This window comes from Xyrauchen texanus, chromosome 35 (assembly GCF_025860055.1).
Source record: "Xyrauchen texanus isolate HMW12.3.18 chromosome 35, RBS_HiC_50CHRs, whole genome shotgun sequence".
In the NCBI taxonomy this organism is placed as follows: domain Eukaryota; kingdom Metazoa; phylum Chordata; class Actinopteri; order Cypriniformes; family Catostomidae; genus Xyrauchen; species Xyrauchen texanus.
In genome coordinates this window covers 20,740,054-20,884,232 of record NC_068310.1, presented here as the reverse complement: position 1 = coordinate 20,884,232, position 144,179 = coordinate 20,740,054, and the positions used below count along the sequence as shown (strand labels likewise).

General features: G+C 39.7%; 2 protein-coding genes across 4 annotated transcripts in view; both read left to right on the top strand.

The window, feature by feature from the left end:
* The window catches only part of LOC127628840 (carbonic anhydrase 6-like), an 8,801-nt gene extending 3,973 nt beyond the window's left edge, over nt 1–4,828 (top strand). The window contains exons 4-10 of the mRNA XM_052105775.1: nt 381–476; nt 1,536–1,602; nt 2,676–2,833; nt 2,925–3,051; nt 3,152–3,235; nt 3,670–3,690; nt 3,819–4,828. Of these exons, the coding sequence (XP_051961735.1) occupies nt 381–476; nt 1,536–1,602; nt 2,676–2,833; nt 2,925–3,051; nt 3,152–3,235; nt 3,670–3,690; nt 3,819–4,435 (1,170 nt within the window). The 3' untranslated portion in view covers nt 4,436–4,828. The remainder of the gene's footprint in view (nt 1–380; nt 477–1,535; nt 1,603–2,675; nt 2,834–2,924; nt 3,052–3,151; nt 3,236–3,669; nt 3,691–3,818) is intronic.
* Nucleotides 4,829–66,292: 61,464 nt separating this feature from the next.
* Nucleotides 66,293–138,537, top strand: spsb1 (splA/ryanodine receptor domain and SOCS box containing 1). Of its 3 annotated transcripts, none has more exons than XM_052105780.1 (3): nt 66,293–66,425; nt 89,941–90,813; nt 137,432–138,537. In XM_052105780.1, exons 2-3 carry the CDS (start codon nt 90,120–90,122, stop codon nt 137,578–137,580), a joined length of 843 nt encoding a protein of 280 aa, XP_051961740.1. In that variant the 5' UTR covers nt 66,293–66,425; nt 89,941–90,119; the 3' UTR covers nt 137,581–138,537. The 3 variants fall into 3 exon arrangements, with proteins under 3 accessions (XP_051961740.1, XP_051961739.1, XP_051961742.1); XM_052105779.1 differs by lacking the exon at nt 66,293–66,425 and adding an exon at nt 68,955–69,112; XM_052105782.1 differs by lacking the exons at nt 66,293–66,425; nt 137,432–138,537 and adding exons at nt 68,955–69,112; nt 96,062–98,017.
* Nucleotides 138,538–144,179: the final 5,642 nt, after the last annotated feature.

Sequence of the window (144,179 nt, the reverse complement as noted above, 5' to 3'; positions counted from 1 at the left end):
CACAAATATAAATCATCTGATTAATGCATAATAAACACAGAGAGACATCCTAGTTTTAAATGCCTAAATGTATTTTTTAAAGCATTATATTCTTCAGTGGCTGTATGGCTGATGGCTTATCCATTCAAGTGCTGCTGGACACTTGCCTGAAATCTTAATATGTCACATTCTGTTTTAGACAGAAATGCGCTTCTAACTGTATTATAAATAGAATTCCAGCATTTGAGGTTACAGAAAGATGAGTTGCACTCAAGAGTGTTGAGTAAGCTTCAAATAAACAATGCAGAGGATGTTAGATCTAAAATATGTTTTAAACCTTACATTTCAAAATTTGCATTGCAATGTATTTAACACTTTCCTGTTTGAATTCTGTGTCATAGCTCCATATCGTTCACTACAACTCTGAGAAGTACAGCAGCTTTATAGAGGCCAAAGATAAACCAGATGGCCTAGCAGTTTTAGCCCTTTTTTATGAGGTAAGATGGAATATTTATGAATTTACTGTAAACATCATGTTAAAGTCTGTAGTTACATTTCTGGTCCGGTTTGAAAGAGGAATAACATTTCGATTTTGTGATTCTTTGGAAAAGAATAAATAAAAAATCTTTTAGATTGCCACAAAATTAAAATTCTGTCATCATTCACTCACCCTCATGCTGTTTTTCTTTTTTGTTTCTTTGGAAACTGAGGCTTCCAGTAAAGACAGAATCATTGATTGTAATTGGTTCTATTGCTATTGACATGCCGCTTGTGTAAAGTGTAGACTGGGTGTAACATCTTTTGTGTTCCAAAGAAGAAAAAAAGTATAGGTTTGGTAAAACATGAGGATGATAGATTTAAAACATATATATTTTCAAGCTTTTTTGGGGCAATGCTGCCATCTTATGGATTAAGGGAAATTAATATTGGAAGATAAATAACTATTGAAATATAGGTAAGAAATAACATATAATACAAAACATAAATTATCCATCAATGCTGGGGCTTTTGTAGTTTTTTATTTACTTTAAGCTCTTTAGGAGCTGGGCAAAGCACCAAATGACCCCACATTGCCTGAAGCACATAGAATGATAGTTAGACATCTGCATTCTCTGACCTAAATAGGTTATTATCTGACATTCTGTTCCTACAAGATGCGCAGGTCATAAGCTGCCATTGCCATTGTACTGGGAGAGGTCATTGCTTTGGCAACACACCCACAGGCATTCTGCTCTGCTTCAATATGTAGTTCAGAAGCAAATCTCTGGCTCTGCAATTGCTTGGGTAATAGCTGGGCTTTTAATAGTGATCAAAAATGTGTTCATGAAAACGCTGTGTGAGGTTTTATTTCCAACAATATATTCACGTCAATGGCTCAATTGACTTTACATCGTTGTGGTTTAATAGCTACTAATAACATGGGAGTTTATGAACTAAATCAAGTAAATACATCTACCATTTTCAACTCAATAGAATTGTACAGAAAAAATACTGAAAATAATATGTTTAGATATTGCCTGTAGTAATGTATGGATTTGTATGGATCCTTTCTTTAGGATGGGCATTTTGAGAACACATACTACAGTGATTTCATTGCAAACCTGGCAAAGGTCAAGTATGCAGGTAATGCAAAACATCTGGGATGAACTTTTCAAATAAATTATATCAGAATTATTGGGCTGAGCAGCACCTGAGAGAAACACGAGGAGAGAGAAAAACAACAGCACATGGGTCGACCTGAGAGATGGGTAGAGGGAACTGTCACAATCCTGCCAAAACTCAATAAAACAAGACCAAAGAGGCAGGATCATGACCATAAGATGTAAACATTATACTGTAGATGTTAATATGACTTGTGTGATAAAATCAGTTCAATTGGATTTTTGTGTGATAAAATGGCATATAGGATTTACGTCGTCATGTTAAAAAATAGTTGTAACATTGGTGTGGCAGGGCGGAGGGCGGGGCCAGGGCCGGGTCGTGATTCACACCCTGCACACCCGGCCCCTAATCAGGCTAATTAGCCCTCGAGAGGGATAAAGGTCGACTGAAGGCAGCAGTGTGACCGAGAGAGATTTACGGACTGCTGCCTGACACCTGTGTGTGTGTGTGTGTGTGTGTGTGTGTGTGTGTGTGTGTGTGTGTGTGTTCGTCTTTTTGATTAAGTTTTATAGGAAACTATTATTTATATCATTAAGCCGGTTCTTGCCTCCTCCTTTCCATGAATCCCTTTACAATTAGATATAACTTTTCACAGATATGTTTAGTAAATGATTTTAGCACACTAAAATCATGTTAAAGTGTATAATGTTTACATCTTGTGGCTATACTTTCAAAACAATGTGTATTTTACTGTTTATAGACTGACCCCCTTTCCCTTCCATTGTAAAGTGCCTAAATGTAACTGCTATTTATGCTTCTTTTTTTTTTTGTGGTCATCAACATTATGCTTCAAATGCAGATGATTGAGCTAAACTTGTATTGAACTCAGAATATTCCTTTAAATTTGGAGCAGATTCTTTGCTAACAAGAATAAATATGGTTTGTGCCAACCACAATGTTGGTTCGCCACTTGATGGCCAATGTAAAATCTGGGTCCTGAAGTAAAACCATTTGAGAGACACTGTTTTATACTATAAGTCTCATGGCTGTGTCTTGTCTATGTTTTCCATATTTTTCTCTGTTACTGTTCACAGGCCAGTCTATGAATATCTCTAACTTGAATGTACGCTCCATGCTACCAGAGAACCTCAACCACTTTTTCAGATATCAAGGCTCGCTCACCACACCGCCATGCCACGAGAGCATTCTGTGGACAGTGTTTGATACCCCCATTACCCTTTCTCACAATCAGGTGTGCCCCTTTTGCCACCTCAGGAAGTTCACAAGAAAATGTTTTCAATCTTTTTTGCTGTTCCTTTAACTTTTAATGCGATGACCTTCAGATCAGGAAATTGGAGAGCACATTAATGGACCATGAAAATAAGACCCTGTGGAATGACTACCGGATGGCCCAGCCTCTGAATGACAGAGTGGTGGAGTCTTCTTTCCTCCCACGTCTGGGCAAAGGAGGTTAGGCCTGTTCTTTTCATTTCCAGCAGTGACAAAAAGCACTAATTGACAGGTCTGCAGTACCTGAGAATTTTCTCCTTCTCTTTTCTATGGTTTGCAGGAATATGCCGCCAAGAGGAGATCGAGTCTAAGCTTAAAAAGATTGAGAGCCTTATTATGTCGCTGGACAAAAAAGTGCTTTCAGGTATAATTTCCATTAGAAATGCCCTCTGAGTTTCCTTAAAGGTGAAGTGTGTAATTTCTGAGGCTCAAGCGTTAGCAAACAGAATTGCAATTGTAGTTTTGTTGAACACTCTTCACGTCAGCCATTAGTTGGAAAAACTGATTGTCTTGACCCAAACTTACAGCATTGCAGGCACGTGCAGTGGGGAAGGCTATAGGCCTCATGTTGATCTGAAGAGCAATGCTGATAGTGCCTTGAAAGGTTTACACTTTTCAAGGAAATCAACATTCAAACTACTTATAGTGTTCTATGCATATTAAGATGGAATTGGAGAAGTATTGATTAAATGATTACACATATCACCTTTAAGTAACACATTCTCAATATACATTCTTAAACTCTAAAAAATATATAAAAAACAAACTTTGACATGTATTTGCTGTATTCTTTTCAAGGACCATCATCTACAAGTATGGGTGAGTATTTTAGAAAAGTATAATTTTAGAATAAGTAGAAGACATTCATCAAATATAGTTCAATTGTTGGAAAAACAAGTGTAAATATGTAGGATTTAAATTTTGCATGGATTCTTTTTCTTCCCGAGGTCCACAATCTCTGTCGCCACTGGTCCTGTACTTCTCTGAAAAGAATCTGGAGAGTTATGCCTTGGTGAACTTAACTCATCCAATGAACCTGCAGTCCTTCACAGCCTGCATGAACGTCCATACACCGCCAATGCATGACCTCACCGTGCTGTCCTACTCCACCTCACACAATGACAAAGAGCTCATGATCACTTTGGGCTTACAAGTGGGTCTCTGGGTCGGCGATGAGTTTGTGAATTTGCCTTTTGACCGTCAATCCCAAGACTGGACAAATTACTGCTTTACCTGGTCCTCTCATACTGGAGGGGCTGAGCTGTGGGTGAATGGACTGGTCGGCGAAGAACGGAATATTCGTGCAGGGTATACCATTGCATCTGGAGGAACCCTTATTCTAGGGATGGACCAGGATGGCTTTTTAGGAATCTCAGCTACAGATGCATTTGTGGGCCAAATGACAGATGTGAATGTGTGGGATTACGTGTTGACTGTGGAGGAGATTGAGGAGCAAATGTCGTGCGGTAATGGAAAAGCAAAAGGAAATGTCTTGAGCTGGGGCATCACACAGCTTAGGCTGTATGGAGGAGTTCAGCTTCAGGCTGAACAGGTTTGCCACTGAGAGAGAGCACCACTGCCTGCAGTCATTTTTAAACAAATGTCAATATCAGCAATATTAGCTTTGCAAACTTGTAATGTATACTGTCCCGGGGGATTAAATGCTATTTTTTTTAATTCACTCTGTATTTTAGATTATTAAAAAATTGTGTCTTGCATTAAGTTCACATCATATATGATGATAAAAATGATGCAATGACCGTGTTTTTTAATAACATAAGGAATATAAGGACAATTTATTAATTTTCATATATATATATATATATATATATATATATATATATATATATATATGGTTGACAAGAGATATTTTTTTGGGTGGTGGCAGGTGTTGCAAAAAGTTTATTTTGGATCTTGAATATAAGCATTTCAATGTATTTTACCTGGTTTAATAATGTGAGTCATATCTGAAACATTTCAATAAACTTCAATTATATTTTATCCTTAATATTGTGTTTTATTAAAACAATACATAAAACATTTGGTATTTACATATTTATTATTTGTAATTATCTGTATTTATGTACATAAAAAATACATAATGTCATGAAAACAATATATTCTTAAACAAATGCTTCAACTTTAGTTAATTTGTTGTTACCAGTCAGCTCAGAGAAATGTGCTCTTAATTACTTGTCCACTGCTTTCCACTCCATTCTCTTTGATCTCAGAGTCATCGGCCTCCACTACAATCTCCACCTAGTTTCTCTGAGCAAAAAGCTTGCTGATGTCCAGAAAGGTCTTAATTTTAGTTTCTGGTATGACCACCCAGATATAGATAAGTGTGGCAAGACAGATGCAAGTGACAATTACGAAGCTGTGTGCACCTAGGACTCTGCAGACAGACACACAAACGAAAACCATGAGGGCACTTTTTTGTTTCTTATTTACTCCTTCTAGTCCACTTTGATCCCATATGAAAGACAAATAACAATTGAGATCACTTCAATAGCTCTACTGTTTCTCCTTGACAGCAATGAGATTAAATGGAGATTAAATTCTCCTGAGGAAGTTATTTTACATGTTTTTTAGAGAAATTTCAGAACTGATTTAAACAATGTCCCAGACTGTGTTCAGATATGTGCTTAGATACTATACTGTATGTTTGACAATTGTTTTCTGTTTTATTTCTATTTTATTAAATTTTAGTTCACAAAAAGTAATCCGTAGTAGTTTAGCACCAAACTACCAATTGTAGGAGTTGCATTCATGGGAAGATCTTTCAAATCATCTGAAATTTCAACCATTTCAACCAATGCTTCATTTGAACTCTGACTCTAAAAAAGTGGAAAACCAGGCCAACTGTGAAGTTTGAGAGCCAGTGAACCGAGCCGGCCATCATGAAGGCTGGTGGTCGAGAAGACTGCCGGAACATCTCAAATCTATCAAACCAAGAATCCTACCACCAGACACCTTTACATTTTATACAGAGATATATACAGTAAATTAATTATGGCCTTACATTTTTTTAATTTGTAACAAACTAACAACCTGCAGTGACTGATAAGTTTACTATACTTTTTCAACCACATTGAATTAAACCACTAAATGAGACGAAGCTCTAAAAAGTCATGAAATTGAGAAGAAATGTCATAAATTATTGTTACAATTTAAATGGATAAAAACAAGGATGTTTTTATAACATAATCATGAGAAACATTTTTTTACAGAGTACAAGATTACTTGAAGCACTGTGGTGCTTTTTAAAAACTGCTTTATATTCACTTTAAAACACAACCACTTTTCTTGTGTTCACTCTAGGGTTTTAATGTAAAGTCCCTGAACAGAAGCATACATTTATTGCCACTCAAATCAAATCAAATCAAATCAAATCACTTTATTGTCACACTACTGTGTACACAAGTGCAACATTAGGTGAAAGTCTTGTGTGCAGTTCCGAACAACATACCAATTACAATAAACAACATATTTACACAACACAATTTACATAACAAATGTACACATACTTACACAACACAATATACAATGTACAGTAAACAATACACACAATATAGAATACACATACAATAAAAATTCAAAATAAGGGTAAGGGTATATACAAATATATATACAGTAGTTGAATTGGGGAGAATATATTTGACAGTCCAGTGTGAGATATAAGATTAATAAAGTGCAGTGCTGATTGTTGATCGTGAGAGATCAAGTGTTCAAAAGTCTGATTGCTTGGGGTAAAAAGCTGTCATGTAGTCGGCTGGTGCGGGTCCTGATGTTGCGATACCGCCTGCCTGATGGTAGCAGTGAGAGCAGCCCATGACTCGGGTGGCTGGAGTCTCTGATGATCCGCCGAGCTTTTTTCACACACCGTCTGTTATAGATGTCCTGGAGAGAGGGAAGCTCACCTCCGATGATGTGTCTGGCAGTTCGCACCAACCCTTGCAGGTCTTTGCGGTTGTGGGCGCTGCTATTGCCGTACCAGGCAGTGATGTAGCCAGTCAGGATGCTCTCTACAGTACTGCTGTAGAACCGTGTGAGGATGTGGTGGTTCATTCCAAACTTCCTCAGCCATCTCAGGAAGAAGAGGCGCTTGTGAGCCTTCTTCACAACGGCCTCAGTGTGGACGGACCATGTGAGTTCCTCAGTAATGTGGACACCGAGGAACTTGAAACTGCTGAATCTCCACCGGTGCTCCATTAATGGTGATCTTTGTTTTCTTTGTCTTTCCTCCTGAAGTCCACCACAAGCTCCTTGGTCTTACTGATGTTGAGTGAGAGGTTGTGCTCCTGACACCAGCGTGTCAGAGTGTGCACCTCCTCTCTGTAGGCTGTTCCGTCATTGTCAGTGATCAGACCTACCACTGTCGTATCGTCAGCAAACTTAATGATGGCATTGGAGCTATGTGTTGCCACACAGTCACACTTCCCACAAAGGAATAAAATTGTATAAGAAGGAGGGAGTGAATTCATTGAAATGCAGCAAGCTGCCTGTGCCCCTGTTGGTTAGGTCTAAATGGGATTGCAGTGATCTCACTTGAGCCAATAGCATATCCAGAGATGTAAACAATGATACAAACAATGCTGATGTAGGGCATACAATCCAGTTTCAGACAACACAGCAGATACCAAAGCCAATCAAAAGCAGCAACTTTATGTTAATTCAGTTACTCAACCCTGCTAAAAAGACCAGCACACATTGTGTTTTGGTTGCTAATCCCCAAAAATGGATGCTGGTATGCCGGTGTCCACATCAGACTTCCAAGATGGTGGAAGCTGGATCACTGGAAAGACCAGCTTCGCTAAGTTTTGCATGGCTGGATATTCATGCTGGTCTAGCTAGTCTTTTCAGCAGGGAAAGGGAATATCAAACAACGAGGAACATAACTAATGCAAAAAAGAAAACAAAAAACTATGTGATTAGAGTAGAAGTTGGAATTAGAAAGTCAGTTTCTTACAGCTACTACTGTCATGAAGACATTCACAGCTGCTGTTTCGACTGTCACATACTGAATGTGCTGTTCCCTCACTCCTGCTGAGCTGTAGATGCTGTCTGCATAGTAACACATCTGAAGATGTGGTTAAAGAGAAGAATAATACACATCACCACGAGCTGCAGAAGCACTATTCTCCAACAGCTATCAGAAGCTCCCCTTTATTAGAAAACTGTATACAGATGGGAATAGTATAACAATAGTACATAATTACATTAAAAAGTATCTTCAATATAGTCAGGGCTACTCAACTTCGGAAAGGTCGGATCCCTGTACTCTTAAGGGCCGGACTCTAAATTTGTATATAGATTGATAGATAGATCGATAGATCGATTGATCGATCGATCGATCGATAGATAGATAGATAGATAGATAGTTAGATAGATAGATTGATATACAGGTGCTGGTTATGTAATTAGAATATCATCAAAAAGTTGATTTATTTCAGTATTTCCATTAAAAAAGTGAAACTTGGACAATGTATACATTCATTCCACACAGATTGATATATTTCAAGTGTTCATTCCTTTTAATTTTGATGATTATAAGTGACAACTAATGAAAAACCCCAAAATCAGTATCTCAGAAAATTAGAATATTGTGAAAAGGTTCAAACCGGGTGCCACACTCTAATCAGCTAATTAACTAAAAACACCTGCAAAGGCCTTTAAATGGTCTCTCAGTTTAGTTCTGTAGGTTACACAATCATGGGGAAGACTGCTGACTTGACAGCTGTCCAAAAGACGACCATTGACACAAAAGGTCATTGCTAAAGAGGCTGGCTGTTCACAGAGCTCTGTGTCCAAGCACATTAATAGAGAGGCGAAGGGAAGGAAAAGATGTGGTAGAAAAAAGTGTACAAGCAATAGGGATAACCGCACCCTGGAGAGGATTGTGAAACAAAACCCATTCAAAAATGTGGGGGAGATTCACAAAGAGTGGACTGCAGCTGAAGTCAGTGCTTCAAGAACCACCACGCACAGACATATGCAAGACATGTTTCAGCTGTCGCATTCCTTGTGTCAAGCCACTCTTGAACAAGACACAGCATCAGAACACAAAAAGGACTGGACTGCTGCTGAGTGGTCCAAAGTTATGTTCCCTGATGAAAGTAAATTTTGCATTTCCTTTGGAAATCAAGGTCCCAGAGTCTGGAGGAAGAGAGGAGAGGCACACAATCCACGTTGCTTGAAGTCCAGTGTAAAGTTTCCACAGTCAGTGATGGTTTGGGGTGCCATGTCATCTGCTGGTGTTGGTCCACTGTGTTTTCTGAGGTCCAAGGTCAACGCAGCTGTCTACCAGGAAGTTTTAGAGCACTTCATGCTTCCTGCTGCTGACCAACTTTATGGAGATGGAGATTTCATTTTCCAACAGGACTTGGCACCTGCACACAGTGCCAAAGCTACCAGTACCTGGTTTAAGGACCATGGTATTCCTGTTCTTAATTGGTCAGCAAACTTGCCTGACCTTAACCCTATAGAAAATCTATGGGGTATTGTGAAGAGAAAGATGCGATACGCCAGACCCAACAATGCAGAAGAGCTGAAGGCCACTATCAGAGCAACCTGGGCTCTCATAACACCCGAGCAGTGCCACAGACTGATCGACTCCATGCCACGCCGCATTGCTGCAGTAATTTAGGCAAAAGGAGCCCCAACTAAGTATTGAGTGCTGTACATGCTCATACTTTTCATGTTCATAATTTTCAGTTGGCCAATATTTCTAAAAATCCTTTTTTTGTATTAGTCTTAAGTAATATTCAAATTTTCGGAGATACTGATTTTGGGGTTTTCATTAGTTGTCAGTTTAAATAATCACAATTAAATGAAATAAACATTTGAAATATATCAGTCTGTGTGTAATGAATGAATATAATATCCAAGTTTCACTTTTTGAATGGAATTACTGAAATAAATCAACTTTTTGATGATATTCTAATTATATGACCAGCACCTGTATACACACACATATATAACATAAATAAAGATCCCCCATTTAGCCTTAACAGACTGTAGGGGCAAGTGCTGTTAGCGAGCACCTATGAAGGCCGGATCGGTACACAAGGGGGTGGGTGGCCAGCACCACGCCCGACCACCTTTGTCTCCCCAGTGGCGATGGTTACACACCGCACCAGGTACTAATTTTAGGCCAAGTCAACCCAGGGCAGTGGTGGCTCAGCGGTTAAGGCTCTAAATTACTGACCAGAAGGTCAGGGGTTCAAGCCCCAACACCAGCAAGACGCTACTATTGGGCCCTTGAGCAAGGCCCTTGAACCTATCTGCTCCAGGGGTGCTGTATCATGGCTGACCCTGCACTCTGACCCCAGCTTAGCTGGGATATGTGAAAAATAAAAGATTTCACCATGTATATGTATAATGTTTGACAATTGATTTATTTATTTAGGGGAGGCCCGGGACCGGTTCAGATAATCGTCACTGGTGTTGGCCATGAGTGGGATTAAACAACTCTTAATCTATAACAAGCTAACCGAGGCATAATGATATTGGAATATAATAGCAAAGACCCCAAAATGGTAGACTAATGTAAATAATGTTAAGTTGTTATCAGTACCAAGTTTATTGAACAGAAGCTTATTTTTATTACAGAAATATATATCCAGGAAAGTTATTTTCACACAGAAGACAAAAACTTTAATCTAAAACTAGCAAAGTAATATGTTGTACTATAATATATTAAGATGTCAAGGCTATTTACGGATGTTTAATCAAACTTTCCTAAAAAAAAAAGAAGATATGCTACCTAGGCTATGTTAACTACCAAAAACCTAGGTGGTTAGAATGCCAATGGTGATGAAGAGCTGGGTCCCCTCTAAAATTCTTTGGCGAGAGCTCTCCCAAATACATAGGCACCACATTAGAGGACAGGCCTAGAGAGGAATCAGCCAAATACAGTTGGTCTGTTTTATAAAAGCATATTGTCATGCTTTACACTTCAATAACAGAAATGACACCACTTACCATTTTTTTTATGGAAAGAAACCAGCATACAGAACTTTGTAGTGTGTATGTGGCCTTAGAGAGTTAATTAACTGATCCATACTGATGGGTGAAAATTTGTATCAACCTGCACAGATGCCCACCAAAAAGCAAGCAACAACGATGATTTTGAATGACTTCACCACTTCAATCATACCTATCATTATAGCAGGGACAACAGAGAAGATGTTGTTGAAGAGTAGTGTGCCTTTTCTGTTGGCAAAAGGTCTCAGTTAAAGAACTATATGAGGAAAAAGGGTGCATGATGATATGGATGTAATAGAGGATTGGACCGTTATGGACCACAAGACCAGTGTCAACATCTGCAAAATATCATGATTGAATAACATTTGAAAAAATGTAAATGCTTTTAAAATTGTTCATGGACAAAGAATTTGATGAGGTCATACATATGGAGGCCACTACAATAAATTGAAAGTAGCCAAAGGTGAAAAATACTTGTAAGTTAGGACTTACTGGTAATTAAACATTCTAAAATGATACTTGTATTTCCATTGAATTTTGCAGAGTGAATTCATCTATATGGAATAAAGTGTATCTAGGTGTATCTTTTTCCTTGTTTTTGTTTGTAAATGCCTTATTTGACTTAGCTTGTGATATTCAAAACAAACCAAATGTTTATTCAAAAGAGGAAATACAACCAATAACTGGCTCTCAGTGCCATTTGCTGTTTATTCTAGATCTCTTCTTTACTAAACCCTGTGTGTCTATTGTTCTAAGATCTATATCGAAGTATATACTCTACTGTATGTGTGTGCAAACATGCAGCAAGGGAGAAAGTACACACTAATACACATCTTCTCAGATAAAGGTTCTGCTCATCATGTGTACTCTGGTTCCTAAATATAAAAATATGGATATAAAAATTACTCCAGTTTGGAGGAAATGCTGGCATTGAAACATTGAAGACTACAGTTACATTGCATGAGGGCAATAGTTCTGTATTAATATTTTTTATTTAATCATTATGATAAGATATTGCAGGTTTGCCATTTTTAGAATTCAGGAAGATGTATTAAAAGTACTGATCTGTTTTGAAATGTTTTGAAATGGAAAATAAACTTTTTATTTCACAAGTAGTGAACGAGGAGATACTAGGGTATGGCAGTTTTCTTTAGGATGCATGAATTGTCCTCTCCTGTGAATAATGGTTTGCAACCTACAACTAACAACAAGAATGGGTCATGCAGAGAATACCTTTATAACTTTAGGATGAATACTAATAGGAAAAATTTATGTCAGGATTCCTTACTTAGAAATAATTTTAAACAATGGTTCTCAAACTTTTTTGACTATAAGGCCCTCCACTGACAAAGTCAATATTCACTCGACAGTGCATTTTCACCACAGAAATGTCATCATCTTAATTTTTTTAAATCAGTTTTTAGTAAAGATATCAAGTTACTTTAATGTAATTTTACTGTAAGTAATCTTGGATGTTTGCTTGTGCCCCAGCCCCATAGTTGAGAACCACAACTTTGATTTGGATGATAATTTGCAGAATGTTTGCACCCCTTATAGGTGAAAAGTATTTGTGCTAGTGGTAAACAGTGGAGTTATCCTCACCGTAACAAATTAGGAAAATGTTGTCTTTATTTCAAATATGCAACTCACTTATTACAATGTAAATAAAATAAGTAAATTATAAACTGATATGAAAGATTCTAAGTCAAATGATTAATTAGTTAATTAGTTTTAAATTATACCAAATAAATAGATGTTTTCAGTTCTGACTACTAACCAATCGTTGTCCTCTAGGATACCTTCATACTCCATTGAGGACTTCATCCACATCCTGCGAATTAGCATATTTTTAATTAGGACCCTTTTTATTGCTGGTTCACACCTGAGTTATGAAATTAATTGAAATCATCTTAGCTATACTGTGCCACAAATAACAAGAATATAAGAGTCCCTTGACTTATCAATGTCCATACAGATCAAATTTTGGAGTAAACTGAATAATTATTCAATGTCATGTAATAAAGGGGAAAACGTCTAGGTTACGTATGTAACCTCCGTTCCCCAATGGAGGGAACGAGACGTTGTGTCGGAGAAGCGACACTAGGGGTCTCTCTTGAGCGCCGATATATGCCTCTGATCTATGAAAAAAGGCCAATGAGAAGTTGGCAGACGGTATTTGCATACCCCGCCCAAGGACATATGGGTATTTAAGCGGGGCAAATACGGGAGTACATTCAGGATTTTTCTGAGGAGCCGGAAATGGTCCGGCCAAAACAGTGGCTCGGCTCAGCGACTTGGCGGGGAAGACACAACGCCTCGTTCCCTCCATCGAGGAACGGAGGTTACATACGTAACCTAGACGTTCCCCTTCTGTCGCTCTCTCCACGTTGTGTCGGAGAAGCAACACTAGGGGTCCCACTTCAATCATGCCATGCACTGAGCCGTATACGTGAACTGCTGATACAGAATTGGGCAGATATTCCTTACGTGCAAAACGCGACCAACTGTATCAGGCTGCACGTACCCTTCCACAATGCCCCATCGTGGAGATTACACACTTGGAGAGTCCGTACAGAAGGCCTTAAACCTGTGGAGCACCTATTCCAGTACAGGGTAGATTAAGTACCCATAGTGGCTTGGGACAGCGACTTCCCCTGCTGAACTGCGGACCCATGAGGGCTAGGGAGGAATCAACCAGGGATCCAAGAGATGGGGTCTCCTGGGAAAAAATGTCATTGGCTTATCACACCCAGGCTGTGCCCCCCTTGCGGGTTCGAGGTTGAGTGCGCTCGAACCCGCAAGGGGGCACAGCCTGGGTGTGATAAGCCAATGAAATGGCATCGACAACCCAGTGGGTGAGCCTCTGTTTGGAGACAGCATTCCCTTTCTGCTGTCCCCCGAAGCAGACAAAGAGCTGCTCAGAACGTCTAGAGCTCTGCGTGCGGTCCAAATAGATAAGCAAAGCACGTACTGGACACAGCAACGAAAGGGCTGGGTCTGCTTCCTCCCGGGGCAGAACTTGCAGGTTCACTACCTGATCTCTGAAGGGCGTGGTAGGAACCTTGGGCACATAGCCTGGTCGCGGTCTTAGGATCACATATGTGTCTGCCGGACCGAACTCCAGGCAAGTGTCACTGACAGAGAACGCTTGCAGGTCCCCGACCCTCTTGATGGAGGCGAGCGCGATCAGCAGGGCTGTTTTGAGAGAGAGGGCCCTGAGTCCAGCTGAATCTAGCGGCTCGAAGGGGGGGTCTCTGGATGCCGTGAGGACCACCGAGAGATCCCAGGAGGGGAACAAGCTTGGCCGAGAGGGATTTAGTCTCCGGGTGCCTCTTAGGAACCTGATAATTAAGTCGTGCTTACCCAGAGACTTGCCGTCTATTGTGTCGTGGTGAGCCGCAATGGCGGCGACATACACCTTGAGGGTGGAGGGGGACAGCCTCCCCTCCAGCCTCTCCTGTAGGAACACAAGCACTGACCTAACTGCGCACCTCTGTGGGTCTTCAGCCCGGAAAGAACACCAATTTGCGAATAGCACCACTTTAGGGCGTAAAGATGCCTGGTAGAAAGGGCTCTGGCTTGGTTGATTGTGTTTAGAAGAAGGAGCAATGCGGGGGGCGGCTGGAGTGGCTTGCTTTCTGTTGAAAGCAAGCCGCGACCGCAACGTTGTCTTTCCGAGTTTGTCTGCGCTGTAGATGCGCCCAGGGGCAAAAATGCACAGCCGTGCAAAAAGGAGAAAGCTGCTGTTGTCAGATCCAACAGCATGCAGAGCGTCAGAGGAATAGCAGGAACTGGTGTGTGACTCGCAGCAAACTGCATACACGACCATCGGCTCCGAAGAAATTTTCTGAATGAACTCCCGTATTTGCCCCACTTAAATACCCGTATGTCCGGGGTATGCAAATACCATCTGCCAACTTCTCATTGGCCTTTTTTCATAGATCAGAGGCATATATCGGCGCTCAAGAGAGACCCCTAGTTTCCTTTCTCCGACACAACGTGGAGAGAGCAACAGAAGGGGAAAAACATTTTTTCAGTAAAACTCTGAATATCCTCTATAGTTATCCTCAAACTCTAAACAGCTATTTTCAAACATACTTTTTTGTTTGTTATCAGCTCTGCAACTAGTTGATTAATTCATTTGAAAAAAAAAAAAATTCTGTGTGCTAAAAGATTGTGGCTATTTTTTTTTTATAAGCATAGGTTCTCAAAAATAATAAATAAATAAATAAAAAACAAAGAAACAATCAACACAACCACCAACAACAAATAGATTAACCTTGACTGTTCTTCTGCACTAAATGTCAACATGAATTTCAGAAGCTTCATTTGTCATTGCATTGACATCATACAACACTGTCCTTAAAATCATGATGAAAAGTTTTACCCATTGAATGAGATCTTTTATATTATAATTTTAATTTACAATAAATGTATATTCATTTACATTTGTAAACACAATAGTTAACATAAATAACAACAGACAATAACTTTACAGCATTTATTAATCTTGGTTAATAATTGCTACTTATACTAATACATATTTAACTATTTTAACAATTTAAAAGTTGTATAAGTTAACATTAGTTAATGCATTATTAACTAACAATGAACAATAGTATATTTATAAATAAGCATTAGCCAATATTAATGGAAGCAGTAAAAAGTAGTTCTTTATTAGTTCATGATATCTAATGCATTAAAGTACGTAATATATCGAAACTTATTGCAAAGTGTTACCATTTACATTACATCATTTAAATAAAAAATAAAACATTCTAAACATTGCAGTTTTATTCTTGTGGTGTTTTACAAATCACTATCACTGTTAGATGTGTTTTAATTTTTAAAAAGCACAGTATTTGTGATAAGCATACCCTTGCATTGAGTATAAACTATTAACTCTAAACTAGCTATAAATCTGGAAAGGATGACTAGATTGAATAGTTCTGTATTAAGTAAAATTTGAGGTTTTATAGAAGGCATAAATAACAGAATAGGAAATGACAATAAATACAACACAATACAATGCAATGCAATATCTGCTTGGGACACCATGCAGTCATGTGGACTGACTGGACACTAATACATTTAAAAGAGCAATGAAAAAATAAATAATTAAATTAAATTATATATTCCCAAAAGAGTAAAGATGATCAGAACCATCAAATGCTTAACATCATTTACTGAACCACTATTTAGAACAAAAGCAAAATCCTCAAAACCCTCTGATCATCATGGACACTAGGGGTCTCTGTCCATCTAGTATACGTTCCCTCCTGCAGTGCAGCGCTGCAGATTCTCTCACTCTCATTCCTCCTTCAGCAACTCATTAATCAAATTGATTGCACCTCATCAACTTAAACAGAGATCCTCAGCTGTTTATTTGAGCAGGACAAGGGCTGAATGCTCCACTGGGGTTTGTGGTGAGGTATGTGACCGCACAGTCAGGACTGTGAAGGTTTACAAAGCTGTTTTAGGTGCTTGTCCTATACCATATATTGATACAGTATGCAGTCATTGCAGACACCAACACAGGAGTCTAACATATCCAAGTGATGATCATTAGAGTAAAGGTTAGCAAGCATTATTTGGCTTGCACAAAAAGTAGCTTTAAACTGGAAAATAGCATGAGGCAACAAAGAGGAAGAGAAGAACATATTAGTGATAAGAAATATCATCCTTGACATTAAATCAGTCCAGATCTGCAGGTTCCATGTAGTGTGATTTTACACAAGTGATCACATACAATTAAGTATTTGCTGGTTGATCAATTATGGGCTTTTTAATGCTGTAGAGAAATGTGGCTGATATTGAACTCTACAGTACTGTATTGCCAAATAATGGTTTCATATGAATGACAGAACTACATGTATGCCCTTACAAAAAGGGCCCCATGCCTAACTGTGAACACAATTAGTGTTTTGCAAATAAATATGAGAAATGCATTTCCTAAAAGGCATCAAACACCTGCCAATTTGTCAAGCTCTTATAATTACTAAAGCCGATCAAGCGATTGTTCTGTTCCTGCCTGCCAGTGTAACATTGAATTGCAGTTGTATTAATGCCAGAATTAATGTACATGCTTCAAAACTGACTGAGGAGCCATGTTTCCCTCTCAATAAGCTGCTGTAATGAGCAGGTCATAAGACCGGCTTGTCAGCTGATACTGCCTCAGGGTCAGTGATACTATAATATATATAACCAACGTTGCTACATCCTCTTCTCTCAGCTCACATAACCAGTCAACGCACTGAAAAACAATGTGTTTGTGCCATTTTCTCAGCTATTTTCTGAATGGTTCCTCTTCTTACAAATTGAAAGCAGACCTGGTATCATGCTGAGATAAGTCACTCTTGTATCCTGATTGTGGTTAAACTGCTATAGACTTGATCTTTTATACTGAAAGAATTATAAAATTTTTACTGAGGCTCAGCTACAGCTTTGCCCCACTCTAAATGCATATTTGCCAATGCCAAGAGGGATCCATACCATTAGGGTAAGGGCATATATTGGCCCAATCATTTAAAGTTGCTCTCACAAATTTTTAATGCATGTTGTCTTGGACACCTAATGGCGTGGGTGCAGCATCATTCAAACACAAGAGCCGAGGTAATTGTAAAAATGTACTATTCACAGTCAGCCATGATTACTTTTATCATGTAAAAGTGTAAAAAAAAATAGAACGGTTACTGAGATTAAGTGAGTGGTCATGTGATTTCAACATGGCATCCCCCTTGAGGGGACCCTCTCCATGTAGATTTAGACAGTTTGTATAGGGTACTTATATGACTTAAATGATGAGTCTTCATCTTATGTGAGTGCACATGATTTTATACATATATTTTAAAATTACAATTAATTTCATAAAGAGTACTTTTTAAACTTTTTAAAGAGGAAACAATTACTGAGTGCAACTTTATTAATTTGAGGATATTATCAGCTAGACATTATGGGCTGGAAAGTGTCCAGTGATTACAGACACCTCTGCTCTTATCATCTGATCACAGCTGCACTTCTCTTCTAGTGCTCTTAGATCTTAGTGCTGCTTTCGACACCATAGATCACGGCATTCTCTTGAATAGGCTTGAGAATTATGTTGGCATTTGTGGACTTTCATTAGCATGGTTTAGGTTAGCAAACTGCTACCACTTTGTCTATGTAAACGGAAATTGTCAAATCAAACAAAAGTTAAGTATGGAGTGCCACAGGGATCAGTTTTAGGGCCTCTGCTTTTCTCCTTATTTATGCTTCCCCTGGGAGATATAAGGAATTTTCCACTGTGATACCGACTATACCCAACTTTAGATTTCTTCGAAACCTGACGAAATTTCACAAATTTCTCCAAATTAGCAGAGTGTATCAATGAATTAAAGATTGGATGGCCAGAAATTTCCTTCTACTCAATTCAGACAAAAAATTAGGTACTAATTATTGGACCCAAAAATGGATGTACTGATACATGGTCTTCTACAGCGAAGAACTATGGTGTTATATTTGATATCAATCTGTCCTTTGAAAATCACATTTCCAGTGTTTGTAGAACAGCATTCTTCCACTTCAGAAAACCTCTATTTGTTTCCATGTTTCAACCTCGGGATTCATATTTACCATGTATTACCAGAGCCGGACAGATCCAGCTCTGTTCCTGCTTGGTGTTGGACTCCACTGCTACGTGTCTCTGAATGATGATGACTAAATGCAGCCGGTGCTAGCCAGACATCACTTCCATTACGTTGGACTTCAGAGGATGAACTGATGCCAACTCCAACCATAAAACATGGGATACTTCATATGCCATTGCCTTAACATTGGATTTAGGATAGACCACACCAAAATGATTTCTGGTTGAACTGCAATGCAACTCACTGATCTCTACCTGCATCACCTATATAGACTGTCAATAAATTGCCAACAAAAGTCTTCATCAGCCAACTAAGAAAGGACAATGGATCTATATGAACTTCTGTAGTTAATCTAGGATGAACTTCAAAGACATTCGTCATTAATCTTACAGTTCATACAAAATCTTTCTTTAAACACCGGCCCTTAACACCTACTTAGTTTACTCATTTTAAACCATTACTTGCACTGCACACAAATAAGTAATATTGGCATTATATTCGCATTATATAACCAGCCAGAAGGGAAATGGCCACCACATTGAGTTTCTTCCAAGGTTATTTTTGCCCATTAACCAACATCTTATGGAGTTTTGTGTTCCTCGCCTTTGGCTTGCTCACAGGGGTCCTAAATACAATTATTATTTTATAATTTATTTTTACTTAAAATTTACAATCATATTTAATCAAACTACACAATGATGACTCTAAGACTTTATATATATTACAGTTTAATTTTCTGTTAATGCATGAGTTTCTGTAAAGCTGCTTTGAAATAATGTGTATTGTGAAAAGCGCTATAAAAATAAAAATGACATGACAATTTTTTGCACATGTGCAATAAAAATATTACTAAAACATGAAATATCTCTCAATAGTCTTACAGGCAATCATCACTTTATTCAAATCAATTGATATTTTGATTAAATTGAACTATATTTAAGGTAGTGTAGAAGTGCAGTTTTTTAAAAAAAGGCACTCCTTCCCCCTTTTTGTCCATTTGCTTTTAAAGGCATTGTCTGAAATATCAATAGATCTGCATGCTGTGGCAAGTTTTGTCTAGCAAAGGCATGCAACCCTGTACTGCATCGAGACTGCAACTATGATTTAATACAGTTCAAATATGCCAAAAGATATAGACAGTAGATGACAGAATGTATTTAGTATACCTTTTGGATATAAAGAAATGTGTGTAGACATGTTTGCATAAAGTGTGTATGTGCTTTGTTTGGGGCGGAAAAAAAAGTAACTTAACAGTACATTTGCCGTTTTGGTCACTAGATAATAAATTGCTGTATCCTCGCTTCCCCTGAGCTACCGAACTCATTTCTATTTAAATTAACATGGAACATCTGTGGCAGCAATATAAAAACAGATTTGAGCGGCTCTCGAACAGAGAAAGCCTCACACCTAAAGTGCTGAGCTAAACTGGTAACAAAGTGCATTTGTGTTGCATGCTCTGCAGCTTTTGTGCACGTGACTGTAGATTTCTGGAGAGAAAGTCAGCTGCGCCCCCGGCCTGTGGACCACCGTGAATTTAAAGGGCTGGAGAGCCAGATACCAACGGGTGATCCGTGCATTAGTATCCTTCATGCGGTGGAGCCACTGCAGAAGGGCGTGATCGGAGCACAGGGTGAAGGCCCACCCCAGCAGGTAGTAGCGGAGCGTCAGAACAGCCCACTTAATCGCAAGACACTCCTTCTCGATGGTGCTATATTTTGTCTCCCTGAAGGAGAGCTTGCGACTAATAAAAAGCACTGGCCATTTTTCCCCTCCAACCTCCTGCAAGAGCACTGCACCCAGCCCCCTGCCAGATAATAAAATAAAGGGGAGAGAGAAATCAGGTGCATGTAAAAGTGGCCCCCCACACAGTGCAGATTTTACCTTAACGAAGGCCTGTTGGCACGAATCTGTCCACTGGACCAGATCGGGAGCCTCCTTTTTAGTAGGCTAGTGACATCAGAATAACTAGGCACAAACCTTCGGTAGTAGCCAGCCAGCCCCAAAAACTGCCTTACCCCATTTTTGGTCTTGGGTGCCGGGCAGGCTGCGATTGCTGCGGTTTTGTCAACCTGTGGACGTACCTGCCCGTGACCCAAGTGGAACCCCAGATACCTAACTTCCAACTGCCCAATTGACCACTTCTTCGGGTTGGCCGTGAGTCCCGCCCGCCTCAGCGCTGTCAGGACGGCCCCCAGATGTTGCATATGCCGCCGCCAGTCATTACTGTAAATTATGATGTCATCTAGATATGCGGCGGCATACGCCGTGTGTGGTCTGAGGATCTTGTCCATAAGGTGCTGAAACGTGGCCGGGGCTCCAAACAAACCGAACAGAAGTGTCACAAACTGGTGTAATCCGAACGGTGTGGAAAAGACAGTTTTTTCTCGGGACATTGGAGTTAAAGGGATCTACCAATACCCCTTTGTTAAGTCCAGCGTCGAGTAAAATTGAGCCACGCCCAACCGATCGAGTAATTCATCAATTCGCGGCATTGGATAAGCGTCAAATTTGGACACCGCGTTCACTTTCCGGTAGTCAACACAGAAATGGACAGAGCCGTCGTTCTTCGGTACCAGAACTACAGGGCTGGCCCAATCGCTATGCGACTCTTGTATTATGCCCATTTCGAGCATTGCCACTAATTCTTCCCTAACAACTTTTTTCTTGTGCTTAGGAAGATGATAGGGGCGGCTACGAACCACCACACCAGGGGTGGTCTCGATATGGTGTTCTATGAGGTTAGTGCGACTGGGCAGGGGAAAAAATACGTCTGCGAACTCCGCTTGCAGTCTCGCAACATCTGTCAGCTGCGACAGTGAGAGGTGGTCTCCGCAAGGGACCGGGGTGAATGAATTTGATTTGGGAGATACCTCCGGCCCGAGCTCCGCCCTCTCCGGAACCGCAGTCGCCAAGGCTAAAGGTACCTCAGGGTTTGAGGAGGTTGAGGTGGTATGTTTGAGGTGGTATCCATTCGCGAGATCTCCAAGTCGTCGTGTGACCTCAAAGGGTCCTTGCCACTTGGTGAGTAATTTGGAGCTCGAGGTGGGCAGCAATTCAAGCACTTTATCTCCCTGTGCGAATTCCCGTAGTCGAGTGCCACTGTCATACAGTCGGCATTGGCGTTCTTGTGCCTTGATCCGTGAGGATTTCCTTTGGAATCCCCACTCCGGAGATAATTTTGAAGAGTGCCTCTGCAACACTGCGTGCTGAGATATTGCGTAGAGGCACCGCTTCCGGATATCGCGTTGCATAGTCCACCAGAACTAACACAAAGCTATGCCCGCGTGCAGTCTTCTCTAATGGCCCTTCCCGAAGCTCAATGAGCGGAATAGCTGCCGACTCTGCTCCGGGGTCCGACCGACCCGTTGTTGGATGTCCTTCTTGAGGTGACTATAATCCAGGAGGCTGGCAGCGGGGAGTTGTTGTGCCGCCAGCTGTGCCTCCCTGGAAAGCAGGAGCAATAGATGGGCCGCCCACTGATTGGGAGGCCACCTCCATACCTCCACAGTTTTCTCGAACAGGTCGAGGAAGGCCTCGACCTGTTCGAGGATCGTTGCTTGGCCCCATTTTTGCAAGGGCCAGCGGTGGGACGGGCTCCGAGGAGGTCACAGCGCCAGTCCCCTCCCTGGCGATCAGTCTCCGCAGCGCCTGCCGGTCCTCTGTTTGTGCCTGGAGCAGGGCTTCGAAGCGTTGTTCTTGCTCCCGGCAAACCTCCAAGAAGGCATGGTGTTGCGCCTGCTGGATGTTGGTGAGGGCGTTGAAGACTTCGGCCAGCGGTGAAGACTCCATAGCAGCGTTCTCCTCCAAACCCTGGTTTTGGGCACCACTGTAACACACTTCGTTTGGCAATGGAGGAGTCAGGAGACAGTGAAGCAGGTTCATGGTTAGACTTTTTATTCTTGTTTTCTTTTTAACACACTCGACGGTAACCGTCAACAACCGTCTTTAAATAAATCACAGCACTCCAAATAAAAATGATCTCGGAGCATCACTATAACAAGACACAGGGGTTAGGGTTAATTACAAACCAGGTGACAAGCCTTACCGCTCTATCTCTCTCCCGCAGACTGACACATGACCACGTCCCCATTTTTAACAATAGTACAATAGTAGTAATAGTAAAATCACTCTGATCTGTGAATTAATTTATGATACTTTTATAGTGCTTTTACATCCTTTTTGAAGCTTAAAAGCACCAGTCCCCATTTATTAGTAATTGGGTGGACAAAAATGACCAGTACATTTACAGTCTTTTGTGTTCCTAGGAACACAAATTCATACAAATTTGGAACAACATGAAGGTGTTTAAATGGTGACAGAACCTCATTTTGGGGCTTACTATTCCTTTAAGGCTCTGATTCAACCCCTTATCCACAGCAAATATCCAGATAGCACTTTCACACTCTGGATCATCGAGCCTTTGTGTGTTCCTGGAAGAGAATGTCCCTTGAAAGTCAAAGAGACGCAGGGACCAAGCAGCAGTAATCCTGACTATCCTGCCAAGTTTGTGGGCTGGATTAATCCTTAGTATGTGAAGGTGTATATGCACTTGCCCTGTTCTGGAACAATGATTCTGAGCTCTGGTATCTGTCCCTACCTTTGCAGCACTGCAGAGCTACCAATCATGATCGAATCGAGGGAGTGAGCAGCACAAACATGATGCATTTTGCAACTCCCTGAAAGGTGTTCCCAATCCCCTACAGAGAAAAGAAAACACTTTATAAGGCTCATTGGGTTGACTTTGATGAAGTGCATAAATAAACTACATTACACTTATGGTGGAGCAGTTGAATGGGACAAAATTAAGTTCATTTTGGTGTAACTTAGTGGTACTATGGAATTGAGAAAGAGTCTCACATTCACATGCAAGGTCACTAGCACTGGGTTTTGCCTTTCAGGGGAGTCAGTCAGCAAGTGCAGGAAGTGGATGGTACTCCACATGCAGAGCATGATGTAAATGATAGGGAAGAGGGTGAGTTTCCTGTTTGTCATGGAGGAGAGTGAGTGAGAGACAGGACTGCTGGTCATGGTTGGACGGTACTCAGACAGGGCTACAAGACATAACAGAGAATAAACCAATTGCAGAAAAAAAAGAGATCAGCATCTTTCAGTGTTAAATATAGCGTCATGACAGCAGAAAACCTCAAAACCAAAAGCTGATCCTGAGTTTTCCTGCATGAGCTAGGAGATGCCTTTTCCTTTGCAATGAAATAGCATAACCGCACACCCCAACCACTAAACCATGTAGTTTCAAATGCAGTCATATTGCTACGGCAAGGATGTCAACCAGTTCATTTATTTTGTAAACCAGGGCATACTTTTTTTATTTAAAGAAAGATACAAGCACAATTTTGAGGCAAAATATTTAACAAAAAGTTAAGTTTTAAATTATAATGAAATATATATATATATATATAAAATAAAACATATTCAGATAATTAAAATGCATTACATTCTTGTAGCAGAAGAGTTAATCGCTGATAAGACAATTCAAAAAGGGGCTTTAGAATACAATGTATTGTTTAATACCATATTATTGAACATAAGCAATCATTGGCATACAGTTCACAAATATCCATTTCACAAGTGAATTTGTCAATCAGTTTGAGATTTATTATGAGGGCTTGTTTAAGGACCCGTCAATTTACACCTGCATCAGACATTTCTTTTTATTAATGCTTACAAAACATTTAAATCTAGAGCCAAGAGGTATATTAAAACAAACAACAACAAAAAGGAAAATAATAAATGATCAAATCGTTTATATATTTCAATAAACTTTACATCTTTCTTGATACTCAAATTGGAAATTGTTCTTAGGTATTGCTGGACCTCTGAATTAAAAATTAAAACTAATGTTTTATAACCACCATACTTACATTTATGAATACTAAACTTTGCCAACAAAAGCAGAAAATGAATCAAATAATATTCCTTATGAAGAGACGTCATAGCTAAAAAAAACAAATAAAACATTTTCAAAACAAAGTTGAAAGCTGGGAATGATATAATCTCTAACAATCTTGCATAAATCAGACCAAAAACAAATAGAGTATGGACTCCAAAATAAATGAAAAAATGCTTCTGCCAGCAGACCACAAAATGTACAGAATATATCGACATCACAATTAAATCTCTCTACAAGAAAATAATTAGTGGGGTAGTACTTATAAAAAATCAAAGAAGGAAATTTCTTTGATTTTATTCGTGATTAAATATTTATGGGGTAATTTCCAAATTTTGCACCATCTCAATCCAGGTACACCCTGCATCAGATATGCTTGTGTAGTGTCTCGGGTGCATTAAGTCGTAAACATAAAATGTTTAGGTCACTGTGTCAAGTTAAATATAGTTTAATACTTAATCTTTAAACACATCTTGAGATCCCTTAGTTCGCATTTGTGCTCCTTCAAGTGTTTTGAATGCAAGAACGTAACGCATGTTTGTGTTGTTCTGCCAACTGAGGTGTTTTCTTCACTGTATAAACTGTGCGTTGCTCATACAGCTGAAATTTCACTTACTGCCCTCTGGAGTAAACAGGTGGTACTACAAGCTTGCATTTCTCAGGAATCTTCCTTATTATGGTCAGGGGACATTGCGATTTATTGCGTACATTTTTTTAAAGCATTATTTTTTGTAAAATTAATCGTACATTGTTTTAAAAAAAACAATAATGCAATTAATGATTCCCCCCAGACCATAATAAGGAACACTCCTACCATCGGAGGAATTCAATCTTGAAGTACCGCTTTCATGTTTTTATGACTCTTAGTCAGCAGGGGGCAGTAAGCTCAGCTCCAACAAACCACAGCATACGGCACAAGACAAGTATGCGTTCTTGCTTTCAAATACAGCTGGACGGAGCGCAACTCCGAATACATTTAACTTGACACAAAGTTCCCAAAACACTGTTTATCACATGACACATTCAAAGTGAGTTGCTCCAAATTGTCCGTCTGACGCATGCACATACACATGTCCTTAGAGAAGCCCTTATTAAGTCTATCTCAGACAGTTTGATGAATTAAATTTAAAAATGAATTACTGTGGACTGTAGGCTAATGATAAGCTTGTACAATTACATGGAAATAAACAATATATTGCATTCAAAAGCGGGTTCTGAGACCATTCCTTTATACAGAATCTCTTCAGATCCTTCAAATTCAGAGGACCATGTTAGTGGACTCTCTTCTTCAGTTCACCCCACAAATTTTCTATAGGGTTCAGGTCAGGGGACTAGGATAGCCATGGCAGAACCTTGATTTTGTGGTCAGTAAACAATTTTTGTGTTGATTTTAATGTTTGTTTTGGATCATTGTCCTGCTGAAAGATCCAACCAGTGCCCATTGTAAGCTTTCTGGCAGAGGCAGGCAGGTTTAGATTTTTTTATCTGTTGATATTTGATAGTCTGTGATGCCATGTATCCAAACAAGATATCCAGGACCTCTGGCAGAAAAACAGCCCCACAACATTAAAGACCCAGAACAACATTTAACCGTGGGCATTGGGGACCACTCTCTGTGTGTGCCAAAATTATCTCTGGTGTTTGAGGCCAAAAAGCTCTTTTGTTTCATCTGACCATAGAACCCGGTTACATTTTAAGTTCCAGTAGTGTCTGGTAAACTTAAGATGCTTGAGTTTGTTGAGAGCAGAGGCTGTTTTTCTTGAAACCCTCCCAAACAACGTGTGGTGATTTAGGTGATGTCTGATTTTTTTTTGGAGACTTTCTGACCTCATGACCCAACTAATTAAAGCTGTGATTCTTTGAGATTCTTTGGCCACTTTAACTATCCTCCTCACTGTGCATGGAGACAATATAGACATCCTTTTCCAGGCCAATTCTTAAGACCTCCAGTTGATTGGAACATTTCAATTATTGCCCTGATGGTGGAAATGGGCATTTTCATTGCTTTGCTAATTTCTTATAGCCAGTTTCCATTTTGTGAAGCTCAACAACATTTTGCCACACATCAGAACTATATTCTTTAGTCTAACCCACTATGATTGATGATCAATGGAATTTGGCTTGTGTGTTACCTCATATTTATACCCCTTTGAAATAGGAAGTCTCTGATAAAGACAACAATTTCATATTCCTAATTACCTAGGTGCACTAAAAAATATAAAATATTAATGGGAAAATAATTCAGATATACAGTATTTTACTCCTAAGAATTTCTAGGGGTGCCAGTAATTGTGACCAGCATGTTTTGGAGAAAAACATTTATTTCAAATGAAATATTTCCCCTCTTTCAATTGTTTAACTTCAATTAAATATTTTTTTTTCACAGCCTTCTTTGCTCAAGGATGCCACTATTTTTGGCCACCACTGTATTAGTTTTAGGCACTTGTGAAAAATTTTACATAGTGAGGAATCTCCAAAATAATTCCATAAATTGTTTTCATTTATCATTTAATGTCATACAAAGACCAGTAAACACAAAAAACCTAAATCAATATTTGGATGTGACCAAATTTGCCTTCAAAACAGCACCAATTCTCCTAGGCATCTGGACACAGTTGTTTGTTGTTGTGGTCAAAAAGCATGTTTCAAGCTTCTCGGAGAACTTGTAACAGTTATTATATCTATTTAGGCAGTTTCAACATCTTCTGTCTCTTCATGTAATCCCAGACTGACACCTTGTTCTTCTTCAATTCAAATATATTTGCAATGGGAATGTTGAAATCTAAAATTGACATTTCCTCCCGATAGAGTTTTTAAAATTACCGTTTTATTTGTTTTTGTGAAAAATATAATGTGGCTAAGACTTTCGCACAGTACTGTATATACTGTATAAAGTATAGTCAGTATCTAAATGTCTCCTAAGTATCCTGCCAAAATATCTCCCTTTGTGTTCCACGGAAGAAAGAACGCATTCAGGTTTGAAACAACACAAGGGTGAGTAAATTATGACAGAATTTTCATTTTTGTGTGAACTATCCCTTTAAGCTGCCTTTGATGATCTGCAGTGGACTTATTGCTATACAAATATGTATATTAATAAGGTTGTACAGGACTGGCAGTGTGACATAGGCAATGAAATCCCAGATCTTTCCAGTTTGCAGCATCCACAGCACATGGTCTTCAGCCTGAATGTTCACCCAGCACAAGCCTACGGACACATCGGAGGCATCATAGCTGATCTTCTGCAGGGAGAGGGCTGCCACAGTGATGGCTATGGGAACACCCCAGCTGACACAAACAATACAAAATAAAAAAAACATTTGTTTGGGTGATAGATTAATAGATTAAAGGGCATGCAAATTTTGACCGCTGAAGTTTGAAATCATGAATATTCAAAAACAGACTCTTAACTAATTTTATCACCGTCAATATAATGAAGTCTTGTGGATTTTGGCTTAAGTGATGCCTTTGCAGGGCTTTTCGATGGATGAATAATAATGGTAGCAAAGCTGTAGAATCGTTCCAAACAGAATTTCCCAAAAAATTACACACCTTTCAGCCATTTGAAGCTCTCACAATGTAGGGTAAAATCTTTGAAGGACATAGGGAATAGGGATGATCACTTCTGAATGGAAAGCACCTCATTATTCAGATGAAAAAGAAAGGAAAATTGGCCCCGGGCCCATTGCTAGTCATAATCTGGCCCAGTACACCAGCAGTTTACTAGGTGTAGTTCTCAGAATGCACCAATTTACATAGGCTACGTGCAAATGATTAAAAGTGAACCAAAAAAATTTAAGTACACATGACATCAAGACAGCAACCTTTACATAAACATGCACTTGGGTCTGGTTCGTTTCGGCCATAGTTTCCAAATCTATCAGTGCCTCGTATGGTGTCTGAAAATGTTGAGGTTCTTTTTTAAAGTATCAATTCAGATCCACAAGTATCCCATCCACCGAGATTTCCATTCATTTTCGCCTGACGAAGAATTCCCCCGCGAAAACCAGACGGACTTTAAGATCCAGCAGCTGGTATTCCCAACTGCTGAGGCAGTCAAACAATGTCTCGACAATAACAACAAATAATAATAATAAAAAAAAGAATCCATTCACTCTTGTCATCATAACTAATTCTTATCGTAACCATAACAGATTCTTCTTATAAAATATTCGTCTTTATGAAAAACGTAACTCAACACTAAATACCAAGAGCTAGGTTTGCGAGCTCAGATTTGTTCTTGGGAACTTGTTTTACTGTAAGAGTTTCCCAAGGTGAAATCCTCGCACACGTCGCCTATGGACAAAGATTCGAATCAGAACGTTATTTATTGTCAGTCAAACGAATATGTCTACAAAATACCTAATGGAACTGCGCGGGAATGTGTCTCCATCTCCAATTATTTACATTTTTTAAATACTACTGCAACCACTACAGTACACCGTAAGATGGCGTAATGTGAACTTTGGCGTAAAGGTCTTCTCCACTTACATAAAACCTTTCATACAAATGTATGTTATTTGTGTATTAATTAATTAATTAATTAATTTGAATCTGTTCTTTCTTTAAGCTAATTGGTATGTGCAGATTGTGGCTTTACATGTTACAGTGTCAAAACGAAAACTTCTCATAAAAATAAACAAATAAATGTATTTATTATCCAAATCTACATATAATCTATCTGTCTGTCTGTCTGTATGTCTGTCTTTCAATACGATTTTTAAGATGAGGGTGAGCTAATTTTGAACAGATTAAAATGTCAAAACTAAAACTTCTCATAAAAATGCATTTATTTATTAACTTCTATATCTATCTATCTATCTATCTATCTATCTATCTATCTATCTATCTATCTATCTATCTATCTATCTATCTATCTATCTATCTATCTATCTATCTATCTATCTATCTATCTATCTATCTATCTATCCATCCATCCATCCATCCATCCATCCATCCATCCATCCATCTATGTCTGACTGGCTGTTTTCAAGGTCTTGGCCACCTATAAAAACATATACACATTTATATATTTATTTGTATATGTTCTTTGTTTGTTTGTTTGTTTTTTTCCTTTCTTTCTTTCTTTCTTTCAATAAAATTAATAAATGAGGATCAGCTAATTAATTGGTCTCAGCAGATTTAGACTACAATGTTACCAATGTCAACTAATGCTGAGGATTGGCATTAACAACTAATTTGGCATTGTAATTTCTCCAGGCTGCTGCGCTTGTACAGAATTTTTGGTCTGAGTCAATCCTCACGTAGTCCAAATTTAGAGCAAGGAAGATGGAAATCCTTGGCTATCATGTTTATCACTGTGATGAGAAAATTATTTTGAAGCTTTTGATAAACAACCATAACTTATCAGTTTTTAAACAGCTTAACTTCATCAGCCAATTAACAAGGACAATTGCACCTATGTGAACTTCTGCAGTTAGTCCAGGATGGACTTCAAAGACATTAGTCATTAATCTTACAGTTCAAACACAATCGATGTTTAAACACTGACCCTTAACACTTACTTAGTTTAATAATTTTAAACCATGATTTTAACTATACATAATTAATATTTACATTAAATTCATATTGTTAGCCAGAGGGGAACTGGCCCCCACAGTGAGTCTGGTTTCTCCCAAGGTTATTTTTCCTCCATTAATCAACATCTTATGGAGTTTTGTGTTCCTTGCCTCAGTCGCCTTCAGCTTGCTCACTGGGGTTATTAATACAATTATTATTTAATTACTTATTTTTAAACATGATAAAAAATCATATTTTATCTAATTACACAATGATGATTCATCGACTTTATAGACATTACAGTTTTATCATCTGTTAATGCCTGATCTTCTGTAAAGCTGCTTTGAAACAATGTGTGTTGTGAAAGGCGCTATACAAATAAAATTGACTTGAATTGACTTGACCTATCAAGCTTAATCTTACAGTTTTTCTCAATCGCTTTGTCTCATTTTGTCATGTGAGCTGTACTGGTCAAAATGTTTAGATGTTTTTTCACCATGGCAGTCAACCCTGGAAATGTTGTTATATACAAATTTCATTTTTGTTCTACTTTTTTGTTGACACTGACTGCTTAGTGTACTATTAAGTATATCAGTTTTGTCTTGCTGAATGCTATTTTGTATCACACTGAGCTTTTTAGAGACCGATTTCAACAGTAGGTAAACTTTACTGGGAAAAGTCAATACTGTACATTACTGTAGTACACAGAAAAAAGATATGCACATTTGTATATAATACAATTATTTTTGACAGAAAATTCACATTTGCATGTTCATTTTTACACATTTCTTACATGAAGTCATATACTGAATATTGAAGAGAAAATCGCCAAAAAACGACATCCACGCAGAAAAATCTGAGGTAGTTCTGTATAAAAAATAAATAAAATTGTACCTGCTCACAGTACATAACACTACAAGTTCCCATCTTCTTGGTGGACATCCAGTCGCTCTTGTTGGTCTGGCCAGAGATTTGGCAAACATCACAAACATTCCATGTCATAGATATGGAATATGCATGTACGTCTGACAGATTTTGACAAATGAATGGATAATTTTGCATGTGATGGCTCACATGATGAAAGAATGTTTAGAAGTTGTGAAGAGTATGACAATTTCACTGAGAATAAACTCATCAGTTTTTAGATTTTAAAAGATTGTTTTGAAAAAAAAAACATTCTAATTTGAGAATTGAGCCAAAGCGATTGAGAAAACCTGAATAAAGTGTCTGCCTTAACATCAATATGTTTGTATCTCTTGGAGCTGTTTTGATGAAATTATTGGAATGAGATAAAAAATGAGAAAGAAATAAAAAATAGCCTACATTTCAGTATCCACAGAGTTGAGATTTTTTTATTGATCCATCTTTCAGACCAAGACTAATTTTAGGGAAACGTAACTCCCTTTTTCATACTGTCACCATTGGAGCAATAATGTGCCTAAAATCACAGAAAACTGCAGCATTCTGTTTCGTTGTGGTACATCATTTAATTTCAAGGAGAGAGGAAGAAAGTGGAGAAGAGAAAAAGAAAATCAATGCTTTCCCTTGTTCCTCTGTTGAAGGCAGTATGTAGTTTTCTTCTCAGCACCTTTGTGAGCTGTACATTTAGGTTATGCAGAGAGATTCTCATGAATGTTGGATTCTTGAAGAGTCTCATTACTCTATATAAGAGTTACAATACAGAAGGGGTATTTTTTTTCTTGGTTCTATGCTCTTAAAGAAATACTGTCATCATTTGTTATTCTTATGTTGTTCTAAACCTGTGTCACTTTCTTCTGTGGAACAAAATACAGTTTAAAGAATGTTGAGGCTGCTCTTTTTTTCTCTCCATACAAGTAAACGGTGACTGAGGCTGTCAGTCTCTAACATTCTGCCTAATATTTCCTTTTGCGGTGCTAGGAAGAGAAAGACATACCATTTTGGAACAACATGAGAGTGAATACATGATGACAGAATTGTCATTTTTTGGAAAAAATACACTTTAACCTGTCAGATATCTTATTATACCATATGCTGGAGAAGATCCCCCAGTCTCACCCAGGCATGGATTATTCATCAAATTTATATGAATAAATCTATTTCTGCCAGTTGTGAAGATACAGCCTAAAATTTGTGAAGAGTGAACAAAAATGATTAGGCCTTTGGCGGAGGGTATCATTACAGTTTAAATGTGCTGTATGACTGGTATATTTTACTCTATTCTATGCTGCGTAATCCAATGTAGAGTATATTTAAAAACATATACACCAATTACAGCCAGGTACCAGTGACCAAATAAAACATGGGTTTTGTCATTTGAATTGTGATTGCTTGTGAGGATCCAGAGGTCTGGTAAACAAGGCAAGTTCAGTTTTGAACTTGTTATAACAGATAATGTAAATGCAACTCCTGAGCCACCGACAACACAAACCAGGCTCACAGATAAGTTAATAAAATACAAAATATTTCTGACTATGTCTGGGGTGTTAATAACACAACTGACACAATGTGAAATGTTTCTTCTGCATAACTGCAAAAAGCTTTGTGCATGAAAAATGTGATTTACAGTGTCTGCTGTCTGAGTTTATCCATACTATATTTAGATTAATTTGCTATTGTCATGTCTTATACAGCATGCGCTGTACAGATATATTGTTTATACATGACGTTTGACATAAAATACTTATTCTTTACAGTAACATTAATGTATGTAACATTATAAAGGCTACACAATGTGTAATAATCACACTTTCAGAGCATTTGCACCATTGGTTTGTGTAGGGATGGTCAGATTGCTCAAAAAAATAAATGGTGATTAATGTCAACCATATGAATGGTTTACTTATATTTGTTTCTGCATAAAATGAAAAAGTAGAACGTATTTGAACATCAAAAAATGTCCACACATTAGCTTTAAGGATACGTGATTTCATTCACCTTCAAAAACATTGCTGTTTGATGATCCACATTCAAAACTCAAAACTAATGCAGCTCTCTGTAAATGAAAATGGACTTAAATACACACAACACACACACAGACTGCTTTAAACATACTACTCAACATATGGCACAAATAGAGAAATAACAGTAACGATGACCTTTTAAAACTGTACTATTTTTATTATTATTTTATAGGCAAAAGTCATTCATAGAATTATTATTAAACAAATGACATTAGCATTAAAACACAGTCACGTTAAAACACAATATTAAATTTATAGCATATGAATAATTCTTATAGCATTCTATAAACAAATGTTCAAACTGGGAGTAGTCATCTACTTTTATGTTTTTTGTCATTATGATGATGATATACTGTATGTTTTGGTCCATTAGCAGACTTCATGATGAACGCATCACAACACAACTTGAATATGTCATTAGACCGCAAGCTAAGTATAGGCCAAATATAAACAAGACACATTACATCATGGCAATATTGAGACAACAAAAAAAATCAGCTGATACTCATAATAACAGGTGACTAAATTGTCCACAATCAACAGAAATACAGAATGAAAAGAACTAAACCATGACAACAAAACATTAAAAAAATAAATCAATCTTTCAAATTCATGAAATCAGTCAGCTGTTAAAGGGATAGTTCACGCTAAAATCAAAATTCTGTCATCATTTATTCCATCATCATTCAGTCGAACAACAAAGGAGGCAGAATTACACTCTCAGTCACCACTAACATTCATTGCATCTCTTTTCCCTAGAATGAATGTGAATGGTGACTGAGGCTGTCAGTCTAAATATCTCCTTTTGTGTTCCATAGAAGAAAGCAAGTCTTTGAAACAATATGAATTAAAATTTTTGGCTAAACAATCCCTTTAGGATTCAGCGAGCGGTGACAAAAACAAAGGCTGACACTCACAATTAGATGAAGTGTAATGAATGATGCCAGAGGAGAAGCTCTGTTTCTAGAGCTGATAATATGAACAGACTGAGGTTTCACCTCTCTCCATCTGTCTCTCTCTCCAGCCTTTGAGTGCACGGGTGGGCGGGCGAGTGCATGAGCGAGGTCGGATGGATGGGCCTCCCAATGTGACGAGTTTCTGCGGCAGTATACTTGCTGATTGCTTCGTTCTCACTCCACACAACAACCAGCTAAGACACTGCCAAAGAACCACTCACAGCAGTGCCCCCCATCTCTAGCTTTCTCCTCTTCTTTCATCAGTTCAGCAACTTTCAACATCATCCAAATGATCTGTTGGAGACCGTTAAGGCTTCTCATATGTGACTCTCCCATCTCCTGCAGGGTGGCTCAGTCAGGACACTTAAATAACCTGCCAAAGGAATGTCCCTAGTACCTTCTATGACAACCGGTGACAGAGGTAGATTTCCCCTTTGCAAATAACTCTTTGTTCTGCTTTCCGTTCCAAGAGATGCCAATAGACGAAAAGTCTCCTGAAAATACAGAAAATGTCTCATACTTCCAGTTTATAACACCTCATCTGCTGTGTGTGCAAACAGAACTGTGAGGCAACACAGGGAATTTAATGAAAGCATCCAACTGACAAATTAAACCGCAATATAAAGGGACAAAAATGGCGATCATAGATGGATGATCCACAGAAACATTGCCTTCAAGGTTAGTGTTTAATAAGCTTGGTAACATTTTATACTAAGGGCCTACATGTTTACATTAGTTAAAGGGATGTGGTAGTGGCGTAGTGGGCTAAAGCACTGAACTGTTAATCAGAAGGTTGCTGGTTTGATCCCCACAGCCACCACCATTGTGTCCTTGAGCAAGGCACTTAACTCCAGGTTGCTCCGGGGGGATTGTCCCTGTAATAAGTGCACTGTAAGTTGCTTTGGATAAAAGGGTCTGCCAAATGCATAAATGTAAATGTAAATGAAAGTTCACTTGTACAAAGCCAACATTCTGTTTTTCTAAAGTCATGGTTTAGGGGTTTTCCAAAATTCTAAACTAAGACCAAATTTATCAACTGGAACTCCTCCTCAAGCTACATCCACCTAACTCAGCAAAGACCTTCAGACTGTTCTAACTCAAGTTGCTTTGACTTTTCTAACTGGTCAAAATTAAGTTTTTCACACAGCGGATGTCCTATGACCAAATATTTTCAAATGTAAACAAACCCACACAAGGCTTTTAATCTGCTTTAAAGATATCTGGTTTCACCACAAAAAATATTTTGAATTGTCTGACCTTGTCAAGGGTGAAATATTTCCCCCCATGCTTGCGACAGCAAGTCCCTGCACAACGGGATATGACTGGTCGTATAAGAGCTGTATTATTTCTGCCAGCTACAGTTTCCTGGCCAGTTCGGGGCGATCAGTATGACTGAGTGACCATATCTGGGTTCCCTTACAAAAATTTAGAGTTGCTACAAACTTTATCGACACTCATTATTTTCAGATGCAAATGAGCTTTGCGGCAAACTATTTATTGTAGCCAAAGGTTACCTCTTTTTTCTAACAAGCCAGTAATCTGTCAGCCATCTCTGGAACGCTCTTGGGAGGCTATTTCCAGTCATGACGGTGCAGCTCCTACCTACTTGAATCCGGAAATCTCAAAAACGGTTGGTCAAGATTATAATCAAAGAACATATATCAAATCAGCAATAAATTGTGCTTCTTTAACTCATATCATGCTATAAAACACAATATTCCCGGCTTGTATAGCTAATGCGCATGCACGTTCTTAAATTGACTGAAGACTATTTCTGTATCTAAAAAGTGATTGGCTCTTTTAACTATGAGGCAGGACTTCCTTTCTACATCCGTTGACAATCGGCATTTAGAGCTCCTTGGTTGGGCATTCCACTTTCTCCCATTCATTTTAATAGAAGTTGCCTATCTCTGCTAAATAGTCTCTGGTTAGCTGCAGATTCACCATTACCGGTGAAGAGCTGCAAACTTCAGGAAAATAGCAAAATAGCGAATAGCAAGCTCATTTGCATGTGAAAATAATGAGTGGAGAATTAGCAGCAAGTTTGACAGAATTCTCGATTTTTTTGCAAGGGTTACTGTAAGGCACTTAAATGAAAGTGAACAATATGCATGATAACATGAATTTAGTGTGATAAAATCACTTACTAACCTTAAAGCTCAAATAATACACGTGTTTTAACATCCGAATTAATGTAAGTGTTTCTTTAAATTTACAAGCTTCACTTTTCTGCCTTCAAACCCTCCAAAGATTTGCCACATTCACTTCCATTGTAAGTGCCTCACTGTAAATTCTATTTTAACTTTTTTTTTAAAGAAAAGGAGGGATGAGTCGAAATTCTTCTTCTTGGTAATCAACATAATGCCACAAATGCCATCGATTGAGCTTACTACACATGTTGTATTGAACCTGGAATATTTTTTATGTAGCACTCTGTAGCTAGTTAGCTGACTGTCCTACTGTAATGCCTGCACAACCATCAAACTTCAAACTTTAAAACTGGCTTAAACTTTCAGACAAGGTTTTGTCAAGCCAACATCAAAGTCAGTCTAGACAAACTTTATCTAGTTCTGTATTAATTTACTCACCTTCATGTTGCTCTGAACCATGTGACTTTTTTATTCTTCGGAACACAAAAGGAGATGTTAGGGACTGACAGCCTCAGTCAACATTCACTTTCATTGAATGGAAAGAAAAGCAGCTTAAATATTTAAAAAAAAATCCTCCTCTTGTGTTCCATGGAAGAAAGTCATACGACTATGACATGACTACAGTTCATGACTAATTTACTAATGTTATCATATACAATTTCTTATACAATAAGTGTATTAGTATATGTAGAAATATATTACATTAACCAATATTAATAAAAGATGTAAAAGTATAGTTCATAATTATGTCCATGCTTTTATGTCAAATAATGTTAACTTATAAAACTACATTGTAAAGTGTTACAAAAGTATGACAGAGCCCGGAACACTTACCTTTAAAAATTACAAAATGCGAAATGAAAATAAACCCTCAGAATACTGCCGTAGCACTCTCTCTGAACTTTAAGACAGTAATGCTACCTTGCCAAGGCTACCTTCAATGTAAACTCACCTATTAAACTTACATTCGATAGAGACTCAACCCATAGAGAGATAGAAAGATATTTGCCACACCTCAGGAAGGGGAGAGCACACCTTCCTTTTATTATTTATAAGAACTATGCTCAACCCCTGCACCACAAATAGCTCAGTGACTCAAATATATGCTGAATCTAGGTTTAAAGGGTTCAGCCTATATCTGCCTGTAAAAAAATGTTAGAAAGGATGTGTGTGAAAGAGCAACAGAGGCTGCATGTGTGTGTCATCTGTTTATGACTGAGATGAGGGAGGGCTGGCCTGGACCCTGATTTGCTGTCCACCTACGGAAGCAGTGTTAAGGCCCTATCTGTTGGTATTCCCCGCAGTGAAGCTATTTTGGGCAGGCAGTCTCTCTCCTAAGGGCTGTGCCAGTGAAAAAGGGCCCCTGCAATGTTAGGAGGATGGCTGTTCTGTTCACTAAGAGCAGAGTGGGAGAGAGTTAGTGTGTGCGTGGGAGAGCGGAAAAGAAAAAGAGTGAGGAAGAGAAAGTAGAGGCACAATTAAAAAGAACAAAAAAGTGAAAAGAGAGAAAGAAAGGTACACTTTAATGAAAAATTGTTGTGTGGCTGCCAGTGACAGTAAAATCTTATCAGTGTGGCTTGAAATTTAGTACAGATTGCAGCATAGGCTTTGTGTGTATGTGTCACACCAGGCTTAGTCACTCAAGTAGTCAGACACACAGAATACCATGCTGAAGCAAAAAGGGGCATTATGACCCGCTAGGTGCAGCGAGTGGGTGTCCTCTTCTGCCACTTTTGTTCCGCACTGCTAAATGGCGACTAAGTAACTGCATGCAATAAAGACCACAGTGCTTGCCCTTGAAATATGAATTTGCCTATGAAAACAGGTTGAGGTCAAGAGATGGCTAAGTAGTGTGCTGTAGATGATATTATCTTAGTCCCTGCTCTTCAGTCGGAGTGAGAGGCACCAGCAAAGCCTTTTTACATCAATTGCTGATATAATATTCCATTGCGTCTGCAACGTTATCTGAGTCTAAGCAAACACACCTGTAATTATGAGACTATTTCAGTAACAGCCCTGAGCTGACTGCAGCCTCACATGAATGTTGACATCACTGCATGTTGGGGGAGGGGTGCAGTAACAGAGTGAGGCCTTCCTAGAAGAACTTTAGGTTACTCATGTAACCCCGGTTCTCTGATAACTGGAGTGAGGTCAGAGACGTTGCAACAGGTTAGTTAGGCAAACCTGGCAATTGCCTGGGGCCCTGAGCTGAAAGGGGGGCCCCCTCTAGGACAGCTGATTACATTGTACCACAGCAACGACAACATGGAACCCCCTGCAACACTGCAATGACACATCCAGACCCCCCCTAAAGGGGCCCCCCTGCTACGAGCTTGCTTTCAAAAGTTTCCTAGTTTCAGAGCAGCAATTCAATGACAGACTATGAAGGTGATTTACCCATCTGGGCATATTAAAAGGAAACGAAAGCAAGAGAAAAGGAAAAGAAAAAATGAGTGATAATCTGTTACATTGAATGAAGTAGTAATATCAATGGGTTTAATTTGTCCCACCATGCATCAGAAAAGTTGGTTGTCATTTGTCAGTTCAATGCAAACAACAGCAAGTAAATCAGAAGACTAGTTTACTCTGTCTAAACAAGGGTTGCAGCGGTATACTGGTTTCTCGGTATACCACAGTATGAAAATTAAAGGTCATCATACCATGTACATTTGCTTATCTACGGTATTGAGGAAAAAATGCAACCAGACGGAGAATCGCGCCTGCACGCACACCTGTGTAATATGTATGTTCTGTTTGAATTATGTATGAAATTAGAAAACAAACGGGATAATAATGGGCTCTTAGACGTAAATATGCTCTTCAATTTTTAAAAGGGGGGAGAGAAAACTTCCTGTCTCTGTTGCCTCTGGTGAGAGGAGCTTTTCAGCATTAAAGCTGATAAAAACCTACTTGAGGTCAACCATGTGCCAGGAGAGGCTCACAGGACTGGCACTGATATCAATCAAATGTGGTATTTGAAAGTCTTTAGACATGGAAGTCATATTGGTTGCATTTGCTGAAGCCATAGCAAATAGTTTTGTATTGTTTGTGTATTTGGAGTTATTTATATCATTTATGCAATGTTTGCCTTTATTTATTAATATTTTATTTATATTATTTCCATTGAAATGAAAGCGTTTACATTTTGTGGAAAATAAAAGATTGGGATTACATGAGTAACCTAAAGTTCTCTTTCTAACATGCATTTGGTATCTCGGAATGACGGGATATAGCCAAATCTCGTATTGCAGATATGCTGTCCGAAGCAGACCATCAACTGACTTGTAGTGTCCAATGTACACCCACCTTATCAATTTGCAAAGAATGTATGGGGGGAGAACAAAATAACACACTTCTACTTCACTGTGTTATTGTTGATATATATATATATATATATATATATATATATATATATATATATATATATATATATATATGCATATATGCATATATGCATATATAGGTAGCCATGCCTCTGGTAGAATGAGCTACTCGGTCTGGGTCGGGGTTAAATATTTCCCCCCATGCTTGTGACAGCAAGTCCCTGCACAACGGAAGGGGCCAAGACCAAGAGGGCAAGTACGGGGTGATCAGTATGACTGAGTGACCGTATTCTCTTACTCCTTTTAGAGTTGGAATGATTAAACTCAGTGGGGGAAACGTGTAAAGTAGCATGAATGGCCATGGATGCGCTAAAGTATCCACACCCATAGGAGCACTGTCTCTCGCCAGAGAGAAGAACAGAGGGCAATGAGCGTTTTCGTGCGATGCGACGAGATCAACGGAAGCTCGCTGTATCTCTCCCACAGATGACTCACCATGTGAGGGTGAAGCTTCCACTCTCCATACAGAGAATTTCCCCCTGGACAGGAGATCCGCCCCTGTTTTCATCACTCCCGGTACGTGCATCGGCCGCAATGACAGAAAGTGCGCACCGCTCCACACCTTCAGCTTTTGTCTGTGTCGATGTGAACGCATGCCTCCTTGTCTGGTTATGTATGCTACTGTTGTTGTATTGTCCGCTCTGACTAGAACATGGTGGCTTTGAAGGAACAGTGCAAAGTGCTTCAATGGTAGAAACACTGTCAATAACTCCAGAAAATGTATGTGCGCATTGCATAGTGACACGGGCCAGACCCCATTCACTATTCTGCCTTTGCACACCGTGCCCCAACCTGTGAGTTAAGCATCTGTCGTCACTACTATCCTCAGACAGACCACCCCCAAAGGGATTCACCTGTGAAGGAATGCAGGGATTCTCCAGGGATGGAGAGTGAGTATCCCCTCTGACGCACTGTCACCCTGCGATTTAAGTAAAAACAAGGACACAAGTGCTGTGCTGCTATCCAGTGCTGAAACTCTCTCATTCGCAATAGTCCCAAAGGAATGACTGATGCCAACAAGGCCATCAGACCCAATAGGCGTAGACACAGTCTGAATGAGACTTTTTTTTCATCACTGAAAATTGGCCAAACAGTTGCAAAACGATCCTGAATCCAGATTCCCCACCTCTAAAATGAGTTGGGAACCCAGAGTGTGATGGCTGCAGATCTCGAGCAGTGACTTTTCAGGGAGGGCAAGTTTCAAATGCCTCCCCATCATTCTTCCTTGAATTGCACTGATGCTGCATTGTAGAAACCGTAGTCCAGAAAAGGGCTTTCGGTGCCACCGGGGCATCCAGGAAATCCGTCTTCTCTCTCTCTGACAAACCGACAATGGCGCCTCTGGTCCAGCATTACTTTGCCACCCCATCTCCACTATCAGCTTGGCCTGATACGCTGTGAGGAGTGAGGTGGCATTAAGAGCCTTTATGGCTAAGGCTGAAGATCGATAAATCTTCTGATAAATGGAGGCCAACAATCTCTCTATCCATCACAGCATTGAAGGGGAAACGGACGAAAAGGCTGCCCGATGATCGGGGTGGAGGTGATTCGTCACCAATACCTCGACCGGAGGGGGGCTGGACATCCCTAGATCATCAATCCCGTGCACATCCAGCCTAGAGAACCTTCAACAGGCACTCTGTGAGAAAATGGCTTGTCCCAAAAATGTAACATCTCCGCATTGCATGCTGGGATGGCAAGAATCAATTTGACAGCTGTTTGGCAGCTGTTTTGGCAGCTGTTTACCGTCGTACAGGTCTCTCTCTGCACCCTGGCCCACCTGCATTGATGGCCACCTATGGAGAGTTTGGCTGCCGCTAGAGTTGGGGTACTCGAGTTCGAAGTACTCAAGCCTTTGGGACCAGAGTCCAGCCGAGTCCATGGCATTTGATTTGTGATACAATGAAAAAACAAAAATAAAAAAAATAACGAAACAGAAATAAATGGACACTCTGTCTACAAGCAGTTGTAGCACCCCTGATGTCGTAGACGTAGCAAGCGTTTGTTTCACCGTGTTGAGCAAACACGCCTGCAGAGTGGCACACTCAGTCATCCAATATGCTTGAATGTTACTACGGTGACTGCTTAATTATGTATGAAAAGTCATGCATTATTTACGAGTTGACTATTTCATATGGTCTTGCATGATGTTGTTTGCATAAACTCGTACGAAATTCCCAGATGTCTAATGCGGAAATAAGCGTGAGTTCCCGTGCACGAGGTGTTAAGGACATATTTATTAATATTATGCTCTACCTAAACCCCTTATCTAAACTTAACCAATCAGTAGAGTGTGTAAACATGATAGGAAGCTGTTGTGTGTTACAGAAGCAAGATATTGTCGCGTATTAGATGGAAACGATGTCCAGCGACGCCATTGGCTGTAGTGAAAGTCATAAAAATCCTGACGATTTCGCCGTGAGAGTGTGTTGCGATTACCGAGGTGGCTAGAATGACAAACACATACAGTAAAGACAGGTACGTAGCTAATGCATTAGAAAGTTGTTATTGCTAAAGCAGACTGCAACTAAACAAACAGATAAACAGCACCTATTTATTGTTTTTCTATTTTAAAAGCATTGACTAGCTGCTTAAAATATGTTATTTTACCACAATAAAATGCACAATGAAATATGAAATTATTTTGGGCAGCAAAAATTTGGCAATTTAATTATAGACTGGGTGGCTAGACATCCCGGTTTATTTGAGTTTTGGTAGGGTAAATTATTTATTTTCTTCTTAAATTAAATCTCCTCATCGTCCTTCTAGCTATTGTCTCCGTTATCGTATGCAGAGAAGAAAATACATTTTGTTACGTCGCACGTTGATTTGACAATACATTCATTCTAGTCTTCGGCAAATCAGCTGAAATGTATCTGGTTACCATGGCAATAATGACATAGTCAGCGAAAAAGCCCAAAATAATGCAATAATGCTTTATCAACAATGAGCTGAAAGAAGCCGATCCATGTCTTTGAAACACGTGAAAATGCGCAACACGTGAAAATGTAAGCGATGTGTTTTCTGAATGTTCATTTCCCCAGAGAGCATTGAGGTAAAACAGACAGTTGTCACATTCAGACAGATACACTGCACTTTTTACATAGTTCAAGCACTTAAAGGAATATTTCGGGTTCAATACTAGTTAAGCTCATTCGACAGTATTTGTGGCATAATGTTGATTACCACAAAAATGTCAACTCGTCCCTCCTTTTCTTAAAAAAAAAAAAATGCACAATCTGGGTTAAAGTGAGGCACTTAAAATGGAAGTGAATGGGGCCAATTTTATAATACTGGCTGTTTCAAAAGTATAGCCACAAGACATAAAGGATATGCATGTTTAGTGTGATAAAATCACTTACTAACCTTTTCTGTAAAGTTATAATTTTAAAACTTCATTACCATGTCTTCAAACCCTATAATCCTAAAACGACTGTAAAAATTACTATTTAAACAACTTTACAGCTCAAATAATAAATAAGTTAACATCTCTTTGTTTAAACCCTTCAAAAATTGGCCACATTCACTTTCATTTTCCCCATTCACTTCCATTGTAAGTGCCTCACTGTAACACAGATTTTATTTTAATTTCTTTAAAGGAGGGACGAGTCAAAATGCATTTGTGCGATAATCAATATTATGCCACCAATGTTGTTGATTGAGCTTAACTTGTATTAAATGTTGAGATGTGGGGATTGTACTTTGAACTTTAGGTTCCAATGATGTGAATTTTGTGTTAAAATGTGTACCTGACAAGACAAGTCTGCTCATAGTTATACATGGAATATAAAATTATATGGATAGAATAGGCTACGTGGAATTTGTAAATAAATTCCTGAAATGAGGTTAAATAGTAAAAACTAGGCCTATATCAAATAAAATATACATTTTGACAAACTAAATATTGCAGAAGTTTGCATACCCCTTTTGTTTTAGACCTACACATTTTCACACCCCTTTCAGAACGTATGCAAATATAAGAGATAAAACATTATATATTTTATGTAGTACTGCCCTTCAAAAGCTACATTACACAAAATGTACTGTAATTTAATCAAATCATCCTGTTGATGATTTTACTCAAAATGTTGCATCCCCTTGGTTCTTGTGTTGCACTGTTTACACCTTATGTAATAGTTGTGTATGTGTCCATCAATAATCATAAGTGTCAAAAGCTGAAAGTCTAAATCATTTAGCCACTGTTGGGAAGAACTCAAATGTGTAGAAAATGCTGGGAAACCAAAGAATGTACAGTATCTTTCTTAAGAAAAGTGGGCAGCTTCACAGCTCAGGACAAAGCAGGGACTCATGAACAATTATTACACAAACAGTCATTAATCATAGAGAAAGCAACACACCCTATTAAAGGGTTTGCTCTCGAGCCAGTAGCTCTAAAGCTACTTTTAGTCTGTATCATGAATGCACACAGGAGATCAACTGTCAGTGAAGATTTTCAATTAATATTGCATCAGGTTTCTCAGCAAATCTCACCGTATTCCTTCAGAACAAGACACGAGTCGCATAAAATAATTTGTCAGACTTCTGAATTATACTTTTGCGTCCTTTCAGATGTAGCATTTGCAGTCAAGTTGTGAGATGTAACTTCTCAGCGAGTGCTAATTACTACTGAGTTGACTCATTATTTTCCCAAACCAGTCGGCAGATAGAGACCAAAAAGTAACCTCAGTATATATTATTTCTTTAGATAGGGATCATTTTAGATTAAATTAAACTAAATTGAATTGACAAATTGAAAATAAAGGAGAAATAAAATAAAAAAATTCAAATTCAAAACAATAATAACAGCTTTCACTTTCTTTAGTCTATGTTTGAGAGGAGGGGAAAAAGCAACAAATAACTGAAATGTCAACAGAAGAAGTGGGTTGAAGGACAGTTTTGTCTTCATACACCTAAAGCATATGCTTTCACTCTGAAACCACTTGGAGGTTTGTTCAGCAGGAAACTAATCATAAAATACAGAGGTGTTTTCTTAGTTGTGAAAGTTAAAATAAGCTTAAAAAAATGTATGCTGAGTTTACGGTTACAATTTTAATTCAGATTCATGAACAGATTCATTTGGCCTCGACTTGGACTCTGCCTGTTATGACTCGGTCTTGAGTCCGACTCGGCCCCTTTTGGACTCAAACTCAACTCGGAATCGATTGTTTAAAGACTCGGACTCGATTAAGGTGGACTCAAACCCAACACTATCTGCTGCCTGTCTACACATTTCAACCAGGTCCAGTTCTCCCTGGACAGGTCCATCTCGCTGCCCGGCCGAGAATAGTATTCTCAGATTAAAGGTTTTGAATTAAACCACATACAGTATAGAGCCTGCTTTGAGGAAATCTAAGGTGGCCGTGAAGTGCAGAAAAAACAACAAATCTAAAAACACAATGGTAAATCCAGAGACAAAATAACAATTCAGAAACACATCAACAAATCATAAAACACAATGTCAAATCTGAAAACAAAAGAGCAATTCTGAAAACACAACAGCAAATCAGAAAGCTTCTCACTGATTGGCTGTGTGAATGAGACCTAGTCCTTTCTTCAGGATTGGTTCACTGAATATATCAAAATCCATGCCAAAAGGTCACTGACTGAAAAATGAAATCATTCGGAGTGTTTTCTCTCTCGGGAAAGCAGTAACAGGATACTTTATAACACAGAGAGTAAAAATCGCGAGTGGGAAAAGTTAGTTTTAGGTACGATGTTCATCTATGGTCTCATGGTTCATCTAGTGTGTAAGGGACCGTCTAAGGGACTAAAACATTGGTAGCATCCAAGCGTTCATTCAATTTGCTAATTTTTAAAGTTAGAACATTTTAAACACTGTTGTTTTAAAAAAAATAATAATTAAAAACTAAATGATAAAGGTTTCGGTTGCTGCCAATTGATAGATTTTCCAAGTATAACTAATTATATGTATACAGTATTCAATTATTTTATCTAAGAGCAGCCTTCTACAACCTTTACAATATGAAAATAAAATCTTGGTCAAATATTTTTCTAAAATAATTGAACACTCCACTTATAATTGGACATGCTGGCTTCAAATTTAGAAAGTGAGCCATCATATAATTTTTAGACGGTCCCTTACACAATGTAGATGAACGTCGTTTTCCTGCTTGCTGTTTTTGCTCTCTGTGATATAAAGTGTCCTATTACTGTTTTACTGTGACAAACCACTCAAAGTTTTCAGTAATTGAGCATTTGGAATTAATATTGAAATAATCGCGCAAGTGGGCAGAGAACCAGTCCTGAGGAAAGGACTAGATATTCTCCTCACAGCCAATAAGGTGAGAGGCTATGGTACCTATGCCTATCCGATTAGACTGAATTGCTGTTGTGTTTTCACATTTGGCATTGTGTTTTATGATTTGTTGTTTTGATTTGCACTTCACAGCCACTGTAGGAATCTGATCGTCTCCTTCTGAGGACAAACACAAACACCCAGTCATGGATGAACACACCCTGACTAACAGCTGTCTCAAAGTCTTTAGAAGCAGTGGAAGGCTACATGAGTGCCAGTCGAATCAGTGCAGAGGTAATGATATAAACCATTATATCACATGCAGTTCCTTGTAAAAGCATTCAGAACCCCCACATGTGCAAACACACACACACACACACACACACACTGCTTATAAACAAACACACGCCTCGTGATCCGGTTTCTGCTGCTGTTGCTAAATCGCAGTGTTGTGTGTCTCGTGAGGCTCATGGCTGGCTGAGGCCACATGATGGCAGGAATTCCTGGCTACTTTGGGCCTGATGTAATCTCTAATACAAGCTTTCAGGAAGCAGGGGAAAAACACATGCACCACACACACCTGCCAGCTGGCAGTGACATATGTGTATACACCCCTGGCCCTGACACACTTCAGTACCAAGATAAACAGGTAATACATTAACTGTCAGATCAAGCTAATGAGTTTCAGTAAGATCACTAGTCAAAAAGGTGCATTAGTTTACACAACAAAGGAAAAAATGATCCTTTGCCAGAGGTTTTACTCCTTTAAAGCCAAAGTGTGTAATTTCTGCACCAATATAGTAACAAATGGAATTACAAAATAATTACTGCTTTCAAACAGGTTTACTGAAGAAGCCCCTGTCTTCCATTAGTCACCAAACAGATACCTAATTCACACCATTATTTGAGCCAATGTTGCTGTGTCAGGCAGATGGGCCGTTCAAACAAACAGGAAAGTTTTGAAAGTGCAACAGAGAATCAACTTGACGAAAGCCTTACTTATAGTTGTCTCACAACATTATGGGAGAAAGCATATTAACATTGGAATAAATTACACACACTTCAGTTTTAAAGGTAAAGCTCACCCAAAGATTAAAATTCTCACATCATATACTATTCCAAATATGTATGACTTTCTTTTTTCTGCTGAACATAATTAAAAATTTTCTAATAATATCTCAGCTCTGTAAGTCCGTTCAATGCAAGTGAATACGTACCAAACATTTTTTATACAAAAAGCACATTAAGGCAGCATAAAAGTAATCCACAAGTCTCCAGTGATTAAATCCATGTCTTCAAAAGCAATAGAAAGGTGTGGGTGAGAAACAGATCATTTTTAAGTCAGTTTTTCAATAAATCTCCACTTTCACTTCTTCTTCTCTTTTTGGCGATCCACATTCTTCATGCATATCACCACCTACTGGGCAGGGAGGAGAATTACTAGTAAAAAAAGGACTCACCCATACCTAACATTTTGCTTCTGAAGACATATACCTCTGCAGTCTTCTGGACTACTTTTATGCTGCCTTTATGTGCTTTATGGAGCTTCAAAGCGGAATCATTTGTAAAAGTAGAACCATTGGTAAAGGGACTGACCTCTGACCAGACCAAGAATATAACGTATAGAGCATTCCTTTTTTTAAATCATTAAATTTGCATTTCTTTCTTTTGGTTTCTTAAAACACTGCTTTCACATTTGTTGGAAACAAATAGACGAATTTCAAAATAAACTGAATGCTAGTGCAATTAGTACTGAGATATTCCACTTGGGACACAGAAGAATGATAGAAGATATATTGAAAAAGACTGATTCAACAAGAACAAAGCTGAATAGTTTAATATCTATGATTGGACACTCACCACACAGCTGAGCTTACATTGAATCTCTCCTCGTCCTCCGGATATCTGGATACGTTTCTGTGAAAGAAGCGCTTGGCTGTGACAACCATTCTGTTTTCCCTCTACAATGTTCCATTCTCCTTCTCTTTCTCCCACTGTTCTGTCACTCTGTCTATAGTACAGCAGTCATTTCATTCCTCAGACTTAATCATCTTAAAGGGAAAGTACAGCTAAATGTCAGCAGGCAGAATGTTTCATGTTTGTTTCATTCGGCCAATTCAACTTTACCTGATTTTAAAAGGGAAACCTACAAGAAAACTTGCTTCTGTAACACCTTTGATCATAAGTACTGATAGTTTATAAAAAAAGAAAATGATAACATTATCAAAACTGACAATATTTACTGTTTAAAAACACAAGTTTTATGATATTTGAAAAAAAATACAAATAATAATAATTCATAAAAATTTAATAACTTGCTCTATAGGTAAATGATCTGCAATTTTTAGCGCCTTTTTAACCTTAACGGTATTCAAAGCGCTTTATACTGTGACTCATTCACCCATTCACACACACATTCATACATCAATGGCAGCAGAACTGCCATGCAAGGTGCTAGCCTACCATTGGGAGCAACGTGGTTTTCAGTGTCTTGCACATGGACACTTCGGCATGTGGAATCGTGTGGGCCGGGATTCGAACCACCAATCCTGCGATTAATGGCCGACCCACTCTACCAACTGAGCCTTTTTTTGAGCCTTTTGGCTGACATTACAAGCCCTCTTATTTTTCAGCCCCTTCAACCTCCTATCAAATCAGTTACCAATGGATAAAATAAAGTCACGTCCTACATTTTTTTCATAATGTTTTAGAAATATGTCACATCACGGAAGTAAAATGTGTTGTGACTGCCATTTAATGTTGAAAGTATGGGTCAAATGAATCCTATTTAAAAAGTGGATAATGGGAAAAAAAATTAATAGTCAAATGGCAAAATGTCTCAAAAGAAAAAAGGGCAAAAATTACCAAATCACAGGGGGGTGAGAGGTGAAAAACAATTTGTTTTCCCCAAAAAAACCCCCAGAACCTCAAGTCTTTGCAAGGCAATATGGGGAGACAAAGTGCAAACATTGCATTCCTAAACAATATCAGTTTACTCAAGAGACTGTTGATCAATGAAGGTCTATTTGTAGAGCTGAAAAGCATTAATAATTCAGCCAGCCCACTTTTCAGCCAGAGAAATACATTGCTTTCAGCAACACTGATGCTACTGGCAACAGCAGAGGTGCTTGTGAGTTAACTACTAGTTCAAGGGAGTAACCACCAAATAAATGTATGGGCATCGGAAAGTCCTTAAAACAAGTCACACTGGCAACTGACTCACCTTTTGTCTCAGGGGTCATGTCATCAGAAAAACCAATCAGTTGTGTTGAGGCCAGGGAACTTCCAGTGAGGGCACGTCCAGACTAATCAAAGACACAAACCACGCTCCTTCAACTAGTCAGACAAGTCCATATATGCTTTGACAACACAAAAGAGATTCTTCCATTCCATCGATTTTCTCTAATTTTAAGGTCAGCATTTTTTGTTCACAGATGGAGGCCAGAGCACCAAAGACAATGAGCGCAGTGACATTGAACAATTTATCAATAATGTCTGTGTAAAGTAAGCGTATGAGTTTACATTTTGAATCGGTGGCAGAAAGAACATGCCTTTCTTTAAAAAAAAATCGTGGAGACTCACCCTTATGCCGTTCCAAACCTGCATGAATTTTTTTCTTCCATAGAACACATAATGAAAAGTAAAGTAAAGAAAAGTTTCATATAATGAATGTAAATGGTGACTGAGGATGTCAGTCCCAAACATTCTCCCTTACATGTCCTTTTGTGTTACACTGAATAAAAAGTCACACGGGTTTGGAACAAATTGAGGGTGTGTAAATTATGACAAAATGTTTATTTTTGGGGTAAAATGTCCCCTTTAACAGAGAGACACCAACGATTTGTATAGCTTTAGATTAAACCTTGTGTCACATTCATAGCCTACAACAAAATAACATTCAACACCAATGATACACTTTAAAATGAATTGTGATGGCAAATGGTTTTGTATCAAAACTTCTATTCTTACAACTACACCTGGTGAGGGATACACTTACCTTGTTTTAGTATTAGCTCTTTATCAATTCATTCTGTTACAATTTTCAGCCATTCCAAAGCCAAAATAGTCTGTATGTCATTGTCGTCTTCCACTGGTCAGTTGGATGAAAACACTCAACTATTGATGCTGACCACAAGCCCCAACTCCCTCCTGACAAGCCGGTACAAGTCAAGGCATGTTCTTTCTCTGCAGAGTGCCGTCTGCTCTGCAGCTTCTGCAGGAAGGACTGTCTAGAGGAGGAGCAATTGATAGAGCAGAGAAGAGAAGTTAACAGCAGGGGTGACAGGACAAATAGGAGCTCACCTATCCTGATACCTTTCAGAGGTCACTGTACTGTGTTTACAGGCAGGAGCATGTTCAGGCAGTCACTATATACAATAAATCAACAAAAGTGTCAAAGTGACTCACACGGTATGTGTGTATAAAGTTAAGTACAAACAAATAATGCCAAAGTCAACTCAGTGACATGATGGTATTATTTCAAAGTGTTAAAACAACTATATTTCACTTCTATACACAGAAACATGTATTTTGGCCCATGTATGTTAATGTGAGATGGAAACCTCAGAGAAGTAGGGGTTTTGTAACTTATATGAAGCAAAACTATGGCAAATAGTTTAAAAAATTGATGACAGGATTTACATACATTGTTTTTAACTAGCAATTTTCTTTTAATATTCACATTTAAAACTATGTTAAATGTTGAATTGATCTTTTATTTAAAAGATAAAGGCCATAATTGTTAATCAGGCACAATTATTAAATATGCTAGAACACTTATTTTATAAAGTATTAGAGCACATGAAAAATTATTTGTCATAGATTTTTCATGTGTTTCAGTTCCTGTATATTAATGTGAGATAAAGTTTCTGAGGAGTAGGGGTTTTATAGCTTATAAAAAGCAAAACTTTGGCAAAATACACCAAATTTACATGCACTGCTTTAACCAGCGGTAATGCAGGGCTCCACAAACACAGTGTTATAGAACAGAAAGTTCATCTCTAGGCAGAGTTGCAGTGCAGCAGCACAGCTCAGCATTGCTGTAAATGTAACGCTGTGGCCTCTCACTCTCTAAAGCCCCCCTCTCTCTTTCTCTCTGCAGTCTGGCCCACTGTGTGTTACAGTACTAGGACTGCACTTCACTGGATTGCAGCAGTCAAAGACTGATGACCTTACCAATAAAAAAAGAGCAGAGGCACAAATGCCAGCATTTCCATTTCCAACAGCACAGACTGTCCTGTGGTTCTCACTGTGGTTCAACTCTCACTTATCCCTGCTCTGATTCATTCACCCCAAGCTGAGGCTTCTGAAGTAATAATTTAATTATTATTTCTATCTGTGTTTAAATGATTGACTTAAGCGTGCCATGTAATATTTTCACAGGCTGTGCCAGAACTGAGTTAAGGCTTTTGGAAACAGATGCTGCAGTGGCTGTTAAGAGGGCGCCAAATGTGGCAGAGCGTTCTCACTGGCCTACCCTCTGCTGCATTGGAGCCTTGTTTCATTTGAGTAATCAGAAATCCCTTTATGAGCCTGAAATATTTGATGATGCCTCTCCAGTCAATTGCCAGATCATAAGATGTGGTTTCGCTGACATGCACAGCTTTTAATTCAGTGCCATATTGCGATGAGGGATTCTCATAACTGTCCTACAAATTCGCAGCTGAACTTAATGAAATAATAAAAATCATTTGCAAATACACACCAGCAATACTAGCGTACCATTGGAGGTTGGAAGTCAATAGGGGACAAGTGTGGAATCCTTACACCAGCAAGCTCAAAGCTTGCTGCATTGATTACATCATCGGAACTAGAGCACTAGTACGGGGCAATGCACTATTGGGCTGGTGGGGGGAGGGGGGTGTAGTAGGTGACGCAGTAAGCAGGCTAATCTAGCTTTTCTCTCTTTTTCTCTCTCTCCCTCTTTCTGTAAGGAGTTGTGCAGACAGAGGGCATATTCTCACTTTGGGCTACCAAACTCCACCAAACTAGAAAATAAGACTAATATAAAATAATATTCCTCTCTTCACTCACTTTCCCTCTCTTTGCGCTCTCTCTTTCTCCATGTGACCGTGTTGCTGCCTGTTTTGCTGCTGCAGCCACATTTAGCAGTAATGGAGGAAATGTGCTGCAGGATACTGCAGGGGAGCCTTTCTCTCCTTCTGTAACTTTGGGATAGTGATGGAGAAAACTGCTGCATGTGTCTTGCTGCATCCTCATTTTGGAGGAGACAAAAATGTGTGCACTGTGCAAACATTGTTCTGTTGCAGCTGATTCTCTTGAGGTAATGAAAAAGAGAAGGAATGGGTTTGGGAGAGAAGGAGAGGAGAAAGAATATGGGTGTTAAGAACATCAGGTGAGTGCGGCAATATGCTTTTTGGCTGAGCAGCAGCGCCCTCCCCCCGCTTTGGTGCCAGCCGAGAGAAACTGCAGTTTCTGCTAATGATGTCAGGCTGGGGATCTGACAGTGATATATCACTCTTCACATTCCTGCTGTATACACATCTAATCCAGTGCTATAGCCTACCATATACACAACCGCTGCTGTTCTTCGATGTCCACCGGGGTATTAAGGATGGGATATGTGTGTAACCTGAGTTGAACTCGTCATTGCCGGGTTCGCTGTGCCGGTAGTCAGTGAGTATTACACTGGTTCTATGACCAAAATAGGGTCTCTTAGACTATGATCTATCCTGTGACTGACAGGTTTTGCTCAACTATGCTAAGATTCAGAGAAAATGGAGTGTGAAATTTGTGGTTAACAACAAAGTCCACACTAAAAGCAACACATTTTAAAGCCTATTGTTCTCAGATTCAGTGTTGGCACAGTTACAGTTCAGAGTCATCGGGACTAGAATCAAACTGCAACCTACAATGATTGTGATGGAATGAAACTCCATAACATTTAAAAGCACTACAAAGATAAAACAGAACTCTGCCAAATTTCATTTGAAAACCACCATACATTGTGTTGGGGAGTATGACCTGAGGCGAGACCTGCAGTGAAGAATGAGTTTTTGATAACCCCACTGCTTTATTTTAGTCTCTCTCTCTTTTGCTCTCTCCCCGGATGGGACAGTTAGTAAGAGCACTGCAACATCCCACCGAGAGTGTGAAACAATCTCTGCACTTAACATAATCGCCTCAGCGTTGGTTTTACAGGTAACACACATGAGCTCTCTTGACCTTTTCAAACCCTTATGAATCTGTTCGCCATTGTCTTCAAATTTGCTGTCAAAATCTTCTGTCCGAGCACTCTTAAAAGCCTATGGTTGTGACAGAAGTAGCTGACACTCACATACGCACTGCCTTGTACTAGCGCTTTGTCCTAGGCCATCCTAAAATTTACTTCCACTTTCCCATCTGCTGCAAGCCTCTTAACTCTTTCCCTTGTTGTACAGGATGCAGGACAAACTAAAGCTTTGATGCTTGTAATTCAAACTAGACAACACAAAAAAGTGCATCAAAGTAAGTAGCAGTAAGTTGATGGCACTTGAAGCTGAATACGTCTGGCCTACATCTTTTATTTATGCCTGCCGGTGTAGGTTCTGTACCTGCACTGACCCCAATTCAGGCACATACGTCTTTTCTTACCATGCAAAGTGCTATTGCTGGCTGGTATTCCACATGCATATGCTGTTTAGAAACCTAGCATGTTACATTACTAAGTTACATACAGGAAAACAGTTGACTGGCCAGCACTATGTCAGTACTACAAGCCTGACTGCAGAACTCTCATCATGTAGGTCAATTAAACAGGGCTTTTAAAAGGAGTATTTCACCCCAAAATGAAAATTCTGTTATCATTTACTCACCCCCCTACAGTATGTTGTTCTACACCTGTGTGACATACTTTCTTAAGAGGAACGCAAACAGAGATGTTATAGATTTCATACAATAAATGCAAATGTCAAATGTCAAGTTACTAAGGTAACTGAGGCAGAATTTTCATTTTATTGGTGCAAACTATCCCTTTAAGACTAAGTGCTGTGTTGAGAGTGTTCCATTTGAGGATAAAACAACACACAAACATCCCACTAGCTAAACCCCACAAGCGCTGCTTGAATGGGTGAAAAGTTCTACATGCATCCTCTAGCCCCATAGAAATAAACTTCCATATACTCACTCAAGCTCTCGTCTTCTCTTCTCGGCTCTTCTCAGGATGCACAAGCGGCTGAGTCTACACCTCCTGTGATGTAAAGTTGACTGCAGCATTGCCTGGTGAATGGAATGACATTGTTTGCTCTCTCTCTCTGCCTCATTCTCTTGCTCTCTCTCTCTCTCTCTCTGTATCTCCTATTCCCCCCTCCTCCTCTCTGCGCTCTCACTGGCAGTACAAACTGCACAGCTCAGCAGTGTTCTCCCACTGCCGCAGCAGCTCCTGCATGAGTCTTGCGTATCTGAGTGTGCCATGACTTTTAAAGGGGAACGCAACCTCCAGGGTCAGTGTGCACCTCATCACCACACCCACCACCCCTATGACGACCAGTACTTGGGGCATCCAAGCGTGTATGCTTCCTTCAGATTAAAGGGATGACCCTTTTTGAAACTAAAGTGTGCTATGCTCATTGTGTAGAGACCATCCAACATTACAGCTGACACTGCCCCAAATCCACCTAATGAGGTTTTGTTTATGGGAATATGGGCAATCTTGCCAGGTAGATATTGAAATAATGGGCGATGAATGAAGGGAAATAGTGCTCAATGCATGGTAACCGGGAACTTTTCTGCTGTCCTAAATGCCAACCTAAGACCTGAGGTCCTTCTTTTAGTCTACACTTTGGTGATGTAATGCTTGATAGACTGGCAGGTAGTAGTTTGCACCAAAAGGTCACATCATGGTCAGATCGAAGTTACAAAGTGTCTCTAAAGAACCTAAAATTACAAATTGGATACCCTATAATATTGTGGTCTTCATAGACACAACGGCCATTGCAACTCTGTGAGAACACAAGTACAAATTAAGTGTAACATTTGGGAAATGCCTTATTCCATAGTAAAAGAGATATGGCTTAGGATGGGGGTGAGAAAAATGTTCATCATAATGATGACGAATGAGAAAGAAATCCAGAAATATGAAACCCCCATCAACCAGGATCTTAAGAAACAAGATCTGGGGGTGTTTTAGGTGTATCACTGCTTCCATTGCAATCAGCAGGTCAACTGTCTGGGAGTAAGAGAGATACATTACTAGTGTTATGCAACATTATATTGGACAGAGGAGGACTACAAAGCATTTTGACAATCAAGATGATTGAAGCTTGCATCATGTTCTATTCAAAATGTTCCAACGCCATAAATTCTAAAGCCTGACTTACACATTTGGAGATCTGATATTACCATATTTGAACTTATTAGCACCAGGTTCTCCCAATTGCTAGTCTGCCTCTGCCTGCTGGTGTCACTGCCATTGTTGACACATATGGTTTTCAACATTTTATTGCTGCTGTTGCTCTGTATCTTTCCATTGATCATCCCATGCTGACTTTGACACAGTTAAAAATGCCTTCACCAGCATCTCCTTCATGAGCAGTGCATTTGGGTAAAGGCATCTCCATTGATAAATAAAACATGAGTGAAGGGCCCTTTTACATGGCTGATCACATTACCTTCCACCCCACCTGAAGTTCTGAGTCAGCTGTCAGTGTCCCCTTCCACCTCCACACGGCTCTGGGATTATACACGGCTGTCTATACCCACGGGAACAGCTTTATCACCAGCACAGGAAAATTGTCCGCAACCATGTGTACACTGGCTGTACTGACACCTCAAGATTGTTTAATTTGACCTAAATGAGTTTGTACATTTGGGAACCTTGTGAACCTGTCAGGTGTTTGTATGCAGTCTGAATTACAGATTCTCTGAATATTCAGATGAACATATAACTGTGTAATATCATAATAAGTAGAGCTTCAAAGCAGCTCATATATTGTCATATAGAGTGATCCATTTTATGTTTTATAGAAAAAAACTTTATTTTGCTTTGTTTCTCTGTGGTCAAATGTCTGTATTACTCAAAAGAGTGTCTTGACAACTTGTATGAAATGGTGAAATTGTAAGAAAATGACTTTTAGAGCAACCAATCATAAAGCAGCATTACAAATTGATACAATGAAGCATTACATTTTACCTAGCCTCCTATCCAACGTTTAATTTAAGAAAGGAAATATCTGTGAACAAATTTGGTTACTCCATATTTATTTATGCAATACAAATGTCAAAAACCTGGAATACGCTTCCCTTGTGTCACGAACCCCGCTCCCTCGCTCCGCCCCCTCGAGCTTCCACGCTCGTTCCGCCCCTCGAGCTCGCACGCTCTTTTTGCTCGCTCGAGCCCTCATGCCCACTTTGCTCCTACTCGCTCACATGCTCATAGGCAATCTCCCTTCCTCGAGTTTCTCACGCGTTTCCAATCCCCCAGAACATTATGACCACCTGCACTCGCGTCATCTGCACTCCTGCACATTAGTTTCACCTGCACTCGTCTCATCACCTGTCATGGTTTACACCTGCACTCGCCCCTATATATATCACTACCCTTTCGTCTCACAGGGGTTGGTTATTGTATTTAGTTTCCCGTGTCTTTGCCCCCGCTAGTCTCGTCTAGTTTTGATCCCCTCTTGAACTCCTCTTGATTACCCCCTTAGCTTGCCAGCTCCTCGTTCCCCTAGTACCCCTGTCTACTCCCTTTGTTAGTTTACCCGCCTCTAGATCCTGTTTACCCCGGCTTTGACCCTCGCTCCCCTCGACAACTCTTCACTGGATTTGCCCGTTTGTACTTTTGCCTGCTTTTATTGTTAACAATAAAAGCAGTTTTTGACTTACATTGTGACTGTCTCATCTTGTGTGTGTGTGTCCGGGTTACACCTTGTCTCATTTTAAACCCTGATATTTTCTTTCTTGTGTGATACACAAAAGTTATTTTCCTAGTAGAATTATAGTTTAGGTTTAGGGTTTGGGTAAGGGGTTAAACTTTATGGAAAAAATCCAATAACATTGTTCATTGGTTCATTTATCTTTATGGTAGTAAAAGGTGTAAGATTATGTTCAAGCCAACTAGTACAATTTCTTACAATTTTGCCATCTTTTACTATTATTATGAATTCTCATGAGAATAAATTGGTATTGCTACAACAAATTCACCACTCCTTATGTTTCACATGCAAATGAGCTTTATGGCAAAGACTACATCATCGCCAAAGGTTTGCTGCAGGAACACCTCTGCTGATGAAGAGCTGCAAACCTTTGACTAAAGCTAGCCAAAGCTATTTGCATGTGAAAATACTGAGTGGTAAATTTACTGCAAGTTTGCCAGAACCCTAGATTTTTTGTAAGGGTTGATACAAACAAGAGACACAACAGATCCTCCGAACTTTCTCTCAACCACATAATGGAGGTTAATCTTCAGAACCCACAAACTGTTTATTTAGCCAGTTTGGAAGTTTAACTGCAAAATCCATCTGTCTAACATTGCGGCTTCCACTTTGGTCTGACAGAGCCAGCTGTCCTCCAGTTTAGCTGCAGCTGCATCATCTCTCCCGCTCTCATTCAACACATACCCACCTCTCACTACCAGCTGAATGGATTAACTAATAGACAGAGTTAGTAAAAGTAGCCTAATATATGAAATCATCAAGCTTGTGCCTCTTAGCTGACCTAATTTTTTGAAGCAGGGCAGATCTCTCCCTATACCTAAGACTGCAGCAAAACTAACATAGAACTGCTAACCTCCCTCATTCATGAGCTGAAGAAACTGTTTAGATGAGTATGTTTGAGAAATAGGCATTTAAGATCTAATAATATCTCAAATCTTCTGTCACTTAGAGGTTCAAATCCCTTGTTTTCGTAATTATTACATACAGGTGAAACTCGAAAAATTAGAATATCGTGCAAAAGTTCATTAATTTCAGTAATTCAACTTAAAAGGTGAAACTAATATATTATATAGACTCATTACAAGCAAAGTAAGATATTTCAAGCCTTTATTTGATATAATTTTTATGATTATGGCTTACAGCTTATGAAAACCCCAAATTCAGAATCTCAGAAAATTAGAATATTGTGAAAAGGTTCAGTATTGTAGGCTCAAAGTGTCACTCTAATCAGCTAAACACCTGCAAAGGGTTCCTGAGCCTTTAAATGGTCTCTCAGTCTGGTTCAGTTGAATTCACAATCATGGGGAAGACTGCTGACCTGACAGTTGTGCAGAAAACCATCATTGACACCCTCCACAAGGAGGGAAAGCCTCAAAAGGTAATTGCAAAAGAAGTTGGATGTTCTCAAAGTGCTGTATCAAAGCACATTAATAGAAAGTTAAGTGGAAGGGAAAAGTGTGGAAGAAAAAAGTGCACAAGCAGCAGGGATGACCGTAGCCTGGAGAGGATTGTCAGGAAAAGGCCATTCAAATGTGTGGGGAGCTTTACAAGGAGTGGACTGAGGCTGGAGTTACTGCATCAAGAGCCACCACACACAGACGGGTCCTGGACATGGGCTTCAAATGTCAAACGTCTTACCTGGGCTAAAGAAAAAAGAACTGCTCTGTTGCTCAGTGGTCCAAAGTCCTCTTTTCTGATGAGAGCAAATTTTGCATCTCATTTGGAAACCAAGGTCCCAGAGTCTGGAGGAAGAATGGAGAGGCACACAATCCAAGATGCTTGAAGTCCAGTGTGAAGTTTCCACAGTCTGTGTTGGTTTGGGGAGCCATGTCATGGGCTGGTGTTGGTCCACTGTGCTTTATTAAGTCCAGAGTCAACGCAGCCGTCTACCGGGACATTTTAGAGCACTTCATGCTTCCTTCAGCAGACAAGCTTTATGTAGATGCTGACTTCATTTTCCAGCAGGACCAAAACCTGGTTCAATGACCATGGTATTACTGTGCTTGATTGGCCAGCAAACTCGCCTGACCTGAACCCCATAGAGAATCTATGGGGCATTGCCAAGAGAAAGATGAGAGACATGAGACCAAACAATGCAGAAGAGCTGAAGGCCGCTATTGAAGCATCTTGGTCTTCCATAACACCTCAGCAGTGCCACAGGCTGATAGCATCCATGCCACGCCGCATTTAGGCAGTAATTAATGTAAAAGGGGCCCAAACCAAGTACTGAGTACATATGCATGATTATACTTTTCAGAGGGCCGACATTTCTGTATTTAAAATCCTTTTTTTTTTTTTTTATTGATTTCATGTAATATTCTAATTATCTGAGATTCTGAATTTGGGGTTTTCATAAGCTGTAAGCCATAATCATAAAAATTATATCAAATAAAGGCTTGAAATATCTTACTTTGCTTGTAATGAGTCTATATAATATATTAGTTTCACCTTTTAAGTTGAATTACTGAAATTAAATGAACTTTTGCACAATATTCTAATTTTTCGAGTTTCACCTGTATGTTAGATCAAGTATTGACTAACCTAAAATAACTGCAAATGTCTGTTACTTGCAATCCTGTTACCCTTTGTGGAATAGAATTTGTATTAATTATTTATACATTTCAGCCCCTCTTTTCTACCCTACTTGTGCAAAGTACCAAAACATACACATTAATGTCTTTGCTAGAAGAAAACAAAAAAGTAAACTGCAATTATAATACACATAAAACAAGGTTCATTCATTTCCTAAATTAGACAAGACCAGTCTGTGATTGCTTGAGGGTCTGTGACAAAATGTCTGAAACACGTGCCCTATCTCAATGTCCAGAGAGCCGCTGACCTAGAGAAAACACAACGACAGCATATTATTTTGCCATGTTTAAGGAGGTGGACTGCTGGAGTCATGTGTGCGGTGAAGAATGGCTGCCTGCAGTCATCGGCACATTTGATTAACGGCCTAATGACACATTGGCCTCCCCCGCACTGGGTGAACATAAGCGTATGGCTGCTTTATGCCACAAAAACAGGTTTTACCCCATGAGCTGTCAAAGCCTGAATAATTTCCATCCATGATTTTAACAACCTTGGAATGTTTGGAGCAAAGCCCAAATAACTGACCTGAGGTTGAGGAGGTCAAGAGGGCTTTTAATTTTGGCAACAAATTATTTTGCATTCCACTCATTTACTGCGTTTTGACATATTAAACACTTACAATGAAACTGGCAGTCATGGGCCATTTAAAATCTCTTGTTATATCAGTTTATTAGACACTACATTGATTTTTAAAGTTGATATCATGCCCAAATTAGCCTGACACATGAGCTGTATAAAACACAGTGTTACTCAGTAAAGGCAAGAATTTTGCAAGATCTCATGGAATCACTGCAAATAGAAAGCCATTATTTAAATCAGCCTCTTTTCTCAGTTAATTGCATGTCAGCACTTTCTGTGCAGTCAGCGAATCCTGCATACATAAATACAAACAGAGGAATGGGATATAAAACACATCCGCAGTGTAGCTTATTGATGCATATATGCAATATGCATGCATGCAAATTATTCAATGATATACTTGAATGTCAATTAATAATTCCTGCATTCTTGCTGACCTAAGGAGAACAGAGCATCTCACCAGCTTGTACTACTGCTCACATGATCAGACTCTACATTCTCACTCCCTCCCTCTACAGTACAGCAGTGGAGTAGCAATTCTGGCAACTTTGCCAGATCACAATGATCATTCATAATATGAACCAGAAGGAAGGACAGTATTGCTTGCTGTTGGATTGTGAAAAGCATCTGTGAATCTGAAGAGAGAATTTAGGTTTAAAATAAATTATGGTAATCAGACTTTTAATTATAAGAAATGTGGATTAACCTGTATAGGGGAGCAAAACCTTCCTTTGAATAGCATTTTCTCTGTGTTGGTTTAAAAATCCATCCTGACTCAATACCCTCCGCATCATTAATCTCTGAGAGCTGCGTGGAGGGGTCCACTTCAAACTTTATTAAACGGGCTGGTCCTCCAGGGGTCTGGGGCTGATGCAGCTTTGTGCAGGCAAATTCTGTCAAAATCACACAGCATTGTGATTGTAAAATAATCACAATACACAATGCACATTGATGGAAATAATGGAGGGTGTTCTATGAAAATAATGTGAAATCTTAACTTGTAATTCGCAAGACTGCATGCAGCATATTGCTCTTTAAGAAATACAGGTTTTCTACTGCAAGGAAGCCCAGGACAGTTCTGCTGCTTTGCGGAACATATCAAGGTAGAACATTTTGCAGTACAATACTTAAAGGGGCAGTACTGTATTGCCCAAGATGACCTGCAGAGGAAGCATTTGCATAAATATGCCAGTCAGTAGGTTACATTATAAATATATTAAAAGTGTTAAACATGCCAGACAAGGTCATTTAAGAATTTACCATAGTCTTGAAAGTGTTGACTCCCATATATGTGCACTTTAATTGTGTATTTCTAAAAACACATTTTACCTCTACATTAAAAATCATAATTTTTTTGGTTAATTCAATCAGTTTATAGGTTAATGACCATTTAGAAAGACTTCATTTGCAAATGATATTCAAAATCACATATTAATGATTGACCTTGGGGTGTTCAAATCAGTCATAAAGATTGATCTGAATTTGTATAAATAGCAGGAATTCTATTAAAGAGCTAATCTCTCCAAGTATGTAAGTTTAGCTATTAACTGAATGGTCGGTGGACCTGTAGTTTGCACAATACCTGTCAGTGGTTTAAGCTGCAGTTCTATTATTGTAACGAATGAGGTCAGAGTCAGACAAGGGATGAGGATCCAAATGCGGGTTTATTTGATTGAAGGAAACAAACTGGCATGCATAAACAAAACTACCACGATGGGCAAATGAAAACAAAACACAGGAACTAGAACACGGGAACATAGGCATGGGAGCAAGCACAAACTACATACAACAGCATTCAACGACAGACAAGGACTAAACCAAAAACCAGGATATAAATACAAAAACATGGGAAAAAGGGGCCAATGAACAAACAGAACACAAACTAGGTGACAAGGTGATTAACAGAAACCAAAGGCAAATTAACAAGGGCAGGTGAAAACAATGAACAGTGAACACGAGGGAAAACAAGACTATGGAGGTACAAGGGTGACAAAAGTGAAAACTAAGGAATAACAAAAGTGACAAAATTACAAACAAAGGGCAACAGTGAGACAAGACAGGGTAACCGTTACAGTTATCAACACTATAAATTTGGCCTATATCAAATGATCGTGTCTGGTTAAGTGAGACTATAACAGAGACAGTGGCTGAATGCTATGAAAGCACATACTGATATAATTATTATCCTGAGAGCAGTGAGGAAGCTCATTGAATGTCTACAGAGAACTTTCTACAACAATGAAGGTAATACAATTATGAGTAATACATCATATCACTATAAAGAATCTGTACAGAGAAATTCAAATATTCACTCAGGAATAAAAGTTTAAAGAGTTAATCTGAGCACATTTTAGTTGGCCGTTAAGTCTTATCATTATATATTTTCTGCTGTTTGTCATGGTAGAGCACAGACCTTTAGGAATGCCATAATTGACCAAATTACTCCTTAATTGAAATTGAAAACATGTACTTTACTTTTCATATAAGTTAAATTATAGTTCATTGTAGCATTTGATTGTACTTAATGACCTTTGTGATTTGAAACCTTAAGGTCCTTATTTTACTGTGGTGTCATTATTTAAATAGAAGTTCACAAATGGTGCACGTTTCTGTGGGGATAAAGATTTTGGAAATATAAAAATGCTTTTGAATTGCAAATATCTTGTAAAGTCCATTTCCTCCCCAGCACTTGATATTTTTAGATTTAACATAGACACAAAAAGTATTCATTGTTCGTCATCCTACAATGCAGAGATTTTTTAACAGGACCTTGGCCTGTGTAGGATACACCGCACACTTGGCACCTGCTCCAGCTGCTATATAAAGAAAACACCAAAACAGACCTGATCAGCGCACTTGCACCTGGGACTGAATCCATAGAGCTGCTCTTAAACTAATCCTTATTGGCAGCGGTACTGAAGACGACTTTAAAAGGGCCTTCTATCTGCTGATATGAGGATAAAAATATAAGAGATAAGACCATTTTTATAAGAAAGCAAGACATCAAGGAAGGAATGATGGAAGGAAGGGAAAGGAAGAAAATAAGTAAAAGGGAGAAGGGAAGACAAAGAAAAAAAAAGAATGAATGAATGAAAGGAAAGAAAGAACATTCTTCCCTTCTTGCTTCAAAGGAAGGAAGTGAAAGGAAAACAAACAAACAAAGAAAGAAGGCAGGAAGGAAGAAGAGGAGGAGGAAAGGAGGGAAGAAAAACCAAACAAAGAAAGGAAGTTAAAGGTAAAAAGAGAAAGAAAAAGAAAAAGTAAGAGAAATAAGGCAGGAAGGAAGGAAAGGAGGGAAGAAAAAAAGAACAAAGGAAGGAAGAAAGGAAAGAAGGAAGTGAAAAGAAAAAAAAGAAGAAAAGAAGTGAAAGGAAGAAGGGAAATCAAAGAAAAAAGGGAAAGAAAAAAGGAAAGAAAGAACAAAAAAATCCTTTGTTCATTCTTTCTTCCCTTCTTGCTTCAAAGGAAGGAAGAAAGTGAAAGGAAAACAGACAAAGAAAGACGTAAAGCAGGTAGGAATGATGGAAAGGAGGGAAGGGAAGAAAAAATTAACAAAGGAAGGACGTGAAAGGAAAGAAATAAAAAGAAAGAAAGAGAAATTAGGCAGGAAGGAGGAGGGAAAGGAAGTGAAGAAAAGCAAAGGAAGGAAAGGAAGGATGTGAAAGGAAAAGATAGAAAGAATAAAGGAAGCATGTGCTCTGTATAGTGACCTTCACACAGTCGCCACAAATTCTGTCCATGCATGCGACATTGCCCGTTGTACTGTACATTTAATGAGACTGCTCAAAGCATGTTATCTGCTAGGGCCTTTCTGTGATCCTCCACCCTCTCAGCAGCAATGCAGCATTCAAGTCCTCAGGCAATTTGACAAATGAGCCCCGAACCGAGCTGAGGGGGATGCCTCTACTGCAGCACTCATCTGAGTGTGCACATGCTCGCCTCACACGGTACATAAAACTAGCCCATTGCATGTACACGCACACGCACACGCATATCAGCTGCAGTGCTAGCCTAAAGTTGAGGTATCTGCTCTGGGCAAACAGTTCCATTACCCACAATTACCTTCACAATGCAGCACTGAGCACTGGCTCTATGTGTTACTGAAGATCGCTGTCCTCACTCTGAAGGATAAGGCTGTTTTAGCACCTAATGGCATCACAGCATACAGACATTGTTTTATCCGTATTTTTGTCCGGTTTTCCAGTAATAAAAAGTAAAATCTAAACTACAATTTAACCAAGTTGCCAATGGGTTTAGAAAGAAAATACCTGCTTTGATATTTTACTTGACTGAAAGATATTTTGCAGTATAAATACTAGGCCTACTGGATATTCCAAATGATGTGTAATGTACAGTATTCACTGTCGGTTTTAGTGAAGCAAAATTATTCCTTTAAACTCATTTAATTGGTTTAATCATGTACTATGCACAGGGCACTTCTGAAGCGTTTCTGCAGAGAGGCATCTCTAAGTGCACAGTATAAACGACACTACGCTGCACTCTCTCTTGGTCTGGGGTTGAGTTTAGCTACTGTGTGCCGTCAAACCCACTGTCAGCCGCACATGCACCGCTATAGAGGGGGAATGATTTGCGGGATTTGCCTGGTGGGACTCCGTATTGATTACCTTGAAATTACAGGTTTTAAAAGGTTAGCGAAAAAGAGAAGGTGTAAGCTGCCTGTAACGCAGCAGTGTCTGCATGCTGTCCGGTCGTAATCAGCATTTTCAGCATATTGCGCTAGCACTGCACAGGAAAATGTGAATTTCACTGAGAGACAGCTGAGTGCTGGGTAATTTAATTCAAGACTCTCTCTCACTCGCGGCCAGCAGTGTAAAGTGAGCCGTATAGGCTAACCTTCAAAACCACTCCACCTCTCATGCCATCATAAAGGATGACAGATATATAAGGTCAGTTAGCATTTAAAGAAATTAAATGTGTCAAATTTGTGAAAAATGTTCTCTTCTAAATTCATGCAAAGTTCTGATCAGCAAATGACTGCGTATAAAGACTGACAGCAAAGATATCTGAATTCCGTTATTACAGCAACTGCCTAAAATTTTCCAATATTGTTTTAAGAATATTTTGATAACTAACTAACTAAATAAATACAATAATTCGGCCTTAATATTCATGAATAATGATCAGAACGGATTTCTTTGTAAATTGTTGATAAATCGTTTTGTACGTAAATGTAAGCATTTAATTAAATAGGACAATTTACGTTTAAGTAGTTGTTTACGTACAATTTACACAGACATTATTTCTGCTTGTTTCATGAATATTGATTTATTTATTTTTTAAGATACATTAGACTAAAAATTATTTCAACCAAAAAATTATATTATTCATTGAATCATGTCATCCAAAGTGAATTGGATGGCAAGTGTGTCTTCTAAATTCACATTAATTTGTATTCTAATTTAAGTATAACCAGAGAATATTTAGCAGAGATGGGCCACTTCTATTAAAATGAATGGGAAAAATTGGAACGCTCAACCAAGTAACTCTGAGCGCCCAACGATCAACGGATATAGAAAGGAAGTCACGCTTTACAGTTAAAAGAGCCAATCACCTTTTAGATATACACATCGCCTGTTAATCAAGAATGTGTATGCGCATTAGCTTTACAAGCCGGGAAAATTGTGTGTTTTTGCGTAATATGAGGTAAAGATAAGAAGCACAGTTTATGATTCCATTATTGTCAAATTTTATTGCCGATATGAAATATGTTCTTTGATCGTAAATTTGACCAACCGTTTTTGAGGTTTCTGTCTTTCCCCATTCATTTAGGTAGGAGCTGCACTGGCATGAATGGAAATAGCCTCCCAGGAGCGTTCCAAAAATGACCGTCAGTGGAGTGACTCGCTAGAAACACTTTGGTATAGCTTAAAAGACTTCTTTTTTCTGCAGTTGTGCCTTTCAACTTTTAACACAAGGTGGCAGAAAAAGGTTTTCTTTAGCTCTTCCATCCTGTCTTACAGCACGAATTATTGTACTGTAGCTCAAGTGTTCTTTTATAAAAACACAAATGTTGACTAATACAAAGAAAATTAAATATAAAACCTATTTTGCTGTCAACTTGACCACCTTAAGTCCCTTTCTGAAGCTGATATCATTTTAATTAATATCAAAACCTCAGACTATGATATAAAGTATACTGTGTATGCTTTGATAAGGCTGTAGTAGCCTATTACGATGCAGGGAACGTATCAAGTTTTTTGGCATATTGACCAAAAAACATTCCAGTTTAGCTATCATGCAACAGTGTCCATACTGTATCTCCTAAGGGTTTAAAAACAATCTTGTGTAAAGACGATGAAAAAGTGCCAATATAGGCAACAACTAGCATAACATCTAAAAATGCACTTCAGTCCAAGCATATGTCATCGTAACACATGTGTCCGGAGTAAAATATCAGCCTTTGAAAACTCTGTCCTCTTTTACAGTACATTACTGATGTGCCAACACAGCAAAATACCATTTTATCAGCATGGTAATCCTTCATTTCACAGCATGGCTCACTTATGGCTTCCATTTGAAATAAACAGTCTGTGCTGTAGAAAGTTAAGGCAGCCTGCTGCAAGAATGACTCAGACAGCACAGAGAGAGAGTGAATGTGTCAGAGTGTTGTGCGATGGTGGGATTAGCTCACAGTAAATTTCCTTTTGCCTATGACACGCTAACCATGGTAAAATTCTTTCAGCTCACTTCCAGTTCCTGAAAAGAATGGGCTACTTGTGCAGAGACGTTTGAAATATTTGGAGGTCTGGAGAGGAAATATAGCAGGTGAGTCACTCAGAGCCAAGCATTTGTTTGTTGTGCGCTGGTAAAGAGGAGAACCAAGATATTTTTTGTAACTTTTTTGTCTTGGAATGTATTTGGTAAATAATCATTATGTTTTTATTTTGATGAAAGTGGATGAACATTTTCTGTGTATTATTTTTTTAATTCTCACCGTTGACTTGTTGTTTTGCTCCTCTAAGCAACATAAATATTTAAATGGAAACTGTGTAATCCATTACCACAGCTGGGAACATGATTCTTAGAAAGAGCACAGCAACGTCTTCAACTAGAGTCAGAGTCTATGACATTTGTGTGGTTTAGTATGAGCAATGTGCCTTTCCGAGCTGGAGAGAACGAACAAAGACGAATATGTGTGTGTGTGTTTTTTTTTTTTTTCATGTGAAAGGTACCAGGCTCTTGGTGAGTATCTGACTAAATAAAAAGAGTCAGTGGTGTTGGCAACTATGGTTGGCATGCGACTATTCTACACTCTGTTTGCCACAGGTAACAGAGGCTAGTCATCTAAAACAATTACACTGAGAAAGAAATCTGAAGTGACAGACAAAGGCAAATGAAGCTATTAGGAAATAAATGGCTTTGTAAGATCTGGGATTTTTGTAGGTAAATATGCCTTTCTGATGAGCGGCTGTGGCGTTTTAAAGAAGCTTTGGATCTGCGAGTAAACAGACTAACCACAAGGGGACAGTAAAAGACCAGAATAGTTCACCCAATGTTTATTACTTTTTCTTCTGTAGAACACAACTGAAGATTTCTTAAAGATATTTTAGCTCTGTAGGTTCATACAATGCAAGTCAACAGGGCTCAAAAAGCACATAAAGGCAGCATAAAATAATCCGTACGACTCCAGTGGTTATATCAAGATCTTCATAAGCAATATGATAGGTGTGCGGGAGAAACAACAGCTCAATGTTAAAGTACTTTTTTTTACTATAAATTCTCCTATCTGTTCAGTAGGTAACAATATGCACAAAGAATGCAAAATGCAAAAACAAAAGAAGACTGCTTAGAATGGCTGTTTGAAAATGGATATTTATAGTAAAAAAAAAACATATATATATATATATATATATATATATATATATATATATATATATATATATATATATATATATATATTATCTGTTTTCACACACTACTATCATATCACTTCAGAAGACATGTATTAAACCACTGGAGTTGTGTACTTTTATGCTGCCTGTATGTGCTTTTTGGAGCTTCAAAGCAGAACCATTTGTAAAAATAGAACCATTGGTAAAGAACCCTGGACCCTTGGTCAAATCATACACATCTGGGACGGCATGAGGTTGTGTAAATGAATTTTCTTTTATTTTTGGATGAACTATTCCTTTAATGTTACTAATAGGCTACTCAACAATTAAGGTGACAAACTACTTTTAGTTTGATGCTTTCTTAATATTAATGTCATTTATGTCTAGAACAGAGTAAAATTACTCACCTCACCCACCAACAAAAAGATTTGAAAGACACTTGTTACCAAAGGCTCACGATGAGTGGGTTATTGTGTAAATTCTGTAGAGGAGATACTGGGTCTCCAGACAGTCGAGTGTTGACAAAGTGCCTGGCTGTCTGTTGAGTCATATAGAAAGCAGCCAGCTACATGAATCATGACATGCAGTCATGATACAAAAGTGAACATCTACATGGTCGGAGTGCACTCAATCTGAAAGTGAATATTACTATAATTGAAAGTGAAAGACTATACCAAATTAGCTATCATACAAACACCCACATGTATGCTTTTTTTGTATTACTATGAGAAAAGAGAGACATACTAGAACAATATTATAACACATGGGGGGGAATTATTCACTTTGACTTATTCTAGATAATCGGATTGTTCGGACTGTCACAGTCGATTCATCTAAATGAATTGATAAAAAAATAATTCTCGATTAGCATCCTTAAGTAAAAGCACAGTTACAGTTTATAGCAGTTTTACCTGTATTTAGTGAAATGTTTATCAGTGTAATGATTTCACCATAACTGACAAACCCTTGTTGTGCTATAATTATATTATGGTTCTAAATTATATGAAGGTTCCTTAAATCATAACAGTATTACACTGATTGGCTATTTATAAACATAGGCTACAAATAGCCGCTTCAGTAGTTTCAATGCTAGTTACTTGTATTTTTAACTTTTTTTTTGTAATTTATCTACTTTAAATTATGTGTAGCTTAGTTTAGGAAGCTTCCGTTTCAAAGTATATTCTCCAACAACGCATTTTAAACTACATGTGTATTTTGTAATTCAAACTAATGAGACAAATAAGAATATGCATCAAAATAAAACTGAAACGGAGGTCAAGCTCCTCAATATACGTGATCATGCGCATTTACAGAATGTAGGCCTATCAATCATCATGTAGTCCACAATTAGCATCGTATATATCAGGGGAAATGAGCCAAACAACAACAGCTCAGCCCAATTGGGAGGGACGTCCAGCAGCAGCTGGGAGCTATTTGACCACGTGACTGGAGAGATGTTTCTGTCGCCGTAGCAGCCATCATTTCACCAATACAAACCTACTCTAAAACAGACGCGGAGAGGATATAGTCATGGAATTGCACAGGAATACCGACTGAAAAGGAAGATCCTCTCTCCACTCCTTCGCCTATGCTTTATTTTCCGGTGTGTATCCGGCGCAGGTACGGTCAGAAATTATCATCGTTTAACACATTTGTGCGTTTTTTGTCCAGTCGGTGTGCGTTCACATGCATACAGTTATCGCGGTTTTCAAGCTTTTACAAATGCAAACATCCAGTTGAGCTGCCGTGTTCAACAAACCGAAGTTCTTAAACAGGAACTGTGTACTTTATGGCACGTTTACCATTTACGTCTCGGTGTAAATAATGAATTAGTATGACAAGAACTACTTCCTGTGTTTGTGTTTGAGATCATAATTGAATGTTATAAACTATCAAAGATGCCTTGTGGTTGTAAATTTTTTTTTCTTATATATAGCCTATATGTGTGTATGCATGTTAGCTACACTTAATTTATCTTTATTCAACAGGCCAGGTAGTCGCATTAAAACAAATCAATGCACAAATTGTTTTGTGCTTGTAAAGGGAATTGTGCTTCAACTCAAGGCTGCTTTAGTTTTACTCCACTACAGTCCCAGATAATGTTGGAGAGGCTTAACTTTCAGTTTAAGGTCTTTAAGACGTACACCTTTAGCTGTGGGGATCATTTGTACTCGGACTAACTAAAGAGCGATTCCGTCGTCTGGTAATAATTCTTGTAATAAAAACTATTGTCCAGGTCATTGTGGATTCAAATAGCTTCTGCGAATGAATCGGTGAATCTACTTTTCATGCTTTACCGTCATCTCTTTAAAAACGCTAACCATATTTTTTGCCCAAATAATATACAATTATTGGCACTACTGTAAAAGCTTAATAAATTAATTAGGTAGGTACAAGGGGGTCAAAGGCACCCCTAAGGGAAATGTGTTTTTCCCTCCTCCTGGTCGCAAAAAACACGTGTTTTTATTGAATATTGATGGAGCAACAAGATGGCCTTTTACCCCACACTTGGGGGTAACATGCCTCCACACCTGGGGTAAAAGGTCCTTGGGGTTATAGTATTTAGTTAGTTAGTTAGTTAGTTAGTTATAGGGGGAAATGGTCCATTTATCCAAATACTATTGAGGCAACAAATGGCCTTAAAATAAGAATTCTTAAAGGTGCAGTATGAAAGATTCAGAAACTCATGCTATTAATGACACCTGTGGCTGTTAAGTGAACTGTTGCTCATGCTCGTGCAAACACTCCGTAGGGATGCCAACGTCGACCAAAACAATGACACAATGTATAAAGAGACAGAACTTGATCCACCGACATCATGCTGACAGATGAGGTAGCTTAATAAAGTTATGATTTTTTTTACTACAAACTTTGAGACTGCATTTTATATTTGACACTCTATTGATGGAACTGGGCTAAAACATATTGTGGATATAGGGCTGACTATGCGAGACTGAAGTATTCACTTTTCTTTGCATGATAGCCTATGTCGGCGTTGGCTAGCTGGCCAGCTGTATACAATAGCTGTTAGCTAAATTTGGTGGATGATGACAGTAGCTGTTTATAAAATAGATTGTAGATTATAAATATGTTGACACAATTCAGTATTGATGTGATTCCATCACAACTGTTATTTTGATATATCGATGCGCTATTGTTTTATAATAATAATAATAGAATATATATTTTCTGTATAACTACGTTAGGTTACACTAATGAAATGGGTATTTTTGAATTTTCTTGAACATTGTATAGCATTCATTTAATGTGTTGTAGTTTACCTTGCTGAATAATTACAGATGAACTTTGTCAGTTACTGTGACTCAGCATACCGGACTTAGTATAAAGCGAAGATAGTTGAAAGTTATGAAGCATGGTAGCTTGCAATTCGTTAGCGTTTACAGGCAAGACCAAGTTGGCCAAAATTACACCAAACAATCCTTATGGCACTATATTTCACATGCTTTGCAGTCATGTAAGCTTACCTGTTCAATAAGAAGAATGATAATTCGAGGTCCGTTTTGATCCCCAAAACTGAAAGTTCCCTCCAGGAATCAAGTACCCTGGCGATGTTCACTGTAGTTTTTGCCTGATCACGTTTCTGCTTAGCCAGATGGGATTCAGTAGATACATTTTTTTTTTTAATGTGTTGTGTTGGGAGCCGGACATTTGCTGGATTCCATCTCTAAGATAACGTTACCTAGTGTTGCAGTTTTTTGTCGCTGTTGAATAGCAGAATAGACGCTACTGTCTGAAGCAAGACTCTTGGGAGCGCGTATAAACATCACATCCTTTAGATTTTCCTGGCAAAACCGACCTGCTCCCTTCGCAAGAAAATCAGTCTATAGGCTTTAATAGGCAACCTAAGAAGTCCGGGAAGGGCTCATTTAAGTTGCATTTCCCTGGCAAAAAAAGGTGAATATTACATGAAATTTTTACATATTGCACCTTTAATGAAAATAACCACTTCAGAAAAGGTTGCACTAATTCCTGTTAGTTACAATCACATTTGGCATTTCTTAACATCTCTATAATCTATTGCATCTCCATTGTGATTGGATCAGTCAATTTGAGCCTACTTTGAACAGTGAGTGCTGTATTGCTAGAACGTGGCTTACTGTGAGAGTTGCTTTCTTGTTAAATACACCGTATAAGCAGAGTACTGCCTACTGTATACATGCAGTTTGGTCAATAAGCAGCTTTCTCACCCCCCACTTCCAAGAATCACATGGGATACAACGTCATCTTTCCGTGACGTGACACCAGTGTAAATGGCAAACATGGCTTCTGTGGAAGAAATTTTTTTTTTATTGTCCTCCGTTGTTTCACTGTATTTTCAGATGTCAAATATGGCAATCAATTGCAAATGATTATCACCAATAGGATGCAGTACAATGCTCTGTCAGTGGTTCCCAACCCTGTTCCTGGAGGCCAACACTACACATTTTGGATATCTCCCTAATCAAACACGCCTGATTCAGCTCGTTAATATATATATATATACTCCTGAATTTGGTGTGTCAGATGAGGAAGATTACGAAATATTTAGTGTTGTATGTGATGAGCCCCAACGAGATTACCGTGCGTGTTCCTCTGCCTTTTTGAAATGAGTCACAACTGCTCTTTTAAAAGCTAGGTAGTTGTGGAGAATACAGACTGCCAATCAGTTCGGCGTACACAAGATGACCGTTAAAGGCATTGTCTATATTATCGTTTTGTGGTACAGTTGTTTTAGCCCTTTCCACCTGCACCGTATATGTTCAACTGTGCTGTTGAAACCTTCCGCATACATTCGCTTTGCCAACATTTGAGAAATTTTGGAATTGTGACTCTTTCGACCATCCAGATACTGCATAATGTTGTTTTCCTTCATCAAATTCAGAATGAGGACCGTCTCCATCTTCCCAGAAATGCTGACTTCATGCCCCCTCGCTGTTTGTTGATCTGTTGTGGTTGCATCAGGTGATATCATTTATTTATCTGGTCTGTGCTGGCTTGTGCATGTGCACTCAAAACCATTCAAAACCCTGTGAGAACAGGTATGCGTTTACTTTGCCAGATAAGATGCATTACCTGGGAGAAACCTACAGTGCATCAGGAAAGTGAATGGCTGGAAATACTTTTTCCATTTTGTTACAGCCTTATTCCAAAATGGATTAAATTAATTATTTTCCTCAATTCTATAAACTATACCCCATAATGACACTGTGAAAGAAGTTTGTTTGAAGTCTTTGCAAATGTATAAAAAAAAAAAAAAAAAATCACATGTACATAAGTATTCACAGCCTTTGCCATGACACTCAAAATTGAGCTCAGGTGCATCCTGTTTCCACTGATCATCCTTGAGATGTTTCTACAACTTGATTGGAGTCCACCTGTGGTAAATTTAGTTGATTGGACATGATTTGGAAAGGCACACACCTGTCTATATAAGGTCCCACAGTTAACCGTGCATGTCAGAGCACAAACAAAGCCATGAAGTCCAAGGAATTGTCTGTATACATCAGAGACAGGATTGTATCAAGGCACAGATCTGGGGAAGGGTACAGAAACATTTCTGCAGCATTGAAGGTCCCAATGAGCACAGTGGGCTCCATCATTCGTAAATGGAAGTTTGGAACCACCAAGACTCTTCCTAGTGCTTGTCACCCTGCCAAACTGAGCGATCTGGGGAGAAGGGCCTTAGGCAGGGAGGTGACAAAGAACACGATTGTTACACACTCCACAGAGAAATGCTGGAGCTCTGTCAGAGGAGAACCTTCCAGAAGAACAACCATCTCTGCAGCACTCCACCAATCAGGCCTGTATGTAGAGTGGTCAGACGGAAGGCACTCCTCAGATAAAGGCACATGACAGCCCGCCTGGAGTTTGCACAAAGGCACCTGAAGGACACTCGGGCCACGAGAAACAAAATTCTCTGGTCCGATGAAACAAAGATTGAACACTTTGGCCTGAATGGCAAGCGTCATGTCTAGAGGAAACCAGGCACCGCTCATCACCTGGACAATACCATCCCTACAGTGAAGCATTGTGGTAGCAGCATCATGCTGTGGGGGTGTTTTTCAGCGGCAGGAACTGGGAGACTAGTCAGGAAAGATGAATGCAGCAATGTACAGAGACGTCCTTAATGAAAACATGCTCCAGAGCACTCTGGACCTCAGACTGGGGTGAAGGTTTATCTTCCAACAGGACAACGACCCTAAATACACAGCCGAGATAACAAAGGAGTGGTTATGGCACAACTCTGTGAATGGCCCTGCCAGAGCCCAGACTTGAACTTAATTGAACATCTCTGTATAGATCTGAAAATGGCTTTGCACCGTTGCACCCCATCCAACCTAATGGAGCTTGAGAGGTCCTGCAAAGAAGAATGGGAGAAACTGCCCAAAAATAGGTGTGCCAAGCTTGTAGCATCATACACAAGACTTGAGGCTGTAATTGGTGCCAAAGGTGCTTCAACAAAGTATTGAGCAAAGGCTGTGAATACTTATGTACATGTGATTTTTTTTTTTTATTTTTATATAAATGTACAAAGATTTCAAATAAACTTTCATGTTGTTATTATGGGGTATTGTTTGTAGAATTGAGGAAAATAATGAATTTAAAATCCATTTTGGAATAAGGTTGTAACATAACAAAATGTGGAAAAAGTGAAGTGCTGTGAATACTTGCTGGATCACTGTAGGTGTGTTAAACCTCTCTCTTAATCCCTTTAATGGCATAAGGAAACCGGTGTTGTCGTTTACATGGCGTTTCAGAATGCCACTTTCTGGAAGAACCATGCAATCAGTCGTTATCTTAAGTGCATGTAAACAAATTAAACAACCCCCACCACACGTGCACAAGAAAATTACTTTTGCACCCGAGGAACTTTAGTTCCTCAAAGCCGTTTTAAGGGTAATTTTTTGCTCCTAATCTGGGTTTGTACATTTGGGGTGTATAGGGACTGTTGTAGGTGCCGAAGCTTGTGAGTCATGGGTTAACCAATCACAAAGCATTGATAAAGGAGAGGAGCTCCACAGCCACCAATAGTAATCACACTAGCTGCTAGCCACCTTCTCAGATGATTGCACGTTTACATTTCCCTTAACTGAAATGACATAAACCAGGTATCCAAAGAAAATCGCTAATTTCACGTGCATCTTCATCGGGAGACACACAGAGTTATCATCGCATCTATACTGTTTGACTGCAGAAAATAAAGTGATTGCTGCATCAAATTGTTCCTTGGCATGACGGATGTAAACTGTTTATTGAGAGTGGGTAATTTAACTTTATTATACACTAAACTGTCATTAAATCTATTTTACGTGAGGGAAGTATTGTGTGCCTGTTACTACATGGTTAACTTGCTCATTGACTCGAAGATGTATTGATGGCGACTATTTCAGTACAGTAATTTGAGTGATGAGCCTTTATTATAAAAGATTGTTGATAAATCGGTTTATAGTGCATTTTCAACATGTTTAGTATATGCTGTGTGGTTAAAGACCCCTTTCACAGCTTTGTCTCCTCTCCGGCTGTAGCATGCCGCACTTTACGCACTCATGCGCCCAGTTTAAGCGTGCTTAAACACTAGGTGAAGGTCATATGGAGCGTTTGATTCTTGGGAGTGCTAAAGGTCCGTTTGGAAGGAGTGTACCACACAGGGGGGAGTCAGTCCGAGATAGAGATGGCTATTTAAAATACTGCCCTGCAAAAGCAAAAGACCTTAACTCACTAGAGTGTGAAACTGAGAAAAATGACTTTAAAGTTTCTGTTTTGTCCAGACAAAAGTATTATAGGTAGGACTCCCAAAATTTCACAACTAGTTGCTATACAGAAGAAATGTTTGTATGCAAAAAATCTTGAGCTCAAAATTGACCTTTGACCCTTGTTTGGCAGTTAATGTACTCTGCCTTTGTATCATGTGCCAAAAATCAGGAGTCATACAAAGGCAAAAGGCCGTAACTGACATATAATCAATATTTACTTGCTGTTCACCATACTTGCATCCATTATAAGAACACCTAACCAAGGTCTAGTCATCATGGTATTTGTTTTAAATTATATAGAAGACCTTTGGTTGTTCCTATTTAGTGCTATAATGATCAGGATAGTGCGGCAACACTAACACAGTTAAACAGTATAACAGATAAGTTACTTTGCAGTACAGTATGTACAGTATGAATAAATACAATACATATTTTCACAATAAAGATAATTTATAATTGAATACAAAGGTATATGTATTTAAATGCAAGATATAGAGTAATAATTAATTAAACATTAGACCAATACATTAGAGATTAGAGACTGCTCATTCCAAGTTTTTTACTGCGCCCAAATAAAATCTTACTGAAAGCTAATTTTTTGAGATATCAACCTAAAATTTGGAACACAACTTGTCCATAGGTATATATGACAAAGCATTCTTGAAATACAACCATTTAAGTTTGGATAGTGATTTCCATGTCTATGCGAAAAAAGGGGGAGGGGTGACAGTTAAAGGGTTAAGGGCCACCAAACTGCTCAAGATGCTCAGTCAACAAACTTGACTTGGATTACTACTTTTTAATTCTGAGATAATATAGACAGAGTATACCGAAAAAAAAGTTGGAATTACTTTTACTATTTAGGTTAGCCTACTTTGTACGGACCTTAGCGATAACTAGCTGTAAAATCTGACGTGAACACCTGCAAGAAGGAAATATGGCTCAAACACGTATGGATTGTTGTGGATACAGCAGATGATGTGCATTGCTATGGATTATATCTTCTATGGATTATATCGGATTGCATGGAAAGGTAGGACGCCTCTGTATTTAATATTTGGTTTTCAGCATCTGATGTGAGGCGAGTGTCAGTGTCAACGTTAGCGCTAATTTATGTGACACCGATTAAATTTAGCTAGCTCCGGGCTGTCACTGACATTGACAGATCTGAACCATCACCCTATCACATCGCTATCTCAGAGTAATAATACAAACAAGCAGTCGGCAGTCTACACTTTATTTCAAAGATGTGTCGTGTGTATGTTACGCGGTTTGGTGACGATAAAAGAGGTAATCTTTGACAGTATGACAAAGCCAGAGTACAGTAACATCACAGCGGCACCGTAACATCTCTCTTGATGCCAGGCGAAACAAAGTCAGAACACCTTAAACTCAACTTCAATGTGCCGGGACAAAGGCTAAGAGCCGTAACAACTGTTACGGCGTTCTGCTGTGGTTTCTCGTATGGTTTTGGATGTTACGGTTGTCATAGCCCTTTAATTTCTCGTTAAAACAATCAAATTGACTCACGGTATTTATTCACATGATAAAGGAGGTCTTGAATACCCCAAAAATGACTAACTCATTTTTGACCAAACATGATGTTACGGCGTTTTGCCTTTGTAGGGCAGAATAGATGGTTTTAACGTTGTACCAGTAAACATTGAAACTCTTCTTCAGGCTCTCTCTCCACATTTACTGTCTTATTAGCCTGACAGAGAAAGATAATAGAGGACAGGGAATGAATTCACCACATGATTGAGTTTGTCTGCCATGGTTTTTTTTTTCTAATTTCACAGTGCAACTAGTCCCTCCTTTCTGAGATTTCCATTGGTCAACGGATGCCTACACAGTGCATTTATAGCAAAAGTTCAAATGTTTTCAACTTTTGGGTGTATGACGGAGCTTCTCTGTTGGAAACACAGAGGTTTTCCCTCTCCATTCTTCTGACACACCATCCCCTTTGAAATCAATGCATTCAAAACATTTTATCTTTCAAACAAAAACGTATTAGTGTGGATATGGCCCATGTAAGGATTAAGCAGCTAGCTAGACAAGTTTAAACTTGGTTTAAGTGAACTCTGAAATCATGGTACCAGTGAAGTTGATCGGATTTCATCAGGGTTCCTCACCATATTAACGCGCTAATCGCTAACCTGCTCCAGGGCATGTTATGTTCCCTATCAGAGTTCTCATCCAGTTCTGGACCAATCAGCTGTGAGCAAAGTGACAATCACTCCCCTAGTTTTTCACTCCAATTTAAAGTGCACTTCAAGACTATTTTATAAATTTACAAAATAAGCTAATTATCATTATTTATTGCAAGAAATATATTTTGCCAGTCTTCAACTTTTTTTTTTTCCCCCCCAAATGATCCATAAAATATATAGGAATACCTAAACGTAAAATAACTTTAATTTCAAGATATTAATACAATATCAATAATGATCAAATTACTTTATACTGTAAACTTCACAATATACTGTTGAAGTCAGAAGTTTACATGCACCTTAGCCAAATACAATTAATTGTAGGAAACATTCCCCGTCTTGGGTCAGTTAGGATAACTACTTAAGAGAAATTAATTTCTTTCATCTTTTATTTCTTTCATCACATTCCCATGGGTCAGAAGTTTACAAACAGTTTGTTAGTATTTGGTAGAATTGCCTTAAAATTGTTTAACTTGGGTCAAATGTTAGCCTTGGGTAGCCTTCCACAAGCTTCTCACAATAAGTTGATGGAATTTTGGCCCATTCCTCTTGGCAGAACTGGTGTATCCGAGTCAGTATCGACCTCTTTCTCGCACAAGCTTTTTCAGTTTTGCCCACAAAGTTTCAGGTTCCATCAGATTGAGGTCAGGGTGATGGCCACTCCAATACCTTGACTTTGTTGTCCTTGGGTCATTTTGCCACAACTTTGGAGGTATGCGTGTGGTCATTGTCCATTTGGAAGACCCATTTGTGACCCAAGCTTTAACTTCCTGGCTGATTTCTTGAGCTGTTGCTTCAATATGCATCATTTGCATAATTTTAATCATGAATCAGATACTATTTTGGAGCGTTTTTGAAAAACCTTTGATTTAATCACATTGAGCATAACTGAAAACGACAATTATTTTGTCTAAAAATAAATGATTTTAATTTATGGGATTCTCATTAGCTACATTTTCATCTATTAGTTATTAAAGATTAGATACTCCAATAGTCAATCTTTAGACATTGGACTCGAAAACCTCATGGATCATGAAAAAGAGCATTTAGCCTTATGTCCTATCTCCCTCAAACAATGGAAGAACATTTCAGAATTCAACATTTGTATTATATATATATATATATATATATATATATATATGAGGAATTCATGATATTCTCATTTACTTACCCAAAGTCATATGTTGGTTTGTTTTTACTGTTGAAGACAGGTCTGCAGGGACTTTGACACATGAGCCTCTTTCACACAGAGATCCTGGGATGAATGATATAGTCTGAGGCTACACTTGTGGTTTCTGCATAAGATTTAACCTGGAGTGACAAGACTGGGTGTCTCTACTGATCTTTGTTGCATAAACTTTTAAACCAATTTCTCTCTTGGTAATGGCATAGGTTCCCTTTAACCCTAAACTCTTTTCTGTATGCTTGAGGGTCACAGGTTTGGTTCAGTTATGTAAAGGATTTGTATTTTATTTAGAGTAGGATCTATCACTTTTAATTATCATTTTAAAATCACACAGTACTTAAAATTGCACAGTAAACTTAATTAGACTTTCATTTCTAATTTAAAAGATTTTTCATTTCATTCAGGGGTGACTGAGGGCATTTGTATAGCTGGTTCTAGGCTATATTGATGTTCCTGTAACCTAGAGCTCATAGTACTGTCTCTTAAATGAGTGTATTAAGATCAATCTGAGATTCTTTAGGAAGGGGATACTGGTCTGTTGTTTTCTTGGCTTTGCTACACAGAGCGTCTAAAATTAATTTTGCAACTTCACTTATTTGGTAAAATAACTCGACCTAGCAATACATGCAGGTCTTGAGACACAGCAGTAATGAATGAATGCCAATCCTTTTGTAAGTCTGTTGTTGGATCTGCTTATTTAAAGTGAAATTTAGTTTTATGTCCAATAATTTATGTGGTTGAGGGTAAGAATGTGTTTAATGTGTTGGGATTTGTTTGACTTGTCCACATTCAGGAGATTCCTATGAGACTGCTGTATGGTGTATATATTTGTGGTGGCGTGCCGTAAGGGTGTTGTCATTTTCTGTTTGAGCGTGGACTGGTTCTGCATCATGATGGCACATGCTGTGGATCAGCCTATAGGCACACAGCTCTTGAACTTGTCTTGTAGGTGAGCGATGGATTGGAACAATGCCAACCTCTCATAACTGCTGTGTAGACCGCGGGCAACCCCACAGAGCTCTGTTAGACAACTGAATTAAATCGCTTTAATCTTGGGTGAGTCCAAGCTTATTCTGACACCCTTCAATTTCACACATCCTGCATTTTTCCTTAAGCTCTTCTCACAGTTTCAGCAAGTGTTTTGCTAAAACGCAGAAAATAAGTTATTAAAAGTAACTGAGTAATTATGTGATACAGGGATGTCAGTCATTTTGTAGTAATTGCCATTTAAAAAAAAAAAAAGTTTTATACAAGCCTAATCCTGTTAGCTTATGTGAAATTTAGCTACGATTGTTATATAACAGTGGTTTTCAGCTGGTTTTGAATACAAACCCAGGTTTTACATTAAACAAGCGATGACCCAACGTGATCCCTATAAGCCATAAAGGGATTGTTTAACCAAAAATGTAAATTACCAAGGGTATAAGGCCACTGATGCATTGTTTTCTGATGTTTTGTTTTCTCTGTTTACGCTAGTGATGTCAGGATATTTTTATTTGTGTATCGCTTTTCACAATACACGTCATTTCAAAGCAGCATTCCAGATAATGTCTGTAATGTCAAAGTCCTCATTGAGCAGTTTAAATGGAAAAACATGATTGGAAAAATCATGCTTTAAAAATGATTTGTCTTTAATGTGAGCAAGCCAAAGTTGACTTTCACAAGGAACCCAAGATGTTACTTAATGGAGGAAAAAACCTTTTGAGAAACCAGATTCAGCTGGGGAAGCCAGTACCCTTCTGGCTACACAGTATGAATATAATGCCATTTAGTAATCCATAGGGCTGGGAATCATAAGAAATTTAACTATTCCGGTTCCAATTCCTCTTAATGATTCCAGTAACGATTTCAATAATTTTCTTTTGGTACTTTTGAGGAAGAATTATGTGATTTTACTAATTCTCATCATTAAATGAATACAATTATTATTGTATTTGCTGCCCTTTGCCACACTTTTGCAAGTTCTATTGTGCAGTTAAATATTTATGCCCACACAATAAAATAACACTTTACAAAAAGGTTCCATTTGTTAACCATTATTTAACATCGTTACTGTTGTTAATATGAACTTTAATGTTAGTTACAACATATTCCATTACATTTTTAAATAAAGTTGTATAAGTTAACATTAGTTAATGCACTATGAACTAACAATGAACTATTGTTTTGCTGTAACACATCAGTAATTAAGCTAATGAGTGAAGATGCAGTGCCTTTATGGCTAAAATGTAATTGCTGTGATTAGTGTTAATGTGACCAACATTCATCATTTAAATTAGGATCTTTGCAGAATAGCGCTGAGAGTGACCCGAGATATTGAGAGCACCTGGAGATTCTGCATGTTTGATTGATATGGCGAGTGAGCATATTGAAGGGAAGTTACAAAGCCTTTGTGTGAACTTTGTCAACTTAAGTGAGACCTTACGCACAGCTGGTGCAATCCTACCCAGAGCATTAGAATAATTCTTTCGGGAATCTGACTACATCTGTTTCGCGATGTTTATTCAAAAGAACAGGCTCGTTTTAATCTTTCAGGTAAAACATGCAGACAGAATTAATGTAAAGATCCTACAAATGGGACAGGATGTTCTAGTCATTCAACAACAAATTGGTTGGTAATATTTTTTTTTTTTTTTTTTAACTGGGGTGCTTTAAAGGGATAAATTGAGAGATTCAACTTTTTTTGTAACGTATAAGTGTGCTGACAGCACATTGCATTGTGTTTGGCTACTATCAGGGTAGCAAATTTAAGTTTAGTCTTAAATCATCATTAAAGCATTGCTTGTGTAAAACTTCACTGCATTTATCAATAAATTTTCATTTCAGTCATAATTAGACTTTATATTGTCTACTAAAAGCAATTTTCCCGTTATAATGCATAGTTAACAGGTTAATTTGTGAGGTGTTAAGGACAGTATTTTTATGCTGTTGCAGATTCTTCTTTATGGTGTGATGTCTGACTGACAACGGATTGCTTATGTTGTACACCCACAATAATTTTGCAATTACGCATTTTGAAGCAACTCCAAGCACACTGGTTGCACTGAAGCACATGACTGAGCTTGGGCTGTGCATAAGCAGTGCTATGCCCGATGTTGGACCATCTCTTAAAAAGGATGTCAAATTATTATTTTTTTTGTTTTTTTCTCCGACTAATCCAATCATCTGACTCTCACTCCATGGCATCCCTAGTGGCAGGATTGAATTTGCACTGGAATTCTGTAGTGTTGAATAGTAGACAGCCTTTTTTGGGGGGGGGGTGGGTATGCAACCTACCAGTTAAGAACCAATGTTTTATAACAACTTTGATAAACAGTTTGCACCGGAATAAAAACTTAAAGGATGAAATTTCTTTATCTTCTAGATTTTAATCCATCCCTTGGCTGAACATTCTTGCCATTTCTTTCATCAACCTGTGCTATTTGTCTGCCATTTTTACCCCATCTGCCCACTGTCTGAATGGAGCATCTGTTTTGACATTTGGGTTAACTATGATTTGTCATCTACTTTCTCAGTCCTGCTTTGCCCTTCACTCACAGTTGCTTGCAGTGCCAGATGCCTTGGCTTCATGTTTAAAAACTGAAAGTGTGGTGTCTCATGTTGCGATTTACATTCTGCGTGTTTGAGGGTGATGATATTGACACTAGAGGCATAATTAAAGCATCATCTGCTTTAGTTATCGTGGAAGGCAGGCTTGTGACTCCCATCTTTTCTCATCTATTTTTGATAAAGTCAGGTAAAGGGTTGCTTAAACCGATGGTTCACCCAAAAATTAATTCTCATTTACGGTACTCACTCCATGCCATCCCAGATGTGTATGACTTTCTTCTACAGCACACAAAATATTTTAGAAGAATATTTCAGCTCTGTAGGAATGCAAGTGAATGGTGATCAGAACTTTTTGTAGCTCCAAAAATCACAAAGGAAACAGAAGTAATCCATAAAACTCCAGTGTTTTAATCCATGTCTTCTGAAGCGATATAATGGGTATGGGTGAGAAACATTATATTGCTTCTGAGGACATGGATTTAAACACTGGAGTCATATGATTATTTGTATGTTTCCTTGGTGATTAGACCTTGAAGCTCCAAAAATCACAATTCACTTGCATTGTATGGCTCTACAGAGCTGAAATAATCAAAAAATCTGTGTTCTGCTGAAGAAAGTCATGCAAGTTTGGGATAGCATGAGGGTGAGTAAATGAGAATTTATGTTTTGGTGTTCTATCACTTTAATCTATATGAAATTTACTTAATGCACATATTTGGTCCTATTGTGCATTATTCATCGGTGCACATTGTGTTCTTTTATAAACGTGTAATTTAATTGCTTCCCCTCTGAAACAACTTTTTGGCTTGCATCACCAATCCCTCCCCCACAAACACTTGGCTCCATTCCGCTACGTCACGCCCGCTTTTCACAATCTAACCAATTCTTGATTTGATAAAATCAAATCCCACTCTACTTCTCAATGAACATCCTGTTTCACTCTAAAATGCGTCAATGTGGTCAAACAGTATGTGCGATGCAAATCTCATTGAGTCAAACAAGCACTGAACGTGCTCAGCCCTAAGTTTTTTTTTTTTTCCTCAGTTTTTCTAACCACGTGTATTTGAATGCGGCTGCGCCTGGAATTATTTGCACAAGTGTGTCCACAAGGTGGCAACTCACATTTGAGACATTGTTGTCACAAAGCACGATGTAATTGCGGCTAAACAACAGGAGACCAAGGTAAAAACGGTAACTGTGGATCAAGGTCCGGAAATACCTGTAATTGTATAACTAGAGTCTGAAAGACTATAAAGGGATCTTTATGGGTCTAAACTCCTGAAGAGAAAGTCCAGTGTCTGATTGGCAGTTGTAGGTGTTTGGAGTCATATGGAGTATACTTAAATTTAGACACAAACAGTGAGCATCTGCACACAGTCGCACATGAGCCCGTCAAAACTATAGAGTACTTTGGGCTTTACAGAAGTAAAATGTGTTGTGAACACTGTGCCACATTGACTTAAGGAAATTAAAGTTGGAGATAAAGATCTGTATCCAAGTAAAAGAAAGGCCAGCAATTTGGGAGATCACAGATTTTACAAGGGCAAGAATAGTCTAGGGAAGCCCAGTTTAGCATAAGTGTTAAATGTGGACTCAATGGTTAAGACAAAAGCCACCACTGTTCCCCAGGCCTGACAAATCCCCAGAGCCCCCTCCGCATTTCAATCAGCTCTACATGGGGAGGCAGCAAACCAGCTGCGAAGCCCCCTCCCATAAGAATCAAAATAATGAAAATACATAAGTCACCATCATATGACATGCCTGGCAGTATCATGCACAAACACTAGACAAAGAATGAACACATTCATGCAGAATGGTGTTGCCTCACCAATGTGATGTGACATCTCATTTAAAATGGCCATCGCGTCATCTTGGTAAGAGGCTGTTGTCTGTGCAACATGGTCCTTTGCCATGGTGCCTAATTGCTCCCTGCAAAAAGAGTGTGCAAATTAACATGTTTCCTACTTTCTAAAGGTTGGACAGCCGTTGAAAGCTATATTGTTTGGCATTCACAAACTTGCCACCCACTTCTTGGTGTTTCTCTGCCTCGGGTAGGCCAGCAACGGAGAGGCGTGACCCGTTTAAAAGGTTGTTTACTTGTATCGGAGAAAGGGCTAAGATGCTCCTCAATGAACTCTTGTCTACAATTCAATTACCCTTGGGCCCCCTCAGCAGCTTCAGGTTTCATTCATATTTATGCTGTATAGTAAGAACAAGACTTGACTTTATCTTTTTTTTTCTTTTTTTATTATAATTTTTATGTGTGTATATATACATGTATAAATGACTGCACCAGTTGATGGATATCGGATTTAACAGGGATGTAATTTGGAAGGAAATTTATTACATTTGAAACTAGGGGTGGGTAAAAATATTGTTTTACCTATTAATCACGATCTTCGTTTGAATGATCTATCAATTCTTAAATCCCAAGATCTGTCTTTCACTCAATGCGCAACCATCTGCTACAATGAGAGGAAATCGTCGCTCTCATTTGCAACCAAATTTTTTGCTATGCGTCTAAAGTGAATATATTTGGCAACTGAGTGCTAAATGTTTTCATTTCACTCACCAGTAGTTGTGTAGTTAAGTCGTGAAGTGTTCAGCAGTGAGATACCTTTTATGGCGCGTGGAGTGTAAAAGTTGTTCATTGTAATATGTGTCCAAGATGAGATCCGTTTGTGATTGAATACTGTCTCTTATACCCTTTCTGTTCTTTACAGTCAGTTGTTGATCAACTTTTTAAAAATTCTAATTAAGAGGATGTTGTTGTTAATTACTGGGCGATATTATGATATATATCGTGGCAACGATATAAAGTGTCAGTTGATCGAGATTTTGCTATATCATGTAAATCGCAATTATGTAAAAATATCCATGTGCGCAGTGCAGGAGCATCTATCAGTGGCCTTGCTTCACGTGATTGTGAAACCAAGCTTGAGCGGGGAATAAGTTGTGGCTGGTAAAATCTGCTCACGCTGGTTTAGTGGCAGATTCAGTGGCAATAGCAAGAATTATGCAGATCAGGCAACGGTGCAAACGCGCCCACAATCTTGTTGCGGATTCTTTACAATTCTGATTTTGCAAGTTGATTGTGAGAGCTCTATAGCAGAGGATGCAGTCCACCGTGATCTTGACACACTGTTCCGGGACCAGTGGCGTGCCGTGCATTTAAAGTCTAGGCCTTCAGTGTGATTCATGCCATTTAAGAAAACCGTTTCACAATGAATAAGACACCCTATGCCTTTGGTTATCGTATATTTAACGCAGCTAACTAGTAATGCCAATTGACATTTTAAAAACACGTCCATGCACGAAAGCCAGAACTTGAAATGACACTTGATGCTCAAGCAAGCTTCATTTTAGCTGCAGCATGACTGATGTGAAACGAACAGACATTCAAAAACTCTTCTAGGGAGTTGACTCTCATTAGAGATGTCTCCTAGCAACCCAACTGATAAACAATGCTGCAGCACTAGCATATGTGCTTCAGGTGTACGATTATCAAGAGATTGTTTTATGCACCCGTTTCTGCACGTGTTTGTTAAACGAGCTTTAATATCATGCAATGAGGAAAAACTCATTTAGCGATATTACTTAATAAAGTGAATGTTTATCACTTACTTTGTATGTCTCCCTGAGTGTCGACATTGTTTTTGTGACATCATGCCTCTGATCAGAAGAACAGAAATATGCCATTGAGCAACACTTTAATTTAAATGTATAATTTTTTAATTATAACAACTGAGCAATGTATGCTTAAAGTATTTTTGAACACTTTTATATAAGATTAAGTTTTTACCAAGTACTAAAAAAAAGCCTAAATAAACAAGCATACAATAGAATTAATAAAAAACAATGTGCAAAGTGCTCTTATTAATAAAGATGCATATTGCCAATTTTCTTCATGATAAGAAATGCATGGTGATATAGATATTATGATTAAGTTGCGAGCAACCGCATTCTAATCGAGCTGCATTTAGCGTGCGCGCTTGAGGGAGGAGCGACCGAGGCAGAGTCCCTCTCAGCCGGGTACAGTTTCAATCTCTCCCCCTGAGATCGGGACATTCGCGCAACTCCTAGAAGAGGCACCGACCACACACAGAAATGCCAGTTTCTGAGTTTATAGTTAACATGAGCTGCTTCTTTTTATCATTCCATAATACTTTGGGATCTACATAAAATAAAGTTTCGAGTGCATCTGGACTGATCTGTGTAATTCTTCCTCCATTAGGCGTGAATTGCTCACATGATATCGTTACAGTTTAATGTGATTTCATGTTATGTTAAATGAGATCAAACGGCTATTCGACAACGAACATTTTTCTCAGCAATTTTGTATTTTCGACAATGTCGACTAAACGTTTCAGCCCTAATGCAAATGATAATATGCTTTTAAACTCACCTGCTTTATTAGCTTGAGTAAATCCGGGTGTCTGTCTTTAAGTTTGATGTGTTCCCTCCTATCGTCATAAAATTTGCGACAGCAGCGTTTACAAACAGGTTTTTGCTGATCTGTGTTTCTCTTTTCATCAGCCTCAAATTACCTGGCTTTTTCCACTTCATTTCGACATGATTCAGTTGAGGCTCAGCAGCAGCTTTGCCTGTCGTCATCTTTTGCTTGTTGTGAGCGTTCGAAAGTTCCCGCCTCTGCATGGGTACCGGGTGTACTCGGTACCCCAGTACCTTCAGAAATTCTGGTATCGTAAATAAAAAATATTTTGCGTACCAACTTGGTACCGGTATTTTTGACAACACTACACTGAATACTCAATCAGCCTAATTTACACTTGGGAAAACTTCTGATGTTGCTATAACAATGCAAAAAGCACTTACCAATTTTCTTGAAGTGAAAATCAGCTTGATCTTTTGCTCTTGAAATATGTACATCACTTAAAGCATGATTGCATCACTCAAGGCCAGCTTGAAGGCCTCGACCGGGACATCCTAAAGATCACACCCACCAAGAACAATTAAATCAATCTGATTGGCTGATGAATCTGACTTAGTTGCTTATTAATTTGCACTTGAGGGATTCTGTGGAAATTCTGAAGACCTGAGGGGGGTGGAGCTCAGACTTGCGCGGCTTCAGTCTTTGGGCATACGATTTTTGTGAAACCGTTGTCACCCTTTGCTTGTAAGCATCAAGGAATACATTCTGACTGGATTAACTTAGATTTTGTCTTTGAAAGTTAATTAACGGTGGAAAGCGACTAAAAATACATCGGCAAAAAGGTGATCGAGGATGAAAAATATTTTAGGCCAGCAGAGAAGTCTTTGCTGGCCCTGAGAATTCGCCACTGTCCGGGACACTGCATGTGAAGAGATGATTTCGGTATCTGGATCAGAGGTGCGCTTTACTACACCGCACATCTGTAATTCTCCATTTGATTGCTAATATAATCATTTGAAAAGTCAAGAAAATGAAGTGGAGCTTGTTAAAACCGTTGTTGTACCATCTTTTATATGTAAACAAAAGGGACATTTTATATATAATCTAAATAAACCCATATGAATCTATCGAATCTGAATCAAACAGAGCTTGTGAATCTAAATTGAATTGGGAAATCTTTATCAATACCCAGCCCTATTTGAAACCAGGGCATCGGGTGGGGATTTCACACACAACACTGGTATGTCTAGTCTCTACGTGTGATTAATTTCCTGCTTAGCCTATTTTGCCACTGACCTTGTCTGGTGGAACATTGCCGCCTTAAATTTGCGATTATCCCTGAAAACGACTCTGCTCCATATGTATTTTTATAGCCAGACATTAATTTATTTTCCTGTTATCTTCAGACTAGACGAGCTTAAGAGGAAATGGCTTTTTTTTTCCATCCCTTATTTCATATTTTTAAAGAGCATTGTATGAAGAAGTCAACAAGGCGGTGGGGTTGTGGGAAAGCTGTAGAGATTTATTTCTCCTCTGTCTTGTCATGTGATGCAATGGGACTCTGAAAAGAGCCTTGGACCAATAAACTGCTTTGTAACAAACACAAGTGAGGCATTGAGCATGTGACTGACAGAATATACTGTTGCTGCACTATTAATAGTCCACTGTTCTCTGAGTTTGTGGTGAAGTGTATTTATTTAGCTTTAACTGTGAGAGAAGGCATTCAGTGCATTCCAAACAGAATAAATGATGGCTTTGCAGAGCAATTGGAAGGGAGAGCAGTCATGGCAGCCATGTTTTAGGGAAATTACAAACTATCTCCAAAAAAAATCTAGTGTGTTCCGAATGACTTATTTTTGTGGTCTACACCTTTTTGATCCAAGTTGTGAAATTATGTAAAAATCTGAAAATAGCAGAATCTTTTCCATCACGTGTGTGTGCATGTGAACAAAAATTTAAGTTAAAAAAATAATGCAAAATGGAAGTTTTAGCCACTGGATAAGGAGCTGTGGCTCTTGTAAATGTAGCAGGCCTAAATAACTACTTTTTTAGAGCGTGTAGAAACCAATGCTCTGACGACCGTTTGTCAACAATCTGCGCAGATACCTTATGAATGGGAGTGACCGTGTGTCAAGTCCTGGGAAGTATTAAGGTAGCCAATCATTTTGATGGCAGGATTTTCTGTGTTGCTATTCAAAGTAGGATGTGGGATTTTCCTACTTTATATATCTGATCTCCAACCATAAAAGCATTCCTTTTCCAGATGCTCTTTAAGACGGCATGTAAAGAAGCAACTGCAACTCCCATTCCCATTAGCTTAGCAGGGGTTCGATTGATAAACAATTTTGTAATGCTAGCATTTGCGCAGCAGGTGTACGATTATCAAAAAAGGATAATTTACCATGTTTTGTACACCTTTGTAGGCGTAGGTTAAACTGTTTTAATATGTAATCTAGGAACCTTGACTCATGGACTACTTTATTAAAAGTGAATGTTTCACATGTTTTGCTTGTATCCCTGAGTGCTAACATGTTTGTATGACGTAACGTACCTGCATCTCACAAGTTTTCAAGTGGCGTTCCGTTGCACTTTTCCTAGTAAGAAGTTGGAAACTGACATCAAGTTTCTGGCTCCAGCTTTTCCAAATGACCAGAACATGATATGAGATGCCATGCAATGATATTATGCTTTTTAATCAGGTTATGGGTGAATTCGTATGAATTCAGTCATATGAATTGTATTTTATGCTCATCTAGGAATTCATTTGGTAACTGTTTCCATCTTAGTTCATGTGCATGTCGTCTTATTGTGAGGTAGAATGTTTTTTTTTCTCAAGCGTGTGTGTTCATTGTGCGCACAATTTGGAAATTTAACTCGTACCTTGGTGATTTCATCCAGCAAATGCTATGGAGGGTTAGTCCTTCAAAGGGAATAAACCATAGGAATGATACATTCTGAATGGAATTTATCCACCGTCTTGAGTTTGTGCTCGCAAAAGCCTAATAAAAAAGGATGTTATTAATAAATTGCATAGTAGCTTATTGCAGAGACTTTTAACACACACAGAACTGTGTTGTACTGACCGATTTCCAAAAACAAACATCAGCTTTTCTAACCCACATGATACACGTGTCCAACTTGGCTTTCATATCCTACTTTGTTTACTAGAGTTCATGCAGCATTGTGGTGGGAAAGGGAACCGGACAACCGGTTACAAATGGAACCACAATGTTACTTTTTGTATATTTCTTGTTTTCTAAATTACATTGTGACATGGAAAAAGGCAACAGTAGCAGCATTGATTTGTCAGTCATTAACGGTTGTCTCTTGTTTTTATCTCCCTCTAATCTCCCCAGGTGAGTTTAACTAGCAGCTGCAAACCTGGTTTGACCTGGTTTCCCAGCAACCACTGACCTAAAAACAGCCGCCTTGGCCTTCTGATTTGCGGAGGGGCATAGTTGGAGTGGACCCTGACTGCCCTCTATTTCTGATATTCAGGGAGGGGGAACGAGGCGCTATTAAATCCACCCAGAGCATGGGGCAGAAGGTTCCGGGAGGCATAAAGACTGTGGACATGCGGGACCCAGCATTTCGGCCTCTTAAGCTAGACCTGCAGGCCCTGGACTATACCAAGCCCTCCCGTCTGGATATGTTGTTAGATATGCCACCAGCAACGCAGGGTGTTCAAGTGCAGCACTCGTGGAACAACGATGACCGATCGCTCAACATATTTGTTAAAGAGGAAAATAAACTTATATTCCACCGGCACCCGGTAGCGCAGAGTACAGATGCTATCCGGGGCCGGGTGGGTTATACACGGGGACTGCATGTTTGGGAGATCAGTTGGGCCATGCGCCAGCGGGGTACCCATGCTGTTGTTGGTGTGGCAACTGGAGAGGCCCCATTGCATTCTGTAGGATACACTGCTCTTGTAGGAAACAATAACGAGTCTTGGGGCTGGGACCTGGGACGCAATAATCTCTATCATGATGGCAAGAACCAGCCCAGTAGAACATATCCAGCTTTTCTTGAGCCTGATGAGACCTTTATTGTCCCAGACTCGTTTCTAGTTGTCCTGGACATGGACGAGGGGACTCTAAGTTTTATAGTTGATGGACAATATTTAGGGGTTGCTTTCAGAGGACTCAAAGGGAGAAAGCTATACCCCGTTGTGAGTGCTGTGTGGGGACACTGTGAAATCAGAATTCGGTACATCAATGGTCTTGATCGTAAGTACTGTCTTTTACGTTTGAGTGTACTGAATGCTGCCTGTCCATTATCCATGGTATCGGAACAATCCAGTGTTTCAACGGTGTAGTTGGGTACATGCAGGCTTCTCTTGAATAACAAGGTTTACTTTGGTTTGTTAAATATTAAGTGTCCAGAGCTTCTGTGTCTAATGGAAGGCTTTTTTTTCCCTCATCCATTAATTATGTGCAGCCAGCTCCATTTACCTGATGAAGATCATGACCATGACATCACTAATTATCATGTGTCCCTAACCCAAACATTTTCTTATTCACTTACCTTGATGCCATTCCAGATTGTCTTTCTTTAGCAGAACACTAAGAATTTTAGAAAAAATGTTAAATCACTGTAGGTCCTTATAATGCAAGTAAACTGGTGCCATCAGACTGCTGGCTATTTGATGATCCAAAAGGCAGCATTAAGGCAGCATAAAAGTAATCCACTCGACTCCAGTTGATCAATGTCTTCTGAAGCAAATCGATAGATTGGAGTAAGAAACCAATTGATAATTAAAACATAACTTTACATTTTCCTGCCTGCAGTCGACGCATTAGTGATACAAGCGCTATGGCGCTTTCATGCGAGAAGACTGAAGCGTGCTTTGTATACAACAGAGGAAAGAATATCATGCGAGTTTGTTCATTTCAAACAGCATCCCAGCGTGGCAGGAAGCAATGATTTTAAAGTTAAACTTTTTAACTATCGATTTTGCTTCAGAATACTTAAATTGATCAACTGGAGTCGTGTGGCTTACATTTATGCTGCCTAAAGCATTTTGGGCCGTCAAATAGCCTGATAGCACCAGTTTACTTGCATTATCAGGACCTACAGAGCTTCAACATTTTTCTAAAAATTAATTTGTGTTCTGAAGACAGTCATGCACATCTGGGATTGCATCAGGGTAAGTGAACTTTTGGGTGAACAATTCCTTTAATGGCCAACTAGTTTTCCAACAATCGACTAGTAGGTGAGAGGGGTAAATTTAGTTATACATGCATTTTAATAGACTTCCTTATACATTTAATTTGGGATATATTTAGCAGTGGTGCTTTAATTCAGGTTTTTTTTTTTAACTGGGTTCCGGGGAACCCGGAGGGTGCGAGAGGGTCTGTGGAGAACGTTCTTAAATGTCAAGTAAAAGTTTATATTATCTGAATTTGACATTTTATTGCCAGTTTAGTCAAAATGTTTCTCTTTAGGTTCACACATTTACTCTGTTATTGGGGGGGAGATACTGTTAATGTACTACAGAGTAGGATAAAAAACTAGGGATACACCAAATATATGAATTTTTGGCTGACACTATATTTATTGCCCTTTTTACTCACCATATTATGTAAACATGTACAAAAAGGTAAGTTTGTTTATTATTATTTTTTTTTAAACCATAAATAATTGCCATTTGAACATGGATTGGATCTTTTGAACACATGTCAGGCCAGAGCCTCAGTGAAAGATATATACAAGATAATGATGTAGGAGAAAAATGTTATTTTACACTTCTAAAAAATTTTGGGCACTTCTGTTTTTGCAGTTATAAACAATAGAGTAGATTTATTATATAGGAAACTTTTAATAATCACAAAGTATGACCCCAACTTAAATGTATAAAGTGATTGTCATATATATATATTGGGCCTACTTCTGTTGAGTCAGTCGACCAAGTTTTTTTGGCAGCAAATTACACTTTAAACTAAAGCAATAAAATTACAAAGTGATTAAAAAAATCTTATTTAACAACCTCCCCAAATCCAAAGATTTACCATCTCCAATGGCTCTGTTTGCCATCACGCAAACATCCATCAACAATTGGAAAATTACTAGTAGCCTACAGATAAAAGAAAATTATAAATGTAAAAACAATAATAATCAAAATAATAAGCCTAAAATTCCCTTGTGCTCCCAAAATAATGCTGCCGAATTTGTGTCCGTATTGAGGTTTGGTAATAGTTAATGCTGCCTAAAATACTTTAAATCGACTGTTTTAAAGACACTGACCCCCAAGTTGCTCCCTTTGAATGCCGCTAAGGTTAAAAAGGCGCTATATAAGTGCAGACCATTTACAATACATGCCAATACGTGGAAATAAAGCGAACTAAACTCGCCGCAAATAATTTGCAGCATTCTCATAGATGACATTATCCTTGCAAACAGTTTTAAGATGATTGAAACAGAGAAAAAAAAGAGCAACTCTTTACATGCTCTTCTTCCTCAAGACCGGTTTGTCATGCTGCACACCCCTGAAGAAACAGCATTTACGGCTTTTCTTTTGTCTGTTCTTAAAAATATAATACAAATTTCAAGTGCCTTTTGTGGCTAACAGCATTTCTTGTCATGTCACTCTGAAACGTCTTACAGGTCGCCCATCTGTTGCGAGTAGATGAGCAAAATTACCCGCACATGAAATACATTTGGTCGAGGACCTTGCAAACTGGATTCAGCCTTGTTGCGTTTTGCAGGTGACCGGTGCTAGTTTCACACCCTGGCCATGGTTTAACATATTTGCCGACTTCCCAGATCCATGGTTTTGCCATTTCCCGATATTGTCAATCATTATTTGCTCACAATTGGCATAGAGATCTTTGTAAGACATCGTTGATATCCATTTACATCATCCTAACAATCACATTCACTTTTGGTTTTCACAGTTTAAAAGTTGAGGGCTTTTAAAAGATCATTCAAACGTTCAAATAAGAGCTAACCTTGAAACTAGTTGGTGAGAAATGCCTACTCTTAAAATGTTTGAACATTAGTTGCATTTAAATTTGTGCTGCTTTTGCATGTAGCAAATCTGACTCATTTCCTCAATCCAGTAAGCTGTAATGAGTCAGTTCTGGAGGACATTCTTTGTGACGTTATCAATCTGTGGGAAGGGGTAGACTTGCAGCTGTCCGTGTGAAGGCCAGACATGACTGCTGTTGAGTAACCCACCCTGCTCTCTGTGGAAACTGTCTCCTGGCTGCTAATGATGTTCTGTCCAATGGAATACACGTTTTATCAGCCTGATGTTTTGCATACCGTCAGATGATAAAATGGCTCTTAAAAGTCTGCCCTGGGTGAACCATGTGTAGGAACATTTAATGAATGTCTGGCTTTGGAAGGGATTGGTACTGCAGCTTTAATGCATTACATCAGTTCAGGACACAGGTGTTCCCATTTTTGGAAAGGTCTCATCTCCTTTGTGTGTGAGAATAGTAGCCAAAAACTTACTTCGGCCTCATGACTCCCAAGACCTTGGCTCCCCTTTGCATTTGTCTTGTGTCAGTGCCTTTACTGCATTCCTTGTCTTGGTTACAGTCAGATGAGGTATAATTGGGCTGTTATTTATCACTTATATCATTCTGTTTTGTTTCCCCAGTGTCTCGTTTACAAAAGTGTGTGTTTTATGAAGTAATCGCAACATTTGAGCAGGTGGTGGTGGATGAAATTCTGAAATGTGTAGCACTTGGGGTTTGTTATGACCGAACTAAGAGGACCTGTGGGTGAACTTGCGATACTTCTGGAGTTTGCACGGTGTTTGTGATTTTGATGTTTCTCAGAGAGATTACTTTTTTTTTTTTCTAATTCCAGTTATTTATTTTTAAGTGTCTGATAACCAACACGTTATTTGAAATGTTCTGCATTTGGCACCACAAGTAAACCACAATAATTAAAACTATACAAATTGTACTTCTATTATTAGTAGTGTAGTATTCGTTATTTTATAATGAATAAAATAATGGTAAAATTATGAAAATAAAAGTTGCTTGTATTTTATTTACAATAAAATAATATATTTGTTATTACCAAAAATAATAATGAATATTTATGCCATTTTTTTAATTTGTGCAAAAAAGTTGAGATCTATATGGTTGCATCTAAATGTATTCATATTTGATTTGGCAATATATAACTGTTAAGCTTAAAATACAACCCTTTTCTCGCTTGAATGAATACATAAATTATTCAAATGTTGATTTGATTACATTCACTAAATATTAACAATACTTTAAATTGGTGAAAAAAAAAATGGAAAGAGAAACTAACAGATTGTTAAATGTGAACTTAAAAGTTTACTCCCAATTTATGAATGGTAATTTTAAGGCCACGTATATTTCGTTTGTCCACGTTGCTGATCGCTCCGTGCAGATTTTCTTGACCCGTGGACTAAGTCCGCGTCCGTGCACATCGTCGACAAATGCGCCGGCCTGCCGTTGACTGTACGAAGAGAACCACAAAGCAGTTGTAGTGGGAATGCTTCAAACACATTTGTATTCGCTTGCGGTCGGAAAAGTATTCTTTGAAGGCAATGCAGTCAGTTGGGTCACATGACCAGCTGAATATTACTCTATGCCAGTAACCATCCTCTTATTTGATACTTTCACTCCTGGATTACATTTCAGTGTTAGTCAGTCACCTGTTCAAAAATTACTGTGCACCTTTAAGGATGCATTAAATGTTGCCTGTAAACTTTTTTTTCCTGTTGAATGCTTGTGGTCTAATGCTGTTGTTTTGTGCTATTCCTTAAAACCATTAAATAATGCATGAGTCGACCTAGTATTAAAATAACTGCTAATTATTTAAAGGGATTGTTCACCCAAAAATTGTTCACCTAAAAATCTCATCTATTCACCCTCATGCCATCCCAGATGTGTATGGCTTTCTTCTGCAGAACACAAATGAGGGGGAAAAAAAAAAAAAAAGCTAAGCTCAGTAGGTCCGTAAAATGCAAGTTAATGGTGATCACTGATCAGACCTTTTGTAACTCAGGTGTGGGTGAGAAACGGAACAATAAGTCCTTTTTTGACACACAATCTCAACTCTTTATGTATGAAAGTCACATGTGGTACCTGTATAGTTTCACTTGCACGTCTGAAATTGAAAGTTGAAGAGATTTAGTTAAAAAGGTCATAATTAATTGTGTTTCTCACTCATCCATCTGAATATATGGATTTAACCACTGGAGTAGTATGGATTACTTATATTTGCTTAATGTGATTTTTGGAGCTACAAAGATCTGATCACCATTCACTTGCATTGTATGGACACTCAGCTGAGAGATTCTACTAAAAATCTTTTTTATGCTGAAGAAAAACTCATGCACATCAGGGATGGCATGAGGGAGCGATAAGAGAATTTTCATTGTTCAGTTAACTCCCTTAAGTACAAACAAGAATGAATATTGGATGCCCAATTATGTCTATCTGGTTTGATTAATTTCTATCTCTCTCGCTCCCTCTCTTCCTGCAGCTGAACCTCTGCCGTTAATGGACCTCTGTAGGCGCTCAGTGCGAGTGGCATTGGGGAGGGAGCGACTGTGTGAAATCAATGGACTGCCCTTACCTGACTCCCTTAAGAACTACTTGCTATACCAATGATGATAGTAGTGCCTTTAACAACTGTATAAGGCATAACATTCACCTCTGCGTGTCTCTGGGATTTCTCTTTCTGGCAAGCCTGTTTCATTACAATATTTTTCTGGTTTCAGGGCTATACTCCAGTCAATGGGTATGGGACCAAAAATATTTTTTACAAATCAGACCAAGAACACCTCACTATAAAGTTTGATGCTTTTACAATCACATGGGAAATCCTTGGTGCGACCCTTGATCTTGCTTCACTGGACATTAAACTGAAGGCTTCCAGAACCATGTGGCATGTACTCGTCTGAAAACAAGAACCCTTGTCCTCTCTGCACATGGCTTTGAGAAACCAACTGTTTTTCAAGGCCTTCTCCTTTTATAAGAGGTTTTTACTCCGTCCTTGCATTAGGTTTTTTTTTAATGATGTTGGCATACCTTACACATTCTTGTAACATGTCATTAATTTAAGGGGTCTATTTTGGAGCCTCTGTCGGCAATGCAAATTTGCAAGTCAACACTAGCCTTAACAACCAGCAAGTTTAAATGGGTCTGATGGTCACAATGTACCTGGATAATAATATCTATTCAATCTGTATAAATTTTTTCCATGTAGTCCTAATCCTTCCCTGTGCAGTCAGTGTAATAAAAGGTAATTGAGTCAACTTCAGTGTAGGGGCTATGGTCCGCTTTTAAATGGTTAAAAAGAAAGTTAAATCGCAACATGCTCCGTGGAAGGCAATGGCTTCCCCACTCGCTCCTGAAAGTTTAAAAATAGCTTGCTTTCAGCTGCTAATCTGACTGTCTGGCCTGGAAAAACAGTCTGACATCTGCCTGTGATGGGGGGTGATGGGGGGGGTTGAGAGACTAGCATTCATGGAAACCACCAAAAGTGTGTAGTGCTGTTTTTTTTTTTTTCACTCCGTAGTCAAGTCTCTCTCCGCTGTTCACACTGCAATATCTGAAGTGCCTGGCTTATGAGACTGGTACAATTTTTAGCGAAGTAATGATTTGAAGTTTATCTTGATTGAATCCCTGAGCTATGTAGCATAAATGAATCAATGAGGCTGTATAGCTTGCTCTCTTGAATGGCCCCTGAATCCTGTGAACACCTACAAAACTTCAAGTTCATCTGGTTTTGCCTGTTTTATTCATAATAGTACCGTTTTTAAACCTGCTTAATATTTGTTGTGGCATAAAGCAAGTGACTGCTGTATGGTGCCTTGTCGGAGTTAATCATGTCCTGATGTTTAGAAAAAAAGTGATAAAGATTGTTTCTGCTTTTAAAAATTTTTTAGACTTGATGCAAAGATGGTAAGATGGCCAATTATTGTCACTTTTTTTTTCCATGCTAGTCTTTTTAGATGTAAATTGTAGTTCATGTTTGGCATTCATTTTGCTAAGTGTGATGGGGATCGTTTGGTTCCCTGTTGTTAAACCCATCCTGCCTGCAGACCACCATTCGCTTTGTATTCCGTGATGTAGATAATATTGGTAACTATCTAATAAAGTTTATTATAATTGATCTTTCTTCCTAGCTGTGTTTTTGTGCTTTTTAAATGTGATTTTTACAACTTTGATTAAATTATATTGCAGAGACCAGAACAGTAGGGGAGGTTTGAATGGATGTTTATACAACATTTCTTGCCAGAAACTAGATTGCATATATTCACAAAACAAGAAACCTATTTACAAAAATTTGTCGTCCAGGCACCACAGTCCAGACTGAAATTTATATTTGGGGGACACGAGACATGTGCACACAGAGTTTGGTTATTTAGGCAAATGCCAACTGCGTTCTGCAACTGAATTTATGCTGAACAAATTCAGGAAGCGACCACCGTATTTACATTCAAATCCACATAGTGTACAGAACCAGACTGAATAACTAATTGGATGACACTGTACATTGACATTCTGAGGTATGTGTCTTTTTTTTTTTATCTTCATAATCTTCTATTAATCTTCATAACTTGATCTTGATAACTTTGCCTCTGTCTCCACAGTCGTTGCTTTCAGCTCTGTGTGTTCAATATGTTCAGCTCTGTCTAGCTATGACTTCTACATTACTGTTCAGAGAGATGTTGCAGTTTAAAAGAAGCATATTAAAATGTAAAACACTGCACCTTGGTTTAATCCAAACTGCCAGATGTTACTTTCATCACAAATGGTCAAACCCCAAGCTGTTGCCATCCATGTTTATTAAAAGTAGTGAGACTACAACATGCTAATTTAGTTCAGCCATCACTAGTTTGGGTGTAAGGGACTGTAAGGTGGTGAAAATTGTAGCCAATTAATTAGCCTATTACTTTTTAAAATAGATTTATAGAATGTTTAAAAAAAACTTTATTTTCCTTTCCTTAATGTGATGGGTGCAGACATAAACGCTACAACTTTGTGATTTGCAGTTTATTGTGCAACCAAAATCCCAATAACCAGAAAAAAAATATTTGAAGCATAATGGGGGACCATAAACAAGACTGAAATACATGTACTTATTTTGGGACCCTTATTTCCAAATGACTGAGACTTGGTGCCTTTACAATGCTCTACATTTGAGAATTTACCAAATTAAGATTTTATATTATATATATATATATATATATATATGCACACCCCTATCAGCCACAACATTTAAACCACCTGCCTAATATTGTGTAGGTCCCCCTCATGCCGCTAAAACAGCGCCAACCTGCTTCTCAGGATAGCATTCTCAGATGATATTCTTCTCACCACAATTGTACAGAGCGGTTATTGGAGTTACCGTAGACTTGTTTTGTAAACCGTCTGGCCATTCTCTGACTGCTCTCATCAACAAGGCGTTTCTATCCACAGAACTGCTGCTCACTGGATGTTTCATGTTTTTGGCACCATTCGGAGTAAATTCTAGAGACTCTTGTGTGTGAAAAATCCCAGGAAACCAACACGTTACCAACAACATCCAGTGAGGGGCAGTTATGTGGATGGAAATGCCTTGTTGATGAGAGAGGTCAACAGAGAATGGCCCGACTGGTCTGAACTGACAAAGTCTACGATAACTCATATAATTGCTCTGTACAATTGTGGTGAGGAGAATATAATCTCAGAATGCTATTCTGAGATGCGGGTTGGCACTGATTTGGTGGCATGAGGGGGACCTACACAATATTAGGCAGTTGGTTTTAATGTTGTGTGGCTGATATGTATGTATGTATGTACAGTATGTAATCACCATATTAGGGATCTTTATTATATTTTTCATATTTTTGTTGTATTCAAAAGTTATGAAGATGGAGACATGTACATGATTTGCTGATGTGACACGTTTCCATTTAGTCACTTTTTATGCCCTTGCTTTTAATTTAGAACACTATCTAATGATCAATATTACCTAATTTGCATTAAAGGATAAAAATATGGAATAATGTTGTCAGTGATTTAAAAATGTTTTTGTTTTTTTTTCACTTGAACGGCCGCTGTTATATGGTAGATCCAAGTTCTACACTACCAACTGTAGTATCCTTCAGAGAAATAATAAAAAACTAAAACACTCTTAACACATGGATTTTTTTTGCCTGTACCTGATGGTTATATGAAGCAAAAATCGCACCAATTAATCAGTAAAACCGATATATCTGTCTACCTCTATTCTCGAGATGCTTTTTAAAAAGATGACATTCCTTTAATCGGTCTTGGTGCCTAAAAATGCAGCGCTCCTGCGCGAGATGCTGGAAAAGCAGTGAGGGCGCAGCAGACGTAGGCCTACGTCTAGTGCATGTTAACATAGAAAAACATATGAAAAACAGCACACGAATACTAAATTGCATTGTGTGAACAGCCTGTAACTGTAGTATCCTGTACAAGCACATAACTATTTTAGTTATCTGACAGACTACATCGATATTGCGCTGTTTGAAGGAGGTTCTCCTTGCTAGTCACATTTTCAACTTGATGTCCATGAGCTTTTTATCTATTTCTCAAATAAACATTGGAAATGTTTATCTGTAGACATAACAACTCGGGAACTGAGGCAAGAACAAGACAAATCAGTTCCAACAAACTACGTCTTTGCTGAAAGCCCTGACAGTTGTTTTTGGTTTGAAGAAGAATTAGAGGACTTCAGCTAGCTTAGCGCTCAAGGAATGAATGAATTGCTGTGGGTAATGGAGTGGATTTCATATCAATGTTCACACTGTCATCCCGATTGCCTGGTTGCCATAGAGATGTGTTTGCATACACAAAACGCTGGCGCATTAACATAAGGTCACTCATTTGAAGTATGCAGCTTGGCTGGAACAGTGTGCTGTTTGGGTGTCTGGAACGGCACATTCCTGCCTGCAATATTCTTTCAAAATGTGAAGGCTGGCAGTTTCTGTGTATATGTGTACGAGAAATGGATCCAAGTTGTCTTATAACTCTAGATATGTGTTATCGGTGGGGGAACTGTTTTTAATGTGCAGTAATGTATATACTTTCCAGTGACAAATTGAAGTCATGCTTCTAGCAAATGCTTGGTTTGTGTCTTTAAAATGTACAACTTGACTACATGATGCGTTTCAGGGTCATTGTGAACACACGGTTCTGAACCAGTTTTTAGAAATAAATAACAAGCAAGGAAACGGGGAATTAAGGAATATTCCGGGTTCAATACATGTTAAGCTCAATCGACAGCATTTGTTGCATAGTATTGAGTAGCCTACCACAAAACATTATTTGGATACGTCCCTCCTTGTCTTACAATGAAAAACTTACAATGGAAGTGAATTATTATTTTAATTTTTAAGTACCAAAAGTGTATATGGTTTCTAGAGACCCAAGGTATGTGAGAGTGTTTTCTTGTTTATTGCGTTTCCATTAATTATATTTTGTTTAATTATTTCATATCTGTTTAAGTTTACTATCACAGGATAACTATAGGTGTTTTACATGAGAAATGAGTACTATATTCATACAAATACATACTATATCAATAAAATGACTTATCAACAATGGTGATTTATCAGTATATGTGTTTGCACATTGCACAATATACATGCATTTTCTTACTCAAGGTGACGCTGTTTTTACTGTGATTGACTTGATATACATTTGACATTGCTATTTGATGAAGAAACAATATCGAAGAAAACTATAGCAAGTACAACACATGAACAGTTTGAAAGCACTATTGTCATTTGGGTGTACTACTGAAATAATACAAGTCATGCGACCGTCTATTGAAATAGACGCATCTCATTAAATTAATCCTGCTCTTGATTTGTCCTGATTTGTTGCAGTATTTCTTTAATTTATGAGAAATAAAGCACCAAAATATATTTTGTTTTCTAATCTTGAAAATATTTTTACAATTTTATACTATCTGGGCATTTTGTATATCCATTTTTGATAGATATATGGTCTGGGTCACCAAAGCCCTGAATATGTAAGAGTGTTTGGGAAAATCACCATGCATTTAAGGGTTAAACAAGGTTCCCATAATCATAGAACACCTGCAAATATATTCAAAATGTTTTTTACCACACATAGAAAGTCACAGAAATTGAATTTCTATAGTGTTTGTATATATTTTCTAGATATCAGCTAGAAATACATATTTAAAAAAAGTCCTTATACAAAAATAAAGTCTAAAAGTCATGAATAGTCATTTGTCAAAAGGTTTTTGTAGAATTTCCATCAGATCCTTAAGTTGAATAGATGCAGTGTGGGCCACATTTGTCATATCATCAGTTTAAATCTCAATAACCTCTTAACGCAGAAAGCGAGATAACACCAACGGGACTGAATGCCTCATTCCAGCTGGATCATTCTATTTGTGTAGGACCTATGTGGGATGTCATTATTGTGTGTTACATGGGGGCAAATACAATAATCTTTTGTAAACTGGCACTTGTTTGGTGTGAAACTATAATCGTGACTGTATAAATAGGGAAAGATTCTAACAAGCTGCTCTTGTGAGAGTGGGCATACAGTATTAATCAGTTTTGTAACAGCCATACCGAAAGGCTAGCAGCAACAACAGATCAGATTTGTTAGACATTATATTCATTATTTTCGCACTAGCCTGCTCCTTGTCCTCTCTATCTGATTTTCATCATGTAAACTATTAGTGTATTGTGGGTCTGAAGTTAACACTAGTCGAAGGAACAGTTTGACTTTTTTCTAGAGCTTTATTTGCCTTGAGTGCACATCACAGAAAGCTAAATTTAAAGTGTAAAGAATGTGAGTTTTTCCTGTTTTAATTCCAGATTCCCTGAATACAGAATCTTCTTCAGTTATACACTCACCTAAAGGATTATTAGGAACACCTGTTCAATTTCTCATTAATGCAATTATCTAATCAACCAATCACATGGCAGTTGCTTCAATGCATTTAGGGGTGTGGTCCTGGTCAAGACAATCTCCTGAACTCCAAACTGAATGTTAGAATGGGAAAGAAAGGTGATTTAAGCAATTTTGAGCGTGGCATGGTTGTTGGTGCCAGACGGGCCGGTCTGAGTATTTCACAATCTGCTCAGTTACTGGGATTTTCACGCACAACCATTTCTAAGGTTTACAAAGAATGATGTGAAAAGGGAAAAACATCCAGTATGCGGCAGTCCTGTGGGTGAAAATGCCTTGTTGATGCTAGAGGTCAGAGGAGAATGGGCCGACTGATTCAAGCTGATAGAAGAGCAACTTTGCCTGAAATAACCACTCGTTACAACCGAGGTATGCAGCAAAGCATTTGTGAAGCCACAACACGCACAACCTTGAGGCGGATGGGCTACAACAGCAGAAGACCCCACCGGGTACCACTCATCTCCACTACAAATAGGAAAAAGAGGCTACAATTTGCAAGAGCTCACCAAAATTGGACAGTTGAAGACTGGAAAAATGTTGCCTGGTCTGATGAGTCTCGATTTCTGTTGAGACATTCTGATGATAGAGTCAGAATTTGGCGTAAACAGAATGAGAACATGGATCCATCATGACTTGTTACCACTGTGCAGGCTGGTGGTGGTGGTGTAATGGTGTGGGGGATGTTTTCTTGGCACACTTTAGGCCCCTTAGTGCCAATTGGGCATCTTTTAAATGCCACGGCCTACCTGAGCATGGTTTCTGATCATGTCCATCCCTTTATGGCCACCATGTACCCATCCTCTGATGGCTACTTCCAGCAGGATAATGCACCATGTCACAAAGCTCTAATCATTTCAAATTGGTTTCTTGAACATGACAATGAGTTCACTGTACTAAAATGGTCCCCACAGTCACCAGATCTCAACCCAATAGAGCATCTTTGGGATGTGGTGGAACGGGAGCTTCGTGCCCTGAATGTGCATCCCACAAATCTCCATCAACTGCAAGATGCTATCCTATCAATATGGGCCAACATTTCTAAAGAATGCTTTCAGCACCTTGTTGAAGGCGAAAGGGGGTCAAACACAGTATTAGTATGGTGTTCCAAATAATCCTTTAGGTGAGTGTATAACCCCCAAGCAAGAGAGAAACGGAGAAACTCAGACTCCCTTCTTTGTGTGTTGGCTATTATGAACCCTGTCTATAAAGAGTAAAAACTCCTATACACATAAAATAGCACTTGTATAATGGTGTTATTTCTCCTCTGAGGAGGACCAGTGTTTGCACATTTCTTGAGCCTCAATAACAAAGACAAGCCATGATATAGTAATTAAGCATGAGGACAAAAGAAGGAATGTAACAAGACAGTTTGTGACACTGACGGTCTTTTGTTAGTTTAGACTAGAAAATGAAACTAGCTGTTTAAAGATCTCTTTCTTAAATAGACATTGAACTAACAGTGACCCATTTGTACTGAACAATAACTGTGATTGCATGTAAATGTTTGCACAAGAAGAGTCTATAAGAAGTCTTGCTTAGGATCTCACAACTTCATCCTCTGGTTCTATGCATGTTGTAGACTCTGTAGAGTGTAATTTCCTTTAAATTCATTTCCAGAACTAATCCAGTGTTTTCCCTATTATAAGCATGTAATGAAAGACTTGCATGGATTTGTTATAGACTAATGACTTGATACGTTCAGTGGTTCGTTTGTGAAACAACAAAATATCATAAATGAAAAAAAGCTTTTACACAAATGTGCCCTGTGGCATGGAGAGGAAGTTGTCTCTGGGAAGCCTTTTAAATCCATGAGATTATAAAAACCATTTAAAAAGTGAGTTATTGAACGCAGTGGGGCTAATTTTAGATCCTCTTCAATTGACAGAAGAATGTGATGGGAGGAATATGATGTCCGAGTTAAGAGTTCCCTTGGAGTGAACACACTGTTGAAGTGTTACTTCAGACACTAATCTGATATATAATGCGGTTATGTGTAAATACTTTTGTTCCTCTGAGTGAAATGACGTCAAACAGTTTTCATTGCAGCTATTGAATCTAGACTTCCCGGGAGTGAAATAAAACGTTTTCTCACACTGTACGTTGTGTGCTGGACTGTAAAGTTCACACTGTAAATTGTTCACACATTTCACACATGTGTCCAAGCAGAGTACCTACCTAGCAAGTTCATCATCCACAGTTCAACACACTATGGACATACTCTACTAACATATGGCTACCAGAAATTGTCTACCAATAAATTTGTCTTATTTTTGATGTTTTATGTTTCAAAACCTTTTGAAAACCTTTGAAAATCTTCCTTTAAAATAAAACACTGACTATTTAAAGTGTGGCTGATGTGTCCAAATACTTTTTGGGGCTACTGTAAATGAGCATTAACAAATGTATGGTGTTCTGAGAATTGAATCAAAATAAAAACTCTACATTTTGACTAGACTGTTCCAGATGGCCTGGATAGGTACCAGATCAAACCAGACACTAAAAATCATTATCATGTGAATATTTTTTAGAGGTAAAGTGGAGAGACAGTGTAACAAAAACAAACAAAAAAACAGCCATTAACCACTTGCAGTGCTGAGGAATGGGGAATGAGCCATATCAGGGAGGGAAAGTTCAACATGGCCTTGCAGTAGATCTTTCCAGGTTGTTTCCAAACAATGATATATGCTTATAAAAATTTTAAAGAGTGAGGAAAAAATGTCAAAGAGTGATATAATATATGTGAAAAGGGTCTTGTCTCATGTGTCTCGAAGTCTGCAAGATCAAGCCGATATGCAGATACAATGCCATAGCTGATCCGTAACTATAGGCTGGGAATGTAGTTTATGGAAGAATGGTTATAAGTTACCCGGGGATCAGCTCACATTGGCCTGTTTGCAGTGACCTGCAGGAGAGCAGATAGGTCATCTCCTTCCAGTGGTTCAACAGTCAGAGGAGTCTATTAAATTAACAAGTTCTGTAGATTTGAAATTTGAGCTTCCATAAATTATGTAGAGAAGGAAGCTTTGAAATAGCAAATATAAGGAAGACCAGAGGCTAGTTATCAAAATTTTACACTGGAATTAACAAATAGTATACTAAAAAATAAATGAGAGTTTAACTAAACAGACATCCTTACCCTTAACCAACACCTAACCCTACCAATAACATTATAAAATAATTATTTATAATATTATATTTATAATAAAATATTATATATTTTTTTTCTGAAGCAACCATGTCATTTCGTGTCGCTTCTATGGCACTTCCACTTTCGTGTGTCACTGGCTGGACACTAACCATGGTCCAACACTATCAGGTGAGCTACCAAGCTGTGTACATATTGGTGGGTCTGTAATACAAGTGTTAAAATGTATTGTTTATCAAATCATGTTTTAAAGAATAGGTTAGAGTGGGCAAAGTAACACAGATATTGGACAAAAGATATTTGGAAAAGAGTGTTCTCGATCTTAACCCCATTGAGCTTTTGTGGGATCAGCTAGACTGTAAGGTGTGTGAGAAGTGCCCGATAAGACAGCCACATCTATTAAGTGCTACAGGAAGTGTGGAAGAGTATCTGGACAAAACTGACAGCTATAATGCCAAAGATCTGCAAAGCTGTAATTGCTGCATGTGGAGGATTTTTTGACGTGAACTCTGAAATAGTTGTTTTCAAATTATAATAGTAATTTTTCACATTATTAATGTCTTGACTATACATTGTGATCAGTTGAATGCCACTTTGTTGAATAAAAGTACCAATTTCTTTCCATAAGAGCAAAATCTGTACATTATTCCAAACTTTTGGTTGCCAGTGTATATATATATATATATATATATATATATATATATATATATATATATATAAAAATTCAAACAAAATCTAACTGTAAAGGGATTAATGGAAAGGAGGAGGTGAGAACCAGCTTGACAATATAAATAATAGTTTAATATTAATATTATTCTTAATAGTTTAGCCCCCCCCTTTCCCTGGGGAGGGGCGTGCCTTCCGTCCCGTCTGCCTGGATGAGGGAGGGGACAAGGGGAGTGCAATAAAAAATGTGGCACCTACACGCCGTAATGGCGATCGTGCCAAATTACATTTAAAAAAAGAGAGGGAAAGGCCAACATCTAGCGGCAGTGGGAGAGAGAGAGAGAGAGAGAGAGAGAGAGAAAACACTTACTCGCCGGTTATCCGATACACCATGGCTTGGTCCTCGGCCACTCCTCCACCCTAATGGATGACAGCCACACCTCTCCGGGCGGATCAGAGGCAGTCCTCTGGTCCCTGGCAAACGGAACGCCCCACCGCATTTTTGGATGGTAGGGGTCTCCCCCGCCCCTGGCAGCAGTAACCACTCCCGTGGCTGCTCCTGTGGGGTGGATGGTAGCACCGAGAACTCCACTACAACGCATCCCTCCTCTTTCCCGGGTTTCAGAACAAGTGTAAAGGGATTGATGGAAAGGAGGAGGCGAGAACTTGCTTGACAATATAAATAATATTATAAACTAGAATTAAATAAGTTTAATTATAAACTTAAACAAAAAGACAAACACACACACACACACACACACACACACAGGTGGCGGACAGCTGCCCGTAACTCTCTGTCGCACTGCCGTCTTCGGTCGGCCTTTATCCCTCTCAAGAGCAAATTTCGCCCTCCACCCTGCCACACTGACATAAAACAAAGGCAATCTGATTGAACACCATATACAGTTTTTAAACGATAATGTTATTTATTCAATACCAACTGGGCATGTGTGAAAAAGTATTTGCCCCATAGTTACTAATCCCCAAATCTATGAAACTGCTTTCATAATGAGGTTCAGCTGGACCAGACAAACCCTGATTACTGCCAGCCCTGTTCAATCAAATCAACACTTAAGTATACATTTTTCAACAGCATGAAGTTGGCTAAAAGGTCTCACCCAGTAGCACACTATGACACTATGTTGAAAGAAATTCCAGAAAAAATTATTGAAATACATCAGTCTGGGAAGGGTTACAAAGCTATTTCAAAGGCTCTGGGACAAAAATGCCATCCATGGAAGAGTGGTGAGGTGAAAACCACTGCTAACCCAGATGAACATTAAGGCTCATCTGAATTTTGCCAAACCACACCTTGATGATCCTCAAACCTTTTGGGAGAATTTTCTGTGGACTGATAAGTCAGAAGTGGAACTGTTTGTAAGACAGGGATCCCGTTACATTGGCCATAAATCAAACACAGAAATCCACAAAAAGAACATCATTCCTACAGTCAAGTGGGATGGTGTGGGGATGCTTTGCTGCTTCAGGGCCAGGGCGACTTTCAATAATTGAGGGAAACATGAATTCTGCTCTCTACCAAAAAATCCTAAAGGAGAACTTTGGTCATCAGTCCGTGAGTTGAAGCTCAAGCACAACTGGATTATGCAGTAAGACAATGATACAAAGCATAGGAGTAAGTCCACCTTTTAATGGCTTAAAAGAAGCAAAATGAAAGTTTTGGAGTGGCCTAGTCAAAGTTTTTTTTTTACTTGAACCTGATTGAGATGCTCTGGCAGGACCTTAAACGGGCAGTTCATGCTCGAAAAAACACTCCAGTGTGGCTGAACTAAAGCAGTCCTGCAAAGAAGAGTGGACCAAAATTCTACCACACCATTGTGAAAGCCTGATCTCCAGTTATCAGAAGCATTTGTTGCAGTTGTTGCTGCTAAAGGTGGCACAACCAGCTAGGTTGTAGGTTTTCCTTAGATAACCTACTGTATATTCACTATACATTACCACATTGAGAATCAATGGTTCATCAAAAAGCTGAAAAACGTTTGCTTTCAGAGGCTTTATATGGTGTTAATTAGTTCTGAGAGCTGTGCAGAGAAAAAGCACAAAGGAGATTAAGTCATTAATTAAATAGTGAGCAAGTGAGCATCCTATAGCTTTCCTATGCAGCCAAGAGCATTCACTTCTAACATTTGTCCAAAAGTTCAGTTTCAGGCTGCAGACGATGTTTGCACCACTCAGCATGGTTTGCAGGCATGGGACAGTGGTAATCCGTACATAGATTCAGAATTTATATTGCTAAGTTTTCATTTTAACATGATTGGCAGTGATTGGATAATGCTGGCAATTACTTGGATCAAAATTAATTATGCTAATGTATGATTGATAAAATATTTCAGCACTGGCTATCACTTGTTTGTTTGACAGTGCAAAGAAAGCATTGGGATTTTGTTGCCAAAGTAGAAAAACATTGTAAAATAAAAGTCAAATCAAGTGAAATTATGTTTTTATGTCTAGATTTTTTATTTGTGCTTTTCCCAATACATGTTGTTCCAAAACTTCTTTACAGACAATCAGCTGTAATGTCTATAATGTCTCAAAAACATGAATAACTAATACTCCTGGAAACACAATAAACAATTTTATTGACTTTTTAATAGCTTGGTATTATTTAAAATTTCACAACTTAGGCCTGCTTTCACCATACAAGGAAATACATTTTTAGGGAAATTATTTGCTCTTCAATTTTTGTTTTTGTTTTGTTTATTTGATAGTAGTTACAAAGGGAAATTAAAAATGCACACAGCAGTGATGCTCTGGTCTCAGTAGGATAATGGAGCCTTGCCTTAATGTATACAATTGTGGTTGTAGTGGGTTCAGTTGTTTACCTAAGAGTGACAGCAAAAATATGTTGTTAATTTGGAGGGGGAAAAATCACATAAATGATCCTAACTAGGTGTTATTCATCCCCTCTCTATGTCTTTTTATAGCTCTGCTCAATGTTGAACAGATGGATGAAATTAGACTCTTATGAACTCAAAATGAGTCAATTCCTAAACTCCTCCAGCACATAATAGTCTTTTAGCCACCTGTTATCATCTCTCATCCCTTTTCAAAAATTATAATAATAATTTAGTGTCATATCATAAGCTCACTCTGCACTCTGAAACATTCTGAAAATATTATGCCCAGCTTAGAGTGCGAATTGTCCTGGGTGTCTGATATTCAGTACGGACAGGTCAGAGATGAATTCTAGTGACCTGTGCCGAAGAATGTCTCTTTTCTCTCTCTCCCTCCTTTCTTTCAGGCACGCCATCCATGTCCCTTACACCTGCCAACTCCGGCATGGCTGCTGCCAGTGCCTGATGCTTTAACGCTTCATGATGGAGTGAGAAGTCTTGGAGGCCGGGAAGGCTTTTAGATTCAAGCTGCTCTTTTGGCACACTTGAATTGAGCTCCATGCTAATGAATCTCACAGGGGCTTTGCCTTTTAAATAGGGATACCCTTCTAAAGGCCTCGGCCCCCAGAACAACTCCATCTACTCCCCCTGTGCCAGGCAAAAGATTCATCAAATATCTTTAAATGCTGCTTATATAAATGTAACCTTGCTTATTTAACGGCACAGGTGTGGAGAATATGGATTGTTAACATGTTGTACAATTTAAAGTGAGTGAGTGGAGTTGTTACTTTAAGTAGAAGTTAACTAATGCAGCAGCTTATGATTATATTCAGCATAGCCATTTTCTTATAAAAACCTAGTGAAGTTAGTGCTGTCACTACTTTAAGTTAGCTACTCCCAAACATTGCTGTCTAGACATTGGTAAAGCAGGTGATAGTGTGACCAAAGGAAGAGATGAGTTTCAGGCAACCCTCTTTCTGACTCAGTGCCTATGAACGCTGAGTTTTGCACAGAGAGCATTCTGGTTTTTCAGATGGCGTGACAATTTGATAAAAAATCAGTCGGAGGGCCAGACAAAAATTATTGGAGGGCCGCATTTGGCCCGTAGGCTGTCAGTTGACTAACCCTGATCTAAGACTAAAAGTAGGGAGATCGAGCAAACAGAGCATGCATTACAAGCTTTTGAAACTTTTTTTTAACAAGATTTGAAGCTGCATTGGGGCATCCCCTGCCTTTCAGAACTGTATATTGGAACTGAAGGTGATAGATTCTAGTGTTAGCTGGCACCTAGATGGATGATATAAGACTCTAAAATGAGAGAGAGAGAGAGAGCAAACAGAACCTGTTTTATAAGCTTTTGAAATTGAACATGAAAAGGGTCAGTTTGACCTTTAAGGACAACGTAGGAACTTTATATATAGCTTTGTGTATAAATACATAAAAACATTTTAAATTACATTGCCAGATTCAGATTATCTCTGTGGAGGATGTCATGAAGTTTCAAGGTGAAAACTTAAAGTTAAGTTGATATAAATCAGTGTTAAAAATTTAAAAGGATCAAACTGACCCATATGCCCAGGGAAGGGTTAAATAGCTAGTTTTTGTCAGAAGTTTATAGATGCTTACTACTTTCTTTTATTTATTTTTTATTTTTTTAAAGAGTAGCTGAATGTAGTTTAACAACTTTAAGTTATGAGTAGCTTGGGAAGCTACAGTTTCCAAGTAGATTCCCAAACACTGTAAAAGAGCACATTGCAATCAGTTTGTTAACCTGCTCTTGTAGATTAAAAAATAATAAAATTAATAATAATAATAATAATTTGGTGTGTTTCGTTTATTTTATCTAGTTATTATCAGACTTATAAATGTTTTGGTAACACTTTACAATAAGGTTTCATTTGTTAACCTTAGTTAACATCATTAGATAACATGAATTAACAATGCACTATAGCATTACTTAATGCTAATTTCATCATATATTTATTATTTTAAAATTAAAAGTCATATTTATGAACATTATTTGAAGCACTATGAATTAGCATGAATTGACAATGAACAATTGTATTTTTTAAACAAATATTAACAAAGATGAATAAATGCTGTGAAATATATTGTTCATTGTTTGTTCATAATACCTAATGCTTTAGCTTAAGTTAACGAATGGAACATTTTTATAAAGTGTTAACAATGTTTCACATCTTTTTTTTCATCCTGCTTGCTTGTATAGGCTGAAAGATGAGCAGTATTTTCCTGACACAAAATTGTCTTGGCAATACCACAAGGATTTCTCATGAAAAAGCTTTAGTACTCCCTGTGACTCATCTCAAACATGCAACTGATTTTTATCAGCCTTTTGATATCGGCAGGGGGACACAAAAAATGGCTTGTCCGATCTCAAGACTGCTATTTCAAAAGATGGCTTTCATCATTGCAGCGCTATGGTTACAATCAACTTTCCGCTCCATTATGCTCTTACCCATACTGTATACACACACACACACACACACACACACACACTGACCCCATTAAGAGAAGATTTAAAACTTTAAAAGATTATAATTCAGGTCTAATGTTCTAGATTGGTAGGAGTGTCACAATTCCACTACTGAAAATGCAGTACATCAATTGCCATGCACTTTTGTTTAATTAGGTTCTTTGTAGGTTAACTGTGGGAGTGATGTGCATGGAAATTCAATGCTGTTATTTTAGTGTGAGGTAGAAATGGGCCAAATCGTGTCCTGATAGTTGGAATGATGACTGTATCTGTCTGGAGCCAAACAGGAAGTGTGATAGAGTGTCTGTGTCACTGCGGCCTCTGTACCATTTGCTGTCCTTCTCCCCCTCCCTCTCCCTGCTGCCAGGTATTAATGGTAAATTAGGTATTCTGAATCAAGCACAAGTACAGTCTGAACCTTGTTTTAGACCAGGTTGATTGGATTCAGAAACTGGGACAGTAACGTGATTCTCGTCATCCTGTATAGCATATTTTCCCTCCATTGTTTCACTCTATTGAAAATATATGTGAATATATTGTATATTTGTATATAATATATGTAAAATAGTGTGGCCTGTTGGATATTCGAGGATGAATCAAGCATCCCCCTGACCAGTGCATTTATTAATGCACTGGACAGTGGCTTGTTTATCACAGTGGACTATGATTATTTTAGACGTCCTTCCCGACCTCCAGATGGTGGCTGCTACCATGATTAAATACAGTTCAAACACGGTGGAAGGTGTTGAGTGAGGGTTTTTTTTTTTGTCATGTTGGGGGGCCTGGTAGATGCAAACCACTGACCTTGATATTAGCCTCTGAATCCGACGGATGGTGCTGCGTCAGTGTACAATTGGATGTCGTCAGGGGAGGAAATTAAATTGTCGTAAAAGAACGAAATGCCATTCCAGTGACTGACGAAGGTTGACCAAAGTAGTAAGTTGGCCTGGCATGCTTGGTCCAGGACCACGGTGTCATTTAGGGTGGGGACTAACGAGGCTAGAGAGAGGAGGTGTGAGATGAACGGGTGGCCTTGGGGAATGATGCACATAGCAAAATTTAGATGGCCAAGGAGGGAAAGGAGATCGCGTTTTTTGCAATTTGATTTTAGAAGGATGTTTGAAATTATTGAAATTATGCAATGGAGAGATTTAGAGGGGGGCTATCATGAAGCCAGATTTAACTTCTTTACTGAGCAGCTTTACTACTTGTTGTTCGGTGAGTGCTGATTGCAAATTGTGGCAGATGAGGTTTGCTCTCTAGCCTGGGGTTGAAGCCGTGCTTTAAACCAGACAAAACAATTTTGTGAACGATTAGCCAGTTCTTTAGCTAATGCAGCAATGATGACAGAAGTACTGCGGTATTTTCTTTTAGGGACACTAGGGACACACTTTTTTCCCAGGGACACTCTATGATGTACAGTAAGTCTAAATCTAGCATTCCCCAGTACTGACATTTATTCCACTGTGCAAATTTAGATGAAAATATTTTGTGGTATGTGAAGAATGACTGCCTCCATAAGATTGTGATAGTACAGCGATGATGGATAGATAAACGTTGAGTGTGCGCCGTCTGTGTGGGAACTTGGAGTATAAGCAATGAAAAATTCAGCAAAGGCGAGCATGCGGGAAACACTGCGGAAGGGAATTTTTTCCGATTAACAGAGAACTCGCCGCAGTTCATGGTTCTGATAGTATTATTATGAGGGATTGTTGAAAGTAAAGAAGAAAGGTCTATGTCCACACCTGCTAGAATTTGGGAATGTAGATGGTTGGAGACTGCCGGGGGTTTTGAAATCGCAGCGTTTGTCAGAATAGCGAGAGGTATTGCTGTCTGTAGTGTAAATGAAGGCAAGCGATCTGGGAAGTCGGGAAAGTGCAGAAAAGGATTTGGGACTGAATTCACGTGCTGCAAGGAATTGTTCCGGTGTGGGTGGGGTTAGAATGATGAATAGAAGGGGAATAAAGTAAAGAGGGGAATGGGACTGGAGCGGTATTGACCGGTGGAGGCAGCCTCATGCGGGAATCCGCTTCAGTCGCCCATGGATAGAAAGGAGTAGAGGGGAAGCTGGAAGAACGTTTTGTGTGGAAAAGGCGGAGGCCTTTGGAAGGGCTGATGTTAAGGGATGCGAGCGATAGCCTGTATGAGCAGTGGGACATTTGAGGGACAGATGATTGGCTTGCTGCATGAAGGGAGATGGGATTGTAGAAGATATGGGATCTGTTATTGGGTGGAGATTTGCATTGGATACTTGGAGAGGGAGAGAGGGGGGTGGAGTCAATTTGGTGGAGGAGAGGAAAATTATGCATGCTTTATGACTGGAGGCTCTGCACAAGCGCCAAACTTACGTGTTTACCTCCGGATGTATGTTGCCGCTGGAGCTGGATGGCTGAGGAAGGATTCCCACAGATTTGGGGTTAGAGGCTTAATCTAACTGTCACACGGGCACCAGTGTGACAGTTTTCAGCAGAGCACTTGACGTTCCAGGTAAGGCTTTTAATGGCCACAGCAATGTTTACAATCAATTTTATAAAGTTTCTCAATTCTTCTATGCGCCAACACTAGACTGACGTGTGTCACTCTCTCAGCTCTGTGGCTGCTGCCTTTTTATGCCGCTCTCCCCATGCTTACTGAAATTAGACACCGGTGTTCGACATAATTTAGCTCAGGTGTAAGCGCCCTTACCGCTTTTCTCTCCTGGACGGGCGCTTGACCACGCCCCCGCTGCCGCACCGTGTTTCGTTAAAGCCTGAGTAAAGTTCATTTGTTTCAATGTATGGGTAGGCACCTGCGGCTTATAGACAGGTGCGGCTTATTTATGTTCAAAATAATATTTTATTTAAAAATCAGTGGGTGCCGCTTATATTCAGGTGCGCTCAATAGTCCGGAAATTACGGTAGTCATTGCAGGTTTTTTCATACAATGAAAGTGAATGGTCACTTAGGCTGTCAATCTGCCTCATATGTCCTTTCATGTTCCACAGGAGAAAGTAACATGGGTTTGGAACATCATGAGGGTGAGTAAATGATGACAAAATTATTTTTTGGGTGGTGAACTAAGAGTTTTAATCTTTCAATTAACACTTTTACACAATGTACTCACACCACAATTATGCCTGATAATGATAATGAAATGAACAATATAATGGCTTCAGGTATCATACAGCTAGCAATTACAGAACATTGCTTGTGGAAGTCTTTTGAAATTTGTATCAAATGTTGCAGTAGTGAATGACTGCATAGGGTGCATTTACATACAACTGCATTTACTGCATCAATACATTTCTATTTTCACACACATTTTTTATGTAATTACTTGCATGCTTGAAATGCAAACGATTGATTTTCCTTTTTTAGAGGCATGATGTGAATGTGAAAACAGATTAGCTCCTTAACGCCATGCTAAAAAGTGGGGGATAATTTTGCCCATATGTTCTGCCGAGCTCAAGGGCACCACTTGAGGAGTACCACCCAGTAGAGCAGTAGGTCTAGTGAACTCACGCCTAGTACACCCCCGAGCATTAAGTGGCAAATCCCAGTCATGGAAAAAAGTGTTATTACCACAAATGGCTGCCAGAGCCCACTTGAAAGTGGAAAACGGCAAACAAGACTGATTAATGAAGAGGCTGTTTGTTCAAGTGTGCCATTTAATTAGGCAGACAATTTATCATAGTTAGCAGCAGTAATTACTCCACTCCTCCAATGTGTGTAGGGGGTGAAGAGAGGAGGAGAGAGGGATGAGTTAGATGGTGTGATGGAAAGGTTCAGAGCGTTTAGATGATAGCTGGAGCATGTGGAGCGGTTGTGGTTCAGACAGCTTCAGCTCCTCCGCTATATTACTCTGATTCATTGAGAATGACTACAGTAACAAATGTCTTACTGGTGAAACATAAAGTCATGCAGTTTTCTGTCAATCATTCAGGGCATTCAGCGCAAGTATTTGTGTAGTGTGGTAAAACAGATGGTGATACAGCATTTTTGAAAACACGCTTTTGACCATGAGGTTTTGTAAGGACGTTTATTGGAGTTGTTGACTTAGATTAGTGACAAAACCTAATGTTCTTTAGAAATCTGTGTTAGCCTTGATGATTTTGAGCATGACTTTTTACACAAGTCAAGTCAAGTAATTTTTATGTGTATAGTGCTTTTCACAACACAAATACTTTCAAATCAGCTTTACAGGAAATCATGCATTAACAAAAACAAAAACAAAAAAGAAACTAATATCTACTGTATAATATCTTACAGTGATCATGATGTAGTTTGATTAAATATGATTGTAAAATGTGTATAGAAATTAAATAATGAAATAATAATTGTATTTAGAACCCTTGTGAGCAAGCTGAACACGACTGTGGCAAGGAATACAAACTCAATAAGATGTTAGTTAGTGGAGAAAATAACCTTGGGACAAACCAGGCTCACTCTGGGGGCCAGTTCCCCTCTGGCTAAACAACAAAAATATAATGCCAATATTTGTTATTTGTGTGCAGTGCAAGTCATGGTTTATATTTGTAAATAAAGTAAGCATTAAGGTCCAGTTAAAAAAAAAAAAAAAAAAAAAATATATATATATATATATATATATATATACAGTGGGTACGGAAAGTATTCAGACCCCTTAAATTTTTCACTCTTTGTTATATTGCAGCCATTTGCTAAAATCATTTAAGTTCATTTTTTTTCCTCATTATTGTACACACAGCACCCCATATTGACAGAAAAACACAGAACTGTTGACATTTCAAAACTGAAATATCACATGGTCCTAAGTATTCAGACCCTTTGCTGTGACACTCATATATTTAACTCAGGTGCTGTCCATTTCTTCTGAACATCCTTGAGATGGTTCTACATCTTCAATTGAGTCCAGCTGTGTTTGATTATACTGATTGGACTTCATTAGGAAAGCCACACACCTGTCTATATAAGACCTATAATGACTAATGTTTTTATAGTTAATCCTGGATCATGTACATAGATGCATTGTCCTTTGTTAGTTGGCTGATGAAGGCTTTTGTTGGCAATTAAATGATAATCTATGTATTCCATTTTGTAGCAAGGGCAAAAGATGACAGAGGTTTTTTATTTACATCTGATGGTGTCATATTAAACATTATTAGTTCAAATGATTTAAACTTGTATCCTGTCCTCTGAGTAACACCAAAAAGTTCACTGAAAATTGTAGCAACACCTCCTTCTAGACCCTTCAGACGCAGCTCATGTTTACAACAATAACCTGGGGGAGTAGATTCATTCAAACTAATATATTCACTTTGTTTAAGTCAAATTTCAGTCAAACAGAGTGTATCCAATCTATGATCTGTAATAATTTCAATTACAATTAGTGCTTTTGTAGAAAGAGATCTAATGTTTAGTCGCCCTGCTGCAGGGGCTCTTCAGCCGGAACCAAAGTGTGTGTGTTGGTTGCTGTACTACCTGCATCCAAAACAGTATACAGCTTCTCTTTTTCACTGACCTCCACGAGCATTCGGATACGTGTCTCTAACTAATTAACCTTCAAAGTCAGCCTGACTAATTCCTCACATTTATCACATGTAAATCTCTCACTGCTGATGGAAGAAGCTATAGGAAACATGTGGAATGCAATGCCGGAAGAAATAAAATGAGAGTATTTTTTCGATGTGATCGATGTGGTTCCTAATCAGCAGATGTTTGAGATTGATGCAATAATCTGTGCAAAACACAGTTGAGGAAAACAAATGCACGCAGTCGAGACATGAGATGTAGACAAGTGGAAAAGAAAATGAGAGAAACTTATGCACTGTCAAGTAGGGACTCTCCTGGTTGGAGATTTCCCCACAGACTTGGCATATGTCAGTTTATAACATTTATTTCTAACTTAATTTAAATATATACAAAAAAAGAAAAATAGCAAAAAAAAGGATTTTTGCACAATAGTGTGTACAGTTTTCGAGCAACTCAACCTGCTAATTGACTTTCTAATACAGTATATGTCTGTAAAATAACACTGTTACAATCTTTAGCTTTAAATATTTCTAAAATAAATATATGAATAAAACACAAATTATGTAAATACAATATATTTAATTTTAATCTCTCGCTCCAATGGTCTCGTGTGCCAGCAGTTACTGATTAGTGTGCAAATGATAGCACGCATGCCTTAGATTTCCAACCCCTGGATCTTTCAAATTGTGATGAATCAGAATGGGCCTGAACACCAGATCAGAAGCAAAAAGGAATTAATCAGTATTCTTAACTCTGTCTAGGAATTGTTCAGTTTAAACCATTGTAGTGTAGATCTCTATGATGCAATTTTAGTTTAAGAGTTTCTGTTTTTGCTTTTGAGACTTGTGAGCTGTTCTGCCTCATGTTTTTCTGAGGGGCTATGGAAGCAGAGGGTAACCCCAGACAGAAGGACTGTGTTTTGTAGTCAGAGGTTTGGATGGATATGTGTGTAAGGTGATATGCATGCAGGCCTCTTAATGGACTTGGCAGCAACAGTTAAAGCTTGGTTATATGAGGTGGCAAAGATTAGCTCTCCTGAAGTGTGTTTTCAATACTCAATATCCACCTGAACTTTAACTGCTCTTATCTTGAGGGGTTGTCTTGTAATTATGCTATAGAACTGAAGGAAATTACCTAGATATAAAGCTAAATGTAGAGTGCGACTGATTCTATTTTTCGTGACTGAAAGAAGTATGTTAAAGGTGAAGCATGTACTTCCAGTGCCACTAGCATCACCAAACAGTAATTGCATAGACTGATCAATATAAACCTTGAATTCACTGTGAGTGGCTTTGGATAAAAGCTTCTGCCAAATAAATACATTTAAACCTTGTTCTCCTGTAGAAACCCTATGAAGTTTAGCCTCTATCAGCCAGTCTCACCACTACACTATGCCTCATACTCACACAGCAGTGAACTTTGACATTAAATATGAAAGATTACATGCATTGCAGTTTAACGTTTGAAACTGAAATGTGATGACAAACATATTTATAGCAGACATTATAACAGACACAGAGATTTAATTTTAGGTTTATAGGTCAAATGTCAGTTATCTCATAGCAGGGGTGGACTATGTCATGAGTTGTCAAAGTGTATTCATAACTTCCGTTGATTAATGGAAAGAATTACAGTATAGGGGTTTCATGAAACCTAGCCAGGGTATAATGTAAGATCAAAATGATTTAAACAGAGTAGTAATGTTTCATTTTGTCAGGTTATCATGAGACCAGGTTAAATAAGAGGGCTTATCCTTATCCTGTCTATGTTGCCCATGTGACCCACTTTTCCCTCGATTAGAAATTCTTTAGCTAATAGTACTTTAACCCAGTTATTCACACTTAAGGGACAGACATCATCTGGTTGTACTATTTCCGCAGATAGAGCCAGAACAGTTACAGTCAACTTACAGCTATATATTCTTTATTCCAAAATAATTATATCCTATGACCGGACTAAATCTGGACATATTTGCCATTCATATGATTGACATAAAACTCTTGCTCTCAAAACTTGTAGAAATTTGCAAAAAATTCAAAAAAATTGTAACCATGATTCCCCCGTCTGTCGCTCACTTCGACGTTGTGTCGAAGAAGCGACACTAGGGGTCTCTCTTGAGCACCGAGTATGCCTCTGAACTATGAAAAAAGGCCAATGAGAAGTTGGCAGACAGTATTTGCATACCCCGCCCCCGGACATACAGGTATTTAAGCGGGCAAATACGTATTTGCCCGAGTTCATTCAGAAATTTTCTTCGGAGCCGATGGTAGTGCATGCAGTCTGCTGCGAGTCACACAAACCAGTTCCTGCCTTTTTCCTCTGACGCTCTGCATGCTGTTGGATTGACAGCGCGTAACAGCAGCTTTCTCCTTCTTGCATGGCTGTGCATTCTGCCCCTGGGTGCTTCGAGAAAACTAGAAAGAGTTATTTAAAAGAGTGATTTTCTTTTAAAGAGTAATTTCCTCTAAAAGAGCAAAATACAGCGGTATTGAACATCCTTTTCAAGACGCGTCATTGTAAAGATGCCTTTCCGCCCCTGTGTTGTTCCTGGATGCGTTAGAGTGCATTCCGCTTCAGACGGCCACAGGCATTGTCTCGTGTGTCTGGGCAGCGATCACACCGAGGCTGAGTTTGTGGATGGTTCATGCTCTCACTGCGAGAGCATGACCATGGCAACGTGGCGGTCGTGGCTTGCTTTCAATAGAAAGCAAGCCACTCCAGCCACCCCCGCATTGCTCCTTCTTCCCACGGGATTGAGGATGATCTGGCTTTCGCTGGAAGCGATCTGGGGATGGCAGCGGGTGCAGCTACGCCGGGTACGCCCTCTCGGACCACACGCCCCCCCGGCACTCTCGTTGACTCCCGTCCGTGCTCGAGGTAAAAGCGGCTCGCCTCACAGTCAGTATGCCTATCCTCTCGAGCTTGAAGTCGATGAGCTTGCCGCTGCATTGGAGAGCGCGGCATCTGACGCGGAGGACTCCCCTGGGCTGCCGCTTTCGGGCCAGCATCAGAGTCCGATTCGCAGATGACCGACATACTTTCCCAGACCGCCGCTAGCGTGGGGCTGGATTTGAACCCTCCATCCTCCCCACAGCCATCGTGATTGGATCACTGGTTCCTGGGGTCCGGGCGCTGCTCACAGCCTCGCCCCCCCTGCACGATGGGTGGAAAACACCCCTCTCCACTCCTCACAGTGCCACTCGCTCATCCGCTCTCGCTACCCTCGACGTCGGAGCCTCTGCCATCGAGGGTAGCGAGATTCCCAAGGTGGATAGGGCAGTTGCACTCCACCTATGCCCCGGAAATGCCCCGGAAACCCTACCACCTGGCGGGGTTGCCCTGTGCTCCCCTCCAAGCCCTGTAGGACAACATCCTCGCTTACCGCGAAGGCCTACAGCGTCGCCAGACAGGCCGCTTCCGCCTTGCACGCCATGGCCCTACTGCATGGCCCTGATCCCGATGTGCTGCAGGAACTGCGCTCAGCGACCGACCTCACCCTTAGAGCTACGACGGTCACAGTGCAGTCACTCGGGCAGGCGAGGGCCAACATCGGACCTCCTCCTCAGTCAAGAACCTGTCCCCTGCCGGGCGCGCGAAGCAAGGTAATTGCTTTGAGTTTTTTCTCAGCACCAAAGCCTCAGGACGCACCCTTGCCTCCCGACACCACATTACCTGCTCTGCCCCGCTGCTCCGCCGCGCCGGGTACGTCAAAAATACTCGTCCTTGGTGCCCCTAGCACAGAGTTTGGAGGCGTGGCTTTCACTGCCCAACCCGTCATGCTGGCTGGGCCGGACCATTCGACTCGGTTACGCAATTCAGTTTGCCAGGCCCTCGCCCCCTTTCACGGGTGTCCATTTTTCCACAGTACACAGCGAACATGCCAATTCCCTGTGCTCGGAAATCGCTACTCTTTTACTCAAAGACGCGATAGAGCCTGTCCGTCCAACCGAAATTAAGAAGGGTTTCTACAGCCCTTACTTTGTTGTACCCAAGAAAGGTGGCGGCTTACGACCGATCTTGGACTTGCGAGTTTTCAACCGGGCTCTGCTCAAACTCCCGTTCAAAATGCTCTCGCAAAAACATATCCTGACTTGCGTCCGGCATCTAGATGGTTCACAGCGGTAGACCTGAAGGACGTGTACTTTCACGTCTCGATTCTGCCACGACTTTGACCTTTTCTACGGTTCGCGTTCGACAGCCTGGCGTATCAGTACAAAGTCCTCCCCTTCGGCATGTCTCTGTCCCCTCGCGTCTTCACGAAAGTTGCAGAGGCAGCCCTTGCCCCGCTCCAAGAAGTCGGCATCCGCATACACAACTACCTCGACGACTGGCTCATCTTGGCCCCCTCACGAGAGTTACTATGCGTGCACAGAGACCAGGTGCTCAGGCATCTCAGCCGTTTGGGGCTTCAGGTCAACTGGGAAAAGAGCAAGCTCACCACGGTTCAGAGCATCTCTTTTCTCGGCATGGAGTTAGACTCAGTCTCAATGACAGCATGTCTCACCAACGAGTGTGCGCAGTCAGTGCTGAAATGCCTCGCTTTAGACTCGAGGCCCGAGACGAGCATGGCCAAGTGAATCACTTGCGCCTAGCGCCCTTTGCCTCAGCTGAGGTAAAACCGTGCACCTGTTTCTCCCAGGAGATCCCTTCTCTCGGATCCCTGGATGATTCCTCCCTAGCCCTTGTGGGTCCGCAGTTCAGCGGAGGAATTCGCCGACCCAATCCACTGCGGGTACTTAATCTACCCTGTACTGGAATAGGACTCTCCCTGTGTGTATTATCCGCGGTACGGTCCCCTTACAAAAGTGGACCGTGTTTTCCTTAGGCAGTCCCTGGCTGCCCTCCGGTCGCCGTGTGGTAGCAACTCCCCCCTCCCTGAGGCTGGATCTACCACCACGCCACTTTCCACATGTCGCCTAAAGAGCCCATGTGATGTATTCACCACGCTTACCTCCCCTTTCGGGCAGGTGTGGTCTCCGCAGGGTCTTTTCCCCCTGAAAGTATATAAAACTGGGTAAGACCCCCTTCCCTTGATGCATGTAAGGGCCCCACGTATTCACCACGCTTACCTCCCCTTTCAGGCAGGTGTGGTCTCCGCAGGGTATTTTCCCCCTGAAAGAATAGAAAACTGGGTAAGACCCCCTTCCCTTGATGCATGTAAGGGCCCCACGTATTCACCATGCTTACCTCCCCTTTCGGGCAGGTGTGGTCTCCGCAGGGTCTTTTCCCCCTGAAAGAATAGAAAACTGGGTAAGACCCCCTTCCCTTGATGCATGTAAGGGCCGTGATTTCTCTATGCGAGAAACATGGAGAGAAAAGAGGCCCAGCCAGGCTTGGCCTGTTCCCAGGTTGGCAAGCATCACCTTGTTCCCCTCGTCAGGGTAACCAGAAGTATTCTGATGACTTTATGGGGCATTGGGGAAGGGTACGTGCAGTCTGATACAGCTGGTCGCGTTTTTACACGTAAGAGTACCTGCCCGCTTGTGTATCAGCAGTTCACATACACGGCTCAGTGCATGGCACGATATAATTGGGACACCTAGTGTCGCTTCTTCGACACAACGTCGAAGTGAGCGACAGACTGGGAATGTCTAGGTTACGTATGTAACCTCTGTTCCCCGATGGAGGGAACGAGACATTGTGTCCTCCCTGCCACGTCGCTGAGCCGAGCCACTGTTGTGGCCGGACCATTTCCGGCTCATCAAAAAATCCTGAATGAACTCATCGTATTTGCCCGCTTAAATACCAGTATGTCCGGGGGCAGGGTATGCAAATACTGTTTGTCAACTTCTCATTGGCCTTTTTTCATAGTTCAGAGGCATATTCGGCACTCAAGAGAGACCCCTAGTGTCGCTTCTTCGACACAACGTCTCGTTCCCTCCATTGGGGAACGGAGGTTACATATGTAACCTAGATGTATTATACTGTATAATACAGTATTTACTGTAAAAGTTTTGGACATGCCTACTCGTTAGTAGAAATTATTATTACTACTCTATTTTCCACATCTTAGAATAATAGTAAATTCATCAAAACTGTCTTATCTTATCTTATATTTTAGCATTTTCAAAGTACTCACCATTTGTATAAGCATTCCCTCACTATTCATTTAAACTTTATGCTGGTCACATATTGGCTACTTTTCCTTCATGATTCTTGCACAATATTTAAGGTTCTAAATACAACATATTTCATTTAAGAATAAGCTTTTAAATAAAATAAGTTTTTGAAGATCATGAGAAACATAAATTCAGTCAAGTGTGCCCAAATCTTTGACTAGTAGTCTATATGTATACTGGATGTAGGGACTACAGTGCTATGTCTTAGGTATAAAGTGTTTTGTATTCACACTATCACAGAGGTGACTTTAAATTTTGGTGTAACAGATGCTATTTGCACCCTGGTGCAAATAATGGTATATGCTATTTACACCCCAGTGCAAAAAGTGGCAGATATTATTTGCACCCCTACCCTGGTGCAAATAGTGTAGGGTCAGATACTATTTTGCATCCCATATTTAAATACTATCATACGGTATGGGCATCACTGCGGTGTGTTTGTTGTGTTTATTTAGAGTCCCACTGTAACGGTTACCCTGTCTTGTTTCACTGTTCCCTCTTGTTTACCATTTTCGTCACTTTTTGCATTCCTTAGTTTTCACTTTTGTCCCTTATGTAACTCCATAGTCTCTTTGTTAGCGTTCGTGTTTTCCGTCATTGCTTTCACCTGTCCCTCGTTAACTTGCCACTTGCCTCTGTTTCTTCCCTCGTTATCTTGTTTGGTGTTCTGTTTGTTCATTGGCCCCTTAGTTCTATGTCATGTATATATATCCTGGTTTTTGGTTTAGTCCCTGTCTTTCGTTGATTGTATGTGACGTTTCATGTTCGTGCCTATGTTACTCCGTGTCATTCATGTTCGCTCGTGGTTACCCTGTTCCCTGTCAGTTCCATCCGAGGTTACCCTGCTGTCTGTCGTTTCAGGTTTACCCTGCCCACTGTGGATGTTCTCTGCCCAGTCACTCCTGAACCCCTCCTGTGTTAAATCCAGTATTTCTAGTTTGTGTTTTTCCCATCGTGGATCTTTTCATTTGTTCCTGAGTTTGTTTACTTTGTGTTATCACGAATAAACTGCGTTTGGATCCTAAACCCCTGTCTGCCTTCTCCTGCTTCCCGCAGTCATTACAGAACGAAAGACCAAACAATGGATCCAGCGGTTCTCCGGGCAAGCTGCCGCCTCCTGGACCTGAAGCAAGGAAGCCGCCCGCTGGAGGATCACGTTAGGGACTTCCTGATCCTAGCGTGTGCCACCGACTTCCCTGACTCCTCCCTGGTGGTATTTTTTAAGAATGGCCTGTCCGTTTCGCTCAGGGAGCGATTGCCACCGGCGACACGCGGCTGGACGCTCCGTGATTTCGTGGCGGAGACGCTGCTGGTATGCGGCTCGCCAGCCACTCCGGTCAGTGAGGAAACCCCCATGCCTGTCACCGTCAACGAGCCAGCACGGCCAACTTCGTCCGCCCGAAGGAGGAGGAGAAGGAAGGCTTTCGCCTCTCAGCCCACGCCTGCCACGGTCAGCGAGCCAGAGCCCACGCCTGCCACGGTCAGCGAGCCAGAGCCCACGCCTGCCACGGTCAGCGAGCCAGCGCCTGTAGCCTCTACCGTCCCAGAGCCAGCGCCTGTAGCCTCTACCGTCCCAGAGCCAGCGCCTGTAGCCTCTGCTGTCCCAGAGCCAATGCCTGTAGCCTCTACCGTCCAAGACCCAACACCTCCCAAATCTCTCGAGTCTTCCAGGGCCCCTCCTCTTGAGCCTCCCAGGGCTCCGACTCTCAAGTCTCTCGAGCCTTCCAGGGCTCCGCCTTCCGAGCCTCCCAGGGCTCCGCCTCTCAAGCCTACCAGGGCTCCGCCTCTCGAGCTTTCCAGAGCTCCGCCTTCCGAGTTTCCCGAGCTTTCCAGAGCTCCGCCTTCCGAGTTTCCCGAGCTTTCCAGCGCTCCGCCTTCCAAGTTTCCCGAGCTTTCCAGAGCTCCACCTTCCGAGTTTCCCGAGCTTTCCATAGCTCCGCCTTCTGAGTTTCCCGAGCTTTCCAGAGCTCCGCCTTCTGAGTTTCCAGAGCTTTCCAGAGCTCCGCCTTCTGAGTTTCCCGAGCTTTCCAGAGCTCCGCCTTCTGAGTTTCCCGAGCTTTCCAGAGCTCCGCCTTCCGAGCCTCCCGAGCTTTCCAGAGCTCCGCCTCCCGGGCTTTCCAGAGCGCCGCCTCTCGAGCCTTCCAGGGCTCCACCCCTCAAGTCTCTCGAGCCTCCCAGGGCTCAGCCTCTCAAGCCCCTCTAGCCTTCCAGGGCTCCGCCCCAGAACCTCCTGAGCCTTCCACGGCTCCGCCTCCCGAGCCTCCTATGGCTCTTCTCCCCGAGCCTCCTACGGCTCCACCTCCCGAGCCTCCTAGGGCTCTTCTCCCCGAGCCTCCTACGGCTCTGCCTCCAGAGCCTCCTACGGCTCTGTTCCCAGAGACTCCAGAACCTTCTATAGCTCCGCCTCCCGAACCTCCTACGGCTCCGCCTCCAGAGCCTCCTACGGCTCCGCCTCCAGAGCCTCCTAGGGCCCTTCTCCCCGAGCCTCCTATGGCTCCGCCTCCTGAGCCTCCTACGGCTCTGCTCCCAGAGACTCCAGAGCCTCCTAGGGATCTGCCTCTAGAGCGTCCTACGGCTATTCTCCCCAAGCCTCCCAGAGCTTCGCCTCTGGAGCCTCCTGCGGTGCCACCGCCCTCGGCTCCACCTCCTGAGCCATCCTCGGCTCCGTGTCCTGGGCCTTCCTCAGCTCCGCCTCCTGAGCCTCCCTCAGCTCCACCTCCTGAGCCTCCAGAGCCTCCCTCAGCTCCGCCTCCTGAGACTCCCGAGCCCCCTACGGCTCCGCCTCCAGAACCTTCCAGGCCTCCGCCTCTAAAGCATCATACGGTGCCACCTCCAGGGCCTTCCAGGGCTCCGCCTCTAGAGCCTCCTACGGCGCCACCTTCCTCGGCTCCGCCTCCTGAGCCTCCCTCGGCTCCGCCTCCTGAGCTTCCAGAGCCTCCCTCAGCTCTGCCTCCTGCTCCTCCAGAGCTTTCCATGGGTCCGCCTCCCTTGGCTCCGCCTCCTGGGCCTCCAGAACCTCCCACAGCTTTGTCTCCAGAGCCCCTCTCAGCTCCGCCTCCGGGACCTGTCCCTGTCCTGAGGCTGCCTCCCAGGCCTCCTGGACCTGTCCCTGTCCGATGGCCACCTCCCAGGTCCCCTGAACCGGCCTTTGCCTTGTGGCCAGCTCCTGGGCCACCCAAACCTGTCCCCTTAGTGTGGCCTTCTCCCAGGGCCCCTGACCTAATCCCTGTCCTGTGGCCTCCTCCCAGGCTTCCTGACCCTATTCCCGTCCTGTGGCCTCCTCCCAGGCCTCCTGACCCAGTCCCTGTCCTGTGGCCTCCTCCCAGGCCTCCTGACCCTGTTCCCGTCCTGTGGCCGCCTTCCAGGCCTCCTGACCCAGTCCCTGTCCAGTGGCCTCCTCCCAGGCCCCCTGACCCGGTCCCTGTCCTTGCCAATTGGCCACCTCCCAGGCCATCTGGACCGGCCTCTGTCCTGGGGCCACCTCCCAGGCCCCCTGAACCGGTCCCTGCTCTGCGGCCATCTCCCAGTCCACCTAAACCCGCCCCTACCCGGTGGAAGCTCCCCAGGCCACCCGACCTGGTTCCCAGCACACACCCCCAGAGACTGCTTATCTGCCCTCTTGCCCTCCTTGGTCTGTCTCCGTGTCCCTTGTGCCTCCCGTGGACTGCCTGTCTGCCCCTTGTTGCCCCCAGGACTGCCTGTCTGCCCCTCATTGCCCCCAGGACTGCCTGTCTGCCCCTCGTTGTCCCCTGGACTGCCGGTCTGCCCTTTTGCCCCCAGTCATTGGTCATTTGTTCTTCCTGTTTTTTGTTTTTGTTGATCGTCTGGTATCCGATCCTTGGGGGGTGCTATGTAACGGTTACCCTGTCTTGTTTCACTGTTCCCTCTTGTTTACCATTTTCATCACTTTTTGCATTCCTTAGTTTTCACTTTTGTCCCTTATGTAACTCCATAGTCTCTTTGTTAGCGTTCGTGTTTTCCGTCATTGCTTTCACCTGTCCCTCGTTAACTTGCCACTTGCCTCTGTTTCTTCCCTCGTTATCTTGTTTGGTGTTCTGTTTGTTCATTGGCCCCTTAGTTCTATGTTCATGTATATATATCCTGGTTTTTGGTTTAGTCCCTGTCTTTCGTTGATTGTATGTGACGTTTCATGTTCGTGCCTATGTTACTCCGTGTCATTCATGTTCGCTCGTGGTTACCCTGTTCCCTGTCTGTTCCGTCCGAGGTTACCCTGCTGTCTGTCGTTTCAGGTTTACCCTGCCCACTGTGGATGTTCTCTGCCCAGTCACTCCTGCACCCCTCCTGTGTTAAATCTAGTATTTCTAGTTTGTGTTTTTCCCATCGTGGATCTTTTCATTTGTTCCTGAGTTTGTTTACTTTGTGTTATCACGAATAAACTGCGTTTGGATCCTAAACCCCTGTCTGCCTTCTCCTGCTTCCCGCAGTCATTACACCCACATACACACTACATTAACCCCTAAGCCTAACTTTAACCTTAGAAATAATAACCTTGGTTTTACTACAGTAACCATGGTTTCTCCATGGTATTTTTGTAAATTTACAGTAACCGCAAAATTAACCGTGGTTAGTATATTACCAACAAATTACTGTACTATCACTGTGGTTAATATCTTTAAAACTATGGTTCCCCTTCTGTCACTCACCGCTTCCCTTTATACCCGTATGTCCGGGGGCGGGACATGCAAATTCTGTCTGCCAATTTCTCATTGGCCTTTTCTCAAATCCAGAAGTATGCGAGGCTCTCAAGAAAGACCCTTTGTGTCACTACAATCGACACAACTTCTCGTTCCCTCCATCAGGGAACAGAGGTTACAACAGTAACCATGACGTTTCTGCCAAAAAACATAGCTATTAAAATATGAGTAATATGCCATATGCACACAAGCAATGCCAAGCCGCAGGAACAAGTGCGATCGACAGCAAGGGTGGAGCTAGGGGGTGGCCGTGGCCATGGACCGAAGCATGGCTACCCCAATGGCAACCCTTCTCACAATTGCCATTTTGTCATTTTTTTTCTTGGGCACAGTTTCGTGTTTTAAAGGTGAAACCGTCTCTGAACAACTGCAACACACAGGAGACTCAGTTTTTCTATCCATGTGCCTCTGCTTTCTAGACCAACAACCAGCAATAGCTGCCCTGTGTGTCAGATGCTTTTAACACAAGGGTGCTTATGTTGACACTCTGTTTTAGTTTTTAGATTTTTAAGCCTTATTATTTTGGCTTTTTTTTTTTATCACTGATACACTGGTATTAAGTGCAAAAGTTGCAACAGATTGCTGAGTGAAGTGCCTTGACCTGCTGTGTATAAATTTTCCCATAGCAGCAGCTGAAGTTGCCCATTATTAACGTTAGTGTTTTCTTGTGATTTAAATTTTAAGTTTTAGGAATTATGGGTCTCAATGTTATGTTTAAAAACTCAACAGCCAAATGCTAATTTTTATGGGACCTTTGACAAAATTATTTTACTGGGTAGATTGATTGCAAACACAGGATATGACAGATTGCAAACACAGTATATGACATGATAGTTCAGTGGCTGAGAGTAGCCTACCCCTCAATAAGTTGATATACCTTTAACAAAAAATTTAATAAAATTAAAAATAAATGAGGAGATATAATGTATTACACAAATCAAATGTGTGAGAAATTCTCATGCACATTGAATGTTAAAGAACTACGATAAAAAATTGTGAATTCTTGACTTAAAAGGAGAAACATGTTTTGAGAACTGGCCAACAACAGCCTTAAGTCATGCTGTAGATGTTTTATGCATGCTTAATTACATTGATGTAATTAAAATTCAATAAAAGTTTTGGGATTAAGACGTCATTGAAGGATTTTTCACTGTCACATACAGTACATTTAGTGATCTATGTGCTCAAATGGCAATCACAAACAGTAAATACTAAGTCTGAAGCAATTTTGATGTAATTTAATCAAGCTAATATGCATTACTGAGAACCACTAAAGCCATTGTAAAAGAATGAAAGCTGTATAGGATCCTCAGAAACTGTTCTGCGTAATAACTGTGTATGCCATGTTTATGATTTCCCTAAGTGACCCCTGCGACATAATCAACAATGCTCTGTCTGTAATAAATTCACTGACTACAGTAATTCAGATATATGTAAAAACAATTATTCTGGTCTTACATAAGGTCATATTAAAGAATTGTTAAACTCCTTATAAAAACAAACAACAACAACAACTACACTATAATTTATAATCAAACCTCCCCAGTGTTCTATGTCATGACATCTGGATCTTAAAAAAAAAAAAAAACTTTTCCTGAACAATCCAGAGTTCACTCAAATTCTTGTCAGATATCTACAAATTTCCAAAAATCTCCAGTATGATCTATGATATGGTAAAGCAAAAGTACTGTTAAGTAAGATTGGATTCTAAACAATTAGAGTGTTCATATTTACAGGACTGATGCCTTCTGTAGGATATCAGAATGAGCATTTTCAAAGTAGTTTTTGTATGAGTATTCCCTCACTGGTAAGAAATGAATGTAAGGCAGCTAACTGGCAAGATGGTGTTACTATAACACTTCTAACTTAGTGTGACAATAGCTCAGCAGTTTTCAAAATAGACCAGCTTTCCTAATGTTTTTTTTTTTGTTTTATTGGTTGTAATTATCGTTAACATTTCTATTACAATTTTATTCTGAATTTTCCCCTTTAAACTACACTAGGTAACTTTGTTTTGTTAAAAAATAACTAAATGTTATAAATGGGAGAGTGCAACAAAATCCATCTTCCAAACCATGTCTTTATGTTACCCAAATACACTTTGATAAACCTATAATAATTATATCTAATATCTAGATATTATATTATAAATATTTTAGAGCTGTCGATGGATTTCGTGAGAAATTGCATACATCATTCGCCCATGCGTGTTGATGTCATATCCGAAAATAAGATCCGGCTACCGTAGTGTGCATGTGGGAGTAGCTGAAGCTGAAAGTTTGTCACAATGAATTAGAAAAATGGACCACGGATCATTCAAAATGGCAAGCCTCCAGGGAATCACAGGTTGTAAAAACAAAGAAACCCCAAACATAGCGGAGTCTACAAGCAAAAAGGGAAAGCAACAGAGTCCACAATAAATGTGTGTGTGTAGTGAAATACAATAATTATACTGTAATCGGTGCAGAACTCTTCACTTGCAAGCTCATGTTTGTATTTTTCTTTATAATGGCAATAATTTATTTAAATAAATCCTTTAGTCTTAGGCTTGCCAAGGGCAAGTGAGTCTTGAAATGATGTTGACCACTGGTTGGCAACAATGACAATCTGTAAATTATTTACTACTGTGGTCTATTTGGCCAGAATATCCAGCAGTTATAAAAACTTTAAACTTTGTGTCACACACCAAAGATGAGATAGTCACAATGTCGGGGAAAAAACTGCTTTATTGGCAGAATGGCAAAAGTACAAAGGGGCAAATCCAGAGAAGCGTAGTAATGGGGAGCGTAAGGTCGAAGCCGGGAGATCAGAACAAAACAAAGGGGCAAATCCAAAGAAGTATAGTAAAGGGAAGCGTAAGGTCAAAGCCGGGAGATCAGAATACACAGAGACAAAACAAGAGAGTAGTTTAAACAGGGGAAGCTAGCGAAACACTAGAGCTGGCAAAGCGAAGGGGAAACTAAACAATAACCAACAACTGTGGGGAGAAAGGGCAGGGTATAAATAGAGGAATATAACAGTGCAGGTGAAACTAATATTCCGGTGATTGGGAGCGAGTGTGAGAGCTAGAGGGGGCGGGGTGAACTTGGGGATTAGCGTTCGTTACAGTACTTCCCCCTCTGCTGTGGACGGCTCCGGACGGCCGTGCTCGGTTACGAGGAGCGCGACCTCTGGGAAGTGGTGCGGGACGATCGGGATGCTGGCGATGGTAATCAAGCTTGAGAGCTTGGTCCAAGACATCCCTCGACTGTACCCACGACTGTTCCTCAGGTCCGTAGCCCTCCCAGTCTACCAGGTACTGCAACTGGCCACCCCAACGTCTGGAGTCTAACAAGGACAGTATATGCGGGATGACCCACGACATCGAGTGGTGGAGGGGGTGTCTGGGATGCAGTGGGCGGGAACATGGGGCTGTAAAATACGGGCTTAAGAAGGGAAACATGAAACACAGGACAGATTTTGTAGCGGGGTGGCAAAAGTAATTTATATGTGACAGGGTTAATTCTTTGTACAATTTTAAAAGGGCCAACGTACTTAGGGCTCAGCCTCTTGGACGGGAGACGAAGACGGATGTCTCGGGTCGACAACCACACACGCTGGCCCGGATGGAATAGAGGAGTGGGTCGGCGTCGGCGGTCAGCCTTGGATTTCTGGGTCTGAGTGGTGCGTTGTAGACGGTCATGGGTGGCTCTCTTTGGACTGGGCACAGACTGGACAGGAAAGGACATAGTCGTGGACGTCGTCCTTGAGTGAGGGCCACCAAAACTTCTTGGTGAGCAGCTCGGTGGAATGGGTGATACCCGGATGGCCGGAACAAAGGGAAGTATGGACCCACTGCATAAGCTGAGGGCGAATGACGGTAGGTACATACATCTTGTTGGGGGGGGTCTGAGGAGGCGCGGGCTCGTTACCTTGAGCCCGTAGGATGGCCTCCGTCAATTCCCACCTTACGGGGGCTACGACACACGATGTGGAGAGGATAGTCTCTGGCTCCGAAGGGTTCGAGCCGTAGCTGAAGAGTCGAGAGAGAGCATCAGCCTTGGTGTTTTTGGAGCCTGGGCGAAAGGTTACGGAAACATTAAAATGAGTGAAAAACATGGCCCACCTGGCTTGTCTGGGGTTTAACCTCTTGGCCGAACGAATGTACTACAGGTTCTTGTGGTCTGTGAAGACAACGAAAGGGAACTTAGAACCCTCCAACCAATGACGCCATTCCTCAAGGGCTAGTTTAATGGCTAGCAACTCTCTATTCCCGGCGTCATAGTTTTGCTCAGGGGAGGACAGTTTATGGGAGTAGAAGGCACAAGGGTACAGCTTAGCGGGGGTACCGTGTGGCTGTGAGAGTACCGCTCCCACCCCCACCTCAGAGGCGTCCACCTCCACCACGAATGGGAGAGTTGGATCGGGTTGCTGGAGAACAGGGGAAGTGGTAAATGCGTCCTTTAGAGCCCGAAAGGCCTGTTGTGCAGGAGTGTTCCATGTGAGGGACTTCGGGTTACCTCGTGTCAGAGTCGTGAGGGGTGCGGCGATCTTACCGAAGTTTCGGATGAAGCGCCGGTAGTAGTTGGCGAAACCCAGAAATCATTGGAGCTCCTTCAGCGTCCTAGGTTCTGGCCAGGACAGGACTGCGGCAACCTTGTCGGTCTCCATCTTCATCGTTCCTGCAGACAAGACATAGCCCAGAAAGGAGATGGAGGAACGATGAAAGGCGCACTTCTCTGCCTTAACAAACAAATGGTGCTCTCTGAATCTCTGTAACACCCTAGAGTCGTGGTGGGTGTGTTCAGAGAGTGAGGAGTGAATTAAAAGATCGTCTATGTAGACGACGAGGAATTGGTCCAGCATGTCTCGGAAGATCTCGTTCATAAACGACTGGAACACCGAAGTGGAGTTTGCGAGGCCGTACGGCATCACCAAGTATTCGTAGTGCCCCCTGGTGGTGATAAACGCAGTTTTCCCCTCGTCCCCCTTGCGAATGCGCACGAGGTTGTATGCGCTCCTGAGGTCAAGTTTAGTGAAAATCTTGGCCTTGCTGACTTGCTCAAGGGCCGGCTGGATGAGAGGCAAGGGATAGGTGAACTTGACCATTACCTTGTTCAAGGCACGGTAATCGATGCAGGGACGAAGTCCTCCATCCTTCTTGTCCACGAAGAAGATGCCAGATGCTACTGGGGAGGTGGATGGTCGAATTTTGCCGAGACTGAGCGCCTCGTCGATGTAGTCCTCCATGGCCTTGGTTTCAGACAGCATTAAGGGGTATACTCTGCTTTAGGGAGCGGGGACCCCGGGAGGAGGTCGATGGCGCAGTCCACACTACGATGTGGAGGGAGGTTGACCTGGGTCGTTCCGAATACATCAGCATAAGAGGAATACTCCGGGGGAATGGAGACCGGAGATCTCACCTCGGGGCTCTCTACGGAGGTAGAAAAAACAGGAAGGGAAATGCAGTGGGATAGACAATGGTCAGTCCAGCGCAATAGCTCCCCCGTGCGCCAGGAAATATGGGGGTTGTGAAGAGATAACCAGGGGTGACCCAACACTACTGGGTCCCTGGGTGACTGAACAATAAAAAGCTGGATGGTCTCCTTGTGGAACAAGCCTACTTGGAGGGACAATGGCATAGTTCTGAAGGAAATAAAACCCGACCCGAGGGGTGCTCCATCCAAAGCATTCACCTTGAGAGGTGGCACCACCGGGCTAAGTGGGATACCCAGTCTTTGGGCCAAGTTATCGTCCAAAAAATTCCCCGCTGCCCCAGAATCCACTAGGGCTGGGGTAGAAAAGGAGACATCATTAAAGGTCAAACCCACAAGGAGGCAGACTTGTTTCTGGGTAATGTTAAGAATGACGGATGTCCTAACCTGGCTTCTGGAAAGAGAAGGCGGAGGACAGACCGGCATGAGGCAATCCGGTGACCCGGTTTGCCACAGCACAGACAGAGACTCTGGGTCAAACGTCGAGTGCGCTCCGCAGGGGTTACTGGAGCGCGACCTAGCTGCATAGGTTCAGGAGTGGAAGAGCTTACGAGAGGTGGGGGGGTTTGATGAGTTGGAACCCACCGTACGCTCTTGGAGGAATGAGGGACTACGAAAAGTGCGATCGCGTAGAAGGTTATCAACCATAATGAGAGTTGAATATACTCCTCCAGCGACAGTGATTCTCCTCTACAGGCTAGCTCCATCTGTAGTTGGCTACTCAAACCCAGACGGTAGACTGTAAGAAGAGCGGGGTCGCTCCACCCGCTACCAGTGGCAAGGGTGCGGAAATCAAGTGCATAATCGGCGGCAGTGCATGACGCCTGTTTAAGAAACACGAGGCGGCTGCCCACATCTCTACCAGCTGCAGGGTGATCAAATACCACGGCTATCTGGTGACAGAATTGGTCGTAGGAAGCAAGAAGTGGGCTATCGGCCGTCCACAATGCGGTGGCCCATTGTCGCGCTTTGCCAGTGAGAAGGGAAATCAAAAAATGAATTCTCTCACTGTCAGAGCGTAAAAGGGGGTGATACTTCATATAGACAGTGCACTGCATTAAAAAGCCTTGGCAAGCGTCCGAAGAGCCATCAAACCTCTCAGGAGGTTGGAAACTCACGGCGCTCGGAAACACGTTGGGAGCATCAGCGGGTTCAGGGACAGACACAGGTGGAACAGGGTTAAACTGATCAGAAAGAGCATGTACCGTCTGTAGTATCTCCTGTATCTGCTGCCCCTGGGATGTGAGCACTTGGTCATGTCTCCCAACAGTAGATCCTTGGGCAGAAAGCGCCGCACAAATCCGCTCTAGCAAGCCTTGAAGGTTTTCCATGGGATCCATTGTGACTATCTTTTGTGGGGTTGGTTATTCTGTCACACACCAAAGATGAGATAGTCACAATGTCAGGGAAAAAACTGCTTTATTGGCAGAATGGCAAAAGTACAAAGGGGCAAATCCAGAGAAGCGTAGTAATGGGGAGCGTAAGGTCGAAGCCGGGAGATCAGAACAAAACAATGGGGCAAATCCAAAGAAGCGTAGTAAAGGGAAGCGTAAGGTCGAAGCCGGAAGATCAGAATACACAGAGACAAAACAAGAGAGTAGTTTAAACAGGGGAAGCTAGCGAAACACTAGAGCTGGCAAAGCGAAGGGGAAACTAAACAATAACCAACAACTGTGGGGAGAAAGGGCAGGGTATAAATAGAGGAATATAACAGTGCAGGTGAAACTAATATTCCGGTGATTGGGAGCGAGTGTGAGAGCTAGAGGGGGCGGGGTGAACTTGGGGATTGGCGTTCGTTACACTTTGCCTAACTTTTGTAATGACATTTATTTCAAAACATCAATGTTTCCAATAAGTCAAAACAACAGCATTATATATGGCACTTACCTGCCCAGATTACATGTTTTCAGATATCCATCTTTTCCTTTCATTTGTTATTTATTTTTTCATTCACTCTGATATCCTGTATCCTTGTGTACACCGATACCTTGAACCACATTAATTCTCGTTGAGGAGTAGAGCCAAACCACAGCCAAAACAATATTGTTAAGCAAGACGCATGTAGTTTTATTTTTTTAACCGCTGGAGGGCCAAATGTTACATAGTGTAGCTTTAAATAGCTAAAATGTAGTCAGTTACTTTTGGTAGTAGATTGCAGTGTAGCTACAATGTAAATAGTTTTAGAGTAACTTTGAATGTCGAAGACTCCAAAAGGACATAAAAGCAGCTTAAAAGTAATTCACGAGACCCCAGTGGTTTAATCCATGCCTTGTGAAGCGATAAGGTAGGTGTGGGTGAGAAACAGATTAATATTTATGTCCTATTTTACTATAAATTATCCTCCATGCCCAGTAGATGGCGATATGTACAAAGAATGTGAATTTCCAAAAACAAAAGAAGAATGTGAAAGTTAAAGTGGAGATTTGTAGTAGAAAGGGACATAAATATTGATCTATTTCTTACCAGCTCTTATCAAATGACTTCCGAAGACATGGATTTAACCACTGGAATCATATTGAATACTTATGCTGCCTTTATGTCCTTTTTGGAGCTTCAAAGTTCTGGCCACCATTCACTTGCATTGAATGGACCAACAGAGCTGAAATATTCTTAAAAAAAATCTAAGGGTGAGCAAATGGTGAGAAAATTTTAATTTTAGGTGAACTATCCCTTTAAAGTGCAGTATTTTTAAGTTAGAAAATGCTTTTTTTCACCTTTGTTTGTTTTTGTTCCAAACCATTTGCCTTATGACTTCTTTGGATACTGAACAATACAGTGAGATTGATATACTGAGTTGAAATGTGCAACTGACCATCGCAGTCTGACCTTTTAAACTTATAAACAAGAGACAAAACATCATATGGTCTGGGGCTAGTAAACAAATAATGACCTCAGGATAAAGGAACTGAGAATAAGAAGGTCTCTCTTTTGCATTTAATAGGCATTAGAGAAAACAGCCTAATATAATTAGCAATTATTGGTCAAGGGCAGGAAAACACATTTGTACACATTCAGACAATCATGTAGTTTCCAAGGAACTGGTAAAGCTCGGTTTAAGGCTTTAGGCTTTCTGTAGACATTTTCTGTGAATGATTTTGAAATTATGACTCCAGAAAGCACACAGGATACAGTTGTTTTCTCTTTCAGAATGATATTACTCTATTTTCACACAGTGGCTTTTTTTTTTTGTTGGGAATGCGGCCACATGGAATCCTGTACAGAGCCATGGGTTAACACACAAGTAGGAAAAAAAAAAAACATTTTATTCAAGTGATGGGAAAAATCAGCACATTATTTACAGGATGACAGTAAATGTTTGTGAATAGAGGCTATTGTGATGGTAATTAATTCAAGAAAATATGTGGCCAAGGTGAGATCATGTTTCTGAGGAGAGAGAACAGAGGGCATGTTTCTGCAAACAGGATCACGGTTCACTGCGGAGATTTATTTTGTGCTTTTCAAAAGGGGAACACAGTCTTCTTGGGACATGAATCTTAAAAAACATTAAGTGTTCATTTCAAATCAGGCCAACAACAATACCAGCAAATGAGGACCTCAGAATAAGTTCATTTGAGGTATTTGCTTTTAAACTCTAAAGGCCTGTTTCACTGTGGTCGAATGCACCGTGTAAGTGGCACGTATTTTGGCACCAATATTAACAGGTTGCAGCATTCACACTGTCCGCAAAAGATGCACGGCACTGCGTAGCAAAAACAGAGCGGAAAAAAGAAAATGCACTATAAACCTAATCATCTGCAAAATCTTTTGCAACATAGACTTTTTTGAATCAACATAAAACAATGGAGAAAACGCTTCACCCATTTAAAAAAAAAAAAATACATTTGTCAAGCTTTTCGACCTTCTCTCGGTTTAATTTCCGTGAACTTCGTTTAAAAAAAAATAAGGCTGGGCATAGAAATGCATGTGCTGTTTGACTTCAAGCTCTTCAGACATGTTTTGTAATTTGTGTTCTCTGTTTTTTGAGCAGCTGTGATGTGTTCTCCAGTGTTGAAGTCAAGATCACCTATACCGAGACCAAGTCCAGTCCAGAGTGTATTAAGACCGAGACAAGACCAAGACTTTGAGTGGTTGAAATCAAGTCGAGACCAAGACCAGACCAGTGAAAGTCCACACTGAATGACACACGATAAAAAGTGGAACATGCAAACCATAGGCACTCCTCAAATTTATCTGAAAGATCCACATTCCCATAAAAACACCCACAGAAAACAAATGAAGATTCCTCTTCATTCAGCTATTTTAATACCATATATACAGTATATATATATGTGTGTGTGTGTCTATGTCAGTATACCATGATAAATGTCTTGATAAAATTATCTAAAGGCATTGCAGAGGTGAATTTTATGTGTGTGAGTTTTCCTTAGTGTTTGTGTGTATTTGTTTGCTCATATAAAATCACTATCCCACATAATCATCAAGAACGTGTCCATGTTTTCTGTCTGTCTTAATAGCGTGAACTCGTAATGTTTGAAATTCGGCTATGCAAATAACGTAAGTAAAATAGGTACACTGTATGATGAGGTCACAGATGCCAAGAGTGCTCATTGGATAATGAAAAACTAACAAATTTGTGTCTTTTCCAATTTTTAGATTTGTTCTTGAAAATTAATTCTTGCAATGGCACAGCAAATACATTTTTAATAATTTATTTATTTACTGTATTTTCAGGAAATAAAGTAGCACCTGACTATAAGTCGCACCGGGGTCAAAATTGCATTGTTGATAGAGAAAAAAACACATAAGTCGCATTAACAGAAGTTGGATCCGGGAGCAGTCGCCTGGCCTCCATTCACCGGTTCGCATTCTGTGAAGATTACAGTACCTCAGAATCTACACATCGAATCACTGTGTTTTTGGACTTGTTTAAAACAGGAGAATTATCTTTTAGTAAACATATGTAACAGTTTCATGAGAGAAATGCAACAAGCAAGACACATCTTTTCATAACATCTGTAACTCTATGCTGTGCTCAAATAAAACAGCTTTTAGTCTTTGAGTAAAACATTAAACCTGTTGTATTCTATTAATTAATTCAGTTCACTGACTGAATGTTTTTACTACAAGTGTGATGCATACATTTGTGGGCATGTGAAGAGCTGCGTTTGACTGGAGTTTGTTAGAACAATAATGTTATGATGGACAAAATATTTAAATTGATTGCATCAAATATTTTTTAATGGCAAATATACTGAATTGGCAACTTTAAAACTCTTCTACCATCTCTATGCCTTCACTAAAATACTGGTAAAAAACTGTATTTATTTATTTTGAGGAATTTGATAATTTTCCATGGCACACCAGACAATCTTTCATGGCACAGTAGTGGTTGGGAAACACTGATTTAGATAGCCAAATTGTATTACAGAAGATCAGTCTGACATCTCTCAGACAGCCACAGTTTCTTCTCCAGTCTTAATTTCAATTTCTTAACAGTAACAAATATGTCAAATTAGGAATGAGTAAAATTATTGATTGCATTTGAAGCAGGAAGTTTTACATCCAATCACAGTAATGATGTTAACAAATAAATCAGATAATGCACAAGCAATTTAGTGATATCCCTGCAGTTGTGATCTTGACCGGTTTTGAAATAAAATCCAGATTCCTATTTGTCTGAGACCAACACAAAAATGAGTAAAAATCGATGTGGTCAACTTCAAAAAGTCAGACCTCGAGTACTACAACACTGGTGTTCTCTGTAGTTAATATCGCTTTAGTAACAACATATCGAGTTCTCTCTTGAACGCCCCATCTAGTTAGTAGGGTGTGTGAACTGCTGCTCTCATGCACTCTCATGAACATGCACAGGAAAGCAACAGTTGGAAACGTTTTTCACTAAATAATAAATTTGATTTTGGTTTGTGATCCACCTCCTCGTATAATTTAGATTTCATGACCATCAAGTTTGTATTAGTTCCCAGTAGCTCACCCAAACAATCAATTTATAATCTATAGCTTTTATTAGAGGAAATACTCAAAATCACCTTATTTTCTGTATAGTGGTGCAGCTCTGTTAAATAGCAGCATGCATTTCTGCAGTTTGATGTTGCAGTTCCGGTACGCTTTAGCGCCACTATGCTTCCCCTATGTGTGGGGTTTGAAACAGGCCTAAGTTGTGTCAATACTGAAAACTGCACAAAGGAAAATGCCAAAGTCATCATCAAGCTGAGGTTCCCTCCACCTGTGAAGTTTGAAAGATTTGCTTTGGAAAGTTCCCCCAGTATATATTAAAGTCACATGAAAGAAGCCTCCACTGTATAAGAAGTCCCAAATCTGTACATTATGTGTTTGACACTATAGGGATATTTACAGAATTTATTGTGTGTAAAACAACAATGAGATCATAGATGTCTAAAAAATTTTAAGTCAATTAATTACCCTGTCCAACTTGACATGTAAATAGTAATTTAAGACACTGAAGCTTAAAGAGTACAAATGCTTAATTACTGTACTTAAGTACAATTTTTGACTATCTATACTTATAATGTCGCACCATTATAAATGCAGTACTTTGACAGTGTCTTTAATAAAGTTTGTAGACCTACTTACTAAAATGAAAGGCTAATTCTTAGTATAAAGGAGTTGAATGTTGCAGACATATTTACGAGAATCAAGAGGTTTATTTTGGGAGCGTTGTTTCCCAGAAGGCCTGTTGTGGTTTGGCTGCTAATTCCTAATAAGATGGTCTTTCCCTTCTCTGAGCTCACACTGAACTGCACTTTCAAGAACCCTGCTGCTGTGACTATGTCATTATGATATTTATGAAACACAGTTTGCTGTTACTATAACTAATAATTTGCCATTTTGGACGTCGATGATCATTTAGTAGGGTTCAAACATCATTTTCACAAAAGAAAAACTGTTAAAACGATTCTATTTTGCATTCCCCCAGTTTCAAATCTTATTGTTATTGCTATAATGTATGAAAATTACTGGTTCCCATGAGTTTGTGCAAAACGTGATGATCCATGTTATCCAGCATGAGTGAAATGGCGTTGTTATGAGATGAGGTTTTTAAGATGTATATAATATGCAGGTTTTAATGACTTAAACGTACCTCCAATTAAAGCTTGAAACTAAACCATAACCACTACTGTTCTAAAAGCAAATGAGAGGTGAACAAAAAATCCTTAAGACATCCTTAACTTTAACCAACACCTAAACCTAACCGATAATGTCCAAAAACAAAATGATAAATGAAAAGCACATTCTGAAGCAAGAACATCGTTTAATGTCACTTCTATGACTCACACTTCTCACATGTCAGCTTGCGTGCTTGGACTGCAGTTTTCTGAGTACTAGGTCCAACACTCTATGAGGTGAGCTACTGTGGAATCTAACTATATTGGAATAAGTATGTATATATATGTATATAAATATGTAGCTGGGTCTGTGGTAGAAGTGTTAAAATGTAATGTATCTTTTTCCAAATGATGGATAATAGTAAAAGTGTTTCGATATCATAACATAGCAGTGTGTGACTAATAGTGCATTAAATAAGTGTTTATAAAATCACAATCAGCCGTTATAGTCGTGATCGACATATATAACAGGCGGTGTGTGAAAAAAGCTCAGAGGATCATCAGAGACTCCAGCCACCCGAGTCATGGGCTGTTCTCACTGCTACCATCAGGCAGGCGGTATCGCAGCATCAGGACCCGCACCAGCCGAACTACATGACAGCTTCTTCCCCAAGCAATCAGACTTTTGAACACTTGATCTCTCATGATCAACAATCAGCACTGCACTTTATTAATCTTATATCTCACAGTGGACTGTCATAATTATATTCTCCACAATATAATTACTGTAAATATATATTTTTATATACTCTTTATTTTATTTTTATTGTATGTGTATTCTATATTGTGTGTATTGTTTACTGTACATTGTATATTATTATTGTGTTGTGTAATAATGACATTTTTATCAGAACGTAAACGAAAACCGGAAAGAAGTACTGAAAACTTTATTTTTAAATGCTTTTTTGTTTATAACTGGTTAATATTTTTCAGATCATTTTTTCATTAAATGAAATGCCAATTAAATTTTTGGAACTACACCACTTTATGATGCCGGAAAAAAATTAAACATGTGCTTTGATCCTGAAGGAAACTGCTACATCACACATTTTGTTGCATAATTGCCCATTGTGAATGTCGCATTCTGTGAATGAGGACCTTTTTAACAAATATGTAGACATATTACATATACTGTACATGCATGCCTAATCCAGATACAAGGAAAACATTATAAGAGATAAAAAGTATATTTCTCAAATGTTTCCATGTCTTCACAGAATTATTGTTAGATATGATGCATTAACACAGATTTGATGCTGCCGGATTTTGCCTCACTTACAGAACAGTTCTGTAAATAAAAGTATACTTAACTGTTAATTAACTGTTAATTAACTTGTTATGATTACTATGCTGATAAATATTCACTAGGAAACTGTGAGGAAATGAAGAATGAGGCACATAAAAGTCAGTTTGTAAACATGTAATAACAGTAACATTCATTAAATGAGATGAGGTGGCAGCTATTTCATTTTACATCATGTTGTTTCTTTGTTTTAATATTTTTTAATATTAATATTTTTCCTACAACTTTGTTTCCAAGGTTAAATTGTAGACTTTTGAACCCCACAGTAATCTCCCTTCACTTTGTAAAACATCATGATGAATTTCTCTGACATTCATCACACCAAAGCAAAATGACCAACTGGAAACATTTCAGTAGAACTTGCTTACATAGCAGCAAACTTATCATCCTATCTATTATGACATCATCACATCACAGTCATCTGACAGTTAGTGCCATCTCAAGGTCAACAGTATTATCCCTGGCACAACTGAATAAACAGAGCGTACCCAGTTCCAAGCTGGTTGTGCATTTTGTCATGCTAGACCCTGTTTTTATGGAGCCGGTACTATTATGGCATGCTCCATTGCTTGCTGGAACCATTAGTCTGCTGTAACAGCAAACTCCACAAGCTTGTCAAACTGGTTGTGTTTAACAAGCAGGTGGTGAGGTCCAAAAGCTCAGTGCTCCTTCAACATTGTTTGAGTCTCAGTCCCATTTACCGTCTCCTGGCAACCTAGCACCACAGCCACCAAACAGTCAGGACATTCTTGAAAAATAAATAATTCTGTTAGCAACCTCATTTTATGTGGCAGGATTACGACAGTTGGAAAACTGTCTTAGTGAACTCTTAGTCCACCTACAGAGTGTCAGTGTCATTTTCAGCAATTCCATGCCCATTTGTGACCAAAAAAATGACAGAGTCACACTGGAGCCTTTTGAATATGTGGGAATACCACAAAATAGTTTACTGATCTTATTCACCATGAGAAATATGTCAGGCACATCAAGTCAAGTTTTATTTGAATAGTGATTTCCAAAGTAAAATAGTGTTTCAATCTTTATAGAAAATAGCGCCTTACAAATCCCCCCTGTGAGCAAGCCAAGGGCGACTGTGGAATGGAAAAAATTACCAAATATGTTTAGGTAGATGTGGGAGAAAACCTTGGGAGGAACTTACCCAGAAGTAGGGGTAGCCCATCATACATGTAAATACTGTATATGTCAGGCATATATTTAAATAGATTTACATATGCCAAATATGAACTAAATGCATAATATTTGTAATCATTATACTTGTTGTTTATTTAAAGAGTTTGTTCTCACACCAAAATTATAATTTTGTTATCATTTACTCACCCTCATGCTGTTCCAAACCAATATGAGTGACTTTCTTACATGAACAACACAAGGCGAGGTCAGGCAGACTGTTAGTAACTGACTGCCTTACTTTAATTTTATGGTAAAAAGATGCAATGAAAGTAATAGTGACTGAGGCTATTTGTCCATAACATTGCGCCTAACATCTGCTTTAGTGTTCCTTAAAAAAAAGGTAAGTCATACTGGTATGGAACAATATGAACAATAGAATAGCCTAAATAATGACAAAATTGAAATGTTAGGGTGAACTCTAAATTTACACTTAAAGTGTTGTGGCAGCCCCTCCCTCTGCTTATGGTCACCCGACGTTTGAAGGCTGTGCAGCTATACCTACTTGCCCCATTTTAGCGCCAGGATGCCAGATTCCCCTTTTGTTTGGACACTTCCCCCATTGGACACTTTTATTCCCCTTTTTGAACATTTTGTGTTGATTATTATTTAAAATAAACACTATCAAAGGCCTAACACCACACCCACTGTGCCTGTCTCTTGCTCACCATACCATATTACTTATTGTAATTAAAGTAATCATTTAATTATAGAGATCATGATTAAACTGTAATCTTTGGAGTCCATTTAAAAACAATTGGAGTCCATCCCAGTAGTTCACCCAAAAATGAATATTCTCTCATCATTTACTCACCCACATGCCATACCAGATGTGTATTTTTTTCTTTCATCTGCTAAACTCAAATGAATATTTTTAGAAGAATTTCTTTGCTCTTTTGATCCATACAGTGCAAGTGAATGGGGGCCAAAATGTTATACTCCAAAAAGCACATAAAAGCAGCATAAAACTAATCCATAAGACTCCAGTGGTTAAATGAATGTCGATAGAAGCGATATGATAGATGTGTCTGAGAAACAAATCAATATGTAAGTCCTTTTTTCTATAAATTCTCCTCCCTGCTCAGCCTTTCTCCACTTTATCTTTCACATTCTTCGTGCATATCGCCCCTATTGAGCAG

Excerpts from the sequence above, each read along its gene's own strand:
- spsb1 (XM_052105780.1), top strand. The coding sequence starts at position 90,120 with ATGGGGCAGAAGGTTCCGGGAGGCATAAAGACTGTGGACATGCGGGAC. Across the intron at positions 90,814-137,431 it reads GTACATCAATGGTCTTGATC|CTGTGATGTGTTCTCCAGTG; the intron begins GTAAGTACTGTC and ends TTTTTTGAGCAG.